Source organism: Megalobrama amblycephala, linkage group LG14 (assembly GCF_018812025.1).
Source record: "Megalobrama amblycephala isolate DHTTF-2021 linkage group LG14, ASM1881202v1, whole genome shotgun sequence".
NCBI lineage: Eukaryota > Metazoa > Chordata > Actinopteri > Cypriniformes > Xenocyprididae > Megalobrama > Megalobrama amblycephala.
In genome coordinates, this window is record NC_063057.1 from 15,818,246 (window position 1) to 15,924,992 (window position 106,747).

Here is a 106,747-nt window from a genome sequence, read left to right on the forward strand (position 1 = left end):
TATTCTTAATTATGTCAGATAACACTTAAGTAAAACATGGTCAGGTCAAAGTGTCTGAATAATTTTTGGTTCCAAATTTTTTTCAATTGTATGAAGAATTTTTGGGTATAATATGACAGTTTATTTTGCTATCCTCACTTACATAAATGAACTATAGTGTCCTGCAACCAATAGTAAAAATATATCAAATATATCAAAAATGTATGAATAATTTCTGGCTTGACTGTATATATATACATATAAAGACTTTATTTTTAAAGATTATGATTTCCAAGTGGATAACTGGACACCATTCACTTTAATGAGGTCATGTGAATTTAGGAAAAAATAGTTTGAACATGATCACATAATCTCAAATTCTTCAAGTGACCTTTGACCTGTCATAGACCCGCCCTCATTTCCAGATAAGGCCATGTGAATCCTCCCCGGGCGATGCTTCGTCACTAACTGTGACACTGCAGAGCTCTCAGAGAGAAAACGACACAACTTCCAGCACCGTGGACAGATGGACAGAGCCAGACCCCACACTGTACCCCACTGTCCCATTCCTCCAGCCAATAGTCCTGACCCAGTAAGAGAAAAACACAAACACACTTCCCACCTCCCAACCAGATAAACCACAAGGATCCACCACAAAACAACAGAATATGCCTCCTGCGCCCTAAATTAGAGAAGCAGCGAGATTATGTCAGCCGTTTCCTTGGAAAAATGCCAATTACCAGGAAGAGGGATCTTTTGTCCAGGCACACATGTACGGCATTGATTGTACTCGCTGTTTTAACCAGCGAGGTGGCTGATGTCTGAGCCGGGCAGCACACTTCTCTGCTCGATCGGCCTCTCTCGCTCACGAGCTCACACAGACGCGAGCAGGCATGTCGTTCCCAGGTGCCCCTCCCCCCATCTCTGCCTGGCCATTCCCGAAGCATACGTTTCCTTCTCTCTGCTCCACACACTTGTCACTTTACATACTGATGTGGAGATACAGTAGAACATGTTCCTGAGATCATATACTGTACCTGAGAACCATAAACACATGCATGAACAGCTGATAAAACACATCACAGAGGGCAAACCAAGCATCACACACTAGGTACTGGAGAAATCAATCATTACTAACAATACAGAGTGTTAAAGTTTGTTTTAAGATAAAAAAAAAAAAAAAAATGAAGGATTTTGTGCTTTTATGAAGCTTCATTAACCCTCAATTAACCAACTAATTATAATTAACAGCACTCAAAAAAATTAAAAAAAAAAAAAGCCTTATTGCTCAGAGGCCATAGCTAATGAGATTGTCCAATATATTTTCTCGAAAAATGTAAAATAAAATAAAATAAATAAACAAATAAAACATTTAATAAATAAGTAAGAAAATAAATTCTGGGCTGATTTAAGTTTTTTATTTCCTCAGTTCTCAAAGATATTATTTTTTTTATTATGAAAACCCTGATCATTTATCTCTTGAAAATGTTACCAACTTCATTATTTTATATACTAAATGTTTCATTCATAAACAAAAATGGTTTAAATCTCCATTGTTTTCCATTATTTCTTCTTGAATTAAACTCTCTAATATCATCCCTCAGACTTATATACAACAATGCTTTATGAGTTTATTTAAAGATGTGATTTGATTTTAAAACTGCTATTTGTTTATTCTACTTTGTTTATTTGTTGTTATTTGAGATATGAATATGATTTCTCTGATATGTACTTAAATGTTCTGCAATAAAAAAAGGAAAATTACAAAAAAGATTTTTGTCCATATAATGAAAGACAGTGGGGTCCAAAATTGGTCACCAGACCAATCGTTACATGGAAAAGAACCACTGAGATATTTTTCAAAATATCTTCTTTTGTGTTCCACAGAAGAAAGTAAGTCAGGTATGAAATAACAAAATGTTCATTTTTGGGTGAACGACCCCTTTAAATATCGATTTAGTCACAAATGTTTCTCCTAAAATGTCTTAGGAGACATAAAAAATGAGACATACTGTACTTTAAAAGCAGTGCCGTCCTTATAATTTGCTGGGGCCTAGGACAACATTTTTATGGGTGGGCTCTACCACTTCTCCACAGGCCCAATGAATAGGCTATATCAGAAAGGACTGTGGTGGGCCCCCCTCATCATGTTCCCGTCCCATTCCCCCCTCTGGTACAGAGCTATGTAATGAATGTGGACAGTAGATCACTTGGGAAGTATTTATTGAGAAATGCCAGAGTTAAAGGGATAGTTCATCCAAAAATGAACATTCTGTCATCATTTACTCACCCTCATGTCTTCCCTAACCTGCATGACTATCTTGGAACGTAAAAAGATATTTTAAAGAATGCTGGTGACCAAACAGTTTTGGTTATACTTCCACTGTGTGGGGGAAAAAAAAGATATTAATAAAGTCATACTGGTTTGGAACGAGTAAATGATAACAGAATTTTCATTTCTGAGTGAACTAACCCTTTAATACCATAATCTCAGACTTTTGATTGCAGACTTTGCTGTCTTGGCAAATCTGAGCACAGTTGGAGACATTAAGCTCCCTTCGGAAACTCCAGAGAAGACGACACATGTGAGATTTTCTCAGAATAAAAAGTCTATTAATGATCATTAAGATGACAAACAACAGCACTCTTTGTACTTGACATTAATGTGCACAATTTAGGGATAAGTTGTGGAATTCTAAACTGCTTTAATTTGAATCAGACAAATATCTGAATGTCATATGGAAATTTGAGACACGCAGAGCAAAAGAACACCGAGTTACAGACGTTGAAACAAAATGTGTCACAACGGTCTCCCATATATCCCGACACACACAGTGTATGAGGGGCGCAGTGGGTCGGGGATGCCTAGAGTGGGTGTGTGTGATGTATTGCATTGCTCAAGCAACTGCAATCTCTCTGTCTGTATTGATAAAAACAGCACAGAACCGGTGGGCTCCCGGAAAGCCCTTTTTATCCCACGACACACAGAAATAAACTTGTCCGCTACGGTCTGTTTTCATACCTGAGTAACCCGGGCAGAGGTATGGAGCCGGAGCCCGAGCCCAGCAATCCTTTCTTCCCACTCAAGAGCTTCTCCACCAGCCCCACATTCCCGGTCCGCGCCGCCTCCAGCAGCTCCTGCTCCTTCCCCATCCCGGACACAAGTTTAATCCACGAGAACAAAAACAATCCGGACTGAACGGCGAGGTTTCCTATTAGTATTTCTGCAGCATGTTACCGACAAACAGACGCTCCGCCGTGCGCTGCTGTATGAATAAAGCAGCTAGTCCATACCGGAGCTCAATGATGGAATGATGCACCGGATATTTACTGTATAACGCGGTCCCGGTGCAGCTGAGCTGAACGGGAGGATGATGGTCCTCCAGACTGGCCGGTTGCCTGGAGACGCGGGTTAAATCACACTCACAAGCAGCTCTGTCCGTGCGCTCTCGGTCACCGTACACACGCTGTTCTCCTCGCGCGCGCTCTCTTTCTCTATGTGTGTGCGCGCGCCGTTGTACCGACAGCAGGGCGGCCCAGCATCAGTGTGTCTCTCTTTCGGTTCCTATATGGCAGTCTTTCGCTGCGAGAGCTGCTCTTGCTGGGCGTGGAGTTATTAAAACCGAACGCTGTTACTGTAACCTTGTTTTGATTTCATGGGCACACGAGGGGAAATATATCACATTATAATGTTTACACACTACTAGTATACTGTGGTGGAGATATGGTAATAGTACTATTGGTGATGTACAATGAAAGGTAATTCAAAAACTATCGTGGTAGATGTTGTTGCCTACTGTCTGTAACCTCATATTCGGGGACAAACATAATCAAGAATCAGGTGTATTTAGCCTACACACGAACAAGAATATTCCAGTTAATAATCAGATGATTAATGTGAATATGGACATGGAATAGAATATGGCATTCATGTAAATGTTTAAATAATAATAATAAAAAATTCGGTCCCACTTTATATTAGGTGGCCTTAACTACTATGTAAGTACATCAAAAAATAAGTAGCCTACAATGTATTTATTGGGTTCATAATGAATTGCAAAACACTTTTGCTGCTATTGAGGTGGGATACGGGTAAGGTTAGGGAAAGCTTTGGTGGTATGGGTAGGTTTAAGGGATGGGTCAACAGTGTAATTATAAATGTAATTATAGAAATTAATTACAGATGTAATTACATGCAGGTGTTTTAAAATATAAGTACAATGTAAAACATGTATGTACACAATAAGTGCATTGTATCAAATGGTTCATTTAAATGTAAGCACTTAAGTGGCCTTAACCACTATTATAAAGTGGGACCAAAAATTCTATGTGAAATGTGCCTTTCTCATACATAAAGCACTACATGTTACTATTGTCATAACTGTATGAAGCAAATATTGCAGTTTATAGAAATTGAAAAATCAAACAAACAGCTTGGCTTCCCAACAAACCGAACATTCCCCTAATGTTAGCAATTGTTTCCAGTTGGTAATTATTTGGGGAACCAAAATCATTTATTCACCCTCAAGTTGTTCCAAACCTGTAAATCTCTTTGTTCTGCTGTACACAAAGGAAGATATTTGGAAGAATGTTTGTACCCAAGCAGATCTCGCCCCCCATTGACCGCCATAGTATTTTGTTCCCTATATGGTAGTAAATGGGGGGCGAGATCTGCTTGGTTAGGATGATATTTGGAAGAAAAGATCTGCTTGGGTATAAAGATTCTTCAAAATATCTTTCTTTGTGTACAGCAGAACAAAGAAATTTATACAGGATATGATGACATTTTTCATTTTTGGGTGAACTATCGCTTTAATACATGTAAAAATGCATTAACCAGATTGAAATCTAATTAAACACCATTAAAAACCTTGATATATATATAAATACTATGGTCCCTCAACTTGGTAATCATTCAGTATAATGGTATACACTAAACGGCCATGAAATTCACAATCCAATTCCTTAATTTTACCATGGCACCACCACTGTACAAGAGATCATATGTTATTAAGCTCTTTTATTGAAATACTGAATGAGCACAGATTGCAGATTTTCTCAGGGTGTTGTTTACAACTTTACTAACATCTCCACAGCATTGCTTCCTGTGCTGTTCAGCTGTGAAGTCTTGAAGAGAGGAAAAAAACAGTACTAAATACTGGAAGAGGAACACAAGAAATGAAAGAGATGATCTGGTGTGTGTGTGTGTGTGTTTGAGAGAGAGAGAGAGAGGCAGCTGCAGGCCCACTGGGTGTTGGACAGAATCACTACGTTTCGACTTTGCCAAGAAACAGAAACAACCGGATCTTATGAGGCAGTTGTGTGCAAGCTCTCTCCATTACTCACACAAAAACAAGCGGGTGTTCAGTGTCTATTTAGCTTCTAACTCCAGGAATAAACTCCTCCATAGAGCAGCAAACAGAGCAGTATTCATCTGCCTTAATAGGCAATGCATAAAGTGGGAGCACACACACTCTTGCAGGCCTGGCTTTACAATTCATGAGAGTTCCACATGAGATTGAGGTTGTATGAAGGTGAAGTCAAACCAAACTGAGATTACATGGATGGAAAAACCTTTTTTTGGAAACCCAAGGGAAATGTGACCTTTTAAGTAGCACCTAGCAAAAGTGATTCATCCCCCTAAAAGTCAGAAGTCAATGTAGATGTCAAACCAAAATATGAAACATAGTCTAGCTCTCATTTTATAACTTTAGAAATTATACTAGTAACAGGATACTAGTTAAAATGCGAAAGATAAGGAAAACATCACACAAAGCAGTTACACTTTATTTTAATGTGTCCCTGTTATAGTGTAATTCTACATTTCAGTACTGCGTAATATTAATTAACTACATGTACTTACTATAGGGTTAGGGTAGGATTAGGGTTTGTTGAATGTAATTATGTCTAATTAGGGCCCGAGCACCGATGGTGTGAGGACCCCATATTGTAATTGCTTGGTCTCTTCTTCTTCTTCTCCGAAATGAATTGCATTTTTGAGGGCGTAAACATGCTCGAAAACTCATGAAACTTTGCACACGCGTCAGAAGTGGTGAAAATTTACATCAGATATGAGTTTCTGAATTAGGCGTAGCAAAATGGCTCGATAGCGGCACCTACAAAATTTCAATTAAGCGCCCTTCGCGCTACGTTTCACGTACGGGTATGAAATTCGGTAGACACATGTAACAGCCAAATACCTACAAAAAAGTCAGATATTTTGAGTTTTCTCTGCAAAATTTTTGCAGTTTTGCATATTTGGTCAGTCTAATCTAAAGGCCTTTGCGACGTTAAATTGCAAAGATCTTGAGTTTTCATTGAAAGGCGTGTCCGTGGCGGCCCGACAAACTTCGATGTTTCGCCATGAATCAGGAAGTTATTATAACTCGAGCATACAATGTCCGATCTGCCCCAAACTTCACGTGTTATTAGCGTCCTGGCCTGAAGACATCTACTTGCCAAAATTCAGTTACAGTCATAGCGCCACCTGCAGGCAACAGGAAATGTCATGTTTTACACTGTGATTAACTCCTTGAAACACATTTAAACATGCCATGAAGTACCAAACATGTTAGAAACACGTTAAATCATGCAACAATTGGCTAATGTATGCAATTAACGCCACAAAACAGTAAGTTGTTGTAACTCGGGCATACAATGTCCGATCTGCTCCAAACTTCACGTTTGATAAGAGTCCTGCCCTGAACACATCTACAAGACAATATTCAGTTAAAGTAATGTACTACTAGCAACATACTAAAATATACAATTGAGTGCTAAACATGCTACAAACATTCTAAAACATGCTAACAACACTTAGCTGAGTGCTAAAGCATGCTATTATTGTCATGAAACAGGAAGTTGTTGTAACTCAAACATACAATGTCCGATCTGCCTGAAACTTCACGTTTGATAACTGCCCTGGTCTGAAGACATTTACACGCCAAAATTTACTTATAGTCATAGCGCCACCAGCTGGTAGCAGGAAGCGTGGCAATTGACCCTTCGCAAAGACCCGCTCCCCTTAGTTACTGTTGTTTTGTCCGACAAGCCGTGGCGCTGTCACGCCACACGCAGTGAAAAATACATCGTGGAGCGAAGAGGACACTGACAACACGTCGATAGACAAGACAGAGCAGGTTACTTTTGATATTAAACAAAGTCCCAGCTTTCAAACTGTGTAGTTATTAAAGAAATTCAAACAATAAAAACCGTTTTGTGGCTCTTTAATATGTCGTGACCACGGTCGTGACAGATTGCTGTAACGCCTCAGCTCAAGAGGCTCGTTAACCGATCATCTCTTCCTACTAGTCCATTTATAGCGTCAAATAAACATGAATGAACATGAGAATGAATGTTGTTTCAAACGCGTAGAGACGTCAATATACACAATTTTTCAAGTTTAACTCCTCCGAGGTTAATCTTCTAACTACTGGCAGCTTTGTCGGACAAAATGGCGGATGCGGCGTTCTGATTGGTTAGATCGCTTGTCAATCAAACTCCCATTCACTCCCATTCAAACTACATTCAGCACTCGATTCGTAAGGTCTGATCGCGCTCTGACAGTGGCAGTGATGTCTAGCACTCATTGAAGTATATGCGCGAGACCTCACTGCCGTTGTCAGAGCGCGATCAGGCCTCACTAAGCGAGTGATGAACGGAGTTGGACATAGTGGTGTTTTAGAGGTAAAAAAATTATATAAATACTGTTCGGGTTCTCGCACAAACCGATCGTTTCGTGTCTTAGGACATCAATGTGTCGTCACGAGCCGCAGGGTTTAATTTGGACTTGTCTATGGAAGTGTTTTAGACTCTTATCGTTCGAGTTCCCGTCCACTCTTATTATAAGACTGACAGACGGCAGTGGTTGGAGTTAAAAATCATCATTTGTGTTCAACTGAAGAAACAAAGTCACCTACATCTTGGATGCCCTGGGGGTAAACAGATAAACATCAAATTTTCATTTTTGGGTGAACTATCCCTTTAACATGTTTCACAAGGACACATTAAAATAAAGTGTTACCCACAAAGCAACAGGATTTATGGTCGCAATGTAACGGAATTAGCGACAGATCTTTTCTTCCAATACAATCTCATTGCAATTTGTTATTTTATGTTTTGGCGAACTGGTGGCTAATTCATACGAATTCGTACATTCTCATTTGTACGTTTTTGTACGATCTGCTTACGTCCAAGTGATGGATATGTTTAGGGGTGAACCTTTATGTTTACATTTTTTTCTAATAATCGTACATTTTTGATTCACATAGCATGAATTCTTATAAAATCGCTGTGTTTTCATGTGAGACCAGGTTGTTTGTTCAGTATTGTGACGTACATTCGAATGAAAAGGATTAATGAAAAATAAAGCCTGTTTTTCATTGGAAGGGAAGATCAAGTTATGATATTTTAATTAAAATGATTTTTTTTTTTACATATTTCTATATGATTGAGAGCATGTGTTTCAGCCCAAAAGCAACTCATACATATGACATATGGATTATCATTTATTAACACAAGAGCAGAGCTGATACTCATGAATAAAATGTTTTAAACTTTATTTCAGCATTTTATTTCAGTTGTCTCAGTACTTCAGCAGCTTCTGTCAGACACAAGAAATAATCATTTTATAAGTTTGCTTGATTGAGCATCATTCATCATTTGTGCTAAAGAGGCGGGCCTCCATTTCTAAGGGGCGTGTCTATTACATACTGGGGCGGGGCTAGTGTCATAGGGGTGAGGCCTAGAACTACAGAAGAAAAGATTTAGCTTCCTACAATCAGATGTTCGTCATCCAGCTCTCCATGTTCAAGTCCCAACATCTGAAAAATGTTCTCCAGATAAAAGCTTATGTTGTGAAGAGCATTAAAACATTCATTTAGAGAACAAGACATGAAAGAAAAATCAAGCAGAACCTCTGGAGAAGGTGTGCAGTCACAGGCACTTGTAGAGGTCACTGTAAAGAGGAAAAACAAGGGCAGGAGAGAGCAAAGAACATTTTTGCCATTGTATTTCATAATAAGATACGCCCTTCTCTTTTAAAGCATAAACAAGAAAAGCCAACCAAACAAAAACTCTTCTGTTGAGCTGTTTTCCAACATTCATCTCCGTTTTGATTTTTCTTTGTGCAGAAATGCTGGTAATCAGATCAACAATGTGACAAAAAAACTGCTAAACATTCCAAGCTCAAATTGAGTGAATTACACACTATTAATCTCCTATTTTGACTGTTGCAGTGCAAACGTTCATCTAAAAAGACAAACATGGAATGACGCGGTGTATTTAGTTGCAAATACTGAACTGATATCTGCAAATCTCAACACATCTGTCCATATAGTAAGAGAAATCAAGTTGTGCAATGCAAATCCTGTAGTGTGTTCTTGAACATAAATAATTCCGAAAACGTTTTCCCATTTTTGAGACGCTATCATAAGAATGGATTGTAAAAATTTTGCCTACAACAATTCAATCGCACTTATTAACAAAAAAACATTCTTGTATATCACAATTACTATACATAAACACAAATTTATTAGTTGCTAATTTTTTTTTTTAGTTCTTGTTAAACAAAAGAGTTCAAAACAGTGCAAATTAACTTTTTAAGACATTCCTCCAAAGATATGACATTCAACATCACACACCCTGACAGTGTGTAAGACTGTCCTGGGGTTAAAGGTCAAGGGGGGAATGTGCTTATACACTGTGTATTAATAGTTAGAGAGTAGATAAAGTGATAAGAATGTGTGTTTATCACCCCTTTACACTTTTCCATGATAATTTTAAGGGGTGCATCTGCAGGCCTTGCCAACACAAAGAAATTAAGTGAAAGAAATAATAAAAACAGGAAGAGAGCAACAAAAAAATCAAGAGGAAATGTGAAATTCCACAGGCTGTCCGAAGAGTTTTCTCACTTGACTTTCTCTGATTTTGAAGCTTTGTGTGTACACTATAGTAAAGAACACTGTTCTTTAAGAGCAGATAAAGTCTGGTTCCCGTGTGAGGTGAGAGCTCCGTCACGGCACACATACCATTCTCCTCTCAGCTGCAGAGTTGGGAGTTTTTATGGCACCGGGCCCCTCCAAGCACTCTGCTGCCCCCCTGTGGCGAGTGTCTGTCCTGTATGCACACACGCATGCACTGCCACTAGCTGTTGCTGCCCCCGCTGGTGAGTTTGAGACTCTTCATTTGATGCTGGAGAGAGTCTTTCTCCATCTGGGCTTCTGCTAGCGCCATCTTGGCCTTGGACAGCTCCAGTTTCAAGCATTCATTCTCCTCCACGAGCAGCTGTGTGGATGGAAAAGATCATTAGCTTTATCAGCCTGGATGCTTTGCTTGACTGATAATTGATATTGTATAATTGATGTTAAAGGGATCATGTTTTTATCATTTTATTTTATTTTTTCCCTGAGGTCTACTTACATCAGTCAGGAGTTTTGAACCATTTTCTATACTCTCTTTGACCCTCAGAATTAAATCTGCTGTTTTTTTTGTTGTTTGGTTGGTTGTTTTTTTGCTGCTGTGCCTTTAAGACTTATGTAAACGCTCTCTTTATGTGCTAAGATCTTTATGTTAAGATAAGACTACAATGATCTGGCACCTTGTTAGAAATAAACATATTAGTTTTAGTATATTTTAGGGTAATGCTTCATTTTGATTGTCCACTTTAGACATTTTACTAGAATTAACTTTGCAACTACATGTCAACTAACTCTCATTCGATTATTAGCCGACTGTCTGTTTAATATCTGCTAACCCTTTATTTTGATGCTCCCCCAACAGATATTCTACTGACTATAAGTAACTTTGCAACTACATATCAGCTTATTCTACTTATTAACAGTTTACTACAGTCTGAAGGGCTTTTCACACTACGCTTAACCCCTAGTTATTGTCATTCTAAACACTGCTTTTAACCCTGGGTAAAGGATCGTTTCACACTTGATTTAGATGCAGGGTTAGTACCACTTCTTACCCGGGGTTACAAAACCCTGCTCCGAAACAGGGTTAGCACCACTTTTGCGCTGTTAACTCCACATTGCTGTGCCAAACTTGTACAGTGTGAAATGATGTGGTGTTAGAATGTAAAACTTGATGCTTAGCAAACGACAACCAATTGTGTGCCTTATATTCACGCGCTTTGGGCAGTCATGGAAACACCGCGTGATGTATAGACTGCGTATGATAGGAAAAATGTCAAAAAAGATAGAAAAAGCGACAAGTGGAGTGAAGAAGAGAAGAGAGAAAGTCATTATTACCTTTATATTTCGAAAAGTATGATATTACAGTCAGCAATGTGGACGCGCAACGATAGACACAGGCCACATACTGCGTTTGTCCAGTAAGACACCACAAATATGCAAATAAGGACTTTAACCCGGGGGTTTAGGAATGTGCAGTGTGAAGCGTGAATAAAGACAATCCAGAATTCCATTTACCCGGGGTTTAGAATGACCCAGGGTTAAATATTTCAAGTGTGAAAAGCCCTTGAGAGTTAGTTAACATGTAGTTACATAGTTACGTATTGTTAGTAGCCTGTCGAAATAAAGTGTAATATTTTGGTAATGTTGTAGAGCTGAAGTTGCTACACTTAACCAGGAACATACTTTTAACATTATCGACTGTACTTCCTCATTATTACCTCACTGTGACTGGGTGGGCCCCCCAAAATATGTGTAACTCCTAATAATATGTTAATATTACAGGCATCAGAAATCCAAATATTTCAGAACGAGACGTTTTTTTGCAGCCTACTTTCAATAAATTATCTTTTTGAACTAGGAATGTATTGTGTTGTGAAACTTGCAGTTTTTATAGTAGAGTATGTTTTCATAGCACATTGAATTCGTATTTTTCTAGGAGAAAATTTTATTTTCATAATAACACCTTTATCTTTATAAAACTTATATTTTTGATAAATTTCTAAGGCCTCAAAATTATCAACAAAAAACAACATGACTTCTATTGTCTGATTGATAGTTTATATATTTTTAGCAAGTAAAAGGCATATTGGTATAATTGTAGAAACACATTTATTTATGTTAATAAGACATTATTGGAAGATATAGAGCGAATGACATTTATATGCATTTTATGTAGGTAGTCTGTTACACTGTTATAAAGATCTCACTGACTTACACTTACACTGCAAGCTATCATAATTTCATATTAATTTTTGGTCACATAAATATCAGTAACTGCAACTTATTTTCAAATTTTGTTCAGTTTGGGCCACTAAATAAAATTTAGGTGTTTTTTTTTTTTTTTTATCCTTTTTGAGTATGAGCTCCATATTCTCTATTTGAACCAAAAAAGCCTGATGTATCAAATGTGATACTCAACAAAAGGTTTCATTTTTTGAAAAGTCAGATTTTTCTGACTATGATTTCATACGTCAGGCTTTAGAGGGTTAAATAGGCAAATCAAGACAAAACGGCAATCCTGCATCATGGTAAAAAGGCTTACAGACATACATTTATAAATAAATCTCAAAATAAAACATTCACATAAAGCTGCAATTTTACAAGTCCAGCTTTATGTGGATGTACACTGATGCATTAAATCATGCAAAACTGTTCAATCATTTACATATCACAAATTGTACCTTTTCTCTACTTGAGGGGGTGGGGCTTGTGGGTGACAGAGGTGCAGTCTGAGTGGCTTTCGGCTCACTGGCCACACCTACAGGAACTTCAGGGACAGAACTGAGCCTGCTGTCATTCACAGGCCCCGCCTTCTGAAGCTTTGGGTCCACGGCACGCTCAGCTGTCCGATGGGAGAGAGGGGGAGGGATGCATTTAGAACGTGCATTCCTGAGTTTTAATCATATTTCAATAAAGTTCAAAATGGAGGCAAACTTCAAAGTAAAAGAGAGAGTGCATGCAAGTGCCAGAGGGATTTAAAGGGGAGGAAGTGATGCTATAAGGAACAATTATAATTATAATTCAGGAGAGAAGAAGGAAGCAGGAAGAGATAAACAGGAAGTAAGGGACATGAATAACCTCCTCCAATGCTGAATGAGCCGTCGTCTTGACGATGGATAAGCAGATTATGAATATGTACGGCGATGGGCGTGGCCTCAGGCTCTGACGCTTTGTCACGGGGAACATCATCCTGATTTAAACACATATATTAGAACATACATGCTGGTTCTATTGAGGATACGGCAGACAAAAGCAAGACCTGATAGCATTATTCTAATCTCTTTAGACATTGCGATAATATTGTTATCGTTAATTCTTTCGGCCATGATAATAGTGTTGTGAAATCTGATATCCTGACAGACCTAATGTTCAGTGTCTAAACGTACCTTGAGGTTCACATGTGTATCTTTGATTGTGATCTCCATGGGAAGAACCTGGGAAGCGGTGTCATCCCCCAGGAAGAGGGCGAGGTTTCGCAGTGATGTCATGAGGAAGTCGGCACTGAAGGCCTGTAGGCGGCACTGCAGGAAGCCGTTCTGTTCGGCGAGAGGAGAGTGAACCGCAGCCCCCGGGCCGCTTTCCAGCCTCACCTGCACCTCTGGATTTAATAACACCGTGCTGGGGTCCGACCCTGACCCAGAGCCTGTGAGAAATAAATAAAAGTAGGAATGAAGTAATGTGCTGATGTCAAGTTTGCCAGAGTTTGCCATTTTTATGAAATGTGTCTAAAATATTTTGTTGGTTTAAAAGTTCTTAGTTTTGAGCCATAAAATGCTTCATTCACACTGACAAATGCGCCCTTCAAGTGAGGTTGGAAGGTTGTGAGGTTGTGATTTCCGAGCAAATGAATGACTGTTCGAGCAAATGAATGACAAAGTCATATTTACAAGTAAGAAACTCTGAATTCTAGCTTACACAAGCTGGAAACAAAGCATTTAGGTCCAGCCAGAGAATTTATTCTCATACAGTATAAAACATTTAGCTTGAATTAAAGCATTTAGGCCCAATAAAGCATTCAGGTCCAACTAAAGGCTGCCGAGATATCGTAAGGGACGGGTTGATGGCGGAAATCATATATTATACCAATAATCTTGAGTATATATACAGATCAGTAAGCAGGAAGCAAGCCTATAGTTAATTATAATGAATAATTTTGCACATTTTTATTTTTTATTTTACAAGCTGTATTTCAATCATTTTAAAAGCAGCAATGTACAAAACAGCATATACACAAAATGTGTATAATTAGTTTCAAGTTTCAGGGTGTATAAACAACTTGAAAATTGAATTTACCTCGGCATAGTCGAATAACAAGAGTTCAGTACATGGAAATGACATACAGTGAGTCTCAAAAATCATTGTTTCCTCCTTCTTATATAAATCTCATTTGTTTAAAAGACCTCCGAAGAACAGGCGAATCTCAACATAACACCGACTGTTACGTAATAGTCGGGATCATTAATATATACGCCCCCAATATTTGCATATGCCAGTCCATGTTCAAAGCATTAGACAAGGGCAGCCAGTATTAACGTCTGGATGTGCACAGCTGAATCATCAGACTAGGTAAGCAAGCAAGGACAACAGCGAAAAATGGCAGATGGAGCAATAATAACTGACATGATCCATGATATCATGATATTTTTAGTGATATTTGTAAATTGTCTTTCTAAATGTTTCATTAGCATGTTGCTAATGTACTGTTAAATGTGGTTATACTTACTATCGTTTATTACTGTACTCACGGAGACAAGACTGTCGTTATTTTCATTTTTTAAACACTTGCAGTCTGTATAATTCATAAACACATCTTCATTCTTTATAAATCTCTCCAACAGTGTATAATGTTAGCTTTAGCCACGGAGCACCATCAAACTCATTCAGAATCAAATGTAAACATCCAAATAAATACCATACTTACGCGATTAGACATGCTGCATGATGAACACTTTGTAAAGATCCATTTTGAAGGTTATATTAGCGGGGGGGGGGGCTTAGAGCGCGAGCAATTAAAGGGCCAGCAGCCTGAATCGGTGCATAGTTAATGATGCCCCAAAATAGGCAGTTAAAAAAATTATTTAAAAAAAAAATCTATGGGGTATTTTGAGCTGAAACTTCACAAACACATTCAGGGGACACCTTAGACTTACATTACATCTTGTAAAAAAACGTTCGATGGCACCTTTATTAATTTTGAATTCAGATGTAAACTTTGTTTAGGCTATTTTCATGTTGTTTTAAACTTGAATGAGTGACATGTAAGTGAAAATGTTTTCCCACTTATTCTATTATTATATCCTACTTGAAACATAAATATTTTATTTGAGTTTTACATTTTTATTAGCTCAATTAATACAAAGCTTCTGCGAAGAAAAACTTGCTTTGAGGCAAAACGAACGAACAAGTTCAAACAAGATGAACATTTAAGGCATAATACAGAGTCATACCACTTACTACATGGTTTTTCATAATATCAAATAATTACAGGGACATGAAATATTGATTTTTGAGATACAACCGTTTTAAAATCGTATTCATAACCGTTTATTAACTTATAATCCATTAAAGCGTACACAACAATTTTCCTAGCAAGAAGATGAATATTGCAGTACTAATAATAGTGAAGTCCTCTGATTTCATTTTCAATACAATCGATAACTGTACCAGAGACTCAAGACTGCACCAGCTGCATTTGTATGAAACAAGACAGAGCAAGTTTGCAGTGTGATACAAATGACACACGAAAGAAGCGCTGGCTTCAGATACACGGATGAGAGGACTGTTATATAGGGTCTCGGATTGTGACTGACCCATCAGAATCAAACATTTCAGAGTGTGTTGTAATAAGACGAATTCGAAGACATAAGCCTAACAGGTGCATTTGAAGGCAGCAAGAGATTTCAGGTTGATAGTAAGTGTTCCTGCTGCCGGACACCCTGACACGTCACTTCACATTTGCATAACATTAAACTTTTCTTAACTAAACAGTTCCTGATGCTCTTATTGAAAATGAATGATTCCAGGTCTCTTTGTCGCTGCAGATCACTGTCAGTGTGAACGCCATTACAAAAAACGCAGACAATAATGAAGATCCACATAATGAAAACATCATCTATTCCATGTTTCTCCATGCAATGCAATGAGCCTTGGAACTACACACTACACATGTGTACACAGTCATGCAGGAGGCCAAGGAATCACTAATGAGTGGAAGTCAAGGGCCCGCTGCACAGGCTGTGGAACCAGACGGAAAAGCAGGACACGGGAGACAGCCACCGGTCTAAAAATAGACAAATCCAAAACATTGAAACGCTGCATTTAAATTATGCATTGAATCCAAAATGTCAGCGCAACAATGCCTGTGGTAATGAATAGAAGTCTCATTGAAATTCATGAAATTTCCTACAGCAGAGGGCAGAAAGGAGACATCAAATGATATCGAAGCTGTGCAGTTCAGCGGTCCCAGGAGGTCTCGTGGCAGAGGAGTTCACGGTATCTACTATACTTCTCTGTCTGATCTATATTGAATTCATGTACCTCCTTTTGAGAACCGGCAGCTCTGAAACTAAGACTGCATTAACATCCTCACCTCCTCTGCCCAGAATACAGAGAAATATACCCCTAACGCAAATGCTTATTCAGCAGAAGTGTTAAATAAGACATAACAGAGTAATAAGACATGGGGAGAGAGGAACAGGTCCCTTACAAAAATAGTACTGTGGTGGTACAATGGTAAGATGATTGCAGCAGATGGTACTAACATAGTACATTGGTAATGGTACCACATTTATATACTGTGGTATATGCGGTACACCAAAGTACTTTAAAGAACACTATGGTACACGTTAGGGCTGCACGATATATCGCATGAGATTGTCACGCGCATTTCGTCAGTAAAGCCGGTTCCCTGATTACCGCTAAATCGCCATCACCTGCTATCAAATGGAGCGGCATTTAATAGACAGAACCGTAGATCACTGAAAAGCCACGCAATATCGCGTTCATTATCGAAGGCGATTCATCTGTGATATGAACGCGATATTGCGTGGCTTTTTAGTGACGTACGGGTTTGTCTATTAAATGGCGCTCCATTTGAAAGCAGGTGATGGCGATTTAGCGGTAATCAGGGAACCAGCTTTACTGACGAAATGCGCGTGAGAATCTCATGCGATATATCGTGCAGCCCTAGTACACGTCCAAAAACATGGTCCCTTTGTAAGTCCCAAAATCACAAAAAATACATGCATTAAAATGTGGGATGTCATACTATAAGTTTTTTTTTTTTACAATCAGGAATTTCAAACTATTCATTTGTGCATATTTTTATTTTTATTTATTATAATAGAATGTAAATTATAACAAATATTATTTGACTTATTCATAATTAAATAATTAAAATTATCTAAAGGGATAGCTCACTAAAAATTTAAATTTTGTCATCACTTATGGCTCGATTCCACAAAGCAGTAAGGTACGGTATAGTACAGTACGCAATTATTTCCATTTTGATTTCCATTTCAGTTGTGAATGGTACCAAAATACCTAACTTTACCACTTTTTTGGGACCGTTCTGTTGGGGTACCTATCACAGTAGTCCAGTACCTACAGGGTGGAGCTACACTCACTGCAGAATGTTGATTGGTTGACAGAGAATCGTCACTTGCGCGGGCTACAACACAAGCGGCAGCATTTTTTAAATATACAGTTGAAACACAATACTGTTGCAACACAATGTCGGTGCACAGAAATATACCATTGTACATGCAAAGAAGCAAGAACAAGATCTGCTGTATGTCCTCCATTTACTGTGTTGCTTTCTTGCCGTCGATTGCTACTTTCCGGCATACACGCCATAAGTAAGGGTACTGTTGGCGATGGAAACGCAAGCCGGGTCAGGGTTTACCGTCCCGAATCGTACTGTACTGTACTGTACCGCTTGGTGGAAATGAGCCATTACTCATCCTCAAGTTGTTCCAAACCTGTATGAGTTTCTTTCTTCTGTTGAACACAAAAGAAGATATTTTAAAGAATGTTGGTAACCAAACAGTTGACAGTAGCTATCGACTTTCATAGTATTTTTTTCCTACTATGGAAGTCAATGGCTTCCATCAACTGTCTGGTTACCAACATTTTAATTTTTTGGTGAACTATCCCTTTAATTATTGTGTGCATGTAAGTTATAAGTAAGGTATAATTTATGTATGTAAAATTTGCATAAAGTTTGATATTTTTTGCTCTAAGACAAAAAGAGTTGCGCGTCATGTTTGCGATACCAAATGTTCATTTCTTCAATGTCCTCTGTGAAAATAGTGGAGTTAGAAAGGCTCAGACTATCACTACAAAGGATAGAAGTGATCATTCCTGTCATTCCTAGCTGAACATTTTAATTAATCTTTCAACAGTTGCTTGAATAAAACAAGCAAACGCAGCACTTTCCCTCTGACGTGGAGATCTTGAAGAACAGCAAAAATGCTGCAAGAGGAAAGTGAATGAGTGAGAATAACTGAAAATAGAGAACATGGGAGCATGTGAGAGAAAGATACAGAGAAACTGACTGAAAAACAGAGGCTAGCAGAATCAGTCAAGAGAAACTGAGCATGGAAAAGCCTAAAGATTAATCCTTGGAGAGGAAAGCGGCTCTGAAACAGCCTAGATAGACGAGAGTGAGGTTGTGTGTGTTTATGTGTGTACAAAGTCTCCTGAACCAGCAGTTCTGGTACTGCAGAACCCAGTGGTCTGTGACAGCAGAGAAATGACAACACAAAACCAGAGCAGCTAAAGAGAGAGAGAGAGAGAGAGAGAGAGGATGAAAGAGAAGAGCTGGGACCAGTGGGCGAGAAAAATGTCCTATTACAATTCACACAACACACAAACTATACTGCTTCAAATTAGTTGCGTCTCTACAACAACCCTTTTAATGCACAGATACTAGAAGCACTAAAGCTAAATATTAGATATTAATATTAAAGAAGCTTAACACAACCACTATAAGCCAACAACACACTGGTTGTGTAACAAATCCACCACTCACAATAAAGAGAATTACTGTCGGACTAAATCAAATGTTAGTACAAATATGGTTTATATTATTAAAAATTCATTAGGGGTCATTTTTTGAGAACTATGATAGTTTCTATGACAGATACTTATCCTATTTTTTTTTTTTTTTTTGCATTCTAGATTTAATCCAATTAGTCGACTAATCCACCAACTAGTCGTTTATAAAAATATGCACAATCACTACACTAACATTCAAAAATTTGGGGTCAGGTCAGTCATTTTGTTTTAAAGAAATGAATACTCTTATTCAGCAAGGATGCATTAAAGGTGCACTCTGTAAATTTTATTGATCTATTGACAGAAATGCAATATAATATACATAAATATGGTTTTAGTGGTGTATAAAGACCTTACATAATGAACAGTTACGTTTTTATCACCTTAGAATGAGCCATTTCTATCTACATACACTGCGGGTCCCCTTACATGTTTGTGCCGGCATGTTTCTACAGTAGCCCTAAACGGACAAACTGTTCTACAGATCACATTTGCTTGACTGGCTACTCTCTGCTGTCTCAGACAATGACATCTTTGTCCTGTGTTGGCCACCGTAGCTTTTCTATATTGCAACTCGCAACCTCACCGCTAGATACCACTAAAATTTACACACTGCACCTTTAAATTGATCAGAAGTGACAGTAATGACATTTATAATGTTACAAAAGATTTCTACTTCTGATTTAAAAAAAGGAAAAAAGAATAAATTCCATTTTAAAAACAGAAAAGAGTTATTTTAAATTGTCAAAACATTTGACAATATTACCATTCATCAAATCATCAAATAAATGCAGCCTTGGTGAGTATAAGCGACCTGTCAAAGACAAAAAAAATCTAACCGACCCCAAACTGTAGTGTATGATGTGTTCAAACCAAACACAAAAAGTGCTGAGAGAGTGATCACACAACACACACAACTCGTGCAAATTCACAGACAGCATCTAAACTGACAAATGTGTCGTGCGCACAAACACACACACTATGTAAGTAAACATATGAAGATACACACTTAAAGTACCTTCACCACTCTGAGCGACTGATGCTGAAGACACTAAACCTGAAGAAACGCAAACAGCAAGTGTTTATCAGGTGTAGCATTGACACATGTGCACACACAAACACAGGTGTCAAACTCGGTCTTACCCAGGCTGCGGTTGCTAAGATACTGCCGCAAACTGACGTTGCCGAGCTGATTGGGTCGGATCCGCCCCACCTCCAGAGCTACTGCTGTATCATCACCCTTCAGATCCAGAGAACAGCAGACCGAGTGAACCTTCAAAACCAATACCGACACCTGCAATACAGGTATTATATACATTGATACAGATTACTAATACTGTAGATGCATCATCAATCAGAGGATGTACTTACAATCTCATTATTTTCTTTCAGGATAACAAAAAAAGTTAACTTGGGAAAAGAGGAATGAAAGGAGAGAGGAAATTACAAGGTCTTTTGTGGGTTCGTCTATGCTCTGTGAGGCAGCGCTCATGGCGTCAGGTGACTGGGTCTCATCTGCCTCCTGCGCGAGACTCACATTAGCCCCTTCTGTGGAAATCTGCTCATTTAGAACCTCTTTAAAGCCAGAGATCGATACGTCATCTGTAACAAAACACGCTTAGAATGGGGCGAGAGAGTCTAACTGCATATACAGTAAAATATAAAGTAAAAATTATAATTTTCCCATCACGATGTTTAGCTTGTGCTAAATGGTAAATCTGAATGAATTTCTGGTTATGAAGAAATCATATTGCTCCATCAATGGAACAAACCTATAGATGTTGCAATACTGCCCCCTTGTGGTCACAAACATAATACGGCTCTGGCATAACAGAATACACATCAGTAAAACATGATGTTCTTGAATGCATGTACCTCTCTCCAGCAGGCTGTAGCTGTCACAGTCCTCTAGTGAGTAGCTGTCTATGGAGAGATCATCCAGAGACTGTAGTGAAGGGCTTTTCTTCATGTTCTTAAAGGACACTGAAAAACTTGACTGTGACTTGCCCTGCATCAAACGACCACTGCAGAGTACATTCAGAAAAAGTAGGAAAAGTGAGTACAGTGAGCGCATGTCAGTACTTATATAAAAGATACTAAGAAGAAAAAAAAAAAAACACCAAAAATGATACAAAAAAGTTTGATAGAATGTACAAAACATTTCGGCCAAAATCAAAACACCAGTAAGAAACAGAGTCGGCAAACTCTGCACACGTCCACGGATCTACAGTACACACAACACAAGGGACAAGCTAGTGTGAAATGATCACAATACCAATACCACGGTTTTGTCCACAAACATTCACGCACACACAGATGGGCACAGATTCCTACAGAGGGTGTCTTACATGTTGGACATGGAATATAAGGAGGTAGACCTGCTGTGCGTGGAGGTTAAGAGGTCAGAGACCACTGATAAACTGCCTTTCCTTCAGAAGAGAGATTGAACAAACACACACACACACACACCCAGAAGTCACATTCAGAGCAAGGAAACAGTTGTATATTGGGTTTTACTCCCAAATACACACACATACTCTCATAACATTCAAATACATTCAGTTATAAAACAAAGCTACAAAACTCATAATCCCGTTTTGAAGACCAGATTCAATTCTATGCCGAATACAGCGTCTCAAAGGCTGATGATCTTAAACATGCCTCTAATCTTAACTTCACTGAGCCTTTAAAACTGATTAGCCCGTCAGGCCCAAAGCGTGGCACCTTAAATATATTGTACACTGCAGTATGGGCCCTGTCCCACTTGATGTAAATACTTGCAGTCTTGTGGCCTTCATATTTAGAGTCTGTAAAGGTAAAGGTTAGAACAGGGATGAGAAACTCTGCACTTCAGGGTCCACTTTCCTGCAGAGTTTAGATCCAACACTAATCAAACACCTGAAAAATCCAGTGCTCGACAAAGTACACAAATCAAGTACTTGAGCAAAAGTACGAGGGTGGAATTGGGGTATAATTATTTTGAATTGTGAAGTAGCCAGCTCAAGTTAATAAGGTAGATTATGCATACACTTAATATGTATTGATCTCCAAATAAGAAAACGCTTCATTTTATTACTCACTCTGACCGGATCATTTGAATCAGGGAGTTGTTGACTCGTGAACAGATGCAATTGGATCAGTCCAATTCATGAATGAATCGTTCAGTTCGATTTGTGTTAAAACGATTTAACAGGTTAATTGAAAAGGATCAGCTCGTTCACGAATTAGACACCATTCACACGTCTTGGAGCGGGTAAGAATTTCTTCAGTTCAACATAACAAGGAACGCCATGTTTTTATGAAATGTAGTGGAGTAAAAAGTATGATATTATGCTTTGGAATGTAGTGAAGTAAAAGGATAAAGTACAGATACTTGGAAAAATCTACTTAAGTACAATAACGAAGTAAAAACCCTTAGTTATTGTCCACCACTGGAAAAACCTAACCAAAGTCTTCAGGATTACTTAAAAATTACATGCAGGTGTGTTTGAACTCTGCAGGACGGTGGACATGGAGGGCCAGAGTTGCCCACCTCCAGGTTAGATAGTAACCCTCACACTGTGCATTTGCTGCTGCCAAGGGGTAAGTTTAAGGGTAGGTTTAGGGCAGGGGTGCCCTGCTCCTGGAGGGATACCTTCCAGCAGAGTTTAGCTCCAACTTGTTCCTGCACAACTGCCTGGAAGTTTCTAGTAATCCGGAAGAACATGATCAGCAGGGTTGGAACTGAAGTTTGCAGAAAGGTATTTCTCTATGAGCAGGGTTGCCTACCCCGTCTGTGTAGCCAACAAGACCGTATGTTGTCCCATTTGTGTTTTTAAAGATGATCACAACCACCCCCTTTGTGCCTGTGATGCACCCTTAAATGAAGGCTGCACTTTCCTCAACTATTCAATAGTCACCAACATTAGTGCGACACTAAGGTGGACAAGGGACAGGGCCATGCAACTCTACTTCCATTATCAATTTTCAAAAACCAAGCAGGAAAGAATGGGTAGTTGTGTTCTAAATATACAAATGCTGCAATACCTGGACATGGACTGAGGCAGCCTGCCTCCCTGACTCTTGTCGTTCCACTCCCTGGAAGAAGTGTCAGAGACTCCCGCAGTTCCACCGTGTGAGGTTTCACTCTGTTGCCCTTTGGTTTCAGTTCTGCTGCCCTCTCCATCAAGAGATCCTTCAATCAATTCCTTCTCCTCACAGGGCACCTTTCCTCCAGATGCCACGCTACTCATCTCATCCATAGAAGCCTTTCTCAGAGCAGGAGATGGGGATGTGGATGGAAGGAGAGGAGATACGTTGAGCCCATGTGTATCTGCAAAGAGGAGCTGATCTGCATTTGGAGTAGCCTCTCCTGCAGCCGAGGGTCTCTCGTGTTCCTCGCCCACCTCACTCCCAGCTTCAAGAGTGGTCCTGCTTTCTGAGGGGGAGACATCAGAGTCCAGGGGGCTGGTGCTTAAATCTGGTTGGGGAATAGGCTTTAAGAGTAGTGCAACTTCTGCACTTTTCATGAGCACGCCCACGCAGACGCTGAAGGGTTGTGTGGGACCCTGGAGCTTGGAGCCGTACTGCTCCAGATCTTGCTGTAAAGTGCGCTGCAGAGATTTCACAGCATGTTGCAGTCTGAGCAGGAACATATACTGCCCATGGCTCACCTGAGCACTCAGGTGCTTCTGAACGTGCACTAGCATCTGCAAGTCTACTTCGTTGGATGAGGACGAGGAAGCAAGGGAAAGAGACGAAGAGGAGTCACTGAATAGGCCATCTAGAGACTGTGGTTTGTGGAGACCATTGCTTGGCATGTTGCTTAGACATGCATCAGTGCTGTAGTACTCCTTAAGAAGCTTTTTCCTCTGCAGACGATTGGCAATCTCTGCTGACTCACTGCGAGGCAACAGGCCCGACCCTACGCCTGCTCTGAGCCTCTCGTGGTGCTGGGTGTATCGGGCAGGGTGGCATACCCAAAGAGTCAGAGGGAAAGAGTCCACGCAAGGTGTCGGACGACCTCGCCCACTGCGTGAGCCCTCATAGTCCACCCAGAACTGAGAGAAGTGCAGAGCCCATAAGTCAGTGGCTGCTGGTGTTTTGAGGGCATTGGTGGAGAGAGATGGTGGAGCGAGGCCCCGGTACACATCATGAACACGCGTATCCTGCTCATGAGCATGCCGTTGGAAGGCCGAATGCAGCACAGAGAAGGAGTTTTGGGCACGAGGAAAGGAGGAAGAGAGGGAGGTGAAGAAGGGTTGCTCCTGGAAGGCCTGCAAAAGGGCTTCCAGACTGGACCGAGTGCATCCAGAAGAGTGACGTGTGTTAGTGGCTACCATCTCAGAGGTCTGCACTGACAGAGAGCGAGGCTGGCCAGGCTGAGCCTTCTCCTGGTCTGCAGGGACCACCAGCTACAAACATTAAAACACAATTATATATTAAAATGCAGTTTGAGACAGACACTGCAACCCACATTTCACTGGAAGTATGCAAACGTAATTGAATTTCTACCTTCAGCATGAGTCCGTCCACTCTGATATCTACATGTTCGTCAGGTTTCTGAGAGTCATTGAGTTTGTACAGCTCCATAAATTGTTCTAGGCTCTGACGAAGGTCTAGTGCAAACAGATTGAGCCAAACCAGACTGCGCGAGTCAAGCACCAGCTGTAGCGCGTTCAACTGCACATACAGGTTGGGACAAGGGACTGCAGGGAGAGTTTATTCATGTTAATTCAGAGAATGCTTGAGTTGAACTGATATTAAGTGAATATTCTGATTTTGTTTTGTTAATGATAAATGTTGGTCTTCTGTCTTACTGGGATAGTCTTTGCCATCTGGGAAGTAGTACTCTGTGAATTCGGCATGGATTGCCGGCATCTCTTGGGGGAGATAGAGGGTTTTCTTATTGCAGGATATCATGCTTTGAGGACTGGAGCGTGGCTGGTCTGCTGTAGACACCTTCAACATTGCGGAACAAACAACTTTTAAAAAGGTTTTAACACAGTCTCACATTTTGAGCATTCAAGCCATGTTGCAGGTTTGATGTCAATGATGAAATTACTGGTTATCACATGTTTATTAAGTTTATATCAAACATGGCGGCACATGGTGTCACACCATATTTGAATGTGAATTGAGCTGAGAACAAATGACATTAAACAGCTATTGCAGAAGTTTTTCAGTGAACACATTTCTGTTTTCTGATTTGGACTATAGCATGCAACTCATGTGGGAAACTTTTACAATACTTTTGCATCTATGCTTTTTATGAATGAGCATGCAGATTGCAGAAAATCTGTTGTATGCGTGTGTTTATCCACACAAACCTGATAGATGCTGAAATCTGCCATCCGTAGCACAATTGAGCTGGACATGAGTTGGGTTCTTGGTGCAGATGGAGGCGAGAAGGAAGTGCTGGAGCTGGTGGAGATCTTTCCTGTGGGAAACACAATCTCAAATTTCACAATCACAGTGGACCATCTGCACAAACCGCAGCCATGTGTTTGTGTGGCACCTCAAACGCACACCAGAGAGGTACCTGTCTCCAGACACCAGCAGCAGTTGGCCGTAGGGGAGAGCGGCCACAAACCATCTGGGCCTGAGTCCAGCTCCCTAACCATTATCCCTTCACCCTGCGCCTCTAAGACAATCGACTGACGGACTGGGGACACAGAACCCATTACGCAAAAAAACCTCTCAAACTAGGACAGGTGTTAGCTGCTATCAGGACACACTTAATCACCACTTCAAAACACACTCTAAGGACGTTATTAAAACCATAATCACAATATGCTCATAAGCATTAGCCGTACTGCGCTACTGAGTGAAAAACTGTACACTTTAGCTAAAGGCACTTATACAAAGACTCTGCTACACTCTCAGAGGCCACAAGGAAAACTTTGAACTAGGGCTGCACAATGTATCGCACGATATGAAAAATAACATTGAGATCGCGCTTAAACGCGATTCTTAGTGCAATTATGAAATCGCAAAAGTTGTCACTAAATAATGAACATTTGAAAAAGCAACATGTGTCAAACATCTTTCCAGACATGAGAAGCATTTATTAACATCATGTCCAACAAAAGACAACATTTAATAACATGTTTTTACTCCAAACTCACTTCATAACGACAGTTGAGCATCCTTCTGTGAGATGATGTGGCTTCTTACACAGAATAAGGCAGTCGTGTGTTTATTAGTCATGTTTAATCAAAGTATTTCAATCTTCTGTTTATTCAGCTACAGTGATAGTATGATGCCCATAGGGATTTCCTGGAACGACACGTTAACTACTTCTGCGGCAGGGCATATTTGGAGTTTCTGCATAAGAGCGCCCTCTGGCTTTCAGATGAAGAAGCATTTACTACTGATCACAGAGCCGTACAGCTCTGACAAAGTGTGCATAAAATAATCGCAGCGATAAAATTTTCAATAAATTGCGATATATCGTGCAGCCCTACTTTGAACATAACTGCAACCCATAACTGTGTGATCGGTGTCATCTGAAAGTGCCCTACAGTCTTTGTGAAGAGCCCTTAAAATAAAGTGTCACAAATTCTATATTAATAGTGTTTGGATGGGCAAATGTCCAGATTTATGCATCTATAAAGAACAGTTGTTAATGAAATAACCAGTGTCCAGATCACATTTAAACCAAAAATCCCCCTTCCCAAAAAATAAATAAAAATAAAATAAAATAAAATAAATAAATAAAAAGTATGATAAAATAAAGTTTGCAATTTTTGTATTATTTTCATGACAAATACACATTTCATTTCCAATAGTGATTCTCATTACAACAAAACTATTATTTAATGAATAACTAAAAAATTGACATAATATATCTACTATAACATATTGATATAAATCTACTAATGATAATACTATAATGATAATATAATGTAGTACAAATCTACTACTAATATACTTCTGTAATACTTTTTTGTATTACAGTAATATGGGAAAAGTTGTTAAATTGTCATGAAAATAATGTCACAATGCAAAAAAATATTTATGGTCCGAAAATACTTTATTTATTTTGACTTTTGGGTCAAACATGATCCAGACATAGAACAGTTTGCATAAAACTGACCCATTTTCTGTTTTTAAGTTACAGTGAACCAATAAATGTGTGTCAATGGGCAGGACATTCTCACCGTGCTGAGGGGAGCCCTGCGACTGGCCACTGACTACGTTTTTGAGCATATCCACATTAGACTTAAACTCCTCCAGGAGAGAACGGGCCCAGGTCTCACGAGACTTTGTGGCCTCACTGTAATGCATCCAATGCAAACAGCCCTCACCTGAGAGAAAGAAAGACATTATCTTTAATAATCTGAACATCTTCCTGTTCAACAGGTTATTAAACAGGCTAGTAAATCTATTTGGTTTGAGGAGTTTACCAGCTTTGTGGAAGGGGTAATAGTCTACAGTGATAGAACTGAAGGACAACTGCATTGCGCCACCATCTAATCTCTTATTAATTCCTGCAGAGGGAAAAAAGACACACATTTCAGCATAACACCACTAAACTCACACACTTTGATATTAACAATATTAAGTGTGGGTATGCGGTACCTCTGTCCTTGGCATTGGTGTCGTCACAAATATGCAGGTCCAAGTGTGTGATTTGGAGGTGGTGTGAGGTCTCACGAACATCATAGGAGTTAAACAGCCGTTCCATGGAAGCGTTCTGATCTGCTGTGGCTGAAGCCTGCTGTGCGCGCACCTGCTGGGCTGAGGGGGGTGCCGTTGTTACCTAAAAACACCAACAGATTTGAAATATACTGTACACTAAAGACATTCAAACAAAGACATTTACAACATTTGACACATTACCCACTGCAAATCTAGTTATAACCAGTAGGGGGCACCAAAATATTACTCGGACAATAGAAGCAAAAATAAAATAAAATAAAATTTTAAAAAAAGAGTCTGAAACAGGTGGTGTGGTTGATTGGGGAAGGGACAAGGAAGTGCCTTAAAACACACACCTGCGTGGTGTCAGGGGCCATAGTCTTCCTCTGTGCAGCTGATTTCTCCATGGCTTCACTGAGAGACTTTGCATACTGCACCATGGCCTTGAGCTGGGAGTCTGTCAGCACCCACAGCAGGTCATCCAGGATCAGAATTAGCTTTGATGCAACAACATTACAGTCTTTCATCTGGAAAACAAATGAACATACAGCCATGGCATAAGTAATGTGCAAATTTAAATTCGTAATTTCTTCATCAGAAAACAGAAACACATACAGTGGGATCTATACTAATATTATATATACATATACACACACATATACATATATATATATATATATATATATATATATATATATATACACACACACATATACATATATACATATATATATATATATATATATATATATATATACACATATACACTGTGCAAAAGTCCTAGGCCACCATTAGATGTTGTTTTAGCAATGGTATAATGACCAGAGGTGGGTAGAGTATCCAAAAACTGTACTCAAGTAAAAGTACAAGTACTTACAGAAATATTTACTCAAAGTAAAAGTGAAAGTAATAATCCTAATAGTTACTTGAGTAAGAGTAAAAAAGTATCCAATAAAAATCTTACTCAAGTAGCTCGTTACTAGTTACTTTTATTATATATATATATATATATATATATATATATATATATATATATATATATATATATATATATATATATATATATATATATATATATATATATATATATATATATATATACACACACAATAGCATGTTATTATTTAATGTTTATTATTTAAATAGATATATGCCCATAAAAACGGTAAAGAAATACTACATACTTTTGTTATAGCGACGTAATAATCTGTTTGGTTGTAAAATGTCGGCTATTGGCTGTATCATGAAGTAAAATCAAATGAAATCGATAGGCCTACCGGTGGAATTGTTCACAGACAGCATACGCAGCTCAACTAATAAAGGTCTTCATCGCTGGCAAACAATTGGATGCATTTGCAGATTTGCTTTTAATTGACTGTAGGTCCACTGCCACTTCATCCGCTCCGAGTGAGAAACCGCTTCAGACGATTCAGCGCGTGCAGGAACTGAACAAATCATTCAAACTGATTCGCGAATCAATTTAGACAGCTTTACTAACTTGTTTGATCTAGTCTTTGAACAGAATCGACTCAAAAGAGCGATCATTTGTGAATGGGGCATCGTTCATGAAAAAAGAGACAGCGCGCATGGAATAAACTACGCATTTCTTAACATTTACAGTATTGAATTAAAATAAAGTAACGAGAGGAACGTTGCCCATTGTAGCGAAGTAAAAGTACAGATTTTTCATTACAAATGTACTCAAGTTAAAGTAAAAGTACCCACATTTTAATCTACTCTAAAAAGTACAAATTTTCCAAAAAACTACTCAAGTACATGTAACGAAGTAAATGTACTTCGTTACTACCCACCTCTGATAATGACCATATATAATTATTTATAAGTATCTTTATTAGAATATAACCTTCTGGAAATTTGTATGCAGTATTAAAAAACAGAATTAAAAAAAAGGCTAAAGTTTCATGTATTTCGTGACCTCCCCTTACATTTGAGCAATAGCAGGAACCTGGCTCTCTTAAACCTAAATGGAATGGAAAAGGACTGGAAGGCCAAGAAAACTTTCAAAATATTATGAGAAATGACTCACATTTTCTTCTTTGAGAAACTGGAAGAAGTCCAGGGGCCGTATTCACAAAACATTTTATCTTACCACTTAGAGTTCTCCTAAATAGCAGTAAAAGTCTTAGCTAAGAGTTTTCTCTTAACACCTATTCACAAAGCTGCTGAGACAAACTTTTACTAAGGAATAGACTGAAGTCTTAAGCTAAGAGTAAGGGCAGGGTTGACCTCGTTGCTATGGAGTATACACACAGTGATTGGCTGATGGGGGAGGAGTCAGCGATTTAATCATAGAAATACTGTAGAATAAGGTGTCATGTTTCCATATTAAAATAAAGGTTTTAAAATACAAATGTTGCCCTATTCAAATATATATTTTTAATAAAAATGTTGCCATATTCAAATAAAGGTTTTAAAATGTAGGCTAAGTGTCACTAATTAAACTATATACAGTTAATTGTGGACCGCCTCTTGGATGTCTGCATCTCAAGAGAATGCAGAATTCAAGCGACAAATTATGTTTTATAAACAAAGTTTGGGAGAAACACATTCGAACGGTCTTTCTAATCAGCTCGAGAGGAGGAATATATACACAGACGAGAGCCGACTCGCCTATAGTTACTTAGACAAGTTTTCTGCATCCCTCCGCCACCCCATCCCTCACTCTCGGCTGGGGATATGGGGAGAATTTTGGGTTTGGGCTAAATTCCAAGCTCAGAGCCCTCAATCCCCTTGGACAGTACACCAAATACGCTTATTAATTTTTTTTTTACTCTATTCAATCATTTGTAAACGTGAACTCATGAAAACCACTGCCACATGTAATCGGACAATATTTATTTATTTGTTAAAGATTTATTTTTGGCGCCTCATCGTAGATTCAAATCTATAAATCAAAATGTATTGCATTTATGAAAAAAAAGTTGAGCACCTAAGGCACTATCGCTATTGCCTCAATGGTGTTCAGTGTCTTTGGATGGATTAGGGCTGTTTGTGATTTGGTCTTAGTGATTTATGAGTCCTCTTGACTACTCCTAATGTTTCACAGACTTAGGAGCTAGTTTTAGCGCTAAAATGCTTTGCGAAATACTCTTAGAGCAAAAATTTAGGACTCCTAAACTTAGGACTGACACGCCCATTATTTTTAAGAGTTTCTCCTAAATCGGCAGTTTATCCTTAAGATGTTTTTTGAATACGGCCCCAGGAGGTCACAACAAATACTGATTTTTGCCTAATGAAGCCCTTTTGTTCTGTTCTGTTTTTTTTTTGTTTGTTTGTTTTTTTACATTTTGTGTACATATTTCCTGTATTTTCTGTTTGTATCATAATAAAGACCAAAAAATAAATGGATGGTCATTAAAACACTGCTAAAACAACAAAGCTGATGGTGGCCTAAGACGTTTGCACAGTACTGTATAAATACATATAAAATTTAAACTACATTTTAAATTACAAATTATTTTTTATAAAGATTTTTTAAAGATTTTGCAGAATCTTAAATGTGTCTTTTTATTATTTATTTCATAATGTTTTATTTTTTCTTATTAAAAAAAAAAAAAAAAAAAAAAAAAAAAAATAATATATATATATATATATATATATATATATATATATATATATATATATATATATATATATATATATATATTTTTTTTTTTTTTTTATATATATATATATATATAAAAACCTGGATTTTGTTTTTAAAAAGGATTTTAAAACCCAGATTTTCTGTGCTCCAAAACCCAGCTGAATTTGATTTAATTGTACAAAATTTGAACGTATTAATTTAACATGTTTGGTTTGTGTTTGCTTGAGTGTGTAGCTGAATGCTACCAAAATAAAACCCTCTAATCAGCTGCCAATATTGAGACTACCAACAGAGAAACGGATCCCGGCTGCCCGCAGAGCTCAGAGCTGAACCGTAGAAGAATGAGTGCTACACACACACTCTCATAAATACACACGCTAGAACATAGTGATACAAAAATTGACAAAGTTTGGATTTAATTCTGTAAATTTTTATACCTATGTTACTGTTTGAGGGTTTGTAACAAAGGTATGCGTGTATCCTTACCCTCCTCTTTAAAGTGACTCTGATCCTTGATTGGTTGGTGATGAGGCGTATGGGGGCTCTGAGGACCTCATGTTCTGTGTTCTGGATGGCATCTGCTTCAATCCTGATCATCTGCCAGCTCACTTCCTTAAAAGTTAGGATCTAGAATGCATCATAGGGTTAGCATAGAAACACATGCCTCATGACCTCAACAAAACCCAGAGAGATTTATGTTGTCACCTCTCCACGTGTGGGGTCCAGGATGCGCGTGTATCGCAGGTCACCAGTGGTCCAGCTGGTGTTAACGCTGTATACCTGGAGCTGCGAGAGCTCGAAGGAGGCATTAAAGGCTTTGGCGCTGATACGGATCACTATGGAGTTCACAGAGAGTGAGATGCCCTCCACCACTTTCTCCGCAAAACCATATTCACTGATGAAAAGAGAATAAGATTACAAAAACAACCCCACAAATAAATATACAGACTTGCTACTGCAAATACATTTATAGACATGCTGCTGTTGCAAATTAAAACATACATGAAATAATCCCCTTAAAAGATCTATACAGGTGGAACTGGGGAAGGTGGAGGGTTTCTGATGCCAAGTATTTGAATGTTAAGCAGCAAGCTCATTGGCTGCTAATGCCACAGCAACCAATCAGCTGCGCTATGTAGATAACAATGTGATTGCTAACAAATTGAGTTAAGGACCTGTCAGCCTGTGCCATTTAGAGTTTCATGACAGAACTTTGTATATTATAATATTGCGAACAAGTTTTACACTGTAACAAGCACTCACAAAAAAATAATATGTAGCCCAGATAACAAACAAACAAAAACAAATACAAAAAGAAATATTGTTTTCTATGGCTCTTGAATTTATACATATCCAGGTTGTCCATAACAGAGGGAACCATGAAAACAGGAAGCAGTGGAGAAGATATACAAATCAAGTAAGAGAGAGCCGATCAGTTGAAACGGACCTTTGACCCGAGGCTGTTGCAATGGGTGATGGACCGTTGGGAGGGCGAGGCTCGTCACAGGTGCTCATCTCCATGACAACTTTATCCAAGGACTGAAAGAAATGATTTACAGCCTCAATAATTAAGCTGCAGAAAATGTAACTGCCTTTAATTGGAGCAGCGATTCAAACAAAACAATGCAAAAAAAAAAAAAAAAAACTAAATGAACCACAACCAAAAACAAAACATGAAACACAACGTAAATAAAACTATTTAATATATACACATTTATAATTAGGGGGGAAAAAAAATACTGTGTTATTACCAGAGTGATTGGATGAGTCTTCAGCTTGGTCCATGGGATCTAGGGTGCACACACAGACAGGAAAAATATATTTACAGTTTATCCAACACTGTCCTTTGTAATTAAAGGTGCTAAAGAGGATGTTTTGTTTTATACATTTTTGCAATATTACTTGAAACTGTCTTTACTTACTGATAAAAGACTATTTATTAGGTGCAGTGAAAGGAATAATATTAATATACATCATCTGTGCATGAGGTAGGGCCTTAAAAACATCAGCCAATCATTTACGCGATCAACGCGTAAATGATTGGCCCTCTGGCTTGTCAATCACTGCCATTACGTTCCTTGTGAGAGCTCCAGTAACTTTCCACACTCCACAGGCGCTGCATGCAATGTTTTTGTCAGGAGACAGGAGTAACAACTGCAGATTATGAGTTACCTGCGGTGAGACCGGCATAATGAATCCACTAACACGACACAGCGAATGCCGGTGGTAAACAAACACTCTGTTCCAATACTCGTGCACGAGTTTTGGGAGGCGTTCCCTCGAAAAGAGCTGTGAAGGAGGGGGGTTGTTCTTACGCATGCGCTCATTTCAAAAACTCACTAACAGTCTTTGGTTTCTCAGTCAACGAAAAGATCCTCTTTAGCACCTTTAAAGTTTGCTGCACCTTTTCTGAGATATGATGTGTGTACACATATCTATGATGCTGTGTATTAATAATGTTGCTGCAGGCCTCTAGATAAACACAAACTTTTTAGGGATTGGTTTTATTGTATTTCCTTAAGTTTTGGTTATACTTGTGAGGGCTAAATTACGTAAAATGTCCTCAGAATTATAGTAAAACCAACTTGTGTGGAGTGAAGTGATCCTCAGTATTTTAAACATTCATAAATCATGTTGTGCCTCAAATATAATAATCATTAAAGGTTTGTTTGAAGATCATGTTTAGGGGTAGAGAATAGTAAATATCATTATCTTTGTATGAAAACCATTGTGTCTATTTATATATATATATGTGTGTGTGTGTGCGTGTGTGTGTACAATTTGTATTAAAAATAAAAATGATTAATATTATTTCAAAATTGGTAATATAATGTTAGATTATTAATATTACTGTAATAATAACAATAATAATTATTATTATTATTATTAATACAAACAGTAATATTACTATAATTACATGTATTATTATTATACAAACAATATCAAGTTATGTTAAATTGATATATGTTAAATTTAAAATATTTTAAATATATTTTGTAAAAATAAATTAAAAATAAAATGCTAGAAAATAATATAAACATTTTAAACACTACATGTGAATTTAATAATATTATAATTACAATTCAAAACATGTATATTTATTTTGAGATTTGCTAAAGATTTACATACACATTTTTTAAATATTTTGTCAAAAGTAATTAAAAATAAAACACTGAAAAATTAACTTTTTTAAACATTATCTAGATTTAGACACCATTCATTTTTCAAAAATTTCACAGAAATTTTGCTAAAGATGTTATTAAATTTCTAAGTGTTATTAAATTATTACCTTTTAAAGATTAACTTTAAGTGAGGTTTACATGATGGCAAAGATCATGTAAAAATAGGGTTAAGTAAAAAGTTGGGGAAAAGAGCATACACAATTAAATGTACAATATTGTCCAAAATAGTAAATAAAAATCTGTTTGATAAACAATAAGCTACATATCGAGCACAACATAGGATGGACATTATACAAATATGAATGTAGCCCAAGTGTGTAAATCTAGAGGGCTGAACTCAATCATCAGAGCTCTTCACAGCAGATCCTATGATTATAGTGTCAGAGGGACTCATAATGATGGCGTCTCGTACCCGGATGGCGGCCTTGTTGCAGAAGACTTTATTAATGGCGAGCCAGGTGGGCAGATCCAACATGTTCTGCAAAACCTCCTCATCCAGCTCCAGGTTGGTAAGCTGCCCCTCCCCTTTCAGAGTGCTCAGATTAATCTTATCTGGGGAGAGGTTCTTAGCAAACCTGCAGAAAAGAGAAAGAGAGAGAGAAAGAGGAACAGGGAGAAATGAAGGAATAATAAGTACGATGAATGAAGAGAATGAGGGGAGGCAAAAAAAAAAAAAAAAAAAAAAAAACATACGCACACACATTGCAGTTTTCCATTATGGTTTAATGGCTCTTTCTCTTGACTGTAATTACAGCTTTACAAGCAAGCAGACCGGTGAGCGGTCATGCTGTTACCACCCACCACTGAGCTGTGCAAGTTTGAGTGTGTGTGCGTGGACACTTCCACACATTAAAGGTTTAGTTAACCCAAAAATTTAAATTCTGTCATTAATTACTCACCCTCATGACATTCTACACCCGTTAGACCTTCGTTCATCTTCGGAATACAAATTAAGATATTTTTGATGAAATCTGATGGCTCAGTGAGGCCTTGTTTTGAATCAGTGATTCGGATCACGTATCAAACTGCCAAACTGCTAAAATCACGTGACTTTAGCTCCGAACAACTCATTCGAAACAAAAGATTTGTAAAACTTCGAAGCAGTGTTTTGAAATCGCGCCATCACTAGATATTGTTGAAAAGTGTTTTTTTGTTGTTGTTGTTTTTTTTGGTGCACAAAAAGTATTCTCGTCGCTTTATAATATTAAGGTTGAAACACTGTATTCTACGGAAGAGGATTAGGGCCAAGCAATAATAAAAAAATAAAACCATCTTGAGATTAAAGTTGTTAAATTTCGAGAAAAAACTCGTTAAATTTCGAGAAAAAAGTCGAAATAAAATGTTGAGAATAAACTTGTTAAATTACGAGAAAAAACTCGTTAAATTTCGAGAAAAATGTCGAGATAAAATGTTGAGAATAAAGTCATTAAATTACGAGAAAAAACTTGTTAAATTTCGAGAAAAATGTCGAGATAAAATGTTGAGAATAAAGTCATTAAATTACGAGAAAAAAGTTGTTAAATTTCGAGAAAAAAGTCGAGATAAAATGTTGAGAATAAAGCCATTAAATTACGAGAAAAAAGTTGTTAAATTTCGAGAAAAATGTCGAGATAAAATGTTGAGAATAAAGTCATTAAATTACGAGAAAAAAGTCATTAAATTACGAGAACAAATTCGTTAAATTTCGAGAAAAATGTCGAGATAAAATGTTGAGAATAAAGTCATTAAATTACGAGAAAAAACTCGTTAAATTTCGAGAAAAAAGTCGAGATAAAATGTTGAGAATAAAGTCATTAAATTATGAGAAAAAAGTCGAGATAAAATGTTGAGAATAAACTCAAATTATGAGAATAAACTCATTAAATTATGAGAATAAAGTCATTAAATTACGAGAAATCAGTCGTAATTTAATAAATTTGTTCTCGTAATTAAATTACTTTTTTCTCATAATTTAATGAGTTTATTCTCAACATTTTATCTCGAATTCTTTCTTGGAATTTAACGACTTTTTTTCTCGAAATTTAACAACTTTAATCTCGAGATGGTTTTATTTTTTTATTATTGCTTGGCCCTAATCCTCTTCCGTAGTATTCACATGAACTGATTTAAAAATGTTTTTAGTACCTTTCTGGATCTTGAGAAGTTCGGTGTCATTGCTGGCAATAGAGGCCTCACTGAGTCATTGGATTTCATCAAAAATATCTTAATTTGTGTTCTGAAGATGAACGAAGGTCTTACGTATGTGGAACGACATGAGGGTGAGTAATTAATGACAGAATTTTCATTTTTGGGTGAACTAACCCTTTAATAAGTAGTTCAATAATGACAGTTCACTGATTAAAGTACACAGTGCAGGGGCGATCAGAATTTTCAATCTGAAAACAGAAAACAGAACTTTCCGATAAGATGATGACGTACTATGAATGTAAAGTAAGATTTATCATAACATTTTGTCTGATTTCATCCTACGGACATGCTGCTTCTGTAAAATTGATGGTTAATGAATAAAGGAGTCAGAGATAATTATTTACGTCATTTAACACCGCAGCCTTGGGCAATCCAAAACTATTGGCGGTCATTTGTCTTACATGGGAAGCTAATCATTAATTATTCATCCATTCATCCATCTATCCATTCCATCATGGGATTACAATCCATCAAGTGGAGGGTAAATGCTCCCATTGCAGAACACTTTAACTAAAGATGCAAAAAAAAAAAAAAAAAAAAAAAAAACATCTCATGGGTGAAAATGCGGCTCCATAAACAATTAAAATTAATACGACTGCTACATTTGCATTTGGAGGTCACAGACAGGCTAAGTTTTTCATCTATGTAATGCTGACATGCCATCCACAACGAAATCAATACATTTAGAGCGTTCTCTGATGCTAAACTTTAATGTATAGCAACCTTGAGGATCCGAATCTGCATCAGTGACCCGGAGAACGTGACGAGAGCTCTGCATGGCCGTGACTTTCTGTTTCTGAGCTGATTGATTTTTCAGTTAATGTTTAAGAGTGTTCCCGCAAGAGCAATGTTCTCTGCCTGGCTCTTGCGCTGACGTTGATAACAGAACTCTTTTATTTGTTATCATTTCCTTCAGCTGTTTTCACTCGGCGGGCTAATGGCACAAACAGGTCAGGGTGTGGAAAAACCGGTCACTCAAATCCTATGATGTGGCCAAGGTCAATGCTAGTCTGGGCAAAAAATGTTATGGTGTGTCGTGAATAGCTTGAAGATGTTGGATGGCCTGTTTATTTGACCTTTAGCCCAGTTTAAAAGCACAAAGAGTCGCAGTTTAGCCACAGCAAACTTTTCTCTCTGACACAGATTAAACTGAAAGCTAGACTTAAAATGATTGCTCCTTTGAGTCACCGTTAAATGTGTAATTAGGTCCCTGACTAGGTGTAATCTGTGTTTGAGTGAATAGCCTTAGATGGCCGGTTAATCCTGTTTCACTCCAACAGAATCAAATAAAGAGCTCTATATAAAGGACTACAAGAAGATTATAAAAGCCTAATTACTGTGTGACAAAACACTAATAACCACTTCAATAACTTCAAAGCTTCTCATATAAAAGGCAACTAAGAGTTAAGAGTAAAACTGCACTGAGGTAACCACTGACCTGGAAACCTAGAAACAACTATACTTTAGTTCATAAAAAGATAGAGGATAAAAGTTCACAGCGTCTGTGTTTCCGAAGACTGAATAAGGATGATAGTGTCTAAAGGTCGGAAGCCGTGGCACTCATTTTCCGGAAAATCTCTCTTTATAGTTCTGCTTAATGCAAAGGAAATATAAAATAAAATAATAAAAAAATTAAATATAAAATAAATTAATACAAATAAAATTAAATTTAAAAAATAATGTAAACAAAAATAAATATAATGAATAAAAAAAATTAAAAATTAACCATAAATTAAATAGAACAAAAATAATTAAAAAGTGAATAAAAAATAAAATAAATAAATGAAATGCAATTAAACTTAAAAATATATAAATTAAATAGAAAAAATAAATAAAAACACAAAACAAAAATACAAAAAAAACAACAGAAATATGAAACAAAACAAAATTTATTGTTGGTTTGGGGTCAAACACTGAAGGGGCGAAGACCCCTAATGAAATCGTTTATAATCGTTATTATTATTCTTCCGCACAAGTCTGTGGCAGCCCAAAGAACCATATGGTAAAAAGTTATGAAATTTGACACACTGATAGAGGACAGTCTGAAATGTTACCATAGCAAATTTGGAGTCTCTACCTCAAACTCTCTAGCGCCACCAACAGTTCAAATATTCACTCATGTTTATGCTCATAACTTTTGACACGCAAGTCCTAGAAACAAAATTCCTTTTTCCTCTAATTCCATTACTCATGCTGATTCGATTTCATTTCTGTCATGAAATTTTTTCCGCCATTTTGAATGTTCCGAAAAACCTACTTTTACGAACTCCTTCTAGAGCGTTTGTCCAGTTTGCACGAAATTTGGTATGTAGCATCTACTCTAGGGATGGGCATTTCAAGCAAAAATAATATTCGAAAATCGCCGGGAATTATTCGAATATTATTCGAAAATCGCACCCCTCCCCTGCATGCACGCATCACGCATGTATAGGCTACACACACATAAACGAAAAGAGAGAGAGACCATTCACGCTTTCAATCTTTTTTTCACGGTCATTCATAACGGTGCGGAACAGACTGAGAACGCTCGCTCTCCGCACCATTATGAACGCCCGTGCGGCAGTGAGCCTTTACTTTCGCTTTCAAATTAGTGCCAATTCGGTAGCGGCGATTGCTTGAATGCTGGGTTCATTGTTATTTTTAATGATAATGGAAAAAAAAAAACACAACAACAAAGCAGTACAATGACAAACCCATTTAAATGGACGCTCTTACATTTCGATTTGAAACCAAAACTTCCACCGTCGTCTTGTCAGTCAAGAGTGAGGCGAAGTGAGGAGAAATCTGACTGTTGCGACTCTCGTTCGGCTCGCGCTGAATTGAGTAGACACATTTAGATTTTAAAGGTCCCGTTCTTCGTGATCCCATGTTTCAAACTTTAGTTAGTGTGTAATGTTGTTGTTAGAGTATAAATAAAATCTGTAAAATTTTAAAGCTCAAAGTTCAATGCCAAGCGAGATATTTTATTTAACAGAAGTCGCCTACATCGAACGGCCAGTTTGAACTACATCCCTCTACTTCCTTCTTTAATGACGTCACTAAAACAGTTTTTTGACTAACCTCCGCCCACAGGAATACACAAGAGTTGCGTTTGTAGAGTGTGTTTGTCGAAACGCTGTTATTTTCATCCCGCAGTCCAATCACCGGGTCTGATTCCGGCTTAAATTGATAGGGTAAAATTAAAGACATGTTTACAATAACACTGAGCGCGTGCATCTCCACGTTATGGTAAGAGGCGTGACTTTTCCGGGCACGGTGCGCTCAGAGCTGTCGAATCACAACACAGGAACCGCTGGCACAATCAGAACTCGTTACGTATTTCTGAAGGAGGGACTTCATAGAACAAGGAAGTCATCAGCCCGTTTTTATGACAGTGGAAACAGCGGTATACAGATACCGGTAAGTAAATTATGTGAAAAATACTGTGTTTTTTTTACACGCGAAACATGAACACATGTTATATTGCACACTATAAACACAATCAAAGCTTCAAAAAAACACGAAAAACGGGACCTTTAATTGTAGTGTCTGTTCTCTTACTGAACTAAATCATTTTTATTACTATAAAAAAATAAATAAAAATAAAATAAAAACGGCGGTGGGTGGCGGTGTCGCGGTGGGCAAGTGATGATACCGGTGTGGCTGAACACCGCCTATCACAGCAAGCCTACCTCAAGCCATAATGATTTTAGGCTGCCTAAACGCGTTATAACATATTGTGAACAGATTGAATGACGGCACTTATGTTAAAATTAATTTTAATGTGTCTGTTTAATGTGTCTGGGAATTTTTTTAAGATGATAATCGCACAACCTATTCGATATTCTATAATTAAATCAACTAATCAAATATTCGAAAATTGTGACACATCCCTAATCTACTCACACTAACACTCTGCATAGTTTTTATATATTCTTTCAGCACTTAATTTATGGCCTTAAATATGCAGAACGCATTTAAATATGACAAATTCATTTTTTTTTTTTTTTTTTTGGAAGATAAAAGTATTGAGGAGGGGAAAAACAGTAAGAGTGGAATCGTGATGGAATCGTGCAGAGGAGTTTCCACAGAACTGTGGTGTGAATTACTAAACCACCACTGCGTGGGTTTGTTCATCACTCTGAGTGTGAAACAAAAGCAAACACAAGATGAGAAGTGTGTGAAAACATGCCAGCTTCGATAGGCAAGCCAGTTCAAAATGAAACGTGAATAGTCTGGCCTCTGCGTTACGTAGCTGTGCTCTGTGAACGGTTAAATATTCATTCAGACACGGCCTACCTTCAGTCCCTGATATATCAGATATCGGGTCAGAACGCTCCACCACTACAGTGAAGAGATCGGACAGGTGCCAGCCAGGTGACATCATTCAGGTGGGCTTGATTCAACTACACCTGGGTCATCTAGTAGTAATGCATCTTATTTTGTGCTAATGGACTGAACTCAGATCTTATTTCAATGTTGAAAACACAGTGAGGCTCTGAAGATCAAAACCAGTGTGAAGTTCACACATTTTTACCATTGCATGACCGCCATTTACTGCCCCATCCTAGATGACAAGAAGGTCATTGAAAGCCGATAAATCAACCTGCTACAAAATGAACAGTGTTATAACAGTCAACACATTCTGTCCTGGTGATACCAGCACTGCTGAACTGACGTGAGGGTGGTGTTGGGTCTAAACAACACAAGACAGCACTGTGACATGGACAGACACTCATTCATAGCCACTATCACATAATATGCACAAAGCTCCATAGACTGAAATCACATAGAAGAACGAGTAGACTTACACAGGATCTGCATAGCTTTTTATATATATTCTTTCAGCGCTTAATTTATGGCCTTAATTTTGCAGAACGCTAATATGACCAAATGTGTTAAACGGAGTGGAAAGTACTACTGTTTAGGCAGCTGAAAGCATAAACAATTAACCTAATGATGGATGAGGCACATTCAAAGTTATTGTAAAATACTGATAAACTATACTGATTGCAGAATAGCTTTTTGCGATTAGAATGTCATAATTTGCATTATGATTCAGCATCACTGCAGGAAATGAGCTCACAGATACAGTGTCTTCTGTGACATTGTGACAAGACGTCCCACTACTGTAGGCACCGTAAGTGTTCAAATTTGTATAAACTTCTCTTTTTGGTGTCTTGGTACCATGTTTGTGAATATAGGAAGCCATTTAAAGTCAACATGAAACAACATTTATAAATCATTTTACATCCATAAATGTAACTTTTCAAGTGAAACAGGATATTTAAAAATAAAAACAAATTTACACTCTAAAAACAATGCTAGGTTGAGCCAGTTGGGTAATTTTGTTCACCAAGTATGTCATCTGTTCACCAAGCGCTTACAAAGATACACACAGGAGCGTTTGAAACCAGGCGTTTTCATATTTTTTAAAGGTGCCATCGAACGTTTTTTTTTTTTTACAAGATGTAATATAAGTCTAAGGTGTCCCCTGAATGTGTCTGTTAAGTTTCAGCTCAAAATACCCCATAGATTTTTTTCAAAATAACTGCCTATTTTGGGGCATAATTAGAAATGCGCCGATTCAGGCTGCGGCCCCTTTAATTGCTCGCGCTCTCCGCCCCCTCCCAAGCTCTCGACTCTATCATTGCATAAACAAAGTTCACACAGCTAATATAACCCTCAAAATAGATCTTTACAGAGTGTTCGTCATTCATGCTGCATGCATACATCGGATTATGTGAGTATAGTATTTATTTGGATGTTTACATTTGATTCTGAATGAGTTTGAGGCTATGCTCCGTGCCTAAAGCTAACATTACACACTGTTGGAGAGATTTATAAAGAATGAAGTTGCGTTTATGAATTATACAGACTGCAAGTGTTTAATAATGAAAATAGTGACGGCTCTCTTGTCTCCATGAATACAGTAAGAGACGATGGTAACTTTAACCACATTTAACAGAACATTAGCAACATGCTAACGAAACATTTAGAAAGACAATTCACAAATATCACTAAAAATATCGTGTTATCATGGATCATGTCAGTTATTATTGCTCCATCTGCCATTTTTCGCTATTGTTCTTGCTTGCTTACCTAGTCTGATGATTCAGCTGTGCACATCCAGACGTCCTGCCCTTGTGTAATGCATTGAACATGGGCTGGCATATGCAAATATTGGGGGCGTACATATTAATGATCCCGACTGTTACGTAACAGTCGGTGCTATGTTGAGATTCGCCTGTTCTTCAGAGGTCTTTTAAACAAATGAGATTTATATAAGGAGGAGGAAACAATGGAGTTTGAGACTCACTGTATGCCATTTCCATGTACTGAACTCTTGTTATTTAACTATGCCAAGGTAAATTCAATTTTAAATTCTAGGGCACCTTTAAATTTCAGTACCGAAATCGGTACTTTTGACAACTCTACAAGTGACAAATTCTCTGTATTTTGTCAATCATATCTAGCACAATAGCAGCTTGGATCCCTGCACTCACTGGATGAATTTCAAAGTGTGGGCATCTCTTGAATGAGATGCTTGAAGGAGATTATGTCCCAGTTATGGTGACTTATTAATCTAATGCTTTATGCCAAGGACACAGAAGGAGAGCTCTGAATAGCCCAAACGCAGCAGTTATTCACAGGATGACAAAAGCCCTCACAGACCCTATGCAAATGTCACAATGATACACACATAAACAAACACAAGTGCAATGTTAGCAAAGTGCCATCATGCATCTCAGCACAGGGTTTTAGACCAGCCCCAAGAGGTTGCATGGATGAATTCTAGGGAGGAAAAAAAAAAAAAAAAATCAGCATCCAATGGGAGTCGCTAGAGAACAACAGCTGAGGGACAGAACCTGAGGAAGGTCGGCATGGCGATAACATCGACAGAAGCAAGGATGAACAGCACAGCAGCGGTAAAAGAGAACAGACGGTTACATTATTAAGGGCTTTCCTCCAGACAGAAGACGTTATTGCTATTTTTTATGACCAATAAACACTGATCAACCCATGTCATAGTCAAGAATTAAGCCGCCTGCTATAGAAACATAGACCTACTAGGCATATGGCCAATAAAAACTTATTATCATTAACTTCTCGGAAGACACAACACAGCAGCAGTAATTTTGTGATTTCATTTGTGATTAGTTTCGGATTCATTTGGGTATACTGGTAAAATTAAAGAAATTGTCCTATCCGCTAATGCTGTAAATTATACAAGTGTTTCAGACTGATTCAAACCAGTAGCAGCTTTTTGACTCTTAAAAGTCAATCATTTCGTAAATCAGGCTACACTGGTTGTGCTGTGTGGTTTTGATTTACTAAAAAGGTTGCGTTGTATGTTTGTCTTGCATGCAGACCGCATTTTAGTATTATATACTATTATAGTATGTTTTCATATTTTGAATAAGCTTTACTTTTTCATTTAGTTTAAGTTTTAGAAATGTTATGCATGTTTGTTCTTTTTATTAAATTTTTTTTTATGTTAAATATTTTTTATGTAGCTTAATTTTTATTTCAGTTTTAGCTTTAGTAATTTTAGTATTTCAACTAGGGCTGCACGATTTATCACATGATACAAAAAATAACATTGAACTTAAATACGATTATCGCTTAAATGCGATTCTTGGTGCGATTATGAAATTGCAAAGGCTGCGATTTTTTATTTTTTTGCGCAGCTTGTCAGTGAATTATGACTCCAAATGCTAATCCATCTGAAAGCATTGCGAGTTTAACATCTTTCCAGACATGAGAAGCATTTATTAACATCTTATCCAACAAAAGACAACAATTAATTAACATGTTTTCACTCCAAACTCACTTCATAACGACAGTTGAGCGTCCTTCTTTGAGATGATGTGGCTTCTTACACAGAATAAGGCAGTCATGTGTTTATTAGTCATGTTTAATTAATCAAAGCGTTTCAATCTTCTGTTTTTTCAGCTACAGCGATATGACGTGTTATCTTCTTCTGCGGCAGGGCATATTTGGAGTTTTTGCACAAGAGCGCCCTCTGGCTTTCAGATGGAGAAGCATTTACTACTGATCACAGAGCCGTACAGCTCTGACAAGCTGCGCATAAAATAATAACAGCCTCTGCCAAATCGCGTGTGGTTTAATCGTGATAAATCGTGCAGCCCTAATTTTAACAAACTTTTTTTATTAGTTTAAGATTGTCATCTAATATTTACATTTTATTTGAACTTTATTTCAATTAACAAAAAACACATGAAAAAAAAAAAACATGAGGGTGAGTAATTAATGACAGAATTTTCATTTTTGGGTGAACTGTCCCTTTAATTAGTTTTACTTTCAGGTAACTTAATAGAGAGGCATTTCATGCCATTATTGCATGGTACAGGGCTTTTTTTATTGTATCACATTAAATACAGACTGATGTTAAATCAGCTTCATTATGCTGACACTTCTTAAGACTGACAACACAACCCATCAACTTCATCTCAAAAAATATCTAGGCCTAGATCTGCATTTCCTTATTTCGAAGACTGTGAAACTACAACACCAAAGTTTAACTAACAAAGAGTTGAATCAAGGGGAAACTCCACAAGCAGCCATTTGAAGACATTCTCTGAAGCTGTGTGTGTTTGCAGATCAGACAACCTCATTTTGGATAAATGATGAAAAAAGCAAAAAAAAAAAAAAATCCAATGTGGTGCTTTAAGTTTCATTTCAGTTCACACTACAGTGATGTGAAACCTCGGCCTCCATATGTGGAACAAACCCTGCAACCTGATTCTGTTTAAGTCCCGGAGTAACAGGAAGTGACTTTTATACTAGGAGTAACCATTATCAACATAATAGACTGAAAGCTGCTAAACAGCCACATGTTGCTTGTCAGGTCTATTGCAATAAACCTGATCAATGGCAAACCACAGTCACTGTAAATGACAGTTTCTGTTGAAGTGCTGTAGAAAATGCACCTGGGAATGCATCTGTTCAATTGTGTCAGTCAGACCGCTGCCTTTTTCCTGTGTGTGTATTGATTTTCTACATAATGTTCCACTTTAAAACAGTTTATTCCTCCTGAAGAAGAAACATGTGAAGGTGTACAACGAGTATTGTGTTACTTTAGTTTAATAAATTAACCAAAATCAAGTCACACAAATATTAAGTCAAAAATGATAACCTCTACTGTACTCACCCTCAGGTCTTTAGTAACCAGTATGACTTTCTTTCTTCCATTGAGAACAAAAGGAGAAGTTTATCAAGATGCTCTTTTCCATACAGTGAATGTGAATAGTGACTGGTCTCCATTTATTTTCATTATATGAAAAACAGCAGCTCTTCCAGGTTTGGAACAACACAAATGTGAGTAAATAATGACATTTCTGAGTGAACTATCGCTTCAGATTAACCCTGGTCTAAAGAATAACACTGATTCTCTGATGGAAATATTTTCTCAGTCTGGCTTTGAGTTCATGCAGTATCTGAAAAACTAGTCTTAAAAAGGACAAACACAGCCTCATTGACCACCACAGGAATTTTTACCCAGGTTTTACAATGAATAATCATGATCACACACTAACAAACAGATAGGACTATGTTATCTAGGCTAATTCAGCTTCTAAAATAGGGGTCACAGACTGGAAATACAGGCTGGGCATGTTTCATTCCTCTGACAAATGCCTACAGCTTCAATCAGACCACTCCAGGGCAGCTTCTTATTTTCACCAAATCAGACTCTCCAAAAACACACATATACATGTTATATTTATATATATATATATATATATATATATATATATATATATATATATATATATATATATATATATATATATATATATATATATATATATATATATTTCCCTTTCCACTTCTTGTGAAGTGATATATTGACTTGTTCCCCATGCTATTTTACACTCTCTATGGTTTGGAATTGCACTTAAGATGGCCGCATACCCTGTCAAGTCCACTTTGCAGGGTAGTATCAGGCGACTGGAACGTATCCAAAAAGTTTGATAAGCTATAACAATAAATATGAGATTATTACAGACTGAAAAAGTGCTGCCGCAAAAGGAAAATATGATTTTGTGTAGGTCAAAGTCTGGGTGAAAGTCTCTCAGTGGTAAATAAATTAAACAATACATCAAACAATAAGTCAAGGTCCACAGAGATCGCACTATCCGTTTGTAGGAGACCTTGAACGCTAATATTGCTCCAGAAAACGCAGAGTGCGCAACTAACACATACAAACCCTAAACGTGTCCAACCTGAAGAGCATGGCCGAAAGTTATGACACTTATGAGATGCCATCTCACACAACTTCATTTTATCACAGTGACTGGTCGACAACGTGGACGTGAGCTATTGCTTATCAAATGAGGAACACAATGAGACCACATTTCATCATTTTACCAAGTGTCATTTTGAATGAAAAGGTGTAGGATTTCATCTGGATTCGCTCCACTGAGGGAATAAATAATGCAGGTAGGTTGGACTCAAGAACTGACACTACAAAGGCACACAATAGTGAAACCATTTGGCACAATGTGCACTCGGCCGCAAAGGCAAAACGTTGTTTTTGTTGAACCCAGGCCTCACCCTAACAATCCACCCAGATTTAATTCAAGTTTCCACAGCAAACTGAACACATTAGAAATTAATAGACATGACTCAAATCATCTTGCACAATTGGAGGGTTGACTGTCTAAGGGGCCATTCACGCTATGGACAATATCTCTAACTATAACTATAAAGTAATAAAGATTTTAATTCTAAAACAATATGAAAGTCCACGCCACAACTGAGGAATGGTATCACTGGAATTGCTTTTAAATTTATTGTTTACCAGATAGAAATAAATCAATCAATGGCAGCCCAACTTTTAAAGAGCTTGAGTATTTATTGCAGCAAATGACATAACTTATAAACAGAATATTGCATTGGTGTGGTCGCTAATATAGTTATTGTTACAGTTATCTTTACAGTTCTTGGTGTGAACGGGCCTTAAAAGTCCTGCAGATTTCAACACAACTGGAATGCATTTTCAAAAAGCACAATCCTTGTTTTGTGTATTACACAAATGAAGATCATTTACTATCATAAGTCATAATTGTCTGTGTTTTTTTTTACATCAATACAATGAAAAGTCAATGGAGTCCAATGTTGTTTTGAACCCCAAAATGCCCACAAAAGAAAGAAAGTCATTCAAATTTGGAGCAAAATGAGGTTGAGTAAATGATTTTTCATTTTTTTAATTGAACTATTCCTTTAAAAAAGAATGCCAATTTTTTTGATCTCTCAGCTCTTTTACTCTGCAATTCTGCAGATTTTATCTAATATTAGAACATAGAGTCCAGATCTGTTGATCTAGGCCTGTGAACGAAAGATCTTTTGAACGAAAGATCTTTTATTCCATATTTTGACACACTTCCAAGTGTAACGGCGTATCGAAAAAAACACAGGGCGGAGACTTGGTTCTATGCAATGGTTGTTGATTACATTTTGAGATGTGGCCACTGCTCTTAAAAATAAATGGAGGCAGATGAAGGAGAGTTTGAAGGGGTGAGGGTTAAGTCAGAGGTGTCCAATCCTGCTCTGCAAAGTTTAGCTTCAACCCCAATTAAACAACACATAAAAAGTTTTCCATTTTAAAATGCATGCGTATTACGTGTTCAATCTATAGGCGCATAGTTTTTCCTTACAAAGTGCCATCGCCAACTACTGGCCTAGCATGCATAATACAGTTTTTAATCATTTTCGCAGATCCATGTGCATTGTTGGGAAGCATTACAAGTAGGGCTGGGCGATATATCGCATCCGATTGTCACGCGCATTTCGTCAGTAAAGCCGGTTCCCTGATTACCGCTAAATCGCCATCACCTGCTTTCAAATGGAGCGCCATTTAACAGACAGAGCTGCAGTTCACTAACAAGCTACGCAATATCGCGTTCATTATCGCAGATGAATCGCCTTCGATAATGAACGCGATATTGCGTAGCTTGTCAGTGAACTACGGCTCTGTCTATTAAATGCCGCTCCATTTGAAAGCAGGTGATGGCGATTTAGCGGTAATCAGGGAACTGGCTTTACTGACGAAATGCGCGTGACAATCGCATTAATATATCGCCCAGCCCTAATTACAAGTAACTTGAGTTATGTAATCAGATTACTTTCTTCAAGTAACTAGTAAAGTAACGCATTACTTTTAAATTTACAACAAATTATCTGAGTTACTTTTTCAAATAAGTAACGCAAGTTACTTTTTTCCATTTATTGACGGACATCTCTCCTGTCCCCATGTTGAGAGAAATCGTGAGTAAGTGCAGAGGCGTTGTGTGCGCTGTGTGAACATGATGTTTATTGTAGTTTTAGAATAAATGTGAAACGGATTCAGTATTATTCACAATGAATAAAAACAGTGAAATGCAATCTCAGAATATTACGCAAACCTGCAATAATTAAATATATTAAATTACACAAATATACTTTATGTACTTAATCTCACTTTATTAACCAGTGTCTTTGCTGCTGTCCTTCGATCAAATTCAACCATACTAATTAAGCAAAAATGACTGTAAATAAACATGACATTTGTGTTTCTTTTTTTTTTTTTTACTTATTGCTAAGTTTGGTGTTGAACTTTCTTCTCCTGCATCCTATTCTTCTTCAATCCAGAATGGCTGAACAGCTAAAAATTCAGCCCAGGTGAGAAAAAGTAACCCAAAAGTAATGTAACGGATTACTTTCCATAAAAAGTAACTAAGTAACACAATTAGTTAGCCTACTTTATTAGGGAGTAACGCAATATTGTAATGTTTTACTTTTAAAAGTAACTTTCCCCAACATGGTCCGTGTGAACGGCGATCGTTTTGACAACATTGTCGTCTGCACGTGAAAAACGCAAAGGAAAAACTTTTACGCTTTTAGTACATTGTTGTCGTGTAAACGTACCCTTAGATGTCTCCCTAATCAAACACACCTGATTAAACTCATCAGCTCAGAAGACCTCAGATGAACATGTCAGATAAGAAAAACATCAAAAATGTTCAGTGTTGTGGATGCTCCAGAACTAGGGTTGGGAACCAGTGCGCAAGAAAATCTAGTTATGACATTCTGGTTAAAAAATTACAAGGTCAAAAAGTGTTTAAAAATTAAACAAACATGCATGGATTTTCATTTCATGCTGACTTTAAGATCTATCAACATGGGTTTTTCTTAAACCTTATATTTATCTCTCATAATCATAAATATTAGGATATATCCTTGGGTTACATGGGGCCCAGAAAGCATCCTACTAGACTATTCGATAACAAACTGACCTTTAAATGTCACTCAAATACAACATTGGGCTGAGAATGGGGTCAGGCAGTCATGCTAATAGTAAGTGAATCCACTTAGACCTTCCCAAAGACCTTATACCTTAACCTGTCCGAAACGGATGAGGGGTGGTTTCCAAAGCAGAACACATCTAGAAAGGGATTTCAAGCTAGACATCTCTCTTATCACACTGACCCATAAAAACACATTAAGATGGGAGCAGACAGACTCGTTCAGCTTGAGACATGACACCCAAAGCATGTTTTGACATCAACCCAGTGGAACAGCATTTTCTCTGGCAAGCTGTCAAAACCCAGTTATGACCCATCAGCATGTGTCATCCAGCACAGCCACATCAGCAGGACTCGTCTCAGCCTTCGACCCACGGTTCATATTTATCAGGCATCGACATGTATGTAAAACACCGAAAAGGTGTCAGTAAGGGATCAGCTCTGACCTGGAGAGATGTTTCAGGATCTGTTTCTTGATCAATCCAGCCATGACCGGTATCTCATCAATCACTTATCCAAGGACGGGCGGTAGATTTTGGAAGCTGTACATTTTAGGTTTCCTCCGGTCAACCGGAGTGTTTTTTTCTGAATAATGAGGCGTCGGAATGGGCGAATATAAACATGACTCGTAGAGGCGTCCGTCGCTACCGCTTTACCGTCGGGTCCATGTTGAATGCGCAGTGACGCGTCGGTGGACAGGCGCGCATGCGCAGGAGCGCCTCACGAAAATGAGGCTCGCCCAACTCCGTTGAGCCAATAGGAATCCGGCTTGAAGTTTACGTCACATAATAGCTTAGTATTTATACAAATGTTATTATTGGGATAAGAAATGCAAGAACAAAAATATTTATACTATTTTTCAAAAACAAAATAAAATAACACCTAGAGGAAAATTCTTTTGGAGCTAATAATAATAATAATATTAATTGGAAGGCTGCTTGGTTAATCCCCTTTAAATATTGTATTAATAACAAAACTAAAAAAAAAATACATTTTAAAATTTTGCATACCATCTACCCTGTTAAATCAATAATTTCAAGATACTCTGATATTGATGATTTATGCTCCTTTGGCAAAAATGAGAAAGAAGTGTTAACACATTTGTTTTTTGATTGTAAAGTTACCCAAAATTTTTGGAAGGAAATGGCAGAATTTATAAAGGATAAATACAGTTTTTTTTGTAAAGGATATTATTGTTTACTATGAAAACAATGTTAACAAAGGTCTTGAATACATTGTTAACTTACTCATATTGCTGGCAAAATTTTATATACATAAACAAAAATGCTTAAATTCATCCCCAATATTTAAGGTATTTTTAGTTGAATTTGATTGTTTTATATCTTCTCTGAAAAAGTCATTAACATGCTTAAAATATTATGATTTTATTTTCGGATCCCCTGTTACTAATTAATATCACACTTTGTATTGCACTTTGTCTTATGCTATGCTCTGTTTGTAAATTGTTTCATTAATAAAAAAATAATTTAAAAAAATGTTTATATTGGGGTATTTTTTTCTGGAATTCTTTAATAGATAAGATTAATTGGAAAAAGCATGGCTCTTACCCCATAAATTTTGTGTCCCCGATAAAGTTAAAGAACTACGTTTAATTTTTTTGCATGATATATACCCCACTAATGAAATTGTTTCTAGTTTGAATTGTAAAGTCTAGTATTGAGTCAATTAATCATCTTTTTATTCAAATGCACCCTTGTTAAAGAATTTTGGTCCGATCTGTCAAATTTTTTGGCTTTGAAATCTAATTTGGTCATCAACTATTTGTGATATATTCTGTTATTTTTCACACTGTAAGCAAAATATAGAATATATAGGAAATGTATTTATTTTGTTGGCAAAATATTACATTCATAAATGCAAATTTTCCTCAACACTGCCCAAATTAAACCACTTTCTCTGTGACCTTAACTATTTAATTATAACACTAAAAAAGATTAACAACAAAAAAAAGTGCCAAATTTATGCATCTGTATAATGATCTGATTAATGTTACGCAAATTGCTTTATTACCTCAGTATTTATTTATTTATTTAGATTGCTTTCCTTCCACTACTTTATGCATTTGTCTTCCTTTATTATTTATGTTTGTCATCCATTGTTATATTGATATGATTAAGGTGTTCTTGTTCAAACTTGTAAAAAATAATAATAATAATAAAAAAAAGCTGCTGGGGGAAAAAAAATTATATTTTATTTGCCAAATGTTTTGGTATTGCCCATTAGTAAAGAAAAACAGTATGATAAACCTTGCCCTGAATATTGATACGTTATTGGATATGTTTTATATTCATAAATAGTCGTATAAAACCTGCAATTTCTTTAAATTTTTATGTTCTATTTTTCTAGAAATGGAATAATCACTAATCAATAAGACAGTTATAATGAATCTGTCTATCCAGTTATTTCACCCATTATTTTATGTTTTGTTTGCTGATATTGTTCTGAATGTTAATCAAACAATACATATTTTATAAAAAAAAAAAAAACACATACACGAACCAAAATGTATGGTGCTTACAGGCCCACTTGTAGTCTCTAATTTGTCTCACTGTCGTTTAATGCAAGCTCATATTGCATCATAAATGCTGTACTTTAATAACTTAACATAATAACTAGTGTGACCAATAGAGGGCGACAAAAGAACACAGATTAACCGTGATCACACTGTTGCGCAATTAGTATCTCTTTATAAAACTACACATATTTTATTAGTATAGTGCAGACCAGGACAGCAAATTACAAATATATATATATATACTGTTTCTATTTTCAAAAGATTTTACAAAGGAGGAATGTACAATGCTTGACCTGGCAGATTAATGTATTAGAGGCAGATACTGTAGTAAAAGAATACATGATTTAGAAAGAAAAAAATGAAAATCAAACCATATTGCTTTGCTTTGCTTTGCATTACAATGTCATAGATCTGAGATACAGTGTGTAGACAGCTCAGTGTTAGTCCAATATAAGCTCCGTGATGAGATTCTCTAAAACTCTAGTTCATCAATGTACAGTACATTCACTTGGTCCCTACAGTGTCCAATAGACAGACGTGAGTCTGTCTTTCCTATTATATGGCTGATGATGGCATTCCAGTTTCCAGTTTAATGACCAGCTTAAAAACAAACAAAATGCAGTGTACCCATTTGAATAACAACATTTGGAATTTCAGCTCCAACCACTTCGTTTCATGTTGTCAAAAAGCTCCTTCACTTTGTGCATGTCTTCTTTCAGGCTAGCGGGGGCGTCTGTCTGTTCCAGCTTCTGAGAAATCTGTAGAGCCCAAGTATTAAAAAGAAAAAGTTATGCTATTGTAATCCTAAACTGAATCCTAAATGATCTGAGAATTGTGGCCACCCAACCTTCAAGTGATATACGCAGTATCAAATCTCCTTTCAAAACAGGTTATGAACATCCTGAACTACAATAGGATGTGAAAGTGTTGTCACGTTTCATTAAAGTGGCATAATAGGTTTCCGTTATAGAATTTCTGTGGCTTCAAAATGCCTGAAAATCCTGTGAAATTGTCCTGTGAAACTGCCATGAATGCACTAAAGAGTCGATGAGCGAGGATTCGTACCTCATTGAAGTAGCGGAGCATGTATTTGTAGAGTTCACGCAGAGCTGCAGATTCATTGAACTCATTTTGATGTTTCTGGTGAAGAAGAGAAATTAACTTTAAGCATTTCCATCAAGATGCTTCATTAAATCTCTAGTTAGCATTTGACAAATTGTACCTTTGACTCATCTTGAAGAAACATTTTCAAATCTTGGCTGCTGATCGTAGGCTGGTCCTTCACTAACTTGTAGTACGACTTCACTTCCTGTTTGTACTGAGGGATATCTTTGGCATAGAGTAGCTTATTGGTTGGTGAATACTGTAGGAGAATAAGAGAGTCAGATATATTTGTGATATTTACAGTTCTCCATGTTAGGTTTCAGTGGTTACCTTGTCTAGGTTTTGATCTGCTAGTGAGAAGGAGTCCATGAAGGCCTGAGCGATGACGGACAGACAGCCGTCCAGGTGAGGCGTCTTTTCCATGTCACTGAACACAAAGTTAGGGTTCTTCAGGATATTCACCCAGAAACGGAGCGGGAGGCTGATAGAGAGGTTTGAAAATCTATTTTAGTTGTGCATTAACATATAAAAGATATTAAAACTTTTGAGGCATTTGGTAGTCAGGTGATCAGTGGAGCTACGTAATGAAGGTGTTTTATATCCGGCACCTGTTTGTTTTCCAGATGTGGAGAACATCTGGATCTGAGATTTTTTTTCTCTCTGCTTGTACGTCCAGGAAGTCGAAAAAATACTTGACAGCCAATGGAACCCTGCCGTTGGGCAATGTACCCCAGATACTCCTGAAAAGGGTCTCAACAAAAGAATGGACTGCCACCTGGTGGACAGATCGAGAACATATTTCATATATATTTCACACACACACACACAAATTGGGTTTTCATGTTTTATGGTTTCGTTTCATAGTCATAATGTTTTTTTTTCGAGTTTAGCTTGGAGTGAAAAAAATGTGGGGGATTCAATTCATAAGCTTGCTATTCAATTCTTATTTTAATTGAATATCAATTCATATGGCTAAATATCAGGTACAGAGGTGTTTCTCAAGGAAACAAATCTCTCTCAACTAATGCTGTAAACAAACAGGGAAACCTGTTAGCAGGTTATTATAGCTGTTAGCCTGTTAGCTAATATTATTAAAGGTTAAACTTAACAACTAATTCTTAAGAAATTAATATAAAGCATTTTTTTTTTATAATTATGTTGTTTTTTTAATGATATAAGAGCAAAATATAATAAAAATGTAATATAGTGCATATATTTAGAAAAATGCTCCTCTCTAGAGGTTTTTTTTTTTTTCTAGCTAACATGCTATGGCCATTGAATGGCTTTACGTGACGTATTGTTCACAAGCTAAATAAAACATTCACATCTTTCTGCGGTTGAAACACTCATTGAATGATACATGAGACATGATGATGCATTTCATTAAGCTGTACTGCATCTTTCAACATACCTTCTGATGTTCATTCATGTTTATTTGGTGCTATAACTACTAAAGTTAAAGGTGCGCTAAGCGATGTCACGCGTTTTTAGGCCAAAACATTTTTTGTCACATACAGCAAACATCTCCTCACTATCCGCTAGCTGCCTGTCCCCTGAACACACTGTAAAAAAACGCGGTCTCTGTAGTCACCACAAGCTCCGAAAATGGCAATAAAAACAAACTGGTGCAGCCTGGACCACGAAACATAATAAACACGCTCCAGCCAATAACCGACAAGAATGATTTTAAATGCGCGTTCATGACTGTTTCAGGAAGCACGGAGGGGAGGGGGAGGAGGGAGGGTCTAGCTAGCGTCTGTTTTGTTTGACAACACTTCGAACGTCAACAGGAAGTTACTCCACCCAGGATCGCTTAGAGCACCTTTAAGCATACAAGTAAAGCATTCAGTTTTTCCACTTGCAAATTCTGCCATGTAAATAGCGAATCCGCCATGGCGCAAGCACAACTGGCTTTTAAAGGGAATGGGAGATGAGACTCTGATTGGTTTATTGCATGTTGCGCCCAAAAAACACACCCATAACTCATTAAGAGAATAGGGACAACATGCATCCATGGGGTGCACAGACCATTTTTCCTGTCATTAAACTAGCAAAAGTGGATTCGGACACGCCCTAAGTGCACTTGTGTGACTGAGACTTTGTTTCATATAATTGTCTGTTGTTGCGTTGTCAGTGTAATCTTTGCTCCGCAATGTTTTTTTCATCACATGAGAAAATAGATGTGTGCTGTGAAAGCATGAAAACAGTGTCAATTGCATGAGTCTCACGCTGAATGCTTGAGAGTTGGCAGCCCTGCAGTATGTTCTCTAACCATTTCTGTATTTTTACATTTTCAAAAACATAATTTAATATGATTTATAAGCTGTTTTCCTCATGTATGTCTGTCTGTATCTACATCTCCGTCTGTCAGTCCATCTGCCTATTTGTTCATGGGTCTGTCTATACATCTATCTATACAATATACAATAAAATGCTTCTATGTGCCAGTTATTCTCACCTTGGTGGAGAGCAGCTTGGTGAGGTACATCTCTTTGAATTTTAATGCTTTTTTCTCAGGATGTTTGCTCAGGTCTGTGTCGATATCCGGATCAACCTAGACCAACCAAAAAGCCAGGTTACTAGGTTTACTTGTTGAAAGTGTATTTGCATATAATTAAAGTTCTTTAACAATGTCTTCTTATGTGTACCGACAGTATAAATGTTTAAGCTATTGTGTCTATCATTATAAAAAGAGGCAAAATGCTTGGTGTATCTTTAACAATATAAACAGCACAGAGAATCTTATATGTTCAGATTCACTTAAAAGCACTTCCTCTCATCTGAGCAGGAAGAAGATGGCAAAATCGAAACTAGCACACACCCACGCTCACTTCACTGCAGTGTCATGACGATGGCAACTAGATATAACCCATGAACTCTCGACATTGATCCGTGCATGGAAACACAATGCAGTCATTACTTGATATATTATTAGTTGTGTCGAGATGGACACACCAAAACAGACGTTATACAGAAGTATAAGTGCCCTACATGGCTACTCACCATATGGAAGTACTTGATGGAGAAGTTCTCATCATCTGTGCAAAAAAACACAATGGTAATTAGTAAATAAATAAGCAATGTCAAGCTGGTATTGTACCTACATTTATGCATCATTGGGCTTTGCACAAAAGGATGTGTTGCATTATTGAATCTTTGGTGTGGTCACAGTGGGTTTGTGCGAGAACTAGAAATGCCCACATCATGTCTACACCCAAACATGCACAATGTAGATGCACACAAACAGTGTTCATACACACCTTGCAAAAACTTGGACCTTGATTTATATTATGTAATGATGAACGCATCATTACAGTTTTTTTTTTCAATTGCTAACAAGCGTTTACCAATACTTACAGTACTTTTTCTAAACTCTTAACACAGGAACACTTCTACATCACACAATTAGCCAAATAGTTAATTTTCTGCCCAAAACCATATTTTGTTAAATAAACACAAACTCTACATTTCAAAATGCTAAAAACCTTTTTCAACACATACTAAATCTTTCACAACACCGCTAACCTGATTCAAAATAGAGTCGTTCTGTCACTAGCACTAGTTTTCTATCCAACGTGAACATATAGTCAATCAAAGCGCAATGACTGTCAAAATATTAACAGTTGATGGCATTATGAAAACTGCATTACTTGTCATGTTTCAGTTCTACCTGCAGAAAATATGAAATCCATAGTTTTTAAAATTCAGTTTCAAGTATAATGCATGTAAGCCATTCTACATGTTTGGTTGAGTGTTGAATGTGTGCATTCTCGGCAACAGAAGTGAGTCATTATTTTATAGAATGTAAAGTAGAAAAAGAGAAGAAGAAGAAAGTAACAGAATTGCTCATGGCAGACACTGGTCAAATGTGTCTCCTATGCAGAACTTCAGTTCCCCTTGGTTGAAATCTCTTTCTGGGGTTGGGTGTGTGGTGTTGATGTTTCCCCCAAAGAGGCTGGGATGGTGTCCCCTTGGTAGCTAGTGCCCTATGCAGACCACATATTTTGTAAATATGGAACAGTGGTAGTGGAATCGTTGAAGTATGAAGATTTTACTGAAATGAAAACATGAAATTGCTGCCATTGATCAACAACAAATCCAACATACATGGTCTTTGGTTATTATGGACGCTTTTTTTCCACCACAGAGTAAAAAAGCATAAAAGGTAATAGTGACTTTTTTCATCAAAAATATTTTTTATTTTGCAATTGTGAGTTTACATCTCACAGTTCTGACTTTTTTTCCTCAGAATTGTGCGATAAAAAGTCACAATTACCTTTTTTATTTTCTATTCATGGCAGAAATGAGCTTTCATAGGTTCATGTGTAAGGAGAAAAACCATAGAGATGCTCAATCCAGCACACATTCTTCCTCCTCTCCCATACCTCTTCTTCTCACTTGTCCTGATCCAACTTTTTCTCTCCTCCTTCATCTATTCCTCTCCTTTACCCAGATATTATTTTCTCTCTGCTCCTCTGTGTTGTTCTTCATCCACACTGAACAAATCCGATTCAAAGAATCCTATTTTACTGTGTGTCCATGTAATGAAAAGAACTTCAACACCTGACTTTGCCTCCAACTGAGACTGGAATCTGCTATTTCTAAACATTTAAGTGATCTGCTAATTAAAAATGCTTATCAATTGTTTCAGTATTTGTTTTATATTTTTTCCAGTACTTTTCCAGTACTGCTGTTGTTGCAAAAGTATAGGTTTTATCCTATATTTAAAGATTGGAACATTAGGATTTAATTTCTGACTTGCTGTGTTTAAGCATTTGCAAATAAGATGAGAAAGATCCATGATTTTGGTATGGGTTAAGCTTATATGAAAGGAAAATGTAAGCATTTTAGAAATGTGTTAATTGACTGCATTTTGTGTGGAAATGACATGAATTGTGTTGATGGTATGACCACAACAGAGGGATGTTCTGATAAATGTGTTTAGAGTTTTGAAAATGTGACTACAGATTGGACAACTGTATGTTAGCAATTGAAAAAAACTGTAATATATGTTCAAACTGAAATGTCATTGATTTTTTTATATTAAAGGTGCTAAAGAGGATGTTTTGTTTTATACATTTTTGCAATATTACTTGAAACTGTCTTTACTAACTGATAAAAGACTATTTATTAGGTGCACTGAAAGTAATAATATTAATATACATCATCTGTGCACGAGGTAGGGCCTTAAAAACATCAGCCAATCGTTTACGCGATCATCGCGTAAATGATTGGCCCTCTGGCTTGTCAATCACTGCCATGACGTTCCTTATGAGAGACGTGCGCAGCTGCGCTCTCCAGTAACTTTCCACACTCCACAGGCGCCGCATGCAATGTTTTTGTCAGGAGACAGGAGTAACAACTGCAGATTATGAGTTACCTGCGGTGAGTCCGACATAATGAATCCACTAACACGACACAGCGAATGCCGGTGGTAAACACTTGTGTTCCAATCCTCGTGCACGAGTTTTGGGAGGCGTTCCCTCGAAATGAGCTGTGAAGTAGGGGGGTTGTTCTTACGCATGCGCTCATTTCAAAAACTCACTAACAGACTTTGGTTTCTCAGTCGACAAAAAGATCCTCTTTAGCACCTTTAATTTTTGAATATAAAGCAATTACTGATCTAAGCATATAAAATGTTTATAAGTGACTTAATGACATTCATTATAAAGCGCTAACAGAAATAACAAGCTGTCAATACTATTGACAGCTTGTTATTTCTGACACTGACAGATGTAGGACATGGCATGAAAAATACAAAGACAGTGAAGACACTGATACCACAACTTCCTGTACGCAAAGCCAAATTTAGCCCGCGTGCTTCAATGTGACAAGATGCACAGATACAAATGTTATCTGAGCAGTTTTGGTTCCTTTTAAAGAGACAGTTCATCCCAAAATGCTAATATTCTCATTATTTACTCATCCTTGGGTCATTTTACTTTATTATTATACTTTACTTTACAAGTTTATTTTACTTTAATCATATTACTTTATTTCCTTGGTGGAAAACAAAAAAAGAGATATTTATCAGACTATTGATGCTGCTCTCTTCCATATAATGAAAGTGGATTGAGACCAGAGGATGTCAAGCTCTAAAAAACACCATAAACCATCATAAGAAATTCGTATGACTTATACACTATATTCATGTCTTCTGCTTTCATATGATAGCTTGTGTGAGGAACATATTCAGACTCATTCAGAATGTGGTCACCATTCCTTTTCATTGTATGGACAAAATTAAGTTGGGATATTCTGATAAAATCCTTCTTTTGTTTTAAAAGGAAGAAAGAAAGTCTTACGGGTTGACTGAAAGGAGATGAGGGTGAGTAAATGATAGCAGAATTGTCATTTTTGTGCTGAACTATCCCTTTAATTGATCTTCTCCTAACTGATGCAATAGTTTCGTGAACTCCTAATCTACATTATATGTGGCAATACTGAAGGTTTTTTTTAGTAGCGTGAGGTTTTTGCAAAGCTACAGTACTGCGGTGAGCTGAACGCTTGTTTCTAGCGAACTTCTAATATGAGCTATCAACCACGTTTAGTTTACACTCAGAATGCAACCAACTTAAATGTATTTATTGTGAGGATCAACAACATTGCTTCAGTTGAGCTGGGGAATGATTCAAAGGGATATGACTCACCCTTTACACTGGTCTGAGTCCTCAATGGGGCATGGACTCTTGTTGTGATAACTTTAATGCATGCTCCATCTCCAACCTGGATGGAAAAAGCACAAACTCTGAAAATCTCAGAAAGTACTACTGTGCTGCTGTAGTCTATGGATTTATTATGGGTTTACACAACAGTTTAGCTTAATCTGGGTTTATTTGGCCTTGTGACACAAGCTTTGCAAGTGAAAGGTCAGTCTAAAACACATCGAATAAAGCCAACATCCACCCTTCAGAGCATAAAAATACTGTGTTAGACAGAATTGATTTCAAATTTCTTTTCACAGAGGACTATCATTTTATTTTATATAGAAATTCTTTATCTGCCTATATTTGTACATTTTCTGAAGAAGACTTCTGCTTTCTTTTTTTGGGGGGTGGTTGAGAGGGCATTGCTTGGGTGCTCAGGGTGGTTACCTTAACAGTTTTATTTAAAAGTGCCCAACACTTTAAAACCCCCTGTGGTGAAAATCAAGTTTTTAAAGGTGCCCTAGATTCAAAATTTGAATTTACCTTGGCATAGTTGAATAACAAGAGTTCAGTACATGGAAAAGACATACATTGAGTTTCAAACTCCATTGCTTTCTCTTTCTTTCTTAAGACTTCCGGAAAACACGCGGATCTCAACATAACACCGACTGTTACGTAACAGTCGGGGTGTACGCCCCAATATTTGCATATGCCAGCCCATGTTCCCAACATTATGAAAGGCATTAGACAAGGGCAGCCAGTAATGTCTGGAACTGCACAGGTGAATCAACAGACTAGGTAAGCAAGAACAACAGCGAAAATGGCAGATGGAGCAATAATAACTGACATGATCCATGATAGCATGATATTTTTAGTGATATTTGTAAATTGTCTATCTAAATGTTTCGTTAGCATGTTGCTAATGTACTGTTAAATGAGGTTAAAGTTACCATCGTTTCTTACTGAATTCACGGAGACCAGAGCCGTCGCTATTTTCATTTTCAAACACTTGCAGTCTGTATAATTCATAAACACAACTTCATTCTTTATAAATCTCTCCAACAGTGTAGCATTAGCCGTTAGCCACGGAGCACAGCCTCAAACTCATTCAGAATCAAATATAAACATCAAAATAAATACTTTACTCACATAATTCGAAGCATGCATACAGCATGCATGACGAACATCTTGTAAAGATCCATTTGAGGGTTATATTAGCTGTGTGAACTTTGTAAATGTGCTGTAATATAATCGAGAGCTCGTGTGGCAGGGAGCACGCGAATTAAAGGGGTGGCGCGCTGAAAAAATCAGTGCATAGTTAATGATGTCCCAAAATAGGCAGTTAAAAAAATTAATTTTGAGCTGAAACTTCACAGACACATTCAGGGGACACCTTAGACTTATATTACATCTTGTGAAAAAGCATTCTTAGGCACCATTAATGTTGTTTATATGTCTATGTGGTGTTTTTAAAATACCTTAAGGCAAACCATATGCAAATTCATAAGTCAACACCATAAAAACGCGGTTTGAAATCACTGGTGTTTCTGACATTGTAAAAAGTAATACCATTGTGCAGCGTTTACCTCAGTATGTTGACTGAGCCTGATCTACGAGCTTATGCAAGAGAGTGGAGGCGGGGCTAATTAGCATATTCATAAATATGCGTATACTAAATGAAGCAAGGGTGTAGTTACATTCAAGCTATTTTAAGGCATGAAGATTTTTTTTCACAGGAAAAATACATTGAAATATGTCATTTTGGTTATCAAAGATGAGTTTTACAGGATGAAATTATTGACTATGGGGGGGACTTTAAAAGGCCCTGATACACTTAAAGTGAAATTGAAAAACAAACTGGTGTAACGTCATTTTGACCAAAATCAGCCCAAAACAAAGTTCGTTTGGAGTTCGTTTCGGGAGTTCGAAACAGCTTGCCAAAGAGAACATTCCAGAAAATTTCACTCTGGTCGGTAAACACCTTCAAACTACTATTGGTCCATGGTGATAATGTAATAGGTAGGTGTGTGCTTAGACACACCTTCTTTGACATGGAAATCTTCTTCTTGTTCATTTCTTCAGTTCAGTCTGTCAAGGTCAGACGTCTGTAGAACTGGAGAACTGCTTTATAGTACAAGTTGTAATTCTAACTGAAAAAAACACTGACACTGTTTTTCATGTTTAATAATGTAAAGCCGCTTGCTTTAAAGCAATCTGCTGTATAAAGTGCTATATAAATAATCCTGAGGTGGCTGGAGTGCCGAATTGTAGCTCATGCAAACATACCCACATCCATATAAAGTGATGCTTTCTTAACTGCTGTTTTTGCACTGCTGTCAGTGTTGTTGAGTGTTTTTTTTTAATTGAGAGAAAAGCATACAGCACATATTTACATATTCATCTAAACATTGCTCCCAACAGTGTGAATGAAATCAGGATGTTTGCTAATAGTATATCGCTGCAAAGGTATTTCGAACTTCTTTTTACCTCTAAGTGAAAAGCGAAAAAGAACTTTGCCTTAATGATATTCTCTAGATATGGCTCATCTTCAATGTAGGTATTAGGCTTGCTGCGATAGTTGGTGTTACACAGTGACCAGCCATAGACAGACAAATCTTCCTGGACTAACTCTGTCCAGAGCTCCATCCAGGGATAACAAATGCTTACTTCCTAATTCTCCCAGCTCTTATAACCAGACAGCAGGATTTAAAATGCATTAAAACAGTCATAAATAAAAAGAGGATGCACTCACCTTATAATGTTTTAGAGTGTTCAACATGGTAACATGCCCTCGAATCTCTGAGGTCTCATCGACTTCCTGTAGCATGACAAACTTTCCTTCCTTCTCATATTCTGTGAGTGCACAACAAAGAACAGAAACATCAAAAAGGAATTAGTTCTGCGGGTAGTGCGACTGGCAACTGAAACAACAGTTTGTTAACAGCACAAATTGTGACCATAAGCTTTAACCCAAAGGAAGTTTCAGGAAATATTATGATAATCATCACTAAAAGAGTAATAAACAGAGTTTACTAACCAATTTCTATATCCCTGAACTGCTGTGTGTAGGGGAAACCAAACTTTCGCTGGAAGGTCTGTAAGATCTTCTCCTTGACCTGCTGTACTGTGTCACAGGTCAGTGCGTTGACCTCTAAGGGTTCACTGACTTCTCCTCCAGTCCCCACAGCAAACACCACCTTCAGTTTCTACAGGGGGAGAAAACATGAACAAAATGATTTAATGACTAAAGAAGAACTACCAATTACAAATGTTGCACATAAATATCTTAACAGTTTTAAAATCATATTCTGCTCATAATGTCCTCAGCAGTCAGAGTCAACATCTTTCATATCACTGGAGCTGTAAATACTCAAAATATTTAATAAGCTTATTAATGCACATTATCTCTCCCTTTATATACTTGTCACATTTCTATTAGCCTATTTTAGAGGGTGTTCTGATTGTTTATCTATATGATAGATCAGGTATAAAGACACTTTCATTACATGAGTCAACTATTATGGCTAATTCAGGGAAATAAATAATCTGACCTAAAATATCTATATCTTTTTAAAAAGCACTGTCAGCTTAAAGTAAAAAAAAAATGCTGTATCAACCTAAAATAAATTACTTAGAATGGCAGGTTTTTTCAGGACCTAGTGAGAAATGCACTGTTGCATAAGATTCCCGGCTACGATGTCATTTAAAGACTTCTTCTTTTTTTTTTCACTGCATTTTCCACTGTAATAATAGGGCAGAATACAGTTTCAAACTATGAGTTAGACCATTTTCTGACACAAATATGTTCCTTTGGAGGAATCCCAGCAAGCATCTAATAGCCGTGCAAACACAGCCCTGGGGCCGTATTCACAAAACATTTTATCTTACCACTAAGAGTTCTCCTAAATAGCAGTAAAAGTTCTTAGCTAAGAGTTTTCTCTTAAAACCTATTCACAAAGCTGCTGAGACAAACTTTTACTAAGGAATAGACTGAAGTCTTAAGCTAAGAGTAAGGGCGGGGTTGACCTCGTTGCTATGGAGTATACACACAGTGATTGGCTGATGGGGGAAGAGTCAGCGATTTAATCATAGAAATAATGTAGAATGATGTGTCATGTTTCCATGGGTTAGTTCACCCAAAAATGAAAATAATGTCATTTATTACTCACCCTCATGCCGTTTCACACCCGTAAGACCTTCGTTAATCTTCAGAACACAAATTAAGATATTGTAGTTGAAATCCGATAGCTCTGTGAGGCCTCCACAGGGAGCAAAGGACACTTCCTCTCTCAAGATCAATTAATGTACTAAAAACATATTTAAAACAGTTCATGTGAGTACAGTGGTTCAATATTAATATTATAAAGGGACGAGAATATTTTTGGTGCGCCAAAAAATAAAAAATAAAATAACGACTTATTTAGTGATGGCCGATTTCAAAACACTGCTTCAGGAAGATTCGAAGTGAATCTGCTGTTCGGAGCGCCAAAGTCACATGATTTCAGCCGTTGGCAGTTTGACACACGATCTGAATCATGATTCGATACACTGATTCATTTGTGCTCCGAAGCTTCATGAAGCATTGTTTTGAAATCGGCCATCACTAAATAAGTCGTTATTTTGTTCCTTTTTTGGCGCACCAAAAATATTCTCCTCGCTTTATAATATTAATATAGAACCACTGTACTCACATGAACTGATTTAAATATGTTTTTATGGATTTTGAGAGAGGAAGTGTCATTGCTCCCTATGGAGGCCTCACGGAGCCATCGGATTTCAACTAAAATATCTTAATTTGTGGAACGACATGAGGGTAAGTAATAAATGACAGAAGTTTCATTTTTGGGTGAACTAACCCTTTAAAATAATGGTTTTAAAATACAAATGTTGCCCTATTCAAATAAATCTTTTTTAATAAAAATGTTGCCAAAGTCAAAATAAAATGTTGCCATATTGTTGCCATTAAAGGTTTGAAAATGTAGGCTAAGTGTCACTAATTAAACTAGTATATACAGTTAATAGTCCACCTCTTGGATGTCTGCATCTCAACAGAATGCAGAATTCAAGCGACAAATTACGTTTTATAAACAAAATTTGGGAGAAACACATTCGAACAGTCTTTCTAATCAGCTCAAGAGGAGGAATCTATACACAGACGAGAGCCGACTCGCCTATAGTTACTTCGACAAGTTTTCTGCATCCCTCCGCCACCCCATCCCTCACTCTCGGCTGGGGATATGGGGAGAACTTTGGGTTTGGGCTAAATTCCAAGCTCGGAGCCCTCCATCCCCTTGGACGGCACACCAAATACGCTTATTATATATATATATATATATATATATATATATATATATATATATATATATATATATATATATATATATATATATATATTTATCTATTCAATCATTTGTAAGTGTGAAACCTTTGCCACAGGTAATCAGACAATGTTTATTTATTTGTTAAAGTTTTTTTTTTTTGCCGTCTCATCGTAGATTCAAATTTATAAATCAAAATGTATTGCATTTATGAAGGTTCAGCACCCAAGGCTCTATCGCTATTGCCTCATTGGTGTACAGTGTCTTTGGGTGAATTAGGACTGTTTGTGATTTGGTCTTAGTGACTTAGGAGTCCTCTTGACTACTCCTAACGTTTTACAGACTTAGGAGCTAGTTTTAGATAAAATGCTTTGTGAAATACTCTTAGAGCAAAAATTTAGGACTCATAAAATTAGGACTGACACGCCCATTATTTTTAAGAGTTTCTCCTAAATCGGCAAGTTAGGAGCTACTTTTAGCCTTAAGATGTTTTGTGAATATGGCCCCTGATGTCTAGGCTAAAACAAGGCAAAATTTAGGCTGTCAGTGACTCAGTGTTTGAGTTCGCCTCCATGTTGCTGCCATGCTGCTGACTGGACAGGGCAGAGTCACATGACTACACATGCGGGAAAATAAGGGGAAAGTATTAACAGGATTAAAAAAACGAAATAACCAACATGGGAAAATTACATCGGTTTGAGGTTCTGAACAATAACTTTTTGATTAATCGTCCAGCCATGTCAAAGAAATGAAACCAAACTCCTTGTATTCACGGTTGACTTTGCTTACATGATGGAATATCATACATCTCGCAAGTTATTTTGGCAAAAACGACATGTAACCAAATTCAAGGTTATTTTGGCTAGAAGTGGGTTACTCATAGCTGGACTATTCGAGTCTATAGTAAACCGAGATGGTGAAATGATGGTGAAATTGCTGGGATGCCAGTTACTTGCTTGGCAATACAGGTACAATCCGGTTTTGTGAGAGGAAGGCTTGTGCAAACCTGATATCCTTTGCAGAAGGCAAAATGCAGAAGCACAATTGTCTCACAAGTCAAAACCATGAGAGGCCACTGGTGATTTTTGGGGGAAGATGGCCTGGTCACATGATTCTGTCCACATACTGTCATTATTCTTTCCTCTTTTCTTGCTTACTCAAGCGTTTATGAGCCACTAAACAACAGCCATCCAATCACAGTCAATTTGAGAATCGCAGGTCAGGAAAGAATCAGGAACAGAAAATGTCAGAAACCAAATAAATGCTGTAATAAAAATCTCTATGGCCCACAATAAACAATTAATACAAAGTGTAAGAAGTACACATTTAGAAAAGCAACACAAACTTGTGTTGAAATGTTGTGCAATGAAGAGAAGTTACGGAAAGTTACAGGATGTCTTATGTGGTTTAATGATAGATAGAAGAGGGTAGCAAAAAAAGCAGAAGTTTATGAGCAAACCTAAGAGGTTTAAAATGTACACAGCTAGCAAGAAGCTTGATCGCTGGACAAAATATCTGAAATAAAAAAATTCAGGATTGGTGAGTTAAGAATGAATAAGGGGAACTATTGAAACGTTAATGTGGCTTGCAAATTACAGCAAGGTATTTTTGAAGTTAGTACTTTCCATAATTTTGAGAGCAGTTCCTCATTTGCATAAAATAACCTGTAAAAGAGGAAATACTGACCAGGGCCTCAAAGTCCTGTGCTTGGCAGAGAAGCCAGTCCTCGCTAAGGGTGTACAGAGCTTTCTCCGTCACTGAATCCACCGGCCCTTTAGAGATCTGCTGAGTCAGAGCTGACACCAACAGGAAGAGAGGCTGTCCTACTGATTCCTATATAAGAAACATACACATTTTGTGCATAAACATGTGAGTACACATGAGTAGTTAAAGAGAACATGCACTTTATAAATCCACGTTTAAGTGGATGTTTGGACTGACCCTGAGGAAGCCGTACAGACAGATGGACATCCAGTTGGTAAGAAGCTTTTCCACTATGGACTCTGTGCGGCGCAGGAGAAGTTTTGGATTTGCATTACTGGACTGGTCCATCAGACTCTGCAGAAGATCCTCCATTACCTCTGTGAGATAAAGCAGGTCTCCATGGAGGGCCAGAGTCAATAGAGACGCCACTGTACATCTGAGAGACAGAGGAACAGAAAGAGAGATATAAAGAGAGGAACAAGACGAGTAGACAAAGGGTCAGAGACACTGAGTGCAGTGAAAGAGATCAGTTACAGTATTACTGGCGGTTATGAATCACAGACACATTTATAATTACAATGCAACTTCTGCTTGATACTCACTACTTCTGGGATTATTTGTACCACAGTTTAAAAATGTCCACTTACTAATAATGCAATTATTTGTATGGATTTGATTATAATATAAACTGCAATTTTATGCAAAACCATCTCGCCAATGTATATTGCAATTATCTGTATTAATATACTTAATTTGTTCATTCATTCGTTCTTCATTTATTTATTTGTTGTTGCTTTTAAGTAAAAAACTTTTAAGCAATCGACATTTTGTTACTGACAATCGTCATTTTTGCTGCGTGAGATTCTCCAGCTTTGTTGTTGCAAAGCAACTGAAGCGCAAGCTGTTAAAGCTCCGCCCTCTTAAAGCTCCGGGAGCAGCAGCTCATTTGCATTTAAAGGGACACACAAAAACAGTGTGTTTTTGCTCACCCAAATAGGAGAAAATTTAACAAGATATAATAAATGAGCTGTGGGGTATTTTAAGCTGAAACTTCACAGACACATTCTGGGGACACCAGAGACTTATACTACATCGTGTAAAAGGGGCATTATAGGTCCCCTTTAATACATTTATATTACTTATCAATTGATCTTCTTTACCACATACTCATTTATGCCATTCATCATATTTTTATATTTTACATGACTAATTTTCCTTGCTTTTTTGGTGTTTGCTATTGTAGTTTAATCTCATTATTGTGGGGTTTCATGGAATATTTGTCTTGACAATAAGAGATAAGATGGAATGTCTCCATTTCAAGGTTTGTTGTGAACCGTTTGTTCACAACATGACTGTTTGTTCAGTCATGTTGTTGTGAAGCTGTTTGGTATAACAACACTTGCTGGATTTGTGCTGGTCAGACAAAGTGTATGCATTCAAACACATGCAACTAAGATTATTCGATAAACCCTGCTCATTTTTATCAATATAACTTCATCTCCTGCTAAATGGTCTTCACTGGTTTCCTCTGTCAACCTCTGAGGCTAATAGAAGATTTTTTGATAATTTAAATTTGAGTAGCAGTCAAAATACAGTGTTACTGATGTTGGGTATGAGACAAAACTCTGCTGACTGTTTTTGAAAACAACAGATTTCTTCTGACGGGAGGTTGGATCCAATATTTCTGACATGGAGATTCAATCTAACACCATCAGACCAATAAAGTATTTTAAAACTGAAACTAAAAATCCTGAGCACATTACATGATTTTTTTTAATTTTTTTTAACTATTTATTTATCTATTTATTTAAGTTCAATATTTTAAAGGAAAAAAGTTGGTGCTGGTGTATATTGTAATTATTTGTATTAATGATTTTTTTAATATGTTTAAGCAATATTTTATTCAAACCCATCAAGCCAATTAAGTACTTTGATTTTTTTTTTTTTTTAAATTATATAAGTTTTAACCATAAATGCTCATCTTGAACTAGCTCTCTTCTTCTTCTCTATTAGAATTTCAGCAGTGTAGACACTGCTAAGTGTATTACTGCCCTCCACAAGTCAAAGTTTGAATTAAATTCTCATATACAATATGCTAGTGCAAGTATATAACAATTAGTTCAAACTTTGACCTGTGGAGGGCAGTAATACACTTAGCAGTGTCTATACTGCCGGAATTCTAATAGAGAAGAAGAAGAGAGCTAGTTCAAGATGAGCATTTATGGATAAAACTTATATAATTTTTTATTATTATTATTATTTTTTTTTTTTTTTTTTTTTTTTTAAGAAAATGAGCGATGGTTTCTCTAGATAAGACCCTTATTCCTCGTCTGGGATCGTATAAAATGATTTGAAGCTGCAATGAAACTAATTTTGACCTTCAACCGTTTGGGGTCCATTGAAGTCCACTATATGGAGAAAAATCCTGGAATGATTTCATCAAAAACCTTAATTTCTTTTCGACTGAAGAAAGAAAGACATGAACATCTTGGATGACATGGGGGTGAGTAAATTATTAGGAAATTTTAATTTGAAAGTGAACTAATCCTTTAAGGGTGGACACTTGTATACTTCTGACTTCCCTCACAGAGGAAGAAGAGCTATTCTTATAATGGCACAAAACATTATCTCTGTTTACACATCTAAGCAACGAACACCAAAAAAGAGCCTCAAAATAGACATAAGAGCCTGTGACCAAGTTTATCAAGTCATGTTCAAACAGAGGTGAGAATGTGAATGTGCTCAAAGCGTCAAGCACTTACTTGTCTTTTATGCTGAAGTTTTTCTGTTCCTCTAATGCATGCACGAAACAACTGAGAAACTGTTTATCTCTGATCAGCGCAGCAAAAGCCTGACATTTTTCATCAACAGTTGTCTGCTCAGAATCCTGACCACGAAAAAATGACAGTAATAGATAAAATATCTATTTTTACAGTGTGATATGTTCATACTTCATATACAGCTAAAGATACTGCAGCATCTTACCTGCCCAATGTCTCTGACCATGACTGCTGCCAGAGTACCAGCCTGGAGAATTAAGAAAATATATATTAAACAAACAAGCACATATAGTAAATTTACAAAAGTAAATATGAACCAAAAAGTGATAAACCTCAGGAAAGAAGATTTTTGAGGCAAAGTGCTTGTAATCCAGGAAAGGTATGGCTCCAACATTATCAATCAATTCAGCCTTTTCTGTTTGCAAGTCAACAAAGCCTGTCAAAAACAAAGAAACAAAAATTCATAATGTAATCACACACAACTAGACATCAAACAATAAGTAACATGACAATGTGAGCATTGAAGGATTTAACATTTTATGTTTTCAGCAAAACATATTCAGTAATTTACAGTAATACAGTAAAAGTGTTTGCCTGCAAAATGCGCTACTTGTTTTGTGGGTGGTTGCAAATGTATGTGGTTGCTACTCAGCTGCTCAAATAAATAAATAAATAAAAACACTCCAAGTCTCTACAGCGATGATTCCATCTTCCTATTTTAAGCTAATTTTACTATGTTGCATAAAAAAATCACTGGATGGAAACGCCAAGATGCACATAAATCTAAAAATGTGCTCAAATGATAAGAAGACATGCATAAACTATGAAGAACACATTTATCAAATAAATTTCTCGATGTGCAACAAAAAATGTCATGTGACTTTGCCTCAACAGATCATGTGATCAGAAAAATTGAGGAGAGCGACAGGTACGTATGTTTGAATGGGCGAAGAGGTCCTAATATTCGTAAACATCATTTTTGAAAAAGAAGATGAATTCAACTCTTGATGGAAAACATCAATGTGTGCAAAAATGTGCAGATTTTACAAGAAGTGCCACCAGAGATGATCCTTCCATTTTATTAGAGATATTTTCTGTCAATTTGCAGCCAAAAAATTACAATTTTGTATTCTTGAACACATGGTATGGAAACTGTGATTTATTCGCAAATGTTTTATGTTTTATTCAATTCGTATGAGCAATAGGAACAGTGATGCTTGCCTTCGCAAACACCACACCATAAAGACCAGCTTTTCAAAAATGTCCTACCTTGTCGTATATCCCTTCTGATGTTGCTTTCCAGCATTTCTAGCTCTTTATTCATTCTCTCATTCATTTGTCTTTGGCTCTTACGGTGAACAATCACTCCAACTAGACAGATGAGCAAAACCACATATTATTCCCAGCAGGACTAATGTGTATATATATATATGTGAGGTAAATCTGAAAACACTTACCAACAGCACCTAGAATTATGAGCAGAACCAGTGCCACAAGGATGTATAAGTATTTTATATTACTATGAGGCTCAAGGTGTTTAGAAAAATCCCCAACCATTATCTGAAAATAATAGTAAAATAAGGAAGATTTTTGTATTTTAAATATGCAAGGTTCAATAATTAATTAACAAGAAATTTTAGTAGACATATACAGTATATTTAACATTTAGACTCACATCGAGTGTGTCCACTTCTGATTGCCCTGTAATCCTACAGATAACGGCATTGGACTCAATCTTCTCCAAAACACACTGATACTGCCGATCTCCCTGATAACCCGTCACATTCACATCACTCATACTCAAATGCAATTCATCTGCCTTTTTCTGAGAAAGAGAAAGTGTAGGATGGTGTGGAGATTGTGAAATTCACATGCTCATGTGCAAAAACACTGATTGATCACAATCATAATATTTTCTGAGAGTTTTTAAGACCAGGGCCTGGTAAAAATAGGTACGCATGCCAAAACATGCAGATTGTACACTGCACATCTTAAAGGGTTAGTTCACCCAAAAATGAAATTTCAGTCATTAATTACTCACCCTCATGTCGTTCCAAACTTGTAAGACTCTCGTTCATCTTTGGAACACAAATTAAGATATTTTTAATGAAAACAAATCTCTTCCAGAAGCTCAAATGTGCTGCGTAACACACGAGAATGAACCTCACTGGATACGCAGCACGTTTGAGCTTCCAGAAGAGGTTTGTCCTTGTGCACCATTCCGGTTTGGTTGAGCATCTGTGTATGTTTGCTGATCAATGTATATATGTAAATAAAAATTTTATCTTTTCATCATATAAAGTGATCGTGTCTCTTCAGAAAATTTGGACTAACACACTCAATTCATATGAATTAGTTTTATGATCTCTTTATGAACTTTTTGAAAACGTCAAAGTGGTAGTTGTGTAGCTGTCTATGGAGGGACAGAAAGCTCTAAGATTTCATCAAAAAGATCTTCATTTGTGTTCATTTGTGGTCTTACAGGTGTGGAACGATATGAGGGTGAGTAATTAATGACAGAATTTTCATTCTTGGTTGAACTAACCTTTTAAACTCACTGTTTCACTAAACTCACCTGAATGTTCACCTGTAGATAGTTGGCCACCTGTACAGTGGTGAATCCAGTGAATTCTGGATCAGGTTTGTAGGAGAAATAATCCACACAGTCCACAGTGGAGTTCCCAACTTTGAATGACAAATTAAACAGACCACTGCCATCATAATGGGGGGAGTGAAACCACATGTCCTGAGAAAGACAGACAATGAAGATATGTGATGTGAAGCTCTGTGTCAGCAATAAAACACAATAAAATTGCATAAACTGACAAAGACAAGCCAATAATTATTTTTATTTTACATATTACGAGTTACTGCAGGAGTAATAAACACGTCTTACCCCTGAGCTTCTGCTGTATTGTGTCTGAAGCACTTTATTAGAGGAATGGACAATAACTGATTCAACAAATTCCATATTGCTTCCCTGAATGTGAATCTTCCTTCCACCTCTGAATGAAGAGATATTAAAATATGCATTAAAATATATATTATAGAGATATTAACAATTTTAGACAGTAATACTAAATATTAAGAACAGCTTTGCTGTCAGCAAACAGGTTGTTATTTCTAAACTTCTAACAGTTTAAACAAGACTAGTCTAAGGTCACATGTGAGTCAGTAAACTCCAGCTCTCAGAATTATGAAACACGTATGAAATTACTTAATGACTTTCATTTCTGATTTCATTTCTTTCCATCTCACATCTGTTCTAACAGTATATCAGTAGATTATTACTTTGCAAACCTTCATTTTCCATATAAACAGAATTCTTGCGAATTTCATGATTAAAATGGTCTTTATGTCATTAGATTACCATGAGCATGAGAATTGAAATGTGCAGTTGTCATCTTAAGGCACTGATGTGATTTGGAAGCTGATCTTCCAGTGGTCTGAAAAGCTCTTACCTTCTCCAGCTGACTGTGGGCTGTATTCCTGTGCAGCTGGGCTGGGAACGGTAAGTGATGATGCTGTTACCATGACAACGGTCGTCAGGAGTAACAACACACACTTTCACTGTTCCTTTAGTTCCACTGGGAGGAATGTGGAACCTTAAAGTGTCACTGGAGCGATCAAATACTGGATATCTGAAGGGAAACATTCATGCACAGATACACAGTATCATTTATGTCAGTCTACACACATTCATAAATATGACTAAACACACACACACACATTTGTTTTTGTGAATTGTGGGGACATTCCATAGGCGTAATGGTTTTTATACTGTACAAACCGTATTTTCTATCCCCCTACACTACCCCTACCCCTAAACCTACCCATCACAGGAAACTGTCTGCATTTTTCATTTCTCAAAAAAACTCATTATGATTTATAAGCCTTTTGAAAAATGGGGACATGGGGTAATGTCCTCATAAGTCACCCTCTCCTTGTAATACCTATGTCATACCCATGTCATTATACAAATTTGTGTCCTGATGTGTCACAAAAACATGTGCGCGCACACACACACACACACACACACAGAGTCTCACTCTTTAGGAATACAGTCCAGATCTCCTCGAATACGGATTTTAGTGACAGATTCCAGGTTCTTTCCTCTTAGTAAAACGTTGTTTCTGCCATGGAAGGAAACCTTGTTGGGCTCCAGAGAGAGAATCTCTGGCTCCTACAGGACACAAAAGGTTGCACTCAGTAAAAAAAATGCCATAAAGCAATAAATAAATAAATTAATAAATAAAATAATATCCAATCCATATATGTCCAAAGCATAATAAAAAGAAAAAAGGTAACTTTTATTACATACATTTTATAAATAATAATAATAAATTTTGCATTAATGAAATACAATTGTAAATATGAATCAATAATATATTATACATAATTTAAAAAGCATGATGTTTGTGACAAATCGTTGACTTCTCAAATGACATAGAAGAAAGCAACTTTTGTTTTAAAAGAAGTTTTACAAGTTTGTTTGCCCATATAATCTTTACACTATTAAGGTTAAATGAGTTTATCTTGCTGTCTGCAATGGAGAGGCTCTAGGAAGCAGCTTCAACCCGAGCTTAGATATAATCCCCAGTGAGACTACTAATGCTTAGAAGATGAGTACAGTAGCAAAATGTTGGTGGAGTTGGGGAGGTGGAGGGATGCAAAAACAGCTTATGCCGGAGCAAGGTGAATGGCTGCTTACATGCTCCGGCAGTTAACTGAACGATTAGATGGGTTCACTCCTCACAAAATTATGTTTAGGAACTTCACTTATTAGCAAATGGTTCCTCAAAAAAGAAACAAAATCCTCAGGCTCTTGTAATGTCATATTCATTTGAAATAGGAACAAAATGAAAAAACAACTCTTTTCTGTGAAGTTGAGTTCCTAATCAGTAACACTTACTTTGTAGACACTCTGAGAGAGTAGATTTTTACATGCATCCTAAAGAGTAGAAAAAGAGAGAGAACTTTGAGCGGATCATTTACTTCCTCAGATTTCTTGAGTCAACACAATGATATATCAGTGATCATACAATGATATTATTAACAATGAATGAATATAATCTCAAATCTTTATAAATGTTATACTGTTTCACAATATGCATATAATGAAGCATTGGATTGTTTGGTTATTGTCTCACCTGTATGAGTAACTGCGGTCCAGGTCCATGTGTCCAATCACAACGCTGTGAGGAAGAGGACCACTGACACCCAGATGAGATACACTGAACACACCTGTATTTAATTCATATTTTTAATATTATTAAAATAAGAGTTCAAAGTAGTCTTTCAAAACCCTTTTAAACTGCATTTTCTCACTGTGTATAAGAAGCATTTGGTGAATTATCTGTGATACTGGAGCAGTTCCTCAGTGTCAGCGTCTCTGTGATCTTCTGATCCTCAATAGTAACTGCAGCAGAGACTGTTAAACCTGAACAGATTACCAACAAATGTTTATGATTATAAACAATCATATTCTGACAATAGAAATGCTGTAGCACATATAAAACATCACTGAAGGAGAACCAACCTCCAGTATATAGTAGCTGGTCAGAAAAACTACAGGAGCAGTTTGGGAAAACTGCAGTCGGATCAGACCCGTCACACAGATTCACACTTCTTGTGATGAAGGAACATGAGAAGACGGGATTTCCTGTGCTCTCCAGACTCAAGGAAAGATGTAGAGTAATCTGTGAAGGAGAGGTTAGTAAAGAGTAGTCATATCAATTATTTCTTAGATTCATAAATTATGATTCATTCTTCTAGATAATGATCCTCTACCTTTCTAGAAGAATTCTGCTCCATCTGAAAGGAAAGCAGCTGCGTCTGAAGAGAGTTTTTTGGGATGGACACCCATGAAGTATTTGAGCATTCATCTTGAGTAGAACATCTAGATAAAAACATCAACCGATATATCATCTACAGGTCTGTTTGCACACTTCTCATCATGTCCATATGATATGAACTTAACACTGAACCATTAGGCATATTAGGTGATGGTGTAATCTAGAGCAGATATAATGTGTGATGTGTGGAAAGACATGTGATAAAGGCAGGCTGACCTCTGTGTTTTCATACACCAGCCGCAGAGAGGATCCAGAGCAGCTCTGCAGTCTTTCAGAGAGCTGAATTTACACTGAACCACAGAAACTCTTCTGAGCTACATCAGAAACATGAGCAGAAAGAGACAAATATGCAAATTCGATTTAGTTGTTTTGCTATATCTAAAGACAATAAAAATTTGATCACAAAAAAACTATCCCTATTTTTCCTGCAAAGCAGTATTACTGTCATACTGTTTACTTATTCATGTATTTTAAAACATTTTAAGAATCTTTTTTCTCTTATTAAAATGTCATATACAGAAACTATACAGAAAATGTAAGAACAATGAAGGACTATTAACAAATAGTTCATTCAGTTTTTCATTACTGACAAGGAAAAAATATAAAGCTGAAAGTAAACTCAGAAAATGTTTATTCACAGCATTTTTTATTTTGAAAAATCCTAATTTTTTTCTCATTTTTAAGTATCATAATTTGTGTATGCAGTCCATATGTTTTTCATTATTTCATATTTTTATTTAAAATTCTACACACATAAATACATATTGATTGATGACTGGTTTATTGATTGATTGATTGATTGATTGATTGCATATTTCTAAACCTCACCTCTCTCCTCAGAGCAATGTAAATATGTTTGAAATCTTCTGGATCAAAGTGCATTCTGGGAAGCACTGCTCGTTCATCTGCAGATTTGTACAGCACTGTTGAACAGCCCGGTGTGAATTTCTCATCCAAGATCAACTAGAAGAACAAACAGAAAAACAAAGGGTGAATTATATAGTTCAAATACAGAGCTAAACATGGAGCAGGAGGTGTAAATGGAAATGGTGGGCAGATATTTAGAAATGAAAACTCATTGAGACTAGTGAAAATACAGGCACGTGTGTAGGAGAGAGGTAAAGGAGACCTTTATCAGTTGTCCATCACTGGTTCCTATGAACATCACAATCCAGGATCCTTTTCTAACTGCTGCCACTGATGACATTGAGCTGTACTTGAACACCACAGAGAGCGGCTGAAGTGCTTTACCACTCTGAAACACAAAAATAAAATTATTATGACTTGAGTGAATAGTGAAATTAAGTTTTGTCATGCAACAGATATTATATTGTAGCCTAAATGTAATCATAACTCAAACCATAACTCATATAACTAAAATTAAATTAACAGTTTAAAAAAGCATGTATATTGAAAACATGTATGCTGATTACCCCACCTCAGAACCACATATCTTGTCACCAGCAGTGCAGAAACCCTTCACTCGGCCTCGAACTGTACTGATGTCGTACAGAGCCAGCGCGGTGTTCTCCGGATCCTGCTGATTCTGCGCACTGAACACACCTGCCCAAATAACGCCGTTCACTGAGGGAATAACGGTGGAGGCGACGAGCTCTGGACGAGCTTTATCATTGCAGCACTGTATCGTTGCAGCCTGTAGGGATTTGAAGATGTCCATCTTTTTTCTTTTAGAGCTGTCCATCCACAGGACGAGCACTTTACTCTCCGAGTCAATCTTTGCATTGAGAAACAAGTACGACTCTGAGGGCGAAACTCTCTGGAATCCGTCAACAAACTCCACATCGCTCGCGGTGCTCTGAATGGAGGGGTGTATTCCTTCTTCTATGTTGTTGAAAATTCCCCGAAACTGAGACTGTAAAGTGTTCCACAAGTTAACAACAGGATACGGAGGTTTTTCATCGTCCTTTTTCCCAACTAAAAGGTACCTGCTGGTACTTGGACCTGCAATGAACGCAATAGATTTATTTTTTGGTCTTTTTGGTCCTACAGATATACCACTTTCATAGTAAATGCTCTTTGTAATGTCATTGAGGTCAAGAACTTCACAGTATCCATCTCTAAATGTCCCACAGGTTATCAGGGTGTTGTTGTCATCAAAAGGCACCAGAATGTTGACTCTGTTTTGATGAGTGGCATTATTGATGTCCTTCCTCTTCTCCTCAGAAAGATCGAGTCTCATCTGATATAGTCGATGGTCAGTAAGAAGGAACAACTTACTTTTACCAACTACAAAGTCCTTGATGTCTCCATCAAAGTTCACCACATCACCGCAAATGCAATGTTTCAAAAGTACAAGTATTCCAACTAAGTATCCTCTCATCTTGCATGTCTGAACGAGCAGCTGATGTTTAGAGATCTTGTCACAGCGATCAACTGTGCTCAGATGAGTCCACTGGTGAAGATGGAAGTGAAAGCAGCTGCTCTGAAGATGCCAGATGACTTCCGCGCAACACACCAACAAATCTGTAACCCTGATTGCGACATTTAGATGTTTTGTAAGTTAAGATACCAAATAATGATCAAACACTTTTCATGATCAAACACAAAAGAAAATACGAGGCAGGAAGAAGACTTTACTCTCTTGAATAAATTTTATTGACAGCAAACAGATTAATAGTTTTAATTTAGCGACGGTCTGTGCAGTTCTTTGGTTTCTGCTGCACCCTTGTGGAATAAAAACAGATTTAGCCTATATTTATAGAACAATTAGCCAGTTACACTTTATTTTAAGGTTTTCTTTCTTACACTAATATATTTAAGTAGCCTACTGAGTAATATTAATTAGGCCTAAATGGGGTTAGGGTTAGAAATTCGGTGTGATTTAGGGTTAGTTGCATGTAATTATGCATAATTTACTGTTATCACTATGGTAAGTAGATATATGTAAAAAAGGACACTGCAAAGTGTTACCAATTTGCCAGGTCTGATCTTTGGTGAAACTTAAATTTTCTAGCTATCTATTGTCATATCTACCTGGTTTTAGGTTGCAGTTTCTTGAACTGAAATTATTTTTAAAAAATGCTATCTATGTAATCTTCAGTGAACTATATCTTAATTTAATTAGTCCTTTAGATAGATACTTGCCTACAAAAATAGTTTATTAATATGTATCTCAGTGCTGTTGGCGTTTCATACAAACAGACAATCGCTTGTCGCCATCTACAGGCGTATTGTTAGATCATACAGCAAGCCAATGATAATCTCCACCAAAAGGCTATAGGCTACTTCAGATCTACTAGTTATGTTATATTTATAAATATTTGTATGTCAGTCCTTTACTTATAAAACAGTTAGTTCTGGCATTTTGTCTAAAATGTAGCCTATAAGTAAAAGATTAGCTTTTTAGACAATTTAATTTAGCCTAATAAAATAAGTTAGTATGATAATACATTTTATGACAAGTAATTTAGATAAATATAATATCAACCTTTTATTAAACAATAGTTGCAAAATTATGAAAGCTTTTCCGCCATGGAATTAAAAAAAAAAGTAATTGCGACCTTTTTTCTCGCAATTGTGAGTTTATCTCACAATTCTGACATAACTCGCAATTACGACTTTATCGCGCAATTCTGAGAAAAAAGTCAGAATTGCGAGATGTAGGCTATCGAAATTGTGAGGGGAAATGTCAGAATTGTGAGATCAAAAATCACAATTATATATTTTTTAAATTATTAATTAGTAATTAATTGTTTTTTTAATTACATATTATTTTATTATTATTATTATTATTATTATTATTATTATTATTTTTAATTCCGTGGCAGAAACAAGCTTCCATATAACTGATAGACTATCTATAGGCAGGGATGAGCAGTATTTATGATACATGTATTTCAAATACGTATTTCAAATACAAAACAGTATTTTGTCATTTGTATTTGATAGGGTTGATGAAAATGGCTTTGTATTTTGTATCAAAATACTTTAGTGTTTTGTATTTTTGTATTTTTAAAATACTGTAAAGTACTTTGTAAAAAGTCTACATGATGACATCATAAAATTGCAGCCTCTGAGACTTGTTGAGATCAGAGCAGAAAATTGATCCATATGGAAGAAGGTGGTGAAGGTACGAAACATGCAGGCTGCCAGCTTTCCATCAATTTTTAGCATAAATTGCCATAATTTTTAATGGTTCATGGTAAGTTTTGGTGTTTGTTTTGGTAGCCTAGTCTAAATAGTTGACCAATTTACATAATGTTCTTGAAAACTATTATAATGAGCAGCAGCCCCCTATATTTAGGATTAACAATTGAATTATTAACTAGTTGCTATGAATACAGGTGCCGTCAGTTGTCTTCCTATGAATGACTTGTCTGTCATTGAGTCAGTGTTGCTGATCCAAAGTAGGCCCTTCATTACCAAACACCAAGTAACTAAATTAGGATACAATTATGAGTCATTTGCAAACATTAAACTGTTGGTTACTTTAAAACTAACTTTCATCACAGGGATTTGTGAATATTTGATCAGTTAAAGCCACAATATGTACATTTTTGCCGCTAGAGGTCGCTTATTCAAAACAAAGGCGAAGCTCGATGCGGAATTAATGGGAGGTGTTGTCTTCACGTCTACAGCAGGTGGAAAAGAATTGGGACGAGACTCAGGCAGAAATCATGTTCATGGAAGATATTATTAACGTTACAAGCAGAGCATGGCCGAGTGCTGTGAGAGCATTAATGAGGCCGCTGGAACGATTGCTAATTGCTAATTGCTGATTGCTAGAGACAAGCGCGACACACGTCTCAACAGCAGCTTTGAACTTTTATTATGCCACAGTCGCTGCTTCCGTTTCTTCCGGTCATTCATATTTGGGGTAAAGCAGCACTGTTTTATCATGTTAGACATATTTATGTGTTTAAAGTTGGTATAGTGCTACTCTGTGCGTTCGCTCGGCGGCTACTATGAGACACTTGTTGCACGCTGCAGTAAGCTAGATCAATATTAGGCATGAAAAAACATGGTACTCGCGGTAAATCAGTTCCCCATCTGTCTAATAAAATACATAGTATACTAAGGCGTCTTTGGTGTTTCCATGGTTTCTACAAAATAAAACCGGAAATCAAGGGTAATGATGTTATTGATAGATGACGCACAGACACGGTCCATGTCCTGGTTAAAATTGCTTATTTCTCTGGATTTAAACATTCTTGGAAACATTTGGGATAATGTAAGTACACAAGTCAACAAAATATATAACATTGTTCTAGTGGTTTTTGGATATTTTAATCTAAAAATCCTACATATTGTGCCTTTAGCTGGTTGCATATGTCAGATTTATTGATTGACTTGGGCAGAGAAAAGCTGGTGCTATCAAACATTATTTACTTAATCATCCGAGTCAGTGTAATGGTGAAGGAATTGATCAAATAGTCCAATTGATGGAAGGTTTGCAAAGAAATTTCATGCTCCCTTGTAAAAGTATTTTGTAGTATTTTTAAAATACAAAAATACAGTAGTTTATTTTGATACATTTTGTGGCTGCTGTATTGTGTAGTTTATTTTGATACACTTAAAATTAAGGTATTTGGTATTTTATTTTAAAATACATTTTGATGTATTTTTGCCCAACCCCGTCTAGGCCTATTCCTGTATAGGCTACGAGTTAAGCTTTTTTATGGTTTGCGAAGCACATTATTTTTGCCTACATGATAACAGGTTTTGAGAAAGGCTATTGTTTAGATATTTGTTTCATATTTATTTCTAGATCATTACATTAGGGCACTGAGAAAATTGTTATAAAACACGAACATTGCCAAATGGTTGCTTTATAAACTTAAAACTATAAACTTTACTACGTTATTGGTCAATTTATAAAACGTTTAGGCTATTGTTACATTTTAAATAGCCTACGTAATGGAATGTAAAATACAACTAAACTTGCACAGAGGTAAACCTTAGAATACTATGAGTCAAAGTTTGACACAGTAGCTACTCAGCACAAAACAAAGGTTCCTCTACCCGCCTTTGCATTTTTTTAGACCCCCCGCGGCCCCGCCCTCATTTCACAGACCTGCTTTCACTTCCATCCACTTCATGAGCGTATCTTGAGAGCAGCTGACGATGTGACAAGATCTCAGCATTTACAGTATCCAACAGCTGCATTCAGATATTTAAGATGAGAGGATACTTACTTGGAATACTTGTACTTTTGAAACATTGCATTTGCGGTGATGATGTGAACTTTGATGGAGACATAAAGGACTTTGTAGTTGGTAAAAGTAAGTTGTTCGTTCTTACTGACCATCGACTACATCAGATGAGACTCGATCTTTCTGAGGAGAAGAGGAAGGACATCAATAATGCCACTCATCAAAACACAGTCAACATTCTGGTGCCTTTTGATGACAACGACACCCTGATAACCTGTGGGACCTTTAGAGATGGATACTGTGAAGTTCTTGACCTCAGTGACATTACAAAGAGCATTTACTATGAAAGTGGAATATCGGTAGGACCGAGACAGAATAAGAAATCTGTTGCGTTAATAGCAGGTCCGAGTACCAGCAGGTACCTTTTGGTTGGGAAAAAGGACGATGATGGAAAACCTCCGTATCCTGTTGTTCACTTGTGGAACACTTTACAGTCTCAGTTTGGTGGGATTTTCAGCAACATAGAAGCAGGAGCACACCCCTTCATTCAGAGCACGGCGAGCGATGTGGAGTTTGTTGACGGATTTCAGAGAGTTTCGCCCTCAGAGTCGTACTTGTTTCTCAACGCAAAGATTGACTCGGAGAGTAAAGTGCACGTCCTGTGGATGAAGAGCTTTAAAGATAAAAAGAAAGACATAATGAAATCCCTACAGGCTGCAACGATCCAGTGCTGCAGTGATAAAGCTCGTCCAGAGCTCGTCGCCTCCACCGTTATTCCCTCAGTGAACGGCGTTATTTGGGCAGGTGTGTTCAGTGCGCAGAATCAGCAGGATCCGGAGAACACCGCGCTGGCTCTGTACGACATCAGTACAGTTCGAGGAAGAGTGAAGGGTTTCTGCACTGTTGGTGACAGGATATGTGGTTCTGAGGTTGGAAAATGCATTCATGTGTTCAATATACACATACATTTGTTTATAAAAATTAGTGTTTTTCTGATAAAATTGCGGATAACATTTGTAATCAAATGTTGCATGATAATAAAACGTATTTACTATTAAAGTCAAAGTTTCATTTGTTGTTTGTGTTTCAGAGTGGTAAAGCACTTCAGCCGCTCTCTGTGGTGTTCAAGTACAGCTCAATGTCATCAGTGGCAGCAGTTAGAAAAGGATCCTGGATTGTGATGTTCATAGGAACCAGTGATGAACAACTGATAAAGGTCTCCTTCACCTCTCTCATACACACGTGCCTTTATTTTCACTAGTCTCAATGAGTTTTCATTTCTAAATATCTGCCCACCATTTCCATTTACACCTATAGTTCCAAGCTGCTCCATGTTTAGCTCTGTATTTGAACTATTCATGATTTGTTTGTTCTTCTAGCTGATCTTGGATGAGAAATTCACACCAGGCTGTCCAATAGTGCTGTACAAATCTGCAGATGAACGAGCAGTGTTTCCCAGAATGCACTTTGATCCAGTAGATTTCAAACATATTTACATTGCTCTGAAGAAACAGGTGAGGTTCAAAATTTAAGGTTTAAAATTTTAAATAATTATTAAATAATGAAAAACATACACTGCATACACAACTTATACTTAAAAATATAAAAATAAGAGAAATTAAAAACTGACACACTGAATAAACACATTTTCTGAGTTTACTTTCAGCTTTATATTTTTCCCTTGTCAGTAATGAAAAACTGAATGAACTATTTGTTAATAGTCCTTCATTGTTCTTACATTTTCTGTATAGTTTCTGTATATGACATTTTAATCAGAGAATGATTTTTACAATGTTCTAAAATACATGAATAAATAAAATGACATTAATACTGCTTTGCAGGAACAATGGGAATAATTTTATACATTTCTCCAAAAAAGTTGATCCAAGAAAATGTTTTCCATGAAAAAGGGAATTTTTCCTGCACCTCACATTTAGAGAACCACTGAATTAACCATGAAGCAGTTTTCTAAATCAGGCAGTATGTCAGATACTTTACTGGTGTGTTAAATTGAATTTGCATACTTGTCTCTTTCTGCTCATGTTTCTGATGTAGCTCAGAAGAGTGTCTGTGGTTCAGTGTGCTAAATTCAGCTCTCTGAAAGACTGCAGAGCTGCTCTGGATCCTCTCTGTGGTTGGTGTGTGAAAACACAGAGGTCAGCCTGCCTTTATCACGTCTTTCCACACATCACACATTATATCTGCTCTAGATTACACCATCACCTAATATGCCTAATGGTTCAGTGTTAAGTTCATATCATATGGACATGATGAGAAGTGTGCAAACAGACCTGTAGATGATATATCGGTTGATGTTTTTATCTAGATGTTCTACTCAAGATGAATGCCCAAATACTTCATGGGTGTCCATCCCAAAAAACTCTCTTCAGACGCAGCTGCTTTCCTTTCAGATGGAGCAGAATTCTTCTAGAAAGGTAGAGGATCATTATCTAGAAGAATGAATCATAATTTATGAATCTAAGAAATAATTTATTTGACTTCTCCTTACTAACCTCTCCTTCACAGATTACTCTACATCTTTCCTTGAGTCTGGAGAGCACAGGAAATCCCATCTTCTCATGTTCCTTCATCACAGGAAGTGTGAATCTGTGTGACGGGCCTGATCCGACTGCAGTTTTCCCAAACTGCTCCTGTAGTTTTTCTGACCAGCTACTGTATACTGGAGGTTGGTTCTCCTTCAGTGAAGTTTTATATGTGCTACAGTGCATTTCTATTGTCAGAATATGATTGTTTATAATCATAAACATTTGTTGGTAATCTGTTCAGGTTTAACAGTCTCTGCTGCAGTTACTATTGAGTATCAGAAGATCACAGAGACGCTGACACTGAGGAACTGCTCCAGTATCACAGATAATTCACCAATTGCTTCTTATACACAGTGAGAAAATGAAATGCAGTGTGAAAAAATTCATAGAAATAATAACACAGAGCTTATGTTATTGTCACGTTCCTGTTCACTCTGGACTCCATTTCCCATAATCCTCCCTTGCCTATCACATGCACTCACTCCACCAATCACCTATTGCCACATACTCCTGAAGCTCTTTACCTGGACTATTTAAGACTCACTCACACACCACCTCATTGCGAGGTCTTGATTCCCCCTGTGTCAATTCTGAGCGTTTGTATCCTGCCTGCCTGCCTGCCTGCCTGCCTGCCTGCCTGCCTGCCTGCCTGCCTGCCTGCCTGCCTGCCTGCCTGCCTGTCTGTCTGTCTGTCTGCCTGCCTGCCTGTCTGCCTGCCTGCCTGCCTGCCTGTCTGCCTGTCTGTCTGCCTGCCTGTCTGCCTGTCTGTCTGTCTGCCTGTCTGCCTGTCTGCCTGTCTGCCTGTCTGCCTGCCTGCCTGTCTGTCTGCCTGCCTGTCTGCCTGCCTGTCTGCCTGCCTGTCTGCCTGCCTGCCTGTCTGCCTGTCTGTCTGCCTGTCTGTCTGCCTGTCTGTCTGTCTGCCTGTCTGCCTGTCTGTCTGCCTGTCTGCCTGGCTGTCTGCCTGCCTGCCTGCCTGCCTGCCTGTCTGTCTGTCTGTCTGTCTGTCTGTCTGTCTGTCTGTCTGTCTGCCTGCCTGCCTGTCTGCCTGTCTGTCTGTCTGTCTGTCTGTCTGCCTGTCTGTTATTGAACCTGCCTGTTTCCAGTTTATGATTCTCTGCCTTCTGCCTTTGGACTGTTTATGGTTATCTGGACTGTGAACGATATCTGCCTGCCCTGATCTACTGCCTGTATCCTGACCACGATTCTGCCTAGCCCTTGCTATTCCTGTTTGCCCCTGCTTAGACCCTGCATGTACGACCATGCTTACTTTTGAAATAAAGCTTGCAAATGGATTTCTGCCTGAGTCCCGCCTCGTTACAGTTATATTAACATATCATATTTGCATGTATGCAGGTGTGTGCAGTGTATCTCATCTGGGTGTCAGTGGTCCTCACAGCGTTGTGATTGGACACATCGACCTGGACCGCAGTTACTCACAGAGGCGAGACAATAACCAAACAATCCAATGCTTCATTATATGCATGTTGGGAAACAGTGTAACCTGTATATAGCTTAAATTTCATTGTGTTGACTCAAGAAAAATCAGGAAGTAAAGATCCGCTCAAAGTTCTCTCTCTTTTTCTACTCTTTAGGATGCATGTAAAAATCTACTCAATGAAACGGTCTACAAAGTAAGTGTTACTGATTATGAACTTCACAGAATAGAGTTTTTTTTCCCAGTATGTTCCTATTTCAAATTAATATGATTTTACAAGAGTCTGAGGATTTTGTTTCATTTTTGAGGAACAATTTGCTTATAAGTGAAGTTCCTAAGCATTGTTTCAGAAGGAGTGAACCCATCTAATCTTTTTCTCAATCGATTTGACACATTTCTCCAAAGTAATGTAAATGCTCTCAAAACAGTTAACACAGTGATCTAAACAAACGTACCTTAGACAAACAGTTCAATTTTATTGCAAAATTAATGCATTTATTAAAAGTAAATACTAACATCAAAACTACAGGTGTATTGTCTATTGATTTTAGATCATTTTCAGCTGTGGATGTACAAATACACTAACAAAAATACATGTTTATTGTAATGTCTTTCCAACAGGTTTTGTTTTATTGACAAATAAAGCTTCCAAAAATTGACTTTTTTGTCAGGTGGTACAACCTATAATGTTGTTTTAGTAGTTTTAGTGCATTTTGAATTTGAATTGTGAAATTAACTGCTGTGCTAAGATGAAAGTTGGTTAGGAGAACTGTGTGAAGAGGTTTGAAAAAGTGAAAAGTGACCTAAGTATTGAGAAATGTGTCCTAGCGATTGTAAAAAAACAACTTTTTCTTTTTTCAACATTTTCTGTCCTGTAGAAGCCTGAGATTCTCTCTCTGGAGCCCAACAAAGTTTCTTTCCATGGCAGAAACAATATTTTACTAAGAGGAAGGAACCTTGAATCTGTCACTAAAATCCATATTCAAGGGAATCTGGACTGTATTCCTAAAGAGTGAGACTCACTCTCCCCATCTCTCTCTCTCTCTGTGTGTGTGTCGTGATTATGAATGTGTGTAGATTGAGATAAATGATACTGTATATGTATGCTTGAATGTTTCTCTTCAGATATCCAGTATTTGATCGCTCCAGTGACACTTTAAGGTTCCACATTCCTCCCAGTGGAACTAAAGGAACAGTGAAAGTGTGTGTTGTTACTCCTGACGACCGTTGTCATGGTAACAGCATCATCACTTACAGTTCCCAGCCCAGCTGCACAGGAATACAGCCCAGAGTCAGCTGGAGAAGGTAAGAGGATTTCAGACCACTGGAAGATCAGCTTCCAAATCACATCAGTGCCTTAAGATGACAACTGCACATTTCAATTCTCATGCTCATGGTAATCTAATGACATAAAGACCATTTTAATCATGAAATTCGCAAGAATTCTGTTCTGTTTGCAAAGTAATAATCTACTGATATACTGTTAGAACATATGAAAAACACATATGTGAGATGGACATAAATGAAATCAGAAATGAGAGTCATTAATTTCATACGTGTTTCATAATTCTGATTGCTACAGTTTACTGACTCACATGTGACCTTAGACTAGTCTTATTTAAACTGTTTAGAAATTTAGAAAGTTTAGAAATAACAACCTGTTTGCTGACAGCAAGGCCATTCTTAACCCAAAAATGAATATTTGATGTTTATCTGCTTACCCCCAGGTCATCCAAGATGTAGGTGACTTTGTTTCTTCAGTAGAACACAAATGATGATTTTTAACTCCAACCGTTGCAGTTCAGTCGTATAATGCATGTCAATGGGAATTCCATCTATAAGAGTCGAAAAAACATGCACAGACAAATCCAAATTAAACCCTGCGGCTTGTGACGACGAACGCGCTGAATGCACTCTGACACTGGAAGTGATCTCTCGCACTCAGCGCGAGAAATCACTTCCGTCATCAGAGCGCGTTTTCAGACCTCATCACCCGGATGCTCAATGCAGTTGGACATAGTGGTGTAATAGAGGTAAAAAATTATATACTGTAAATACTATTCGGTTTCTCGCACAAACCGATCGTTTCGTGTCTTAGGACATCAGTGTGTCGTCACGAGCTGCAGGGTTTAATTTGGATATGTCTGTGCATGTTTTTTTTATTCTCATAGATGAAGTTCCCATTGACATGCATTATACGACTGACAGACGGCAACAGTTGGAGTTAAAAATCATAATTTGTGTTCTGTTGAAGAAACAAAGTCACCTACATCTTGGATGCCCTGGGGGTAAGCAGATAAACATCAAATTTTCATTTTTGGGTGAACCATCCCTTTAATATTTTGTATTACTGTCTGAAATTGTTACAGTTTTTTTCAATTGCTAACATACTTTTGTCCAATCTGTAGTCACACTGTCAAAACTCTAAACACATTTATCAGAACATCCGTCTGTTGTGGTCATACCATTAACACAATTAATGTTGTTTTCACACAAAATGCAGTCCATTAACACATTTCTAAAATGCTTACATTTTCTTTTCATATAAGCTTAACCCATACCAAAATCATGGATCTTTCTCACCTTATTTGCAAATGCTTAAACACAGCAAGTCAGAAATGAAGACCCAATGTTCCAATCTTTAAATATAGGATAAAACCTTTACTTTTGCAACAACAGCAGTACTGGAAAAGTACTGGAAAAAAATCTAAAACAAATACTGAAACAATTGATAAGCATTTTTAATTAGCAGATCACTAAAATATTTAGAAATAGCAGATTCCAGTCTCAGTAAAATTGGACTCTTTGAATCGGATTTGTTTAATGTGTATGAAGAACAACACAGAGGAGCAGAGAGAAAATAATATCTGGGTAAAGGAGAGGAATAGATGAAGGAGGAGAGGAGAAGCTGGATCAGGACAAGGGAGAAGAAGAGGTATGGGAGAACCTATGTAGAACCTATGAAAGCTTATTTCTGCCATGAATAGAAAAAAAAAAAAAAAGTAATTGTGTCTTTTTATCTCACAATTCTGACCTTTTTTTCTCAATTCCTAGTTTATATCTCACAATTGTGAGATGTAAACTCACAATTGCAAAATAAAAAATATTTTTGATAAAAAGTCACTATTACCTTTTATGCTTTTTTATTCTGTGGTGGAAAAAAAGCGTCCATAATAACCAAAGACCATGTATGTTGGATTTGTTGTTGATCAATGGCAGCAATTTCATGTTTTCATTTCAGTAAAATCTTCATACTACAATGATTCCACTACCACTGTTCCATATTTACAAAATATGTGGTCTGCATAGGGCACTAGCTACCAAGGGGACACCATCCCAGCCTCTTTGGGGGCAACATCAACACCACACACCCAACCCCAGAAAGAGATTTAAACCAAGGGATCAACTGAAGTTCAGCATAGGAGACACATTTGACCAGTGTCTGCCATGAGCAATTCTGTTACTTTCTTCTTCTTCTCTTTTTCTACTGAACATTCTATAAAATAATGACTCAGTTCTGTTGCCGAGAATCCACACATTCAACACTCAACCAAACATGTAGAATGGCTTACATGCATTATACTTGAAACTGAATTTTAAAAACTATGGATTTCATATTTTCTGCAGGTAGAACTGAAACATGACAAGTAATGCAGTTTTCATAATGCCATCAACTGTTAGTATTTTGACAGTCATTGCGCTACTATATGTTCATGTTGGATAGAAAACTAGTGCTATGTTTTGACAGAACGACTCTATTTTGAATCAGGTTAGCGGTGTTGTGAAAGAGTTAGTATGTGTTGAAAAAGGTTTTTAGCATTTTGAAATGTAGAGTTTGTGTTTATTTAACAAATTATGGTTTTGTTCAGAAAATGAACTATTTGGCTAATTGTGTGATGTAGAAGTGTTCCTGTGTAAAGAGTTTAGATAAAGTATTTTAAGTATTGGTAAACGCTTGTTAGCAATTAAAAAAACCTGTAATATCTCTATCATATATATTTTAATATCTCTTCATTTAGAGGTGGAAGGAAGATTCACATTCAGGGAAGCAATATGGAATCTGTTGAATCAGTTATTGTCCGTCCCTCTAATAAAGTGCTTCAAACACGATACAGCAGAAGCTCAGGGGTAAGACGTGTTTATTACTCCTGCAGTAACTCACAGCACTGAATCTGATACACAGAGATCAGCTGAACTTCAGTGAGTCTTCAAACAGCCCAGATTCACATATGTAGTGAATGAGGTCTTATTTGGAAGAATTTGTTATTTATCTGCTCATATAATTGTTAAATGCACTTCAGTGACTCTAAATGTGTCACTGATTTTTTGGGAAATGGTGAGGAAATGCATTTTATGTTATATTAATATGTTCCTTGAGGTTCACTTGCAAATATTAACCACTGTGTAATGTCACATTGAGGAGGAAGTAGAAAATCAGCAATTTTTTCAGATCAGAGACTTCCAGTATTACATGTAAAAATTCTTATATGTCAAAGGATCAAGAAAAAAACTTTTTCATATTTTTATTGTCTCTTTTTTCTCAGGATGTGTGGTTTCACTCCCCCCGTTATGATGGCAATGATCTGTTTAGCTTGTCATTAAAATTTGGGAATTTCACTGTGGACTGTATGGATTATTTCTCCTACAAACCTGATCCAGAGTTCACTGGATTCAGTACCTTTTCAGTGGCCAATGATCTACAGGTGAACATTCAGGTAAAGAGTGACTAAACACTGATTAAGATCTACTCTTTAGAATTTGAGTTGGCACAGTTTTTTCTTGTTAATCTCTCTTTCTCAGAAAAAGGCAGATGCATTGAATTTGAGTATGAGTGAGGTGAAAGTGACGGGTTATCAGGGAGATCAGCAGTATCAGTGTGTTTTGGAGAGGATTGAGACCAAAGCCATTATCTGTCAGATTAAAGGAGAATCAGGAGCCGTCGCAGCAGTGGACTCAATAATTGTACGTCTGTTTTTGATTTTTTTAATTCTTTGGTAAGTCTATGGATATGGAAGTTCATAATTTGACTTGATTATTGCTGCTAACACTGCTGTATTAAGTTTAATGTAAATCTTACTTAACTCTATAAGATGAAAAGACATTGTAGTTTCATTGTCATTTCAGATCACGATTGGGAATTATGTTCTAGAGATGGGGAATACAAAGGATTTGTTCTGCCTCAGTCCACAGAACACATCTGGCCAAGTATGAAAGAGCAATGAGAGAAGACAGAAAAAAAAAAAAATCATTATTTGCTATTCCTAAGTCTACAGAGTTCTTCATTTTTATAATTAGTATGTAATTATACATTTGAGCAGTTTTCATTCTTTTATATTTTTCTTTTTATTTTAATTGTTCAACTTTAAATAACATAATTATGTTTTGGTACATGCTTAACTATTCAACAATCTCTCCATTGAAATCATGTGCGATCAATGCTGATACTGAACAGCAGGTGGCGCTATATAGTTATTTATTATACACGCACAAAAAAAAATCTATTCAAAGATGGACTGGTCTGCAATCTAGTACTGCAGTACAGTTATTTTGTAAAAGAATGCTTTGTATCTTTTTCGTAAATTTGTCTGTTATTTTCTGTTATTCATCTGATACTTTATGTTACTGTCTTACACCTTATACTTACTAATAAACATGTCAAACATACATCCATTGTAGAGTCTGGTCTGATTTAAATTACAGTTTTTCTCGATTGCTTAAACACATTTCTTGAAACTATGCCTCATATTCTCAAAACAGTAAACAAATCCATAACGTCTCACCCAATTCCCCAAACATCCTATTTTCAGGTCAAAATGAAGCTCTATTCACTTTTGCTGAAAAAAACAAACTTTGCCCTCAGACATCACACACAAGCCCTCAAAAACACACACATTACAACATAGTCTTACACACTGGAGAGATAAATTCAAAACAATACTACAAAAACCAGTAATAAGTTGTGTTGCTTGTGGTTCTCCCCCTCAAGGAGCTTTTCACATGATGAACACGTGTATACATTTGCACATTTTTTATTCCTTAATGTACTGTACAGTACAATACACCAAACAACAACAACAAATATACTGCCCCAGCATCACATTTGGTCTGGGACAGGCCAAAGAATCTAGTCAACATTACAGGCTGTACTGGCCCTATCCAGGCAGCAGGGGTAAAATCCTCTTGCATGCCTGATCCACCCCTGGCACACATCAACTGAAATGTCTAGTCAGGCTTCTTCCATTCCATTGTCTCTGTGTCCAAAAAAACCAGAAGTACTGATTACTGTAACTGTAACACGTCCTTTTTACAAAATGGAAGCAGACAGAAACTCTTTCTGTATGTAAGGCGATTTGACGAATGTGTTGTAAGAGTACAGCACTCAAAAGTTACAGTAGAGTACACTGAGGTACATGTACCTGTTTTCCTCCCTGAAGATTCTTATGATCGAGGCGACAGTGAAGCAACTTACAGTTTTTTTCAATTGCTAACAAGCATTTACCAATACTTAAAGTACTTTTTCTAAACTCTTAACAAAGCAACACAATTAGCCAAATATTTAATTTTCTGCCCAAAACCAAGCACAAACTCTACATTTCAAAATGCTAAAAACCTTTTTCAACACATACTAACTCTTTCAAAACACAGCAAACCTGATTCAAAATAGAGTCGTTCTGTCAAACACTAGCACTAGTTTTCTATCCAACATGAACATATAGTCAATCAAAGCGCAATGACTGTCAAAATATTAACAGTTGATGGCATTATGAAAACTACATTACTTGTCATAGAATAACAATTCAGCACACATTCTTCCTCCTCTCCCATACCTCTTCTTCTCCCTTGTCCTGATCCAGCTTCTCCTCTCCTCCATCTATTCCTTTCCCTTACCTAGATATTATTTTCTCTCTGCTCCTCTGTGTTGTTCTTCATCCACACTAAACAAATCCGATTCAAAGAGTCCAATTTTACTGAGATTGGAATCTGCTATTTCTAAATATTTAAGTGATCTGCAAATTAAAAATGCTTATCAATTGTTTCAGTATTTGTTTTATATTTTTTTCCAGTACTTTTCCAGTACTGCTGTTGTTGCAAAAGTATAGGTTTTATCCTATATTTAAAGATTGGAACATTGGGTCTCATTTCTGACTTGCTGTGTTTAAGCATTTGCAAATAAGATGAGAAAGATCCATGATTTTGGTATGGGATAAGCTTATATGAAAAGAAAATGTAAGCATTTTAGAAACGTGTTAATTGACTGCATTTTGTTTGAAAATTACATGAATTGTGTTAATGGTATGGCCACAACAGAGGGATGTTCTGAAATGTGTTTAGAGTTTTGAAAATGTGACTACAGATTGGACAAAAGTATGTTAGCAACTGAAAAAAACTGCAAGTTTGACTGAACTCATTGCCCAGCCTCCCTCATAGTCATACCTTGGACAAGGACATGGTCAAGGACTGGTGTCCTCAACCTTTTCAATCACAAACAAACAAATCTGACTCGTGTCAAAAAAGGGGAATGGTGTTTATAGTTTAGGGAAATGTGCTTTTTGATAAATGGCGTAATGGTTTTGAAATTTTAGTTCAAAAGCCTGGTTATAGTGCTTAAGCAATCAAGAAAAACTGTAAGATGAGAGGATAGGATACTTCTGTTTTATTTTTTTAAAGGGGACCTATTATGCAAAATTCACTTTTGCATGGTGTTTGGACATAAATGTGTGTTGGCAGTCAGGCCCGGATTAAGATCACATTGGGCCCTGGGGCTATAGCAACACCAAGGGCCCCCTTTCATCTGATTGCCATGTCACAGTGTCTTGTACCACAATAATTTTTTTTTATTGTTATTATTTTTATATTTTTACAAATCTCATTTTATCAAATCATTTTATATAAGCACAAGCACACTAAATATTCCATGCTATTTAACACATTAAAAACAAATGCATTAACTCCAGATATGAACTCAAACAAACAGATTGCCAAAAGCAGCAAAAACATTTATCATACTTCAGTCATACTTCCTCAATGATTACTTTACCATGAATACTTTAAAGAGACAGTTCTCGAAGAAAGAAACTCATTCAGGTTTAAAACAACTTGAAAGTGAGTATGTGATGACAGGATTTTAATTTTTGGGTGAACTATCCCTTTAAGGACAAGGGTCCGCATGCTAACTATTAGGATGCTGTCACTTTAAGACCTGCACGCGTCCGATTTTCTCAAATCACTTCAGACATAACCAACTGTGTTTATGTAAACCTTTTGTGTATTTGACAGTATTATAGCGCAATCAGACGCGGAAGATGAAGTCCAGTAGTCAGGTGCTGTTTGACAGGCTTAAGTGTGTGTGCACGCTTCGGGTGTATGGGGTCAGAAAAAGCGCATCTCAGAACAGCACACGAACGACAGGTTTAACTGGCAGGGCTTTAAAGCACATGCAAATAAAGAACTTTTGTGATTGCGAATAAGTGCAGTGTCCCGTGAGTAACTCTACCGCTGTGTTAACATGTGATGTGAATGTGTCGAGGTCGAGTTGTACGGATGGAGGCACCAGAACTGCAACTGATAGAATGTGCTTCAAAGGCAGATAGTGGAGACAAATCACACGACATTGGTGTTCGTCAAAAAACAGTAGGAAAGTTAATTCGGGATTTTTACACGGGTGATGATGATGAGAGAAAAACACTGACATTCTGAATTCAAACGGCAATAAAATCATTCGACTCGTCCCTGTAAATGTTGAAAACACCTTACGTTTTCATGACAAACAATTACCATCCGAATAGGGCTTGACTCGTTATAAGAATAATAACTTGCTGCAGCTGCTATCTCACCTTCTTCAACGTGTAAAGCACGCAGATCGGCGACGGTGAAGATAATTGTGAGCTGCCGCTGCACGCGGGGTCTTTCACTGGCTCGGATGTTTTATGTGAACCGAAGTAGTTAGTTTTGGAAATTTTGCTGTAAGATTAGCATCCCTTTTCTCCCTTTCAAGCTTATTTTTCCTTTTTTGCGCACCACTATCACTTTTGTTTATCATTTTGAACACCAGCGAGGCTGAACAAGCAATAAAGGCCAATTTCCCATTTTCTAGTCTACATGCGATTAGTGATGTGTCGTTCTTGAACGATTCGTTCATTTTGAACGAATCTTTAATGTGACTCGGGAAGAACGAGTCGTCTCGGGGGGTGATTCGTTCAGTCGCGCATGTGCAATATTCTACAGGTTCTGTACTGCTAGAAGTAGTTCACCTGATGATTCAATTGATTAGTTCATTTCATGAGTCTTTCGGGTTTTGAGTCGTTCCTTAATCACGTGACAGATCCATACGCTACCAATGCATTCTGAGCCGGAAAGAGAATTGATTAGTTCTTTTTATGAGTCTTTCGGGTTTTTGAGTCGTTCCTTAATCACGTGACAGACCCATACACTAAGCCAATGCATTCTGAGCCGGAAAGAGAATTGATTAGTTCTCTTCATGAGTCTTTCGGGTTTTGAGTCGTTCCTTAATCACGTGACATACCCATACACTATGCTGTGTGACCCAAGCACATTATATTTATTAGTAAATAACGTTAACTCTCCAGTTTTGTTTGAGTTTGTGTTACAACTGTTAAAGCTGAAGTTATCATAACCTTGATGTTTTAAACTAACATTAATAATTCAAATTCAAAATGTTATTTGCTTTTAATTTATGTCATTATGTCCTTTTTGAGCAATCTTCTTATATTAGACCAATATGTCAAGTCTGCCTAGGAAAAGCAATTATTATAACAACAAACTCAAAATTGGAGTAAAAATGAACAAACTAGGCTATAAATACTTTGTATTGTAGGCTTGGATTATTATATTATTATATAGCCTAGTGTTTATTTACAGATAGACAGTCAAAAAGATAAATTAATCAATATTTTATTTATAACAGGGCTTTATTTATTTATAATAACACACCACAGATCCTCATAACAAAAACAGTGACATAAATGTCAGAAATAGCGTATGGGTCTGTCACGTGATTAAGGAACGACTCAAAACCCGAAAGACTCATGAAGAGAACTAATCAATTCTCTTTCCGGCTCAGAATGCATTGGCTTAGTGTATGGGTCTGTCACGTGTTTAAGGAACGACTCAAAAACCCGAAAGTGAAATGAACTAATCAATTCTCTTACCGGCTCAGACTGCATTGGTTTAGCATGGGACTGCCTGTCACGTCATTAAGGAATGACTTAAACCCGAAGACTTGTCAGACAAGAGGTGAGGTGAGCTTAATCAGCTTGTCATAAACTGAAGACTCAGGTAAAGAATTAATCATTTCTGAATCTTATAGCATTGTAGTTTTGTATTGTTTGTAGTGGGATCAACGTTTGCATAAGTAGTAGATGTGTTGGGGAAGTAACACATAAAATTTTAATTACATTTTGCTAAAATGAACGAAATGAATGAAATGACTCGAAAAAAGATTCTTTCATTTTGTTGAACGAGACTCAAAAGTCCGAGTCAGTAAAATGATCCGAACTTCCCATCACTACATGCGATGCGATAGCATAACGCAAAGAGGTGTTTCCCAATGTCATGGCGCGAATTGTAAAGGGATTTTGATTGGACGGTGATTTATCAGTCAGGCACATTTTCCAATCATTTTTCTTGTTATTTTATTAGAGACAAATCAACCACCTATGACTTGTCAATCTCATTTCCTCCAGCCAACCACGGGCCCCCTCTACCCGTGGGCCCTGGGGCTTCAGCCCCACCTAGCCCTTATGTTAATCCGGCCCTGTTGGCAATGTGTGGACAGAGCTACCCTATAGTGATAAAAATCCACCCTCTCCTTTTTTTTTAATCCCCATAAATCATAAGCAGTGTCTCAGAACAAGCCATTTCCAGATCCCTGGCAGTGTGACGTCACAAAAGCCACAGGCCCCGCCCACGAATAATGACATACACTGACGTTTGAACATAGAACCTCCCTGAGCGCGTTCACAGCGAGTCTGCCATTACTGCACTGACAAGAATGTCTCCCAAGAGTTTTGTGTTTGGTGTTCTGTAGCTGGATGGATTAATCCTCATAGCTCTCTTCATTTAGTACTTAAACGAGGTGGATTAACTTGGTTCCCTTTCGATATTTCACTCGTACTGCGTATGGGGGAAAAGTCTCCCTTTTTCCCCGCCACTGAAGCCTTTTCAATAACGCAGTGTAACTGCACCGTCATTGGTTCACTCATAGACAAGTTGTTGAACCAATGGCAGCGCGGCTCAGCTGCGCGGCCTATGAGAAGAGAGCGCGCGCACATTCCCGCCAAAAGGGGCGGGGTAATGTGCTATATAAGCGAGCGAATCGCCATAGGCCATCAGTCCTTTCTCCTTCAGCGACGACTGAACTTCTCTTCGCTGATCCTCGCCGAAGCCTGCTCGCCGGGAAAGAAGCTCGCCGCCTGAGAAGACGCTTCGCCGCCGTTGACAAGGCCCTGCAGCGGACCCAGCCGACTCGCCGGATCCCCGCAGCGCCCGCGCCCTCGCCGACTGCCGCCTTCGCGCTGTCGACGAGCCTCCGCCTCCCGCTTCCTGCGACCGGCCGCTTCTCAGCGGGTCTCCTGCCGCCATCCGGCGCGCCCTCTCTGCGTCCTCCCGCGGTTACAGTAACCGCTCTCGAGCATATTTCCAGCGGTTTTCACCACTTCGAGCACCGGCCCTCGCCGTCAGAGCCTCCCAATCGCCGTTTTCACGGCGCACGGCATTTCTAAATGCCACACCACTCTTGTGGTATGTGCAGAGCCCCTCTGCATGAAGAAGACGGGCACAACGAGTGCATCGGATGTCTGGGCAAGTCTCACGCGGATAACGCGCTTGTTGGCGGCTCATGCTCGCACTGCGAGTCTATGAGTCTCGCGTCTCTGCGCTCACGGGCCGCTTTCTTCAAACAGGAAGACCCCGCCGCTCGCGCCCTCCCGTCCCCCTCTCCTGCGAGGAAGAGACCGCGGGGCAGAGCGGTTCAGCGCATGGAGATGGGCGAGCCCACGTCGGCTCAGCACCCGCGTGCCTCACCCTCTCCCAGCAGAGAGCAATCCCCCGTCTTGTTCTCCCGCCCTGACCAGCGTCCCTCAGCAGATGCGAGCGACCTCGTCTCATTTGGCGGATCCGACGAAGAGCCCCTCCTCGACTCTGTGTCTATGGCAGCCTCTGAGCCAGAAGCCTGGGTTGGCGAGTCGGACGACCCCGCCCCCCTGCCTTCCTTGGAGCCCATCGACCACGGTACGGGCATGGACGCCGAGCTCTTCCGTGTCCTGTCCAAGGCCGTCGAAGACCTCGACCTCGATTGGGCCCCTCCAGAGGAGCCATCGAGGAGCCGCCTGGATGAGTGGTTCCCCCAGGTCGTCGTCAGGCCGCTCGCCAGCGCTCCGCTCCCTTCTTCCCAGAAGTCCACGAGGAGCTCACGAAGTCGTGGCGCGCCCCTTACTCTGCCCGCCTGCATACTTCGCACCTCTCAGCCCTCACCTCTGTGGACGGCTCGGAAGAAAAGGGCTACGAGCATCTGCCGCCCTTGGATGAAGCAGTGGCCGCTCACCTCTGTCCTCCCGCGGCTGTGGGATGGAAGACGAAGAGAGCCCTCCCGTCCAAACCCTGCAGGACGACCTCCGCCCTGGCAGGAAGGGCCTACGCCTCAGCGGGCCAAGCCGCTTCAGCACTACACTCCATGGCCATCTTCCAAGTATTCCAGGCCAAATTCCTCCGCTCATTGGACGAGTCCGGCACTGATGCGCCTGCTTTTCGGGACCTCCGCAGTGCCACGGATTTAGCCCTGCGGGCCACGAAAGCCACGGCCCAGGCCATTGGCAGATCCATGGCCAGCCTCGTTGTGCTGGAGCGCCACCTGTGGCTAAACCTGACGGAAATTAAGGATCAGGACAAGACGGCCTTCTTGGATGCCCCCGTCTCCCCGTCAGGACTCTTTGGGCCGGCAGTGGAGGGTTTCACGGAGCGCTTCACAGCTGCACAGAAGTCGTCTCAGGCCATGAGACACTTCTTACCCAAGCGCTCGAGCTCTGCGTCTGCTTCTAGCCGCCCCAGGCCTGCGCCGGCTCAGCAGACGAAGCCCGCTCCCTCCGCTTCCCAAGCAGCGCCGCCCAAGGAGCACCGCCAGCGCTCGCGCCCTTCTAAGCGCCCACCCTTCCCGAGACGCCAGGGACCCCGGCCCAGGATTGCGCTGGACCCGGCGACTCTGAAGTCATCCTGATCTGTTAAGGAAGAGGACTGGGGCATGTCCCGCCGTGGCCGGACCACCCCAGAAGCTCCTTCGTGCAAATTCTCCTCCGCCTCATTCATCTCTGGGCGCGGGAATAACACAGCCTGCTGTTACAGGGCCCACAAGTATTGTGCCCTCCCCAACCGCCGTTTTCACGGCGACCCTATTTTTAAACATTTCACAAAAGAGCAAATTTCCTCTTCCATCACTCCCGGTGTCCGGCCCGCCCTCTCTCGGGCCGTCACCCGACGTAATCCTCCCTCTTGCCACACGGGCCGAGGCTTGGAAAGCCATCCCCGGGGTGTCAAGATGGATTCTAAAAGTCGTAATCCAGGGTTACTCGCTCCAGTTCACCAGAAGACCTCCGCGATTTGGAGGGGTCATCCAGACCGTGGTACAAGCGGACGACGTTCACGTCCTCCGAGCCGAGGTCGTAACTCTACTCAGAAAAGGGGCTATAGAAACAGTCCCTTTTCCAGAGAGCGAGTCGGGCTTTTACAGCCGCTACTTTCTGGTACCCAAGAAAGACGGCGGTCTCAGACCCATTTTGGACCTCAGGCTGTTGAACCTTTCCCTTATGAAGCGAAAGTTCAAAGTCCTGACGCTGAAACAAATCCTTGCGCAGATTTGCCACGAGGATTGGTTTTGCTCACTGGATCTGAAAGACGCTTACTTTCACATCCAGATAGCCCCCCATCACAGGCGATTCTTGAGATTCGCATTCGAGGGTGTGGCTTATCAGTGCACGGTCGTCCCCTTCGGGCTCTCCCTGGCCCCCCGCACTTTCACGATGTGCATGAATGCGGCTTTTTCCCCTCTGACAGATGGGAATACGAGTTTTGAATTACCTCGACGACTGGCTCATCCTGGCCGGCTCGCGTTCGGAACTAGAACACCACAGATCCGTGCTCCTCAGCCACTTACAGTGCCTGGGTCTCAGGGTCAACCTAGCCAAGAGCTCACTACTCCCCACTCAATGAATTTCGTTCCTGGGTGCAGTGTTCGACTCGGTCCGCATGACGGCCGTAGTCTCACCAGAACGCGCTCTGGCTATTCAGCAGCTCGCGGCTTCCGTCAAGAACAAGGCCTACCTCCCTCTGAAGCTCTTCCAGAGGTTGCTAGGGCTCATGGCTTCTGCCTCCCCAGTGCTCCAGCTCGGCCTGCTTCGCATGCGGCCCCTGCAGTTCTGGCTGAAAACCCGGGTCCCTCCTTACGCTTGGCGTCACGGGCGCCTTCGCCTCAAGGTCAATCAGGCCTGTTTGGCTCTGAAACCTTGGATGAACCCTACTTGGTTCACTCTAGGAGTACCCCTACAGGCAGTAACACGAAGGACGGTTCTCTCGACAGACGCATCCAACTCAGGTTGGGGTGCCCTGTGCGAGGGCAGCCCGGCTTTCGGCTCGTGGACACACGAGGAAAGCCACCTTCACATCAACTGCCTCGAATTATTGGCAGTGATACGAGCCTTCCAAGCCTTCCATTCTCGTCTGACGGATCGCCACGTCCTAGTCCAATCGGACAGTATGACAGTGGTCTCATATATAAATCGCCAGGGGGGTCTTTCGTCCAGCCGCTTATGCGCTCTGGCGAAACGCCTTCTGGAATGGGCTTCCCCAAGTGTTCGCTCACTCAAAGCGACTCATATACCTGGGAAAAGCAATCTGGGAGCAGACATGCTGTCTCGGAACAACATCCCCTCGGACGGGTGGATGCTCCACCCCCAGACTGTTCAAACCATATGGGAGTTCTTCGGGAAAGCAGAGGTGGACCTCTTTGCCTCAGGAGACAACTCTCATTGCCCAACTTATTTCTCCAAGAAGGACGACGCATTGGCCCACATCTGGCCCAATACCCTTCTTTACGCCTTTCCTCCGATCGCCCTGATCCCTCAGGTTGTCAGACGGATCAGAGAGGACAGACACAAAGTTCTGTTGGTGGCCCCACTCTGGAGGAGCCAGGTTTGGACCTCGGAGCTGTTTCGGCTTTCCACGAAAGCCCCATGGCCAATTCCCCTGAGACGGGATCTCCTCTCTCAGGCGAACAGAACAATCTGGCACCCACAGCCAGAGCTTTGGGCTCTACATCTGTGGATCCTCGACGGGAGCCGTCTGACCTCCCCAGGAATGTGCTAGATACCATTTCACAGGCAAGAGCTCCGTCCACGAGACGACTCTACGCCCAGAAGTGGTCGGTCTTTGCTAGCTGGTGTTCTACACGCAGCATAGACCTGGAGGAATGCGGCGTATCTTCCATACTAACTTTCCTCCAAGAGCGACTGGACTCGGGGCGAGCCCCTTCCACGCTCAAGGTTTACGTAGCAGCCATTGCGGCGTTTCACTCGCCCATTGCTGGACAATCTGTAGGGCGGAACGACTTGATTATTAAGTTTCTGAGGGGTTCTAGGCGATTGCATCCTCCTCGTCCCCTCACCGTTCCCCCCTGGGACCTCTCTTTGGCAGAGCGATGCGAAAACTCCAGTGTGTCTCAATCAGCTCCCTAGTTCAGTAGTCTGGGCACTGATCAGGGAATCAGCCACATTCACTTTCATGATATACTGATTCACGACCTAGGGAGCGGATTGAGACGCAGGGTTAGTTTGTATTGGTTTGTAGCATTGATCAACGGTTTGCAGAAGCAGCAATGGCATTGAGCGATTTTTGCAGGTTGTGCCAAAAAGCATGAAAGTAAATGGTATTTACACCCAGTCGAGCGATTTGTTTGCTAAACTAAATAAGTCATTCAGCATCGTCGAGAGGTTAAAAGGCGACTCTGATACTGTTCTGGTTCAGTGTAAATGAACGCGGAATATAGCCGCCCTAAACTACGTCATTATCATGACAACCAAAAAGAATTCCTGTCAGCTCAGGCGGCGCGAGATTCAAGAAGCAGGGAGACGAAACATATAGAGCAAATAATAAAAAATATTGTCTACCATCAAGGGGCATTGAAGTAAAAGAGTCCTGTACTCACATCGTGAAGCAAACCACCAAAATAACAGCAGACAATCGTCGTGTGTCATCAATCGCCGTTTGTAATCTTCCTATGAAGAGACTGTCGGATCAACGCTCTGCTACATTTCTCTCAGATAAGGTAAATGCTTAACACAACCGGCGTCACTGTGATTGTGCATTGTTATTTTGGAGTGACGGTTGTGCGAGAGGCAGGTAGATCAGATAGAGTTTGAAAGCTGCTTGCCGTCGCTTCTCTATCGTCATCGTGTTATACCCGCCTAAGTCTGACGTCACGCGGCAGAGCTTCCGGGTCCTAACGCTCTATCTCATCCCACAAGAAAACAACAAATGGTGCTAATATACACACACGATGTGGTGTAATACTACAAAAAAAATTATAATCATAACTTTTATCTCCATACCAAAATTCCAGATGGCCAAACAATGATTCATCTTTTATAAATCGTTAAAATATTAATGTCTGTGACGCTGTGAGCACGGATGCTGTTGTGTAGACTGTAAGTATTTAAAATGTTTAACTTTTTAAAATGATTGATGTTTAATATGAATAAATAGCGCTCATAAACGGCCGTTGATGGCATTCTCAAGTGAAACGAGTCGAGGCTTGGACCCGGAAATGGCATTCCTTACGTCATGACTTAACAAGCGGATAGCGAGCAAGGTGGATAAGCCAGTCTGTGATTGGTTCCCGCAAAAATGTAAGAGATGCAGCAGAACTGAATGTACGGGTTTCCAGACTGAGTTGCCGGGCGAAATCAAGTCTAGTTGATAACTTCACACCATACGCGAATGAAGCGTTAAGCGCGAGTGATTTACATGTTACACTTTTCCCCATTCAAAAGAATACAAGTGACATGTCTTGTGTTATTCTATAGTCTTTGTTGCTATTCATGTTTGCCAGCCGAGGACATTTTACAAATCCAGACCAGACTGTTCTACGGCCATGTCCGGAATAAAGAGTAGGCCTAGTAGAGTAGGCCCATGTCACACAGTATAGTTAGGGTGATATTATTTTACTTAACCCGTGATATAAGATTTTGACCATACTAACCATCCAAATCTTCATCCCAGTGTCACAAGGTGTCACTGTGGCCTCAACGCTTCTCTCTCGCCTACTCTGAGCTCCATTGCTACAGTATGTCTGAGGTAAACCACGCCCTCTTCATTACACTATGGACAAAGAAATGTAAAAATACCACAGTCTATGAGAAATACATACATGTAAAAAAATGTGGAAATGAACAAATATGAAAATAAATACATAAATAAACGTGGAAATAAATAACATTGAAATGAATAAATGTAGCCTATAAAAAAAATTTATACATACATAAATAAGGAAATAAATTTATAAATAATTATTTATTTTTGTTTTTTATGCTTTTCTATGTATATTCATTTATTTATTTTTGCTCTTTTTTTTTTTTTACATTTCTTTGTAGGCTATATTTATTTATTTATTTATTTTTAATTTCTACAGACTTAGCATTCCATACTTATACCACCCATTTAAAATAAAAATATTTCACATTTAATTAACCCTTAAAAGTCGTTAACTGTTATCTTTAAATGACATAAGTAAATCATCATTTGAGTTTTCAGAGGATCACAGTTCAGCTGGATTGTTTTTTATGCTTGACAAATGTTTTGTAGAACTGATATCATTGACTATTTCACTGATGTGCAAAAACAACAATATTTTTTACTATATTATTGAGGTGGTGCAATACAGTTTGATCACTTAGACAATTTTGGGAGGAACGTTTAAAATATTGTTGAAATTAATCTTTAAAATCTCTTTAAATGGAAAAGAGCACTAGCTTAATAAAATGACTCTAAAATAGATTTGTCTCTTTCATGCTCATGTTTCTCATGTAGCTCAAAAGAGTGTCTGTGGTTCAAAGTACTAAATTCAGCTCTCTGAATGACTGCAGAGCTGCTCTGGATCCTCTCTGCGGCTGGTGTGTGAAAACACAAGGTCAGCCTGTATGTCTTTTCACACATCATGATATGAGTTTTAAAAAATAATGTCAGTTCAAGAAACTGCAACATAAAACCAGGTTTGACAATAGATATAAGTTTCACCAAAATTCATCAGACCTGGCAAATTGGTAACACAGTGTCGTTTTTACTTATGTTACATGTACTTAGCGTACTGATAACAGTAAATTATGCATAATTACATAGCTTACAACTAACGATAAACCCTAACCCAATAACTTCTATTCTTTTCTATTCTATTCTATTCTATTCTATTCTATTCTATTCTATTCTATTCTATTCTATTCTATTCTATTCTATTCTAAATATAAATCTGTTTTTTATTCCACAAGGGTGCAGCAGAAATCAAAGAACTGCACAGAACGTTGCAAAATTAAATCTATTAAAGGGGTGATGAACTGAGAAATCAAATTTTCCTTGAGCTTTTGACATATAAGAGGTCATCATACTTTAAAAATATCCTGTAAGTTTTAGAGCTGAAAACGTCCTTGTTAGTCCAATAAAAGCTTTAATTGACACCAGACCCAGCAAACGACAGGATTTTCAAAGTGAGGATCTATGACGTCAAAGGGCAGCAAGCACTGCCTCCACAGAAGATCAATGCCTACTTCATCACTACCTGTTTAGCCCCGCCCACCGATTCATGCATGACATGCAATAGGAAGTAACAAAGGCCTACGTGATGCTAAACCACGGGCCTGTACCACGAAGCTGGATTAGCTGGCTAGGTTTCAGATTAATTTGTGCCAATCCTGGGTTTTAGGTACCATGAAAGTAACTTGACTTTTAGCAGTGTTCATCGCCATGGTATCTTATGCTCCACGGCTAACCTGCTCTGAGGCAGGTTATGTTCTGGGTTAGAAATCTCAAACTGAAATCGTACCAATCAGATGTAAGTGACACTGACACACCCAACACAATAAAGTCACTCCCCCAGTTTCTCTTTCTCCAAATTAAAGGTCATTATATAGTAAAAACAAATATTTAACGATGAAATTGGCTGGTTTTAATGATAATTACTTCGAAATATTTTATGATTTATATATGATTTGTATAATTTTATGATCTATATTTTTATTAATCCATTACACACACGCATGTTTAGTTTAACAGTTGTTATTAAGAATTAAATTTCAATGAATATTAATATATATAGATCATATGCAATATAAATAAGGTGTAAATATATACTATTTAAATATGACTACATCATACTTGTGACCTTGTGTTTGAGTCTCTTCCGCTATACAGGTGCTGGTCATATAATTAGAATATCGTGAAAAAGTTCATTTTTTTATTGTAAATTATTTTAAAAAATGAAACTTTCATTTATACTAGATTCCCTACATGTAAAGTAAAACATTTCAAAAGTTTTTTTTTTTTTTAAATGTGTTGATTAGAGCGTACAGCTAATGAAAGTCCAAAATCCAGTATCTCAAAATATTAGAATATTTACATTTGAGTTTCATTAAATGACCATCCCTACAGTATAAATTCCGGGTATCTCTTGTTCTTTGAAACCACACTAATGGGGAAGACTGCTGACTTGGCAATGGTCCAGGAGACAATCATTGACAGCCTCCACAAAGAGAGTAAGTCACAGAAGGTCATTACTGAATGTGGTGGCTGTTTACAGAGTGATGTATCAAAGCATATTAAATGCAAAGTTGACTAGAAGGAAGAAATTGGGTAGGCAACGGTGCACAAGCAACAGGGATGACCGCAAGCTTGAGAATACTGTCAAGTAAAGCCGATTCAAACACTTGGGAGAGCTTCACAATGAGTCAAATGAAGCCGGATGTCAGCGCATCAAGAGTCACCACACTCAGACATCTTCAGGAAAAGGACTACCAAGCCACTTCTGAAACAGAAACAACGTCAGAAGCATCTTACCTGGGCTAAGGAGAAAAAGAACTGGACAGTGAACAGTGGTCGAAAGTCCTCTTTTCAGATAAAAGTAAATTTTGCATTTCATGTTGAAATCATGGTCCCAGAATCTGAAGGAAGACAGGAGAGGCACAGAATCCAAGCTGCTTGAAGTCTAGTGGGAAGTTTCTGAAGTTAGTAATGATTTGGGGGGCCGTGACATCTGCTGGTGTTGGTCCATTGTGTTTTATCAAGTGCAAAGTCAATGCAGCCATCTTCCAGAAGATTTTAGAGCACTTTATGCTTCCATCTGCTGACAAGCTTTATGGAGATGCTGATTTCCTTTTCCAGCAGGACTTTAGCACCTGCCATGCAAAAAACACTTCCAAGTGGTTTGCTGACCATGATATTACTGTGCTTTATTAGCCAGCCAACATGCCTGACCCCTGAATCTATTGGATATTTTCAAGAGAAAGATGAGAAACAGTCGATCCAACAACATACAGATGATCTGAAGGTTCAATAGTGCCTCAACATTGCCACAGGCTGATCATTTCCATGCCACACTTCACTGATGCTGTAATTTGTGCTAGGAGCAAGTCATTTGCTGTAATATGTGCTGCCGACCAAGTATTGAGTGTACAAATGAACATACTTTAAAGAACTTGAACTTTTCTGTTTTGAAAATCCATTTTTTGATTGATCTTAGGAAATATTCTAATATTTTGAGATACTGGATTTTGGACTTTCATGAGCTGTACGCTCTAATCATCAAAATAAAAAAAATAAA

The 106,747-nt window shown here is 38.1% G+C and overlaps 4 protein-coding genes across 13 annotated transcripts in view; 1 reads left to right on the forward strand and 3 right to left on the reverse strand.

Moving 5' to 3' along the window:
- anks1b (ankyrin repeat and sterile alpha motif domain containing 1B) overlaps window positions 1-3,524 on the reverse strand; it is a 238,722-nt gene extending 235,198 nt beyond the window's left edge. For 2 of the 4 annotated variants that reach the window (XM_048154390.1, XM_048154393.1), the window contains exon 1: window positions 3,002-3,520. In XM_048154390.1, the coding sequence (XP_048010347.1) occupies window positions 3,002-3,132 (131 nt within the window). In that variant the 5' untranslated portion in view covers window positions 3,133-3,520. Of the gene's footprint in view, window positions 1-3,001 lie in introns of all 4 variants that reach the window. The other 2 variants (XM_048154392.1, XM_048154391.1) reach the window with 2 other exon arrangements.
- Window positions 3,525-8,520: 4,996 nt separating this feature from the next.
- uhrf1bp1l (UHRF1 binding protein 1-like) lies at window positions 8,521-50,550 on the reverse strand. Of its 5 annotated transcripts, none has more exons than XM_048154627.1 (23): window positions 50,287-50,550; window positions 34,780-34,942; window positions 32,937-32,975; window positions 32,633-32,724; window positions 31,891-32,080; window positions 31,672-31,812; window positions 27,935-28,105; window positions 27,519-27,699; window positions 27,344-27,427; window positions 27,098-27,244; window positions 25,265-25,374; window positions 24,755-24,896; window positions 24,450-24,643; window positions 22,983-24,349; window positions 21,305-21,385; window positions 20,832-20,980; window positions 20,404-20,558; window positions 20,100-20,250; window positions 19,975-20,013; window positions 13,286-13,542; window positions 12,978-13,089; window positions 12,581-12,741; window positions 8,521-10,263 (listed from the first exon to the last, which is right to left on the reverse strand). In XM_048154627.1, the coding sequence occupies exons 1-23, from the start codon at window positions 50,328-50,330 to the stop codon at window positions 10,123-10,125; spliced, it is 4,311 nt and encodes a 1,436-aa protein (XP_048010584.1). In that variant the 5' UTR covers window positions 50,331-50,550; the 3' UTR covers window positions 8,521-10,122. The 5 variants fall into 5 exon arrangements, with proteins under 5 accessions (XP_048010584.1, XP_048010583.1, XP_048010588.1 ...); XM_048154626.1 differs by having other exon boundaries at window positions 19,966-20,013; XM_048154631.1 differs by lacking the exon at window positions 21,305-21,385 and having other exon boundaries at window positions 50,287-50,549.
- A 1,986-nt stretch (window positions 50,551-52,536) lies between these two features.
- plxnc1 (plexin C1) lies at window positions 52,537-78,426 on the reverse strand. The gene is made up of 31 exons (XM_048155246.1): window positions 77,223-78,426; window positions 76,914-77,039; window positions 76,613-76,747; window positions 76,001-76,098; window positions 75,720-75,828; window positions 75,469-75,628; window positions 75,258-75,369; window positions 75,080-75,173; window positions 74,842-74,880; window positions 73,979-74,112; window positions 73,391-73,570; window positions 72,826-72,934; window positions 72,505-72,675; window positions 71,605-71,754; window positions 71,387-71,489; window positions 71,199-71,300; window positions 70,262-70,365; window positions 70,135-70,176; window positions 69,912-70,036; window positions 67,387-67,585; window positions 67,132-67,278; window positions 63,165-63,333; window positions 62,880-62,980; window positions 60,131-60,206; window positions 56,484-56,518; window positions 55,939-56,034; window positions 54,089-54,255; window positions 53,811-53,961; window positions 53,599-53,739; window positions 53,442-53,516; window positions 52,537-53,134 (listed from the first exon to the last, which is right to left on the reverse strand). The coding sequence occupies exons 1-31, from the start codon at window positions 78,123-78,125 to the stop codon at window positions 53,030-53,032; spliced, it is 4,458 nt and encodes a 1,485-aa protein (XP_048011203.1). The 5' UTR covers window positions 78,126-78,426; the 3' UTR covers window positions 52,537-53,029.
- A 1,921-nt stretch (window positions 78,427-80,347) lies between these two features.
- LOC125246464 (plexin-C1-like) lies at window positions 80,348-91,542 on the forward strand. Of its 3 annotated transcripts, none has more exons than XM_048157438.1 (15): window positions 80,369-82,826; window positions 82,988-83,113; window positions 83,277-83,411; window positions 83,953-84,053; window positions 84,224-84,332; window positions 84,424-84,583; window positions 84,685-84,796; window positions 85,797-85,884; window positions 86,036-86,074; window positions 86,757-86,890; window positions 87,004-87,183; window positions 89,898-90,006; window positions 90,423-90,593; window positions 90,679-90,872; window positions 91,003-91,542. In XM_048157438.1, coding segments are annotated over exons 1-15 (2,562 nt in total). In that variant the 5' UTR covers window positions 80,369-81,923; the 3' UTR covers window positions 91,004-91,542. The 3 variants fall into 3 exon arrangements, with proteins under 3 accessions (XP_048013396.1, XP_048013395.1, XP_048013394.1); XM_048157437.1 differs by having other exon boundaries at window positions 81,354-82,826; window positions 90,679-90,840; XM_048157439.1 differs by lacking the exons at window positions 89,898-90,006; window positions 90,679-90,872; window positions 91,003-91,542 and having other exon boundaries at window positions 80,348-82,826.
- Window positions 91,543-106,747: the final 15,205 nt, after the last annotated feature.

Bases quoted from the DNA above. Each gene is read 5' to 3' on its own strand.
- uhrf1bp1l (XM_048154626.1), bottom strand. From the start codon at position 50,330: ATGGCTGGATTGATCAAGAAACAGATCCTGAAACATCTCTCCAG. The intron at 32,081-32,632 runs GTCCGTTTCAAC...TCTTTTCATCAG, and splicing joins GCAACAGCCTCGGGTCAAAG to TGAATATGGTTTTGCGGAGA. The intron at 27,428-27,518 runs GTACCGCATACC...TTCCCTCTGCAG, and splicing joins CACCAATGCCAAGGACAGAG to GAATTAATAAGAGATTAGAT.
- LOC125246464 (XM_048157437.1), top strand. From the start codon at position 81,924: ATGAGAGGATACTTACTTGGAATACTTGTACTTTTGAAACATTGCATT. The intron at 82,827-82,987 runs GTTGGAAAATGC...TTTGTGTTTCAG, and splicing joins ACAGGATATGTGGTTCTGAG to AGTGGTAAAGCACTTCAGCC. The intron at 90,007-90,422 runs GTAAGACGTGTT...CTTTTTTCTCAG, and splicing joins GATACAGCAGAAGCTCAGGG to GATGTGTGGTTTCACTCCCC.
- plxnc1 (XM_048155246.1), bottom strand. From the start codon at position 78,125: ATGAGAGGATACTTAGTTGGAATACTTGTACTTTTGAAACATTGCATT. The intron at 71,490-71,604 runs GTGAGTCTAAAT...TATTATTTTCAG, and splicing joins CAGAAGTGGACACACTCGAT to ATAATGGTTGGGGATTTTTC. The intron at 67,586-69,911 runs GTAAGTGCTTGA...TCTGTCTCTCAG, and splicing joins AACTTCAGCATAAAAGACAA to ATGTACAGTGGCGTCTCTAT.